Source organism: Sorex araneus, chromosome 1, assembly GCF_027595985.1.
Source record: "Sorex araneus isolate mSorAra2 chromosome 1, mSorAra2.pri, whole genome shotgun sequence".
In the NCBI taxonomy this organism is placed as follows: domain Eukaryota; kingdom Metazoa; phylum Chordata; class Mammalia; order Eulipotyphla; family Soricidae; genus Sorex; species Sorex araneus.
This window is the reverse complement of record NC_073302.1, coordinates 12,953,766-13,075,661: the sequence shown is the minus strand read 5'-3', so window position 1 is coordinate 13,075,661 and position 121,896 is coordinate 12,953,766. Positions and strand designations below refer to the sequence as shown.

Genomic DNA, 121,896 nt, shown 5'->3' with positions numbered 1-121,896 from the left:
CCTGTCTTTGTGTGATTGAAGCCGTGGAGCATAAAAGAACAGGTTTGGAAAGCAATACCAGACTTTAATGATGGGTATTTTGTTCCTGGGCTCTCGCTTGCAAGCAAAGGCCCTGTTTTTGTAAGATACCACATTTCAGTGGGGCTCTTCTTTCATCCCCAGCAAACAGTCTTGAGCAATGGGTTTGGGGAGAAGGTTCAGTTTATTGCTTCTGGTATCCGATAACCTGGAAATGAGTATCTGTCTCCATAATACCCGAGGCCATGTTATTTCAGAAACCGACAGCTCTTAAAAGTGTTCTTTAATAAAGGCAAGTGCCACTAAATTCTAAGAGAAGTGAGGTTTTCAAATACAACCAGCTGTGCATATTGAAAAAAAAAGGCAGGGTGGAGAGGTGGAGGGGAGAGAGAAACTTCGACTCCCGCCCCAAGGGCCTCCCATTAGAACTTCAGGCGTCTTCACAGCCATTTAGGAAGATGTCATCAGCAAAGTCGTCTAAGATAGCTAAAAATTCTTGGCAGGATGGGCACTGTGTATTCGTAGGCCAATATTCAATCCACGTCAAGGAATCTAAAAGATAGATATACCTGCCAAGAAAAGATGAAAATGGAGCATTTGTCTGGTGGCTGCAAATAGCAACTTTGATGGGTTCTGTCAGAACCCAGCCTCCTGGCAGACCAGAAATCAGTCACCTGAATCTCCCAGACCCCTTCTCTTCCTGCAAAGGTCTGTAAACCTCACATGAATCACGAGGCTGCTGGGCATCTCCAACTAAAGTCAGGAATAACTGGGCCAGAGCAATAGTACGGGGTAGGGTATTTGCTCTGCACATGGTTAGGCTGACTCCAATCCCTAGCATCCCATATTCTCCTTCGAGCACTGCCAGGAGTAATTACTGAGTGCAGCGCCAGGAGTAACCCTAGAACATCGCTGGATGTGACCCAAAAAGAAAAAAGAAACAAAAGGCAAGAATGACATCTGATTCAATGTTTATTAATTAAAAAAATAATAAAATGCTTGGTTAAGCAATTTCCTTCTTTTTTTTTTTTGGCGGGGGGCACACCCAGTGGTGCTTGGGGGTTCTCTGGGGCTCTGGGCTCAGGGATCACTCCTGGTGGTACTTGGGGAACCGTTTAGATGCCGGGGATCGAACCTGGGTTGGTTTCAGTCGAGGCAAGTGCTCTACCCATTGTACTGTCTCTCTGGCCCCCAAGCATGTCCTTTTTTTTTTTTTTTAAACCAATGGAACTGGCTGCAAATTGACAGAGGGAGCAGATATGGTACCAGACTCAGACTCAGCCTCAGACCTAGGTGGCAAGTCCTGGGCTGCTCTGTGACTTGCAAGCTGCTCTTTTTATTTTATTTATTTATTTTGCTTTTTGGGTCATACCCGGCGATGCTCAGGGGTTACTTCTGGCTCTGCACTCAGGAATTACCCCTGGCGGTGCTCAGGGGACCATATGGGATGCTGGGAATCGAACCTGGGTCGGCCGTTGCAAGGTAAATGCCCTACCCGCTGTGCTACTGCTCCAGCCCCAGGCTGCTCTTTTTAATGTGAACCTTAAGCTCACATTATTGATGCTCCTAAAAAATCTGTTGGTTAACAGCAGGGCTGGTGAGGAACATGGAGTGTATTTCTATAGGCAGGACAGTCAGTGTTAGAGGGGAAGAGCAGAGACTCCCAAACCTGGGTGACTTACTTGAAGCTGAAGTTGTGTTTGATCTGGAGGGCTTCCTTGCCCATAATCAGATACTGGCTTCCTTTCTCCAGATCAGCGTTGGCACAGCTTTTCCTCTTCAGGAAGGTGACTTCAGAGGCTACTTGGACAGCTGCTTCACCTGAGAGACACACAGGTGGGCATGTCAAGTAACCACACTATGATCTGCAAACGTAGCAGCCTTTCTGGGCAATGAGTGGAAATTCTTTTTGTTGTTATTGTTGGTGGTTGGTTTTAGGCCACACTCAGTGATGCACAGGGGTTACTCCTTGCTCTGCACTCATGATTTACTCCTGGCAGTGCTTGGAGGACTCTATGGGATGCCAGGGATGGAATATGGGTCAACTGTGTGCAAGGCAAGCACCTTGCCCACTGTACTATCTCTCTGGCCAAGAGAGGAAATTCTTATTGAGAGGCTGATGGTGATTGGAAAGCAGCAGGCCCCTATAAGTAAGATTGTAGGGTCTGGATCTAGTGGTTGGGGTTTAATCTTAGCTTTGGTACATCTAGGCAGTGAGGTCCCAGACCAGAGTTTTATGCTGTCTGTGTAAGGATCCATCTGAGCAATGGTGTGATGGTCAAACCTATTGAGCCGTTAAGAACTCTCTATATGAAAAGTGCCACATATGGTTTCTTTCGTGTCAGCTCAGAGGGGACTCCTAGTTCTGTGTTCAGGGATCACTCTTGGTGGGGCTTGTGAGACTATATGTGGTGCTGGGGATGGAACTGGGGTGAACCACGTGCAAAGCTAGTGCCTAAGCCCCTGTACTAGCCCTCTGGCCTCATGCAGGTGTTCTTTTTGTTCCCTGATGGTGTCGACTTCTTTTCTGTCTCAGATGCTCTTCACATTGGCTCCATCCCTTTAAGAATGGCTAGCTCCAGAGCTGGAGCAATAGCACAGCGGGTAGGGCATTTGCCTTGCATGCAGCTGACCCAGGTTCGATTCCCAGCATCCCATATGGTCCCCCGAGCACTGCCAGGAGTAATTCCTGAGTGCAGAACCAGGAGTAACCCCTGTGCATTGCTGGGTGTGACCCCCCAAAAAATAAGAATGGCTAGCTCCTCAAATGGCTATCATGGTGACAGGGTTTTCCATGTGCTTTCATGTCTGTTTCCTATATGACACACACCATAATTGAAGATAGTCTTTTTCTTTCCTTAAAAATATTGTCTTTCTTTAAAAATATTGTCTCCTCCAGTAGAATTTTTTTCCTTTGTTTTGGGGGGCTACACCTGGTGGTGCTCAGGGGTTACTTCTGGCTGTGCACTTAGGAATTTCTCCTGGTGGTATGCGGGGAACCACATGGGGTGATGGGAATCAAATGCAGTGCGCTGTGTATAAAGCAAGTGCCCAACTTACTGTTCTGTTACTCCGGCCCTTCCAGTAGAAAATATTTTATGAAGACTACAACTCAGATGGTCTTAATTGAGTTGTGTCTCTTGTACGGTCTGGCACATAGTATGTAGTATTTTAAAATAAACGTTTAGGGAAAGAAAAAACAAATGAATTCTTACCAGCTTTGTAGATATCCAGGAGGGTTGCAGTGTACTTGACAAAAATATTTTCCTCGGATATGGATGTGATTTTGACTTTATAGGCTGGTGAAAAAACAGCAACAATTCATATTTAAATGTCTCAGTCATGTTCACTGTAAGTCAGAGTTTGTTAAATAAATGAGAAACAAAACATGGCATGCTCTTATATGGAACACTGAGGTATTTCTTCCAAGAAGACTTCACGAATGTTCTCTTTGATTCACTCATTCTTCTTAGAATCTTTAGCCCCTGGCCACCACATAGCATAGGCCAATTAAATCAAAAGCAACATTAGATGTTAGAAATAAACAAAACGAACAAAAAAATCTGGGTTAGATGTCCAGTTCTGATTCTAGTCCTAGAGTAAATGGCATCACGCCCATGGCGACTCTTTGAAGATTCTTTCCCTGCTCTACTTGGCCACTGAGGGGCGTTTATCTGTCATTCAGACCAGCCGCCAGGGCCGACTCTTCCCAGTCCAGGTTCCTCTCATACACCCAGTGACTTTGATCTTTGTTTTTCTTAAGCAAAATTCTGTTTTCTGACACATCTTTGTTTGGATTGGCATGAGCTAGTCCCAATCCTGTTTACTCTTTGTTCAGACATCAATGTTGAATCCATGTGTGTTTAAGCTCGGTTTTGGAATGATCTCCTTGGAAGGGATCCATCCCTTCAAAGTTGACTAGAAAATGATCTTTTCTTTTTTATCAGTGGGGTTGAAGTGGATGAGCAAAAAGGTTGGCATATATTTGAAATCCCAGCAAACTAGCTAGACATATAGAGGAATGGGACGAATTCATTGTGGCAGAATCTAAAGTTGTGTGAATTAATGACTAAAGTAAATGTTAAAATGCCATGAACTTCAGGGACCCTCTGCGCCTAAAGACTTTGATTCTAGAGACCTAACACATTTGGGCATCCAGCGCAGCTTTTTACAGCAATGCACTGGGACTGTGAGCTGGGCTACTACTCCGTGCTGCCCGGGGATGGATCTTTCCTCCCCACCCTGTCTTCCTGCATGGAAAATGGCGACGGCAGCAACATCCACATGGCAGGAGCCATCTTCTAAGACTCCTAACCCAGAGGTATACGGTTTTTACACTTGGGGCTCCTAGGGAATCATGGGAAGTGGATGTAACCGGCACGCCCTCGGCCCAGATAAATTCGGAGCTGCTGAGAGTGAAATGGACCCTCTGCGCCTAAAGACTTTGATTCCAGAGACCTAACACATTTGGGCATCCAGCGCAGCTTCTTACAGCAATGCACTGGGACTGTGAGCTGGGCTATGCAATTTCTGGTGAAACGGTTCCTTTTTAACAGGTCTGACTTGGGGGGGGGGAAACTCCAAATAATAACAGTGAGTTTTTGTTGAAATATTGAAGGTTATTAAAGTAGCAGCCATTTCTCTGGACTGTGAACTCAGCAACAGCCCCACGCTGGCTGAGAAGAGGAAATATCCCTCTTTCCCAGTTGTTTCCCATTTTCAGGGAGAAACACGGCGTGGCGTCCACCATACTATGAGGCACGGGAAGGGGGATGAGGGGGAAAAAAAAGGTAAAAGGTAAAAGGGGAAAAAAAGAGTTATGTACTTGGAGCAGTGGGGCTACATATCTCTTCATTCTCAGCAATGGAAAACTAATTATCAAATGCTTCCTTGGTAGTAGGGCTGTCTTTCTTGGGGGGAAATTCCAACAGCAGTAGTGAGTTTTGTGTTGAAATATGGAACGTAATCAAGGTAAAGAGAAAATGAAGTGAAATTCATTAGTTATACAGTTGGGGGTGGAGGGGCGGGGGTGGGGGGTATACTGGGGTTTTTGGTGGTGGAATATGGGCACTGGTGAAGGGATGGGTGTTTGAATATTGTATAACTGAGACATAAACCTGAGAACTTTGTAACTTTCCACATGGTGATTCAATAAAAATTTTAAAAAATGCCTTGAACTTTAGATGCATATAAGTCTTTGTGGGTTATGGGTAAGGGCCTTCAATGCGTGCAGGCAAAGAGAGGGAACAATTAAAATTTGCTCCTATTCTGCTATTTCAGTATCAACTTGTACTCTCCAGCAAACAACAAAACAGAACAGTTGTCTTTTTTTGAAAGTAGTAAAATAAGTCCAGATGCATTATTAGCAATGCTAAAATAGGCTTCTGATATGTAAGAGCTAAAGCAGTTCTAGTATGAGGGAAAGAAAGCATATAGAAACGTTTCATTAAAACAACAAAGTAGATGCAAGAGAGTTATTACTAAGGCACTTGCATCTGGCCAACCCAAGTTTGATCCCTGGCACTGCAAATGGTCCTCAAGTCCCTCCAGGTGTGATCCTTGAGCACAGAACCAGGAGTAAGCCTTGAGTACAGCCAAGTGTGACCCGAAAAACTCCCTGCAAATAAATAAACAACAAAGTATTTTCTTCAGAGTGCAATGCATTTTAAAAACTTTAAAGCATGTTGGCTGAGTTTGACAAATTCTCAGTGGTTTTTTTTTTTGTTTGTTTGTTTGTTTTGTTCTTTTTTTTTGAGTAGGTCATACCTGGCAGTGCTCAGTGGTCCCTTCAGTACTACACCAGGTCAACCACATGAATAGAAAACAAAATAACCTTTGAACCATCTCTCTGGCTCTCAAAAGCTCAGCTTAAAAGAAATAAAAAATTAGTGGGGCCTTAAATATGATGTAAGTGACTTAAAGCTTTTGCCTGGCAAACATGAGTCTGAGAGCTCAAGCCTTGGTGTCAAGCTAATTCTTACAGCCCTGTTGCTAGCGATCTCTGGAGAGAAGGGTCCAGAAGATGGCCCAGTGGTTTCAGCAGTGCCTTGGGCAAGTGTGAGGCCATGAGCTTAATCCCATGTGCCTGTATACCTCCACATGCACTGAGGCAATTCAGACAATGCCACTGTTTGGAGTTTTCCAGTGAGGGAAAAGATAAAAATGAACTGAAGAAAGAAAGGTTATAAATCATATAATATTAATTCTGGTGGCTATGTTTCTTTAAAGAGAATTCAGTGTAATATAATGGACACTATGCGGATGCATCCAAGCTCCGCTTATTTAGTTCCTGTTGGATCTTGAGTATTTAATATCTCTAAGCCCAAGTCATTTCACTGGTATAAAAGGTATAACCCTGTTATTTAGAAAGAGATTCATAGGTCTCTAGTGAGAAATGGTATATGGAAGTAGCTAGTAAAGAGAGTGCAGACTCAACTGTACTCATTATTTATTTATAGAGAACAACCTACTTTTTTTTTTGTTTTATATTTAGGCCACACTGGTGATGATCAGGAGTTACTCTTGGCTCTGTGTTTAGGGGACTGTCTGGGATGCCGGGGATTGAACCCGGGTCAGCTGGGTGCAAAGAAAACTCCCTATCTGCTGTACTATCTTTCTGGCCTGAGAACGCTACTTTTTTTTTTAAAAAATTAGTGAATCATCTTGAGGTACAGTTACAAACTTATGAACTTTCATGTTTGCATTTTTTTACATCCCTCCACCAGTACCCACTCTCCTCCACCAATGTTCCCAGTATCCCTCCTACCCTCTCACCCCATCCCCAACCCCCCACCCCACCTCTGTGGCAGGGCATTCCCTTTTGTTCTCTTTCTCCTTTTGGGTTTTGTGGTTTGCAATAGAGGCATTGAGTGGCCCTCAAACACTACTATTTTTTTAAGGGAAGATTTGAGAGAGTTTATTTGTATGTTCTCTCTCTAAAATAAAACACAAATAAACATGTACAATTGTGGACAGAAAATCAATGAGTTAATTCTCAGAGGGTCTTGAGAAAAAAAATTTGCAGCTTCACTTGGGTCCTTGATTTGTTCTGAGTTCTGGACACCTTTAAGTGTGCCTGCCCTTCATTGGAAATGGAAAGAGTCTCAAATATGGATTGTAAAATTCTGCGCCTATTAAGACTAGTTTAGTCTTAGTATTTTGACTCTATCTTTGAGGACATTAGGGGGGAAAAAACCCAGCTTCCTGAAATTATCTTTCTGACTGCCTCAGCTCAATCAACTGGGAGAATACAGTACTGAAATCTCATCCTTGTATGGCCTCAAATGTTTTCTTTAAATATGTTTTAGCATATTTGATGAGCATCTTGATTCAAAGGGATCTCTTGGAGTGAGTCTTTTTTTTTGACTCAGTGTGCATGTAATTCCCATCATTTATTAAGAATGACAGTCACACTTATTTGCTGAAGGATAGATAAGTTTGCATGCTAAAAATGAAAGTCAATGTTTTCTTTCAAAAGAACACACTGAGTATGGTATCATTATGTAACATAGTTGATATTCCAAACAGATCACATATTCATGACATTTACTATTTAATGGATGTGTATATTATACTTACCATATGCAATCTCTGGTTTACAAGCAGCTTCTTTTCTAGTACCTGCAGAGATTGTCTGATCCAATTTTGCCTGCATTTGTCCACAGTCAGCTGGGTTTTGTGAAAAAAAAAATAACAAAAATTAGGTTAATGTAAAGACAGACATTCTTTCTGGCAGTCAATAGTTTCTTAAAAGTTCTGAGACCATCCAATATAATTTTATAAAAACAGATAATTTAAAGACTTTTCTTTAAGAAACTATATAAGAAGAATGGTATATGAATATATGAACAACTTTGTAACTGTGTATCTCACTTTGAAAAGAAGAAGATAAAAAAAGAAACTATATATGAACTATGACCCAAAGGTCATGCCCGTAAGCCACTTCCTGCCAGTGCCAGGTAATCTCCAATCTCCTCACCGGCCACCGTCCAGAACTCATGGCTGCTTCTCCCAGAAGGGAGCATAAAATGAGGCCCCCATAAACATGCCACCGGACTCCTCCACACCAACCGGACTCTGCACCAGGCTATTTTCACTCAGGGTGTCCCAGAAGGGTGTAGGTGAGAGCCATATACATATATATATATATATATATATATATATATATATATATGCACCTATCTGGGAATACCTATAAAGGTGATTAGAGCCGCCCCAAAAGCCTCCATCCCTCTCAGAGAGCCTGGCAAGCTACTGAGAGTATCCCACCTTGCATGGCAGAGCCTGGCAAGCTACTTGTGGCGTACTCAATATGCCAAAAACAGTAACAATGACGGTCCTCATTCCCCTGACCCTGAAAGAGCCCCCAATATGCCATCAGGCTATACTAGCATGCGACATGGACGAATGGAGATGTTACTGGTGCATGCTCAAGCAAATCAATGAACAATGGGATGACAGTGATGTGATGACAGTGACAGTGATGATATGAAATAAACCAAAACACAATAAACCAACCCAAAGGTTAGAACTAAGGCTTGTTCTTAGGGTGGTTAGTAACTCCGCATTTAACTCTTTGTAAATATAAAGGCTTCTAAGCTAAATGCCATGAATAAAAATGGATAAAGAAGACAAGGCACTTGTACTCAATGGATTTAATATAAGTTGTAAAAATGATGACCTTTTTTTCACAAAATAGATGAACTCTGAAGGCATAATAATACTTAGTGAGACAAATCCATGAAAACACCATATTATTTCACTCATGTGAAAGATGAATTCAAACTAGAACAACCATATGTTTCTGAAATTCCACTTATGATTATAGATCCAAAGGAACTGAGATCAGGATCTAATAAAGAGATATATGTATACATATAAGTATGTACATATATATTTATATACACACGCAGGTGAATTCAATATTCACCAATGAATGAATAAAGATTGGTTTATGTATGCAATGAAATACTACTCACTGTCACTGTCACTGTCATCCCGTTGCTCATCGATTTGCTTGAACAGGCACCAGTAATGTCTCCATTGTGAGACTTGTTGTTACTGTTTTTGGCATATTGAATATGCCACGGGGAGCTTGCCAGGCTCTGCTGTGTGGGCGAGACACTCTCAGTAGCTTGCCAGGCTCTCCGAGAGGGGCAGAGGAATCGAACTTGGGTCGGCCACGTGCAAGGCAAATGCCCTACCCACTGTGCTATCGCTCCAGAAATACTATTCAGCCACAAGAAAGAAGGAAACTGCCATTTGAAACAAGTTGGATGAATCTTGAGGGCATTAGAGCAAGTAACAAATTAGAGGAGAAAGATAAACACTATAAAAATATAGGTACTTATACATGGAACCTAAATCACAGAGAAAGTAAAGCGGTAAGTAATAGGGAGTTGAGGAGATGGGGAGCTTTTGGTCAAAGAGTTCAAACTTCAGTTGCAAAATTCAAAAGTATGAAGATATAATATATAGCTGGGGCATTATAGTTAATAATACCATGCCAGGTACTCCAACGCTGCCAAGAGAGTAGGTTTAAATGTTCTCAGCATAAAAAAAGAAGAGGTAACTGCTACATGAGGAAGGTGTTAGTTAATGCTATTGAGGAAACCTTTTTGCAGTCTATGATTGTCAAATTAACACTTTTGTAACACCTTAAATTGTACACTGTCCTGTATCAGTTACATTTTAGTAAGGCTGGAGATTAGGGAGAAAGAAGGATTAGCATCCAGTTTCTGAGATTTTGTTCTCTTTTGTTTCTTTATTTTTTAAAACAATGTTACACTGGATTATAGCAGTTTCCATGTTATTGCTTTATACTTGCAGTGCTACTTTCATTTTTAAATTACATTAAACTTTTATAAGTTTGTTCATAATGATTTATTACATTCAATATTCCAGCACCAATCCCACCACCATTGCACCATACCCACCACTATTATTTAGAATTTTCCCAGCCACCACCCAAGCCTGCCCCAATAAATTAAATAATTTATTTTGTATTGCTTGCTATGAATAAATCTCTAAAAATTATCAAAAAATCTTTCCTTAGGAGAACGTGTGTCAAGACTGCTGTGTCTCACCCTGGAGCCACTGAATCCTTGTATAAAATATTATTAACGGGGCTGGAGTGATAGCACAGCGGGTAGGGCATTTGCCTTGCACACGGCCGACCCGGGTTCGAATCCCAGCATCCCATATGGTCCCTTGAGCACCGCCAGGGATAATTCCTGAGTGCATGAGCCAGGAATGACTACTGTGCATTGCCAGGTGTGACCCCCCAAAAAAAGCAAAAAAAAATATTATTAACATGTTGTTACTGGTTGAGCTTTGTGTACTAAAATTTTTTTGAGATTAGTTGTCTTCTACCTTACATCCTACCCAATGTGTGCTACTTATTTATTTATTTATTTATATATTTGCTTTTTTGGGGGTCACATCCGGCAATGCACAGGTGTTACTCCTGGCTCTGCACTCAGGAATCACCCCGGCGGTGCTCAGGGGACCATATGGGATGCTGGGATTTGAGCCTGGGTCGGCCGTGTGCAAGGCAAACACCCTACCCGCTGTGCTATCGCTCCAGCCCCCAATGAGTGCTACTTATATACATCAGTGGTATAGAGTATGAGATATTGTGTGGCCATAAATGCTCCACAAATACAGCTGCGCACTCCAGGGATTCTAAAATTTTAAATAAGGTGATACAACTTGAATTAAATTCCTAACTGGATAGTGACTTTTCGGTCTGAGGCATCTCTGCAGCTTGTTGATCTCTTCCGAGATTTGTTTGTGATTCTGGATTGTGGCCAGTTAATGAATTTATATGGAAGTTAATGAGCTTATATGGTGCTAGAGGCAGTTCGTGGACATGACTGCCATGCTCCTGAAAAAATAGGGAGATGGGGAGAGGTCTCTCATCCCCAACTCCGTGAGAGCCTGGGGATTTTGGTCACAGAACCGGCATACCTGAATTTTTCAGCAGCTTCATTCATGATGAGGCTCTTGTAAGCCTGTGGAGATAGTCCGTGACTATGGTAGCAATTGGGTTCTAGAGGTTTTGGCTGCCATGGCTCTGTTAGGACGGGTAGGGGGACTCACCCGCCCACTCTGGGATGCCCCAGATATGAGGTTCAGCCTAGCATGATGTCTGGAGGCATGCCATCTCTGCAGCTTGTTGATCTCTTCCAAGATTTATTTGTGAGTCTCTGCATCATGGCCAGTTAATGATCTTATATTTCATTGCTACTGTGTTCTTTAAGCTGTGGTCCCATTACATTAAAAGACCCACTCCATTCCAGACCTCTACCATATCAACAGGCTCAGCTCCATATCTCCTGAGCCTTTGCTTGCTCCCCTACCCCTCCGGGTGAGATTGATCTTTGGGCTGACATCTTTGAAGTTTTGGATGAGAGTGGATTTCCCATTCTTCTGGCTCGGGCCTGCCAGCGTCCGTATCACATGTTCACCATACCCCCAGGCTCAGCACCATGTCACCTGACCCATGCCACAGCTCCACTCATCGAATCTCGCACTGCTCACACTTAGACTTCCTGTCCTTGGGTGCAGGCCGACAGGGAAGGAAAAGAACGACTCCCAGTCTAATTCTTCAGAGACTCCCGCTGTGGCTGATTGTAAAGATTAATCCTCAGCACAACCCTCGCCAAACACAATGGAGAAGATGTGTACAATCTCACCAAGCTCAGTGAGTGAAAATAACACAAAAGGCTCAACCAGCACCAACCGACTCTGCAAATTCTCAAAGACTGACTTCAGTGACAACATATTGGGGGTGTTTAATGAACTCAAAGAACCTATCGCACAGATAGTCGGTAAAGCAGTACAAAAATGAGAGTGGAAATGAGAAAACTACAATTGAAAGTAAATAAATGAAGAGTATGGTAGGGGTTATAAAAGTCTCAACAGAAGGGGCCAGACAGATAGTATAGCAGGTTAGGTGCTTGCCTTGCATGTCTGACCTGGGTTTGATTCCTGGCACCCCATATGGTTCTCTGAGCTTGCCAGGAGTGAAGCAATTTGTGAGTACAGGATCAGGAATAATCCCTGAGCACCTCCAGGTGTGGCCCGCAAAATAAAACCCCAAATCCCCAAACTTAATGGAAGGTCAGCAGGAGGCTAATAGCAGTGAGGAAAATATTGAGGAACTTCAGGATGAGATGAAGGAAACTTCTAGATAGCAACAGAAGATAGAAAACAGAAGATAGAAAAAATCTGAGAAGAAACAGCACACCAGAGACTATGGTACGAATTGAAGCAGAGCAATAGAAGAATCATCAGAGTCCTGGTCTTCAGGGAAAGTGAATTTGATGAAGAACAGTTAACCAGATCATAGATAAGGATTTCCCAGTGTTGAGGAATACAGGCAGCTAGATCCAGGAAGCCTGAAGGGTCCCAGAAAAAATAGACTCAAATAGAAAAACTCCAAGACATACTGTTCTCAGAATGACAAAAGCTAGACTAAAAAAATATTGAAAACAGCAAGATAAAAAAAGGAACTTGCATACAAAAGAAAGCCTGTAACATTTACAGCAGAGCTATCAAATGAGTCTCTACAAGCAGAGAGAATAAAGGGATATAGTACAAAAACTCAATGAAGTGAACACTCAACCAAGAACACTGTCCAAATAGATTGTCTGATTTAAAGAAACAATACAGAACTTCAGGGACAGGCAACAGCATAGGGAATTCAAATCATTTTAGGACCTCCCTCCTCCCTCCCTCCCTCCCTTCCTCCCTTCCCTCCCTCCCTCCCTCCCTTCCTCCCTTCCCTCCCTCCCTTCCTTCCTTCCCTCCTTCCTTCCTTCCTTCCCTCCCTCCTTCCTTCCTTCCTTCCTTCCTTCCTTCCTTCCTTCCTTCCTTCCTTCCTTCCTTCCTTCCTTCCTTCCTTCCTTCCTTCCTTCCCTCCCTCCCTCCCTCCCTCCCTCCCTCCCTCCCTTCCTTCCTTCCTTCCTTCCTTCCTTCCTTCCTTCCTTCCTTCCTTCCTTCCTTCCTTCCTTCCTTCCTTCCTTCCTTCCCTCCTTCCTCCCTTCCCTCCCTCCTCCCTTCCCTCCCTCCTCCCTTCCCTCCCTCCCTCCTTCCTTCCCTCCCTCCTTCCTTCCCTCCCTCCTCCCTTCCCTCCCTCCCTCCCTCCCTCCCTCCTTCCTTCCTTCCTTCCTTCCTTCCTTCCTTCCTTCCTTCCTTCCTTCCTTCCTTCCTTCCTTCCTTCCTTCCTTCCTTCCTTCCTTCCCTCCTTCTTACCCTCCTTCCCTCCCTCCTTCCCTCCCTCCTTCCTTCCCTCCTTCCTTCCTTCCTTCCTTCCTTCCTTCCTTCCTTCCTTCCTTCCTTCCTTCCTTCCTTCCTTCCTTCCTTCCTTCCTTCCTTCCTTCCTTCCTTCCTAACCTCCTTCCCTCCTTCCCTCCTTCCCTCTTCCCTTCCCTCCTTCCTTCCTTCCCTCCTCCCTTCCCTACACCTGGCGTCGCTCAGAGCTTACTCCTGGCTCTGCACTCAGGAATTACTCCTGGTGGTGCTCAGGGGGATTCAACCTGGGTTGGCCACGTGCAAATTAAGCACCCTACTCGCTGTACTATCTCTCCATGAATTCTCCTGGGGAATTCATAACCTTGACATGATTATTTTTTAAAGAAGCATTAAGAATCTTCTTTAAAAGATAAAACAATAATCTCAATACTTTGCCATTTAGTATAATATTCACTCATTGCTTATATGGTTTTCCTCTATGGAGCAAGAAAGGCTTGTTTATTCTTAATTTGCATAAATCTTAGGGATTTTTATGCTTTTCAATAGTGAATTAATGTTTCATTTATATTGAATATTCTATGTTTGATGAGGTGTTTTACTTATTTTTAAACATTCATGAGATTGTATTATAATCTTTTACTTATAAATGTCAATACTTAAGCAGTATCTACAATATAATAGTTTGTTAACATAACACTGCACTGTAGCACTGTTGTCCAGGAGGAATCAAACCCGGGTCAGCTGCATGCAAGGCAAATGTACTACCCATGGTGCTATTGCTCCAGCTCTATGTTAACATAAAACCTATCTTTTTTTTTTTAAGACAAAATTCATTTTTATAGTGTTGTAGGCCTACCTAGATTTTCTGCTTAAAATTGGTTTAATTTGTACGATGGTGAAGGCACACATGTTGCAACATTGTATGAATGAAACCCCATCATGGACAACTTTGTAAATGTGTATATCACAGTGATTCAATTAAAAAAAAAGTTAAAAATTAAAAACTTAAAAAAAATTTTGCTAATTCTCCCCATTAACTAAAATTTACAACTGAAATAGCATTTATCTATTTCATGTACTTTTAAAATGTATTAGCACAGAATTATTTATAATATTTATATTCCTGTAAAAAAGAGATTTATCTTTTTGAAAAAAATTGCCAATTCATATTTTTCAATTCTGCGAATTTTTAGTTTAGTTTGGTTCAATTCATCTATGTGTTTGTAGGTGTTACTACCTCCACAATACATTAAAAAAATCTCTAATATGGAATAAAAAATAAATATAATAAGGGAAAAACTGGTCAAAGCATCAGTGTGAATTCAAGTGTGTGACATGTCAACACATTGGAACTGGAGATTTTGTCTATTAAATGCGCTAACACGGGCGGGGAAATGGGAGGAGTTCCGGGGACACTGGTGAAGGGAAGGGGGTTCTCTGGTGTGTGTTGGAATGATGGATGCATGAAAAATATTGTAAGTCCCAGTGGTGCAACAAAAATGGTTAAAGTTACAAAAACAAAACAACTCAGGCAGAAGGTAAGAACTTCACAGCACATAACTCCTTAACTCCTCTGATGTTAAATGGCATTTCTTTGCCTCTGTAGAAATGACCCTATTGTTCAGGTGTCTTGGAGAAGTAACTTTATAGCCTTCCAGGAATCAGCCCTCAGCCATCTGAGATTAAATGACAAGTTGTCAAACAACTTCCCCCTGGTTAAGCCCTGGTGACGAGTGTTGCTTTGTGCTGAAAGGAGAGAAAGGACTAAACATGATGGCCTCTCAGTATCTGTACTGCAAGCCATAATGCCCAAAAGTAGAAAGAAAGATGAATATTGTCTGCCATAGAGGCAAGGGAGAGGAGTGGGATGGTGGGGTGGGAGGGATACTGGGGACATTGTTGCCAGAAAATGTGCACTGGTGGAGGGATGTGTGTTCCATCATTGTATGACTGAAACTCAAAAATGAAAGCTTTGTAACTGTATCCCACGAGAGTATCCCACCCGCACGGCAGAGCCTGGCAAGCTACCCATGGAGTATTCCATATGCCAAAAACAGTAACAACAAGTCTCACAATAGGGACATTTCTGGTGCCTGCTCAAGCAAATCGATGAACAATGGGACAACAATTAAAAAACAAAAAAACAAACAAACAAGCTCACAGCCCAAATAGGCTAAATGCTTACCTTCTACACACTTGCACTCTGCTCCTTCACAGACTTTCTGAAGTTTGCTGTGGACTACACTATAAAACATGGTGCATCGTTTATCTGTGGGGGTGAAAGTTTAGTTAGAAGATGGATTAATGTACAGTACATTTATGTTGGGCTGGAGCTATAGCATAGTGGTAGGGCGTTCGCCTTTCACGCAGCTGCCCCGTGTTCGATTCCTCTGACCCTCTCGGAAAGCCCGGCAAGCTACCGAGAGTATCCCGCCCTCACGGCAGAGCCTGGCAAGCTACCCGTGGCGTATTAGATATGCCAAAAACAGTAACAATAAGTCTCTCAATGAGAGACGTTACTGGTGCCCGCTCAAGCAAATCGATGAGCAATGGGATGACAGTGACACTGACATTTATGTCAATGAGTCCACTTTTTTTTTGGTATGTGTCTGGGGGCATATCTGCTGGTGCTGAGGGCTTTTTAAAATTTTTTTTTAAATTTTATTGAATCACCATGAGATAGTTACAAACTTTCATGTTTGGGTTACAATCTCACAATGATCAAACACCCATCCCTCCACCAGTGCACATTCCCCACCACCAATATCCCCAGTATATACCCCCTTTCTCACCCTCCCTCTGCCTACCATGGCAGACAATATTCCTCATAGTCTCTCTCTACTTTGGGGCATTATGTCTTGCAACACAGACACTGAGAGGTCATCATGTTTGGTCCATTATCTACTTTCGGCATGCATCTCCCATCCCAACTGGTTCCTCCAGCCATCATTTTCTTAGTGATCCCTTCTCTATTCCATCTGCCTTTTCCCCTCTGCTCATGAAGCAGTCTTCCAGCTATGGGGCAACCCCTCTGGCCTTTGTATCTACCATCCTTGGGTGTCAGTCTCATGTGATGTTATTCTATACTCCACAAATGAGTGCAGTCCTTCTATGTCTGTCCCTCTCTTTCTGACTCATTTCACTTAGCATGATACTCTCCATGTCTATCCATTTATAAGCAAATTTCATGACTTCATCTCTCCTAACAGCTGCATAGTATTCCATTGTGTAGATGTACCAAAGTTTCTTTAACCAGTCATCTTTTTTAGGGCACTCGGGTTGTTTCCATATTTTGGCTATTGTGAACAGTGCTGCAATGAACATATAGGTACAGATGTCATTTCTACCGTGCTTTTTTGCATTGCAGGATATATTCCCAGAAGTGGTATTGCGGGGTTATATGGAAGCTCAATTTCTAGTTTTTGAACGACTGTCCATATTGTTTTCCAGAAAGGCTGGACCAGTTGGCATTCCCACCAATAGTGAGGGAGCATCCCTTTTTCTCCCACATCCATGCCAGGTGCTGAGGGCTTAATCCTGGCTCTGTGATCAGGAATCACTTTTGACTGGATTTAGAGAATATCTTTGTTGCTGAGGTTCAAACCCATGATGGGAAACATTCAAAGCAAATGCCTTACCTACTTGTACTATCCCTCTGGCCCTCTCCGATGGGCTTTTGGAGAAAGACCTACTCTTCTCCTGTTCCCACCTTTAATAGCTCAGGGAGGTGAGAGTATCAATAACCTGCCCAGGCAGGGGTTCCTCCACCTTTCCAATATTGTCTCCTTATTTACTTAGTCATATGATTGAAATTATACTGTCCAATATTTATTTCTTAAGATAAAAATATTTGATGCTTTTGCAAATGTGAGGAAATACATTATATGATGAGTCTGAAAGAATTAAAATTATTTAGCCTGGGGAAGAAAAGTCTCTTCATATGTATATACCTGACAGTCTAGCAGATTTGATCAAAACTAAACTGTATCACTGTCATCCCGTTGCTCATCAATTTTGCTCGAGCGGGCACCAGTAATGTCTCCATTGTGAGACTTGTTGTAACTGTTTTTGGCATATTGAATAGGCCTCAGGGAGCTTTCCAGGCTCTGCTGTGTGGGTGGGATACTCTGAGTAGCTTGCCGGGCTTTCCGAGAGGGATGGAGCAATCGAGCCTGGGTTGGCTGCGTGCAAGGTAAACGCCCTACTCACTGTACCTGCTCTTAGAAACTAAACAATCTACATGTATGATATATATGTATATATCAAGGTGAAAGGGAATAAATGTTTTATTTGTGATATTAGAAGATAAATTGAATGGATGTTGGAGTCTGCCGCCTAAAAGTTTTTGTAATAAGTAGCCATGTTCAAAGTGAAGTATTTTTGCCAACTGAAGAGATCTTCATTTCACTTTCTCAGCAGTGGCTGAATGATGAACTGCGGAGTCATTCTTTAACAAACTTTCATCAATACTTACACATTAGGGACATGAAAATGGACACATTCTGTCTGGGATTGATGAGAAATACATACAAATGAGTAATTAGAGCATGATAACTGTTCTAATAGAGCTGCCATAAAATGTGATGAGAGTATGGTTGAAGCATAAATGAATTCTGGAAGAGTAAAGAAAAACTCAGTGGGCTTTCCTATGAAAGGAGAGGAGTGACCACTGAAAATGAACAACAGAGATAAAGCTGTCACTGGCACTGTCATCCCGTTGCTCATCGATTTGCTTGAGCAGGCACCAGCTGAGGCAAAGAAATTTTATACTGGGAGCAATTTAATCCAGCTACTTGAAAATAATTAAACGATGACCAGTAAGGTAAAATAATTTGTTCACACTGTCTTGCAATCACCTGCACGAAATCTCGAGAGAGGCAATATGTAAAATTTCCAGGCCATGAGCGAATCTCATAGGGTTCTGTAACGAATACAAATGAAGGAAGGTGGGGCCAGAGCGATAGTACAACGGGTAGGGTGTTTGCCTTGCACAGAGCTGCCCCCGGTTGGATCCCCGGCATCCTATATGGTCCCCCAAGCACCGACAGGAGTAATTCCTGAGTGTAGAGCCAGGAGTAACCCCTGAGCATTACTGGGTGTGACCCAAAAAGCAAACATCAAATGAACAAACAAAAAAACAAGTGAAGGAAGGTTAGTGTAGAGGGATTACCTGGCCTGTGGTACTCATACACAGTGAATGTAGCAGGATTCAGAAAGCCAACTTCAAAAAGTTCAAATACCCGGAATCGAACACAAAGGAAATCTTTGGAGGGAATCTGTAGGACAAGTTCAAGATTCAAGTTACTGGGAGAGAAGAGGCTTCTAGTAAACCATCGAATCTGTAAATTTTGAATAGCAGTAGTAAGGAAATTACGATTGGAGGTAGCGCTTACCGAATCCAGTTGCAGAATAACATGCCCATCTTGGATTTGGTAATCATTTGCTAGTTGGTCCACCTTTTCCACAAGCTTAAGAAGGAAAGAGAGAAGCTTGGATTTAATTTCATGGTCTTTTTGTTTAAATGCTTCTGCTTAATGATGGGATGTTAGATCACTGGAATATAATGTTATGAATTTTCTATTCAAAGATGTTAAGGAGTAGCTTTTCCTTGTGCTAAATCCTGAACGATGTTATCAAATAGTCTATATTTTCTGTAATGTGAATGTATGTGTTCTTTCCCCACTTCATTTTTAACAATTATAACCTATATAAATTGTCAGTTTGAAAGGATGATTCCAGGCAATGTTATGACAGTGACATATTAGAGGAAGGGAAATAGTTTTGTTATAACAAAGTAAACAGAATAATATTTAAAATGAAATATTTACATCACTTAAGTCATCTGTGTTTGCACTGATTCCAGTAGGCAATGAGATATCCATCACTGCGTGGGAGGACCCAGAGGACGATTCTTCCTGGTCGGGCTTGTAGCTAGAATAAGTCAGAATTAGAAGATGGAATTAAAAAATGGGCTTTTAAACAAAAGGTCCTATTTATTAGCAGTAGATCAGGCAGGTGGATGTTGGTGGTGGTGGGAGGGGCCTGGTAATGAGTTCTGGAGAAATAATAAAACCAAGTTGGAACTTGAAGAAGTTACTGAGTCACTAGCCATAAAGCAGCTGAAAGTGTTATGACTGGGCCACTTTGTGGACAGAGACATAAAGGCTTGATAAGAACCTAACTGGCCCAAGTGCTGGCTCAGATGAAGCTTGGACCGTTGCAGGAGAGGAGAAACTATAACACAAATAAAGACCTGTGATGAGGACATGAAAGAAGGTCACCAAAAGTCACAGTTCTTCCTCTATGGCAGTATTCTGATTAACTTTTCAGTCTAAAGAAAATCCTAGGCCAAGACAATCTGATGAAGGTGTTATTCTCTCTCTCTTTTCTCATTAACAATTTTACTTAAAACTGTTTTGCTTCACTATCTCCTCCAGAAATTCTTTTCTATGAGGTAAAGGCAATGGACCTAGAAAACCTGGGGAAGATTGAAGACAGACTTTCCTTCCCTGCAAAGAGCAATTCCTTGCATCCATGGGTCCCTAAGAAATAGGGTGCCAGAGCTCATCTCCCGCACCGTGTGAAACAAGTAGATTTCAGGCGCCGCCCGATGGCTGCCTTGTGAGATCTGTACTGTCCCAGGGCTCATCACAGACTTCGGTCAGTCCTAGGATTCCTGGGCACTTTCCTGGGAGACCAAAGTGGGCAGAGAGGAAAGAGATAGATGTGCTTCTTGAGGCTGCCACCTCTCCCCTCTCCCCACTTTACATTGGTCACCTGCAACAGCAGGTTTAACATTTTTAATTTGCGTCTACAGTTATTTGTCTCTTTACAATAGGCATTTTGAAATCTTTAAAATTTTGAACTACGGGAGACCTGAGTTATCAATTTCGATATTTTAGTCTCCTGATTGGTCATCTCAGTGCACCACCATTCTGGAGTTGGAAGACGCGATAGAATTCATTCAGCTCAAGGTCATGGTTAATGAGTTGCAGAGATGGAGTTATTTAAGGTTATTTTAGGTTACGTGACTTCATGTTAGAGCTGAGTAAGTGTCTTTTTTTTTTTTTGCTTTTTGGGTCACACCTGGTGATGCACAGGGGTTACTCCTGGCTTTGCACTCAGGAATTACTCCTGGTGGTGCTCAGGGGATCATATGGGATGCTGGGAATCGAACCTGAGTCGGCCGTGTGCAAGGCAAACACCCTACCTGCTGGGCTATCGCTCCAGTCCCTTGAGTAAGTGTCTTGATTCTCATGATGGTTCTTTTGTTTATTTTTCAAGTGTTCAAATATGAAAATAAGTTGTATTTTCAGAGAGACACGGAGAGAGAGATTCAAACACTTTCAAAAAAGACTACAGAGAGGGGCTGAAGCGATAGCATAGCGGGTAGGGCGTTTGCCTTGCACGCGGCCAACCTGGGTTCGATCCCAGCATCCCATATGGTCCCTTGAGCACTGCCAGGAGTAATTCCTGAGTGCAAAGCCAGGAGTAACCTCTGTGCATCGCCAGGTGTGACCCAAAAAAGCAAAAAAAAAAAAATACTACAGAGAAATATATAAAATTATTAGCAATTGTTTTCTTTGGATGTGAGATTATAAATGAGTTATTTTTGCCATACATTTTACTATTAAAATAATTCTATAGGGTCTGGAAATATAGTACAGAGAGTAAGCACTTGCCTTCCCTGTGTCCAACCTAGGTTCAATCCCTGGCATCCCATCTGGTCCCCTGAACACTGCCAGGAGTTATTCTGAGTGTAGACACAGGAGTAATCCCTGAACTTCACCACTTGTGACCCTCCACCAAAAAGAAAAAAAAAATCCACAATGATTTAAAAATTGTTTCAAGATTTCAAACTTTCTCTAGGAATCGTGCTTGTGGAGAAACTCAGAAGAAAATTGATAGGCATGAAAATTGGTGTTTCTCCCTCCACCTTTCCTCCCACTGGGAAAAGATGAAAAAAAGAACTCTCAAAAGGGGAAAAGTAGGAAGCATGGATATTATCAAAGTCTTACTGAGAAATTTCCATATATGATTTTCCTTTCTAGAGCTTTAGTACTTATAAAGTTAACTGTGAAAAAAATTAAACTTGTATTTTAAGTATGTCACAGGCCAGCAGATAGTGGAAAGGGGGCCCTGGTAATGAGTTTTTGGGAAATAATAAAAGTTTTGAAGAAATCACCTGGCCTTGAAGGAGATCAAAGACATGAGGAACATGTTCATTTGAGATGCAAATCCTGAGCTCTTTAGTCACAGAGAAACTGAGGTACAGCCCAGATACAGAAATAGAGGGCTCATCCAGAGGAGGATGGATGCCCTCAGATAAAGATAAGCTGCCGGACAATCTAAAGTTTGTGATAAGAATCTGAAGGGACCATCAAGAGTCCAAGGCTTTCCCTGTGACAACACCCAGATCAACTTTTATGTATGCAGAGAGCTACAGGACAAGACATTTTAGAGACATTGTATATGACCAAAAGCCATTCTCTGCTTTTTCCCCTTCTGGAGAAGCCTGTGCCCTTTTTGGAACATGTATGTCTTTCTTTCTCTCCTCTTGCACTTCTCTAAGTAAATTTCTTTAGATAAAACTATTTTGTTTTACTATTCAACTCCTCTGAAAAGTCTTTTCTGGGTGGGAAGGTGACGCTCTTGCACTATCTGGGCAGATGTCAGACTGACTTTTTCCTGCAAAAAAGCAATTTCTCACGACAGCTGGAGCCCACAGCTCCTTTAGAACTGGGGTTGTGGGTGCCAGTTCTGGTACAGTGCAGAATGAATGGGCTGCAGGTGCAGATTGATGATTACCTCATGGGGCTGGAGTGACGCAAGTGTCCGTGCGTGTAGATGCCTGAAGTAGACTTGGCCAGTCTTACCCCATGCCAGCCATTTCCCCAGAGTGGCTGAGGCTGGTGGAGCAGAGACGGGAAACACTGTTTTCTTGAGGACACCTCTCTCACTCCCCACTTCACCCAAAGCACCCACACAAATATGTCTAATTCCAAGGCTTCATTCTGAGTCGTGAAGATGAGTGCTATCATTGGGCAGCATGAAAGGCTTTCAAAGAGGGCCAAGGTATCCGCACAAGGTGGGTGTGCTTCTGGGAGTCAGCAAAATGGGGGGTACCTTGGTGTGACTGTGAAAGACAAAGCCTCCGTTTCCACTTTCTAGCTGCTATGAGCAGCCCCATTTTTGACAGGTCCTGCCCCACATTTAAGATAACAATTCCCCAAGGTCATAGATTCTGGTCTAGGTCTTCAGCTCACTGGGACTAAGAGACAATGGATAATACCTAACACCCGTGTTCAACCAGATAACCCAAAAGGGCTGAAGCTAGTCAGATCATCAGTACAATTCTAGCATTTTCTTTTTTTCCCCTTCCCTCCTTCCTTCCCTTCCTCCCTCCCTCCCTCCCTCCCTCCCTCCCTCCCTCCCTCCCTCCTTCCTTCCTTCCTTCCTTCCTTCCTTCCTTCCTTCCTTCCTTCCTTCCTTCCTTCCTTCCTTCCTTCCTTCCTTCCTTCCTTCCTTCCTTCCTTCCTTTTGCTTTTTGGGTCACATGTTCAGGGGTTACTCCTGGTTCTGCAATCAGTAATTACTCCTGGCAGTGCTCGGGGGACCCTATGGGATGCCGGGGATCGAACGCGGGTCAACCATGTGCAAGGCAAACTCCCTACCTACTGTACTATCCCTCCGGCGCCAATCCTTACATTTTCTGTAAAAATTCTTGTCATTTGATAAGTAACACAAAGACCCAGTTTTCCCATTAAAAGAACTCACAAAATGAGCCTGTCTTTAACTTAGTTGTATACTAAGTTCCTCCTCAATCGAGAAGTTTCTTCTCTTTCCCTTCTACTTTCCAATAAACCATTCTATTTCCATCTAAGCCTGAGCATCTTTGTTAGACAATATTTTTCTTCTTGAAAATATTGAAGGACCTGGGAACCCTGGACCGACACAGAGCCCGCTATGGCCACTCCTGCTTCAACTGCCAATTAGCGAAGAGCGTGGGCACTCTGCTCCCCACACGGAGCTGTTTCAGGCCAGACCTTTTGGAAGTTTTGGATGCCATATTTACCACACTACTTAAAACTATCGTAAAAGAGCAGGCGGTTACAATCTAACCCTATTCTCCAACAAATCAACAATGTAGAACAGCACAAAAGGCAAGTGGGAACTAGATGATAACATCTGGGCATCTCCCTAATTGGAAGGGTGTGTGTGGCCAGAAGCAGGGAAACTTCGCTCACAGATGCAAATACTCTGTCAACAGGATGGAGAAGGCCTCCTGAGCAGAGAATGTCTATAAAAAAGTGGCTGGAGCCTTGATGACCGGTTGCCATGGCAACTGTTTCACCCGGGGAACAGAAACCTTCCTTTCAGAAAAGCCCTTTGCGTGCTGCCAAAGCAATCTTCCCCAAAGACATTTTGTTCTGAAGGAAGGGAAGGAATGAAATCCCTTTTCCTTTTCTTCTGAATGCAACAGAGCGCTTGTAAGAAACCCCCCCCCCCCATAAAAAAACTTCAACAACTAAGAACCAAGTAAATACATGAAAGAGACCCCCCAGACACAGAAACTGTATGCTCGTATAAAAGAAAAAAATCAAGGGAGAGAATATTGAAAGCAAAGAATGTCTCATATGAATAGGTACTACATAATTACTGTTGGAATTTTTCCAATCAAACTCCAGAGTCTCAGAGTCAAAAGCATACTCCACCTGGCTCTTTTTTTTTTTTTTTAAATAAAAACACTCTGTCTCCCTTTGTAACAACCAAAAGACAGAACATTCAATCTGGCATCTTTCATTTTGTAAAAATGAGAAAGTCCAGTCAACAGATCTGGATCAACGATTTTTTGATAAGTGCCCTTTTTGATCAGTTGATAGGTGGAGTTGAAGAATACCAGAACTGACAAATTGAGACGAGACAATCCAATAGTCTTGTTTTATAGACGAGCCTGGAGGAGTTAAGTGCATTGATTGAAGATCACTAGAGTATTTCATAGCTGAGTGCCCCCTAATCCCTAATCCCCCCCCCCCCCCCCGTGCCCACTCACCTTCTCATCACCTTTTCGGAGGCTTCCCTGTTGGGTCTGGCATTGATTTGAACTCTAACCAAAACAACTCTGCTCAGACCTTCCTGTGACAAGTGTTGTGGATTCAGGAATGAGCATTATGGATTTCGGCCCAAGAGAGAGTAGAAGGGACTGTGGAGAGGAAGGGTGCTGCCTGGCAGAGGGTGGGCTGAATGGAAGATGGCAGGGGATGAAAAGGGGTGTTTGAGGGGAGAAAGGGCAGAGATAGGCCCAGGAAGGCAGTGGGGGGCTGCAGGTTGGCCCGCCTGGGAAAGAATCCTAAGAAGACTGCGACTAGGCTGGGAACTGCACACAGGACCGCACTGGCAGGGGAGGAGTTGGTGGGAACTGCATGGAGTTCCTTGAGGCCACCTTGCCCGGATGGAAGAGGCTTCAGGAACTGGACCAGGTTTCAGGATCTGGGGATGAGGCCTCTACTTCTGTGAGAACTTGGCAGGTTATTTTACCTCTTTGGGTCTCATTTTCTGTAGCATTGTAGCACGGTTGTCCCATTGTTCATCGATTTGCTCGAGCGGGCACCAGTAATGTCTGCATTGTGAGACTTGTTGTTACTGTGTTTGGCATATTGAATATGCCACAGGTAGCATGCCAGGCTCTACCATGCAGGCGGGATACTCTAAGTAGCTTGCTGGGCTCTCAGAGAGGGATGGACAAATTGAACCCGGGTCGGCCGCGTGCAAGGCAACCGTCGTACCCCGCTGTGCTATCACCATTTTCTGTATATATATATATATATATATATATATATATATATATATATATATATTTGTTTGTTTTTTGGATCACACCCATAAATGCTCAGGGGTTTCTGGATTCAGGTATTACTCCTAGAGGTGCTCAGGAGATCATATGGAATGCTGGGGATCAAACCTGAGTTGTCTGCATGCAAGGCAAATGCCCTCTCTGCTGTACTACTGCTCTGGCCCCATTTTTCGTATTTATAACTCAAGGAGAATCCCTAAATTCATCCCCTAAATCCTTTACAGCATTAATCTGTCACACAGCTTCATGGACAGTCTAAGTCATCCATCCTAAGTGTTTGGACATCATGGGATATATGCAAATAATTGTAACTGAGGGCAGAAAGAGTGAAGGAGAGACAACCACAGGGGTGCCCAGGGGAAGGAACGTAGAGGACTGAGCTCTAGTCCTGCCTCTGCCACTAGTGCACCCATTCCTTGTGATCATAAAGGGAAATTCACAAGTTTCCAGAAACCCATATTTTCATATACATTTTTTTTCGTTTGTTTTGTGCCCATCTGGTAATCCTCAGAGATTACTTCTGTCTCTGTACTCAGGAATCACCCCTGGCAGTGCTTAGGGGACCATATTGAATGCAGGGGGGATCGAACCCAGGTCTGTCACATGCAAAGTAGGCACCTCACCCACTGTACTATTGCTCTGGCCCCTCGTGTACATTTTTGAATGGTGACTGTGGTCACTGTCACTGTCACTGTAATCCCATTGTTCAGTGATTTGCTCGAGTGGGCACCAGTAATGTCTCCATTGTGAGACTTGTTGTTACTGTTTTTGGCATATCGATTACGCCACAGGGAGCTCGCCAGGCTCTGCCGTGCGGTCGATCGAGATACTCTCGGTAGCTTGCCGGGCTCTCCGAGAGGGGCAGAGGAATCGAACTTGGGTTGGCTGCGTGCAAGGAAAATGCTCTACCCATTGTGCTATTGCTCCAGCCCATGACTACAATACTAGGAGAGAAACCAGAAATATAAATCCTAATATATGGAACTGCACATACAAATAAGCATTACTTAAAATTAGCAAGAAAGGATATAGTTAATTATTTAATTTTACTGATAACCCACATGAACAAAATGTTAATTCTAATTTTCTAAAATATGTGCTTCCAATTAATTTTTTGAGAATTTTCAGTGAGAGAATAAATATAAAGGGTAAGTAGAAAAATACCCCTCACCCCCTCACCCCCAGATATCTGTGCCATAATCCCCTGAACCATGTGTCTTGGGGAATAGTAGATGTGATAAAGCTGAGGATCTTTTTTTTTTTTTGGCCACACCAGCAGTGCTCAGGGCTTACTCCTGGCTCTGTGCTCAGGGAGCACTCCTGGTGGTGCCCAGGATAGAAATTGGTCAGTTACATGCAAAGCAAATTTGCATACAAAGCAAATGCTGTACTATTGCTTGGCTCCAAGTTGAGGCTCTTATGATAGGGAGATTATTCTGCATTATCTAGGTGGGCCCAACTATAACCAGGGGTCATTACAAATCAGAGGAAGAGGCAGGAGAGTCATAGAAGTGATGATGGAAGCTGGGCTTGGAGTCAGAGAAAGAGATTGGAAGATGTGGTGTTGCTGTCTTTAAAGATGGAGAGAGGGGCCACAAGCCAAGGGGTCTGGGCAGCCTCTAGGCTCTAGGAAGGAAACAAGAAAATGAATCCTCAATAGAGCCTCCGGGTCTGGCCTCTAGACCTGTGGGATGATAGAGTGAGTTGTTTTAAGTAAACAGTTTTTCATTGAATTGCTACCTAGTGCCAACAGTAAATGAATACAGGGGCCAATTTAGACCACTGTTGGCCATCTGAAGAGGGTCAGCAATCATTCTTTAACCCACACCAGGAGGGTGAAGAGAGGGTTCTGGGTAGTTTTACAGGTTCTCCTGCTGAATTCAATGAGCAGCCTGAGTTGAGAAACACTGGTTCTGAGTAGGAGCTGTTTAAATGAGTGTCTTTGACTCTTTCTCTGATACTTGTATCATAGCAAGTTAGAAAAAAATTAGTGTTAGACTACTTAAATTAGAAGGAGGATAAAAACAACCAGGAGGAAAAACGACCTAAGAGCAAAACCATATACCTATAGTGAGTAGTTACCTATAGTGAGTAGTTTGATACTGACGAAAGTCTATTATGATGCTCTGTATTTGTAAAATTGAGTGAGCAAGTTTGCATCTTCTGGCCATCTTAAAACAGAGAAAGTTGTGTAGAAATACTAAGAAGGTGGAAGTGGGGCGTGGCGTGTCTGTTTTCTCCCTGGGAGGGAAGGGCTCACCTGGCACAGGCTACTATGCGCTTGTATTCTGTGTAGTCGGAGATTCCGTAGCTCGATCCTGGCAAAGGCAACACACAGACAAGCAAAGAAATGACAAATGGAGTAAACCCTTTGTTGCTAATTTGGAATCTGCCAAAATGGAAACATTCATGAATAGGTCTCTGACTACACTACAAATAATTTGTGATTTCCCAGGTATGAGGTCCTAGTTTCCATCTCCAGCAACACACATACACACAGACACAGACACAGACATAGACACAGACACAGACACACGCACTCACCCTCCCTCCCCATGAGTTAGAATTTGACATCTTTTTCCCCCATCCCTCCACCAGTGCCCATTCTCCATCACCAATTTCCCAGGATCCCTCCCACCACCCCCACCCTTTCCCACCCCCTGCCTCTGTGGTAGGCACATTCCTCTTACTCTCTCTCTCCTTTTGGGTGTTATAGTTTGCAATGTAGGTACTAAGAGGCCATCATGTTTGGTCCACAGTCTACTTTCAGCACACATCTCCCATCCCGAGCGAGCCCTCCAACCATCATTTGCTTAGTGGGCCCTTCTCTATCCCAGATGCTTTTTCTCCCAGCATGTGAAGCTGGCTTCCAAGCTGTGGTGCAATCCTCCTGGCCTTTATCTCTACTGTCCTTCAGATTTAGTCTCCTATTATGTTACTTTATTAGAATTTGGCTTTTTTCTTTGTAAAGTAGGGGATCATGCCTAATGGTGCTCTGAGGGGGGCCAAGGTCCATCTTGGAGAGCTTAGCAGGTCATGTTGACCTGATGGTTCAATGCTTGGCCCAGTGGTCCCCGGGACTAGACACCCTGAAAGTTGCTTGGAGGTTAACAGGGCCACACCCAATAGTGTTCAAGGGACTGTGAGATGCTGGAATTGAACTCAGAGCCTCGTACAAGCCAGGCCTGTATTCACCACTTTGAGCCATACTCCAACCCCATTTTTGAGGATTTTTGTTTTCTGGGGAAGCCATACACAGTGGTATTCAGGGCTTACTTCTGGCACTGTGAGCAGGGGTCACTCTTGGTGGTGCTTAGGGTACCGCATATGATACTGGGGATCAAAACTGGCTGGGCTCTGAGCAAGGCAAGTGCTTTAACTCTTGTGCTATCTCCCTTGTCCCATCAGTTCTGGTGATATTTAATGTTAATTTATGGCTGTGAACAATCCCAGGAAATCTTTCAATCTGTAGGTTATTCAAATGATAATTTATAAGATTTAAATGATAAACTCTCAATGGATTTATGATTTAAAGGAGGAGTATGTTAGGTCACTGTGAGTTGGCAACATGTTCAGGAAGTTGACGGGAGGAAGGACAGAGTCCTGATCTGATGGGTAAATGGAAAGTTTCCCATATGAACAGGCCTCTGAGCTATGAACAGAAGCTCTCAGGGAGGAGAGAGGAGCCCGAGGTCTCCTGATACACTGAAAGGGGAGAGACATTTGTGGAGTATAGAATAACATAACATGAAGGTGACACTCAAGAACAGTAGATACAAGGGCCAGGAGGATTGCCCCATAGCTGGAAGCCTGCTTTATGAGCAGAGAGGACAAGGCAGATGGAATAGAGAAGGGATCACTAAGAAAATGATGGCTGGAGGAATCAGTCAGGACGGGAGATGCATGCAGAAAGTAGATAATGGACCAAACATGATGACCTCTCAGTGTCTGTGTTGCAAGCCATAATGCCCAAAAGTAGAGAGAGAGTATGGCGAATATTGTCTGCCATGGAGGCAGGGGGAGGGTGGGGAAGAGGGGGTATACATGGGATATTGGTGGTGGGGAATGTGCACTGGTAGAGGGATGGGTGTTTGATCATTGTGTGTTTGTAATCCAAACATGAAAGCCTGTAACTATTTCACGGTGATTCAATAAAGTTAAAAAAAAAAAGAAAGAAAGGGGAGAGGCAAGCAGTCAGGAGAGATGCAGGGAAGGCCATAGGAGGGGGAAAATGCACAGTGAAAAAAACGCAACTTGAGAAACGAAGTTGAAGTCGGAGACAGGGACATGTGCATTTGACAAATGCTTTGGAGTCCAGAAAGATTGGGGATGGAAGATTTAGGGTCCTGGACTAGAGGCTGACCTTTCAATGTTTTACAACTAGCTGCACTTAAAACGAGCAGCTAGTCACCACAGTTTCTTGATTACAAGTGTATATAGTTCACTTAGATATTAATTATTTCATATCTTCCTTCCATCTGTTATTAAAGTTCCCACTGTTATAACAAGGAGCATTGATGGACACTCAGATGTCAACTTACTAAGGGATTTAATAAAAAAAAGTTTGTTCTGAGCAAACTCCTTTTCCCCCTGCCTAATAAGGGAATGCTCCAGTAAACCTCATGTTTAATGAGAATGACAGTGCAAGTCCTATTGTTTTACCTTCAATGTTCTGGATTTCGATCTTCAGATTAAAGTTGCAAACTTCCTCTGAGGTACCAATTTTGTGAGCCACGGTTCTTACCTAAAACCCAAGAAGATTCTACTTAAAATAGGAAAATGGAAAGGGTCCATATGTTGCTTCAGTATTGTTGCTGTGAGTTGGGTGTCTGGGGGGATTGTCATACCCCTGGGAAAATGATGTGCCTGAAAAATCCATTTTTCCCAGCAAATCATTGATCATTGTGTGATTGTAAGCCAAACATGAAAGCCTGTAACTATTTCATGGTGATTCAATAAAGTTAAAAAAAAAAAAGAAAGAAATTTTACAGTGTGAAACAGAGATAAGAAACCCAAAGAGACAAAATCAACCTCTAGATCAGCAGAATCTTGGTCCAACTCCTGTGCGGACCCAGCTGAGCACCTTACTCTAACTTGTCCATTCAGCCTATTCATTCTTTGTTTGCGGGGAGGGGCTCCCCAGCAGTGCGCAGAGACGTGGGACAATTCTTAGGATCCAGACTAGGTGTACTAGAGGATGCTTGGGACACACTTGGAGGTGCTGGGAGACCATCAGTTTCCACCTGGTGATGCTGGGGGAACATGTTATGCAGGGAATCAAACTTGAGACCTTGTGCATATAAGGGTGAGCTCAAACCCTTGAGCTCTTGCCCTGACCCTCTCAGTCTAGACAGTCTGACTTAGCACATCAGAACACAGAGCCAATCAGTTTCTCTTAGCCCACAGAGCAGAGGGGTAAAGCAACAAATTAGAGGTAGAGGTGTGTATGTGTGTGTGTGTGTGTGTGTGTGTGTGTGATCTCATCTAAAGATATAAGCATAATTAAAATTCTCAATAGAGTGCTAATGTATGCTCAAGAATACATCATTAATTTTGTTCCATTGGCAGTTGTAAGGTATTCCAAACTGCTTATTTGTATCCATGCAGGCAGTGAATAAAGTAAAAGATGTGTAAATCCTTATATTTATGTATTAATTCACAATGCTGTAGGATGAATGAGATGTAGCTGTTGCTAACCATAGGAACATGTGAGAACACACACAGTATATGTACATTTACAGATATAAAATAAAAATTCTATAACTATACATGAACCAAAACAGTTTGATTTCTGGCATCCCATATCCCTGAGCACTGCTTAGAGTGATTCCTGAGTGCAGAGCCAGGAGTAACACTTGAACATCACCAGGTATGGCCTCCACCCCCGAAAAGAGATAGTAAGTACATTTCTGAGGTTTACAACTTTGTGAAATTAGTAGACACCATATACTAAACAAGAATTTAATATCATTTTGAAATATCTCTCTGAGTCTCTTGCCCTCATGCCTGACTGTCTTCCCTGGGGCCCCTCGGAGGGGATGGACTCCAGTTTCCCTCCTCACCCGGAGCAGAGCTCCTGGCGGCCAAAGACCACCAGAACCTAGCTGCAGCCATGCTGGAGGTCCCTCTTCACACGTTCGGACAGGCCTCTTGCATGAACGGACCGGCAGAGGAACCCAGGTGTGTGTAATCCCATCAACGGCCAACATCCAGAGAGAGACTTAAAAGCAAGCTCTCAGAAGCGATATCCTTAGCCTTCTTCTCCCTCTGGGAGAAACTGGCAATCTTCTGAGAGTTTCCTGCCCACATGGGACAGCCTTGCAAGCTTCCCATGGTGTATTCATATGCAAAGTCCAGTAACAAGCTGGATCTCATTCCTCTGACCCTGAAGAGCCCCCAGTGCAACATCGTTAGGAGGGCCGAGTCGAGATGGACTTCTAAGATCTCAGGGATAGGACGAAATGAGATGTTACGGAGCCCGCCCGAGAAATTGGTGACTAACGGGGTTTCGTGTGATTCGTGATAACTATACATAATTACATATGCCCATATACATTATTTACATAAGTATATATACGTTATACAGGCAAGGGTCAGCACAGTCATTTGCAAAAAAATTGTAAGGGCAGCTAAGATGGAAAGAATGATGTAAATGAATCTTTCTGAATTCATCATTACCTAATCTAGATTTCTATAATCTAGTGGCAAAATCTCTAAGTGTTATGTTACTTAGTAGGTGAAGATGTATAACTCCCAATTATTTCAGCATTCCCAAGAATTACTTACATGCACTGTGGCCAATCCAGTGCTAAATCCAGTACTGACAATAAGGTCATCATTGAGAGGGACCTAGTGTGAGGGGAGAGAGAACCAGGTAAAAACACTCATTTAATAGGGAGGTGGAGGAGTGGAGTGTCATGGAAAGAGGGTGCCCACGCCCACCAGCCTCCTCTCCCACCACTCTTGGGGGGAGTAAATGGATGAGGTGTGGAGATCTCATTGACAGAGCAGAAAATAAAAATTCCAGAACATCTCCATGTAAATAAAAGGTCTGAGGTCCGTTGTAAGTCAGCAAACCAAGACATCAGAATCCCCTTTTGGTTACGTTTTCATTTACAGATGGTTAAGATGAAATGGGTTCTTCATTGTCCTTTACCATCTGAATAAATTCCTTTCAGGGACTAGCTTGGGGCTCAGCATCCTAAGCGCTAAAGTAGAATGTTCTCAGTAGCACCCAAGAATAGGAAACCTCAACATAACTTTCAGGCGGGTGCCATCTGTTTTTGCTCTGCCCACCTTCCTTTTGATACTCTTCTCCTTCCTTTCCCCACGCCCCCCTTCCGGTTGGTTTCTGTTGATGGAAATCTGGGCACTTCACAAAACTCCCACCCAAGCCTGCCAAATCCTTAGCTGCTGCTTTTCTTCTGTCTCCTCTGCCAGAGGGAAGTGAAGACATGATCTAAGCAGATGCTCTTGCTTCTGGAGAAACTATCCTGTAAGTACTCCTTAATCCGCCGGAAGCCTGGAGAGCTTCTGGTGAGCAAGAGATCTGAAGAATGGAATCTTTGCTCACTCCAAGCTGCAGGATGCTTTTTTCTCTACCCAGCTCCTTAAAGCAAAAAGGACTTCCTGCAAATTTTAGTAAAGATAGATAAATGGGTCAGCACTCATGTGCTCCCTGATGGAACGCCGCTGCATTTTCTGGAAAGTTGGTTGCATTGGGTGCTGCTTGAGGGAATGGTCCTTTGGTTCAAATTAATCTGGGGAATGTTGTGCACTGTGCCTGCCACTCCCTGGCCAATTTTTTCCCCCATACTTTAAGCACAGACATGCTGAAGACAGAGAATCCTATACTAGGAGTAGGGCTCACTTCATCTAAACTGGTGTTTCTCACACTTACTTGACCATCACATATTTTTTCTTTTTTGTAAAAATTTATTTATTTATTTATTTATCTATTTGTGCTTTTTGGGTCACACCCGGCGATGCACAGGGGTTACTCCTGGCTTTGCACTCAGGAATTACTCCTGGAGGTGCTCAGGGGACCATATGGGATGCTGGGAATCGAACCCGGGTCAGCCACGTGCAAGGCAAACGCCTTATCTGCTGTGCTATTGCTCCAGCTCCTCAAATATTTTTTCATGTAACACATTTATTTAAAAACAATTTTTGTTTTTGTTTTTGGGCCAACCCAGCCATACTCAGGACTTCCTACTGGCTCTGAGCTCAGAGATCTGACCACTGGTGGGCTCAGGGGACCATACTGGGTGCCGGGGATCAAATCCAGGATGGTCACATGCAAGGTCAATGCCCTACCCGCTGTACTATTATTGCTCTGACCTCCTCATGTAGCATACTTAAAATTCCAGGCTCTGGTCTAGAGAATTCTAAACTAGATGCAAACAGCACTAGGTTTCGTACAGACATAAACACAGGGGGGAGGCTAAAGTCTTTTGCAGGTGACAAGAAGTTCCTGTGGAGAAGAAACCCTCCAGAGACCTCCCAGGGACTGGCCATGCTCTTCACGCCCAGGCTCAGGGGGAATAATTTGATTTTTAGATGGATTCTAAATGTCAGACTGAGAGTAGGGAAAGGGGAACCGTGACCATACTGCAGGCCACACGCACAAACGCACCGAGAGGCCCAGGCACAAAGCCAGCTGTATGTACACAACTTTACGTCTGGTGATGGGATGAAGCAAATGCTACCGCAAGTTAAAAACAGACTTTTCCAAGATCTTCTGAAAAATTGGGTTTTTATTTGGAGTTTTATTTGTTTGTTTTGTTTTTGGGTCACACCTGATGATTCTCAGGTCTTACTCCTGTTCTGCATTCAGGGATCACTCCTGGTGGGGGTCAGGGGGGCATATGCAGTACCAGGAATTGAATCTGGTTAGCTGTGTGCAAGGAATTGTATCTGGGTCAGGCCCTACTAGCTTCACGGTCTTTCTGGCCCCTTATTTGTATTTGTAAATATTGGAATATGTCTGTCTTTATCATTACCATCTCTCTATATCTATATCTATATCTATATCTATATCTATATCTAATCTATATCCTCCAATACTACTAGCTTACAACTTCTGCATTTTCCTCTCATGCCTATTTGTGGGGCACAAACTGATTTAGAGAAGCTTTGGATAGTATGGACTACTGCTAGCTAATAGTATATTTCATCTTTATTTTGTTTTGTTATTGGGCCACATCTGGCTGTGCTCAGGACTTACTCCTGGCTCTGTGCTCAGGGCTCACTCTTAGCAGTGCTCAAGAAACTATTTGAGGTCCTGGAGATCAAACCATGATATGCTGCATGTAAGAGAAGCCCATTACATTTTAACTATCTCTCTGTTTAAATATGCCTTCGTATAATCTATAAAGGGCTAATTAGAAATGCTTCAGCAGCTGTGTCCTTGCAGCCAGTTATTGATATAAAGCTTCACTTCCTCTAGCGTGTCCTTTCCTTTGGGATACTCTCAGGGAAGGTCAGAGATTTCATTTTTAAAAAAGTAGAAAAGGAGATGGGACAAGATCTTGGGGGGCCTAGACGCCAATTCCAACTTGGTGACAGTTGGGAGCACCCCTGTCTCCCCAGTCTCCCTGGCTCTACTGTTGCACGTTTGTGCAAGTTGCTCTCTGTATCTGGAATGTTTTTCACTTTCCTTTACCTGCTAACTCATTGATATGCTTCCAGATTTAATCTGCTAACATGACTAAGCTTGAGAATTGTTTCCCACTTCTCAGTCTGTGTTGAGGGGGCCTTCTCGTCCGTCATTCTGTCTCATCACACTCATTCTCTGTTTAAATGACTACCTTCCCAAGTGAATAGGTTTTTTTTGAACCCCTTACTTTTGAACCCCAATGACCAGTGTAGATTCTCTGCTTAGAATCAGAAAGGTGGGACTGGAACAATAGTATAGTGGGTAGCCTTATACACAACCGACCCAGGTTTAATCCTAGGCATCCCATATGGTCCCCTGAGCATCGCCAGGAGTTAATTCCTGAGCACAGAGCTGAACCAGGAGTAATCCCTGAGTATCACCAGGTGTGCCCCCCACCAAAAACAACCCCCCAAATAAACAAACAAACAAAAACCAAGGAAAATGAGGTACTCATTACATGCCTAAGAAGTGAAACATTTGAAAAATTGTTTTTTCAAACAGATATTTCAAAGGTCCCATCAGACTTGAAAACATAAAAAGTCTTTAATCACCTCTATTGGCCTCCCAAGGAAATTCTTCTTTGTCATCTTATAGGAGTAAATGTCACCTTTGTTCTTGTAGGAGACTTTGACATCCATATTCAAGTCGTGTTGTTTAGCCAGGAGTGAATATTCTGTCAGGCCCTCAATTGCATTGATTGTATCCTATCAACAACCAGCAAGGCAGAAAAGTAGACTTAGCCTATTTATTTGCCCATGTGCACAAATACCCTTTCTTATGACACTTCAGGTGGCTGAAGAGTTAAGAGTTCCAGGTAGAGATGGAAGTAAGCTCCGCCCCACCCCCCCCCAAACCTCTCTCAGAATGTTGGTGTTGGCAGGAACAGGGAGGAATCTGGGGCTCTGAGAGTAAGTTTTTTTTTTTCATACACCCCTCTGCCTGACTATCTCCTCCCAGGTCTCAGCTTAAAATATCCCCACAGGAAGTCATAGAGCTACTTTCCTCCTGGTCGATAGAAGCATCAAAGCCAGATTGAGTGTGCAATGCGGTAGAAGGCAGTAAAACATGTGCCCAAGTGGATGAAACACTCAAGAAACATTACCTGGGTGGAATAAAAGCCGCCTCCATACCTCTGCTCTTCGGATAGCCATTTAATGATCGGGTTAACATAATTCATCTCCTTCAAGCTCAGACTGGTGAGTAAAGCGTAGGCAGTGGTTTCCACCATCCGGGCTGTACCGCTGTTAGGGGCAGAGCTGTCTTGCTGCCCACGATCGTCCCTCCAAAACCGGTAAATGGGGATTGAACTACCTGGATATTAGCAAATCAGTTCCACGAATAGCATTAAAAATATGGGGCTTGAGAGATAATATAAAAGATAAGATGTTTGCCTTGCAAGCTGCTGACCCTGATTTGATCCCTGGCACATTTGGTCCCCTGAATACTGCCCTGGGTCACTCCTGAGCACAAAGCTAGGAGTAGCCCCAGAGCACTGCTGCATGTGGCATCTTCCTCTCCACCAAACAAAATGTAAACCGGACAGAATGGTAGCAGGCTATGAGAAGTTTCTTCTGGTTTCTAGAGGCTTTCTAGACTTTATAATTGAGTTATTTTAATTTTATTTAGTTTTCTTATAAAATGGGCTGGAGTGACAGCACAGCGGGTAGGATGCTTGCCTTGCATGCGGCTGAGCAGGGTTCTATTCCTTCGTCCCTCTTGGAGAGCTGGGTAAGCTACCAAGAGTATCCCGCCCACATGGCAGAGCCTGGCAAGCTCCCTGTGGCATATTCAATATGCCAAAAACAGTAACAACAAGTCTCACGATGGAGACGTTACTAGTGCCTGCTCAAGCAAATCGATGAGCAACAGGATGACAGTGACAGTGAAAGTTCTTATAAAATAGAGGGCACACCCAGCTATGCCCAGGGTTTACTCTTGGCTCTGTGTCAGGAATGCCTCCTGGTGCTACTTGGGGGACCGTATGTGATAGGAAGGATTGAACCCAGGTCAACCGTGTGCAAGGCAAGCACCTCACCTGCTGGACTCCCTCCCCTCTGCTTTAGTCTTTTTAGGGAACTTTCTAAAAAGGTGAGTAATACAAAGAAAGATCCTTTAATACTATTGGTCTTTATTTTAAATGATCAAAAGGCATTGGAGAGAGAGCTTAATGGCTGGAGCAGGAGGTTAGAGTTCAACCATCAACATCATACAGTTCCTGTAGCACCATTAGGAGTCCCCCCCCAGGTACCCACCAAGCTGTGAGTGGTCTGCAGTAGGTTAAAAAATACTAGATAAAATGGTCCAAATAGAAATTCTACTATTACTCTGTCACTGTCACTGTCACCCTGTTGCTCATCGATTTGCTCAAGCGGGCACCAGTAACTTCTCTGTTGTGAGACTTGTTGTTACTGTTTTTGGCATATTGAATATGCCACAGGGAGCTTTGCCGGGCTCTGCCGTGCGGGCGAGATACTCTCGGTAGCTTGCCGGGCTCTCTGAGAGGGATGGAGGAATCGAACTCTGATCAGCCGCGTGCAAGGCAAATGCCCTATCCGCTGTGCTATCACTCCAGCCCACGTATTGCTCTAGTAATTAAAAAATCTGTCAAGTCAAACCCTTTTCTTTCTTAAACTGAGCTATTTATTTATTTACTTATTTTTGTTTTGGAGCCAGACCTCCTGGTGTTCAGGAGCTACTCCTGGCTCTGTACTCAGGTATCAGTCCTGGTGGTATTTGGCAGATCATATGTGGTTCTGGGGATCAAAGTGAAGTTAGTCACATGCAAAACAAGTGCCCAAACGCCTGCAATATCACTCTGGGCCCACATAAATTACTTTTTTTTTTTAAAGTAAAGCCTATTTGGTGGCCAGAGTGACAGTACAGTAGGTAGGGCATTTGCCTTGCACGCGGCCGACCTGGGTTTGATCCCAGGCATCCCATATGGTCCCACAAGCACCGCCAGGAGTAATTCCTGAGTGCAGAGCCAGGAATAAATTCTGAGCATCATTGTATAACTGAGACTTAAACCTGAAATCTTTGTAACTTTCCACATGGTGATTCAATAAAATAATAAAAAAAAATTCTGAGCATTGCTGGGTATGACCAAAAAAGCAAATAATTAAATAAAATAAAGCCTATTTGGAAAATTTTGAAGATCACAATTTTGATGTACAAACTCATAATTCATAACTACATTATTTATAAAACTTTAGACAACATATTTTCTCTCCTCAGAGATTCATATTTGCTGTTTTTAGAGCGAAAAAAATATTTTTGTTGTTGTTGCTTTTGAGCCACACCTGCAATGCTCAGGGCTTACTCCTGGCTCTGCTCTCAGGAGTTACTACTGGAGAACACATGGGACCATGTGGGCTGCCGGGGATCAAACTGGTTGTGTACAAGGCAAAGGTCTTCTGTCTCTCCAGCCTGAATAGCTTGGTTTATAAAGACACTTCCAGTTCAAGTAGTGTTTGAAATATTAACTTCCATTCTAGCTATTAAATTCTGTGATTTAATAACTCATGTCTTACAATATCCAAGACATGCTTCTGTTTTACTAGTTTTTATTTAATTGGTTTAGGTCACATATTCACAAAGGTGTTAATATTTATGATTTTGAAATACTCAGGACCTTTCACCAAAGTACTTTGCTACTTCAGTCGCTCTCATCATGCCCTTCTTCCTCCTCATGCCTCACTCCCCACCCACTTTGATAGTCTCAGTTCTGTAATCCAGGTCCCAGAGTTTGTTATCATTTGATAAGGCTCTTTCTTTGTTTTCTCTCTCTCTGTACCTCACATAAGTGAAATCATGTTGTATTTGTCCTTTTCGCTATGATTAATGTCATGTAACATGATACCGTCCAGTTCCATCCATGTTGTAGCCAACTGCATGATTTCATCTTTTTTTAGAGCTGCTTAGTAATACATTGCGTCTATATACCACAACTTCTTTGTCCATCCAACTATTGTTGGACATTTGGGTTGTTTTCACATCCTGGCCTTTGTACTAAGGACACTAATGAACATAGGGATGCATATCATCATCATCATCATCATCATCATCATCATCATCATCATCATCATCATCATCATCATCACCATCATCCCGTTGATTGTCGATTTTCTCGAGCTGGCCCAGTAATGTCTCCATTTGTCCTAGCCCTGAGATTTTAGCAACCTCTCTTTACTCGTCCTTCCCAACAGTGCTGCATTGGAGGCCCTTTCAGGGTCAGGGGAATGAGACCCATCATTGTTACTGGTTTTGGCATATGAATTTGCCACGGGGAGCTTGCCAGGCTCTCCCATTCGGGCAGGAAACTCTCGGTAGCTTGCCAGGTTCTCTGAGAGGGAGAACTAGGCTCTAAGATGTCACACAGCTGCAAACAAGCTCCCATAAGGTATGCATATATCATTTCAAATTAATGTTTTAGTGCCCCGATGTGAATGAGATAGATACCACTTGCTTTGGTGGAAGCAGACTCAAGCTAGGCTATGTAACTAGAGGAGTGAAGAACAGGCTGGGCTTCAGTTGCAAAGCCCTGTTTGCTGAGGAACCTTGTATATGCACAACTGAGTACAGGAGTCCTGCAGGAAACCTGGAATGTCTCCCAGGGTCACACATGACCTTCAACTACGACATTCATTCTCTCCACCCATTACTCTTTCCTACCCTTCCTCTCACTCCACTCCAGCCCCAAAGACTTCTTACATTTTGGAATAACAGGCACGTGCCTGCCTTAGGCCATTTGCAAGTGCTGTTTGTCTGCTAGAAATACCCTTCTTGATGTCCACTGTTTTCTTTTCTTTCCTCCTTTGGGTCTTTACTCAAAATATCAACTTCTCAGTTAGGTTCAGACCTCGTCCCTCTACCCGATATTTCTACACACCATCTTATCCTGTTATCTTTCCTTGTTTTATTTTACTTCTTATTAGTCATCACCTCGGCTGGAGCAATAGCACAGTGGTAGGGCATTTGCCTTGCACGCAGCCAACCCGGGTTTGATTCCTCCGTCCCTCTCAGAGAGCCCGACAAACTACCGAGAGTATCCCCCCTGCACGGCAGAGCCTGGCAAGCTACCCGTGGAGTATTCGATATGCCAAAAACAGTAACAACAAGTCTCACAATGGAGACGTTACTGGTGCCCGCTCAAGCAAATTGATGAACAAGGGGATAACGGTGCTACAGTGCTATTATTCACTATATCTATTCACTGTAGGCAATGTTCTACTTACTTATTGGTTTGACTCATTTTCTATTTAGAATATGTTTGCTATGGGGCTGGATTGTGTGTGTTTTGGTTGTAGTTTTATTCCCAAAAGCCAGAGTAGTGCCTGGTGCTTAGCAGATACTCATAGGTATTTATTGAACTAAGGAATGAACAGATACACGCAGAGTAAAAGAACAAATGCAGGAACATTAGTCCCCTGTTTGTAATGATTTGTTCCTACATGGAGGAATTATATCCTAGTCCATTTTGCAGGCTGTCAGAGGCATTTGGCTTCCTATGGTTAGTAGGTGCTTGCCGAATAAATTTATATAATGAGTCATACCTTTAACCAAAGCCTTCTTCTTCAGGGCTGAAACAATGGATTGAAACTCTGGGTGAGTTGTATCCCCCAGGGAAAGAGCATAAGCAGCAATGGCCAAAGTAAAAGTGGTCTGAGCCGAGATGGCATTGGAAAGCAGGAAGTTGTCAGCGTTAATTAGAGCTGTGTTGATTTTCTGGAAGCAAGAAGAGAATATATTTGGATTTCTTTATGAAACATCAGTCGATTAATTGATGTGAATTTCTGCAGGCTGCACCATGCAGAGACAACCCCCCCCCAAAAAAAAAAGTGCAAAAAAGATCTTATAGAAATAGTGTCATGCTGAAGCAAATCCTTCCAAGAAGAAACAGTCTGTAGTCTCAGTAGGGAAAACATGACCATCCAGACGGGATTAAATGTTGACCTCTGACTTCTCTCTAAAACCCTTTATTTTCCCTTTTGTTTCATCTTCCCTCATGAGTCCTATCTTCCAAAAATAAGGAAGCATCCAGCATAGAAACAACTTACATCATTTCCCCCTCTGCAAAGTTGAGATGGTTCATATTTTCAAAAGAAATTTAGATAAATCATAGGGAAAAAAGTCAAGCTGTTCAAGTGCTTCTTTTTTTCTTTTTCATCTTTTTTTTTAATGAATCACTCTGAGATACAGTTACAGACTTACAAATTTGCGTGATTACATTTCAGTCATACAATATTTGAGTACCCATCCCTCTACCAGTGCCCATTCTCTACCACCAAAGTTTCCAGTATCCCTCCCACCATCCCCATCCCTCCCTACCCCCTGCCTCTGTGGCAGGCACATTCCCTCTACTCTCTCCTTTTGGGTGTTATGGTTTGCAATACAGTTACTGAGCAGCCATCATGTTTGGTCTATAGTCTACTTTCAGCATGCATCTCTCATTCTGAGCGAGCTCCCTAAGCTTTTACTTAGTGATCATGCCCATCATTTACTTAGTAGTCTCTACTCTAACCCAGCTGCCTTTTCCCCCAGCATGTGAGGCCGGCTTCCAAGCCATGGAGCTATCCTCCTGGCCCTTATCTCTACTATCCTTGGGTATTAGTCTCCCATTCTGTTACTTTATATTCCACAAATGAGTGCAGTCATTCTATGCTGTCCCTCTCTCTGACTCGTTTCACTTAGCATGATACTCTCCGTGTGCTGATCCACTTATATGCAAATTTTATGGTTTCATCTTTTCTAACAACGGCATAGTATTCCATTATGTAGATGTACAAAGTTTCTTTAACCAGTCCTTTGTTCTCAGGCACTCGGGTTTTTTCCAGATTCTGGCTATTGTAAACAGTGCTGCACTAAACATACAAGTGCAGATGTCATTTCTACTGTATTTTTTGCATCTCCATAATATATTCTCAGAAGTGGTATTGCTGGGCCAAATGGGAGCTCAATTTCTAATTTTTTGAGAAACATCCATATTGTTTTCCAAAAAGGCTGAACCAGTTGGCATTCTCACCAGCAGTGAAGGAGAGTCCCCTTCTCCCCATATTCACACCAACCCGGATTGCTTTTGTTCTTTTGGATGTGTGCCAGTCTCTATGGTGTGAGATGATATCTCTTTGTTGTTTTGATCTGCATCTCCCTGATGATTAGTGATGAGGAGCATTCTTCTTTGAGAAAGTTTCTGTCCATTTCATCACCCCGTTTTCTGATGGGCTTGGATGTTTTCTTCTCATAGAGTTCAACCAGTGCCTTGTATATTCTTGATATTAACCTTTATCAGAATGATATTGAGTGAATATCCTTTCCCATTCTGTAGAGTGTCTTTGTATTCTGGTCACTTTCTTTTGAGGTGCAGAAGCTTCTTAATTTAAAATAGTTCCATTTGTTCATCTCTGTTTCCCCTTGTTTGGTTAGTGGCGTTTCGTCTTTGAAGCTTCAAATGTCGTGAAGGGTTTTGCCAACCTTTTTTTCAATATATCTTATGGATTCTGGTCTGCTTTTTGATCCTAAGGATTTCTGGGGAAATAGTTTCCTTGACTAACACCTAAGGATAATAGAAATAAGGACCAGGAGAATCACTTCACGGCTTGGAAGCTGGCCTCACATGCTGGGGGAAAAGGCAGCTGGGTTAGAGTAGAGACCACTAAGTAAATGATGCTTGGAGAGCTTGCTCGGAATGAGAGATGCATGCTGAAAGTAGACTATGGACCAAACATGATGGCTGCTTAGTACCTGTAGTGCAAACCATAACACCCAAAAGGAGAGAGAGAGTAAAAGGGAAGGTGCCTGCCACAGAGGCAGGGGTGGGAAAAGGTGGGGGTGGCAGGAGGGATACGGAGAACATTGGTGATGGAGAATGGGCACTAGTGGAGGGATGGGTACTCGAACATTATATGATTGAAACATAATCACGCAAGTTTGTAAGCCTGTAACTGTATCTCAGAGTGATTCGTTAAAATAAAAAAAAAAGAATGAAAAAGAAAATAGTTTTCTTAACTCTGTCCAGAGAACACTGAAATAGTTATTTTGAACAAATATAGTAAGAGGAGGCGTGGTGTGATGCTGCTAACATCTTGTTTCATTCCTACTTTCCTGGCCCCACTTGTGTCTCTCACTTATGTAATGTGTGGGGACACCAGTCATCTGGACCCGTAGGAATTGGTCGTCTTTGATCAGACTTGCTAACTATAAACAATTCTCTTGAAACAGACTAAAAAATTATTTTGTCTTGTAGGTGAAGCCCTACATATCCCTTTAGGATTATTCATCTCACTTCTGCATTGAAGGGGAGTCTCACCCCTGATGTGCAGGCAGGAGAATTTAACCTCTGGGCCTCTGAGGGATCCTCTCAGAGAACTGACTGTCCCCAGAGCAAAATATCATCTCTGTTCCCCCTGGGTATGGTCTATGTTGATTCGCTCAGGTGGGCCCTTTCCATCCCATCCCTCCCCACCCAGCAAATTGAAAAGCTCACCCCGAAGGAGCAAACACGCCCTTGTGTCACCTCAATAGTTTCCGGAGATAGAACTTCAGCTGTAGAGCAACGGTCACATGTATAACATATGAGGGGATAGAGAAAACAGAAGGATACTGGGGCAGTGGGTCATTCCTTCATCTGGGTCACAAGCCATCAGTTCTAGTCCCAGCTCTACAATTCAGTAGTTTGTGGTACCAGACAGTCATGTTGTATCTTTCTTACAGGTCTCAATTTTCTCATCCATCAATGAGTAGGGTGGATTAGGTAGCCTCTAACGTCTACCATAGTTCTGAAATCATTTGATTCTGAAATTATAGCTATTTTCAAGGTCTTCCTCTCACCACCCCTCCATATATGTTATAGAAAGAGATGATAGTGTAGAGAGAAAAAGAGAAGAGAAAGTGCTTGAGAAAGAAAACTCTTGCTTACCATCAGGGGGCATATATCAAAAGCCTTTCTAAGTCCAATCACAACGAAGGCTGTAAGATACAAGGTCTTCTCCTGAGCTTCTACAGGCAAGGTACCCTAAAATAATAAGCAATGTTTTAAAAAAGAGAGTGAGATTGTTTCTTTTAAGAGAATCAGAACAGTTCTGAGCTGTATTTCCAGCCTAGCTATGTTTTGATTTTCCGTCCCTCCCTCCAGTACTTCATTTGGACGATTCCCCGTTACATAAGCGATGGCTCTTTATTACCAGCAGGCATTTCTTTTTTGGGAGAGTGAGATGTCTCCCCCAATTTCCCACCTTGAGTTCCAGTTTTTTTCTTTCACCACACTTACATAAGCGTACCTCCTATTTCAAGACCCTGTTAAAATGTCACCTACTCTACAAGTGCTGTTTGTCCTCTGTTTGCCCATATGTATCTTCTCTAGGGCAATGACATTCCAATGCTCCAAAAAGATTGCTCTCTTTACCACTCCAGATTTGTCATGCCACTCACATGCCACCTCTTTGAATGAACTACCTTCTTCTTCACTTCAAAATGTCAAGCCAGCTCTTGGCTCCACTTGGTCTCCTCTCTCCTCCCCTCCCCTCTTCTCCCCTCCCCGCCCTCTTTTCTCTCTTTCTCTCTTGCTTTCTCTCTTTCTTTCTCTTTCTTTCTTTCTTTCTTTCTTTCTTTCTTTCTTTCTTTCTTTCTTTCTTTCTTTCTTTCTTTCTTTCTTTCTTTCTTTCTTTCTTTCTTTCTTTCTTTCTTTCTTTCTTTCTTTCTTTCTTTCTTTCTGTCTCTCTCCCTCCCTCCCTCCCTCCCTCCCTCCCTCCCTCCCTCCCTCCCTCCCTCCCTCCCTCCCTCCCTTCCTTCCTTTCTTCCTTCCTTCCTTCCTTCCTTCCTTCCTTCCTTCCTTCCTTCCTTCCTTCCTTCCTTCCTTCCTTCCTTCCTTCCTTCCTTCCTTCCTTCCTTGTTTTCATGCTTTCTTGCTTTTTGGATCACACCCAGTGATGCTCAGTGATTACTCCTGGCTCTGCACTCAGGAATTACTCCTGGTGGTGCTGGGGGGACCATACGGGATGCTGGGGATTGAACCCTGGGTTAGCTCCTTGTAAGGCAAATGCCCTATCCACTGTGCTATCGCTCCAGCCCCTTCACTTGGTTTTATTCCTGGTCTCTCTCCTACCTAGTTTCCAGGAACCTCACCCTCTAGTGTTTTCAATTCTACCAAGGTAGTTTAGATCTGCTGTTTTCAATGAAGAGAATCTTTTCTTAACATGTACTACATACTTGATGTGATTTACCTAATGTCTTATTTCCCTGGTAGATTGTATACTATATGGTCTCCATATATACAATACGTATATTATATATATAATATGTATATGCAATATACATATTGTATACTATATGTATATATATGCTATATATACGTATAGATTGTATATATATATGGTGAGCAAAGACGTTCTGTTTATGCCCTAACTCTGCCATGCATCTCTTTGTGCGCATTCAGTGAATGTTTATTGATTAAATAAATGAACACACATATCTTAGAATTGCTGGCATTTATGCTCCCTAATTTCCTCATCAGTGTGGAAGCTTCTCTGTTGCAGGGATAATCTCTCCTCTCTTTTTTTACTCATTCTCTTTCACTGCAGCCATATATGTCCTTGTGTGTATTAGGTAGGTGGCTGTTGGATGCATGCAGATAGATGGAAGAAAAAATATTACCTTAAGGGAAAATTGTAAGGGTATTTTACTCTTTAAATAACACCTATATGATGTTAGAAGCCATATTCTGATGTCAGCACCTAGGGGACTTTATGAGACCCTGGCTAGACAGACAACCACAACTACCTGATATGAAAGGGGTTGAATTTGTTTTTGCTAGGGTTTTTGGTTTTTGGGCTACATTCAGCAGTGCTCAGGAGTTACTCCTGGATCTGCACTCAGGAATTACTCCTGGCAGTGCTCAGGAGACCATCTGGGATTTGGGGTATCAAACCCAGGTTGGCTGTGTGCAAGACAAACTCTACTATCTGTATTTCCCACTGTACTATCTATCTGATCCTGAAAGAGATGCAACTAGAACAGGAAAATTACCCCCCAAAGAGGTTGAATCTTTAAAAATTGTTATTCTTATTATTTTAATTGCAACACTGTGAGTTACAAAACTCTCATGTTTCAGTTTCAGTCATACAATGATCGAACACCCATCCCTCCACTGGTGCACATTTTTCACCACCAATGTCCCCAGTATCCTCCCCCCATATCCCGCCCCTCCCCCTTCTTCTATGGCAGTTTCCTTCTTACTCTTTCTTCTTATGGGCATTATGGTTCACAATATAGATAATGGGAGACCCATCATGTTTGGTCCTTTATCTACTATCAGCACACATCTCCCATCCCCAGTCAATCCTCCAACCATCATTGACTTAGTGATCCCTTCTCTATCCCAGCTGTCTTCTCCCCCAAAGCTATTGAATCTAAAGATACATTGTAAAGCATTGAAAATATTGTAGAGATTTTTTAGAGAGCTTGTGTAACTACTTTGTAATTCAGATTCCAATACATTGAAAATGGATTCCAATCTCAGTATAATTTTTTGCACTCTTAAAGTAATTGATTAATTGATTAACTGGGCCACACCTGGTGGTGTTCAGGGCTTACTCCTGGCTCTGTGCTCAGGATCCTGGAGAGCTCAGAGGACCACCTGGGATGCTAGAGATTAATCTGGGGTTGGCTGTGTGCAAGGAAAACACTGTACCTGCTGTAGTATTGCTTGACCCCAATTTGTTGCACTTTTGAAATAAATAGGCTACAGTTCTGCCTTCCTAATAGAGTGTAAATAGAAACTTTCATCTTTTATAAAGAAGGTACATTCCATACCACATGGTCCCTGGAAAAGTTAGTAAGTTACATACATATTAAGGATCTCCAGTACTTAAGTCTCTGAAACACCAATGCCTGCTACACAAGTTCCTATCATTAATTTAACCTCTAAAGACTTGTCTAAAGAATATGCTAGCAGACTTTTTAAGTTCTTTGCTAGAACACAAAAGAAATTTCCTGTAGGATTAAATATATTTTCCCTCTTCATCCTCCTAAAATGGGATGAGAACAAAACTCAAACTTGTTAACATAATCATTGCTAATCGGTGCATTTGGCTACCATACCTGTAATTTTATTGGTTGATAGTGGGATTTCTCCTGGAAAGATCCATTTTCTAGCTGACAGTTCTCAATCAGCCACAGCATAGAATTGCAAATTGAATTTTGGTTCTGATTGATGTACTTATGTATTTGTCCAAGCACCCTTACAGCGAAAGCTGTCAACCTTCACGACAAAAACCCAATAAATTAATATGCAGGCATTGAACTCCTTTTGAATTAAAATTTACAGTGTGTCTTAGTTTGCACAATGCTGGTTCTTCCAAACAAAGCAGCCTTCTAAATCATGATGAAGCTGCCACCAGGTGACAGGGCAGCGAAGATCCAGTCAACCAGTCTGAGTACCACATCTGTGACTGCAGCATTCTTAGCTGGCATGCAAGCTAAAACTTGAGGCTTGATTATTAGGAAAAAAACTATCTAATGTTAAAGACAATGGTAGCGAAGCAACTAGTTTTGAGTTTGTGCTGGCCCATGAACATGAAACATGGAAGAGTAAAATTTTAACATTCTAGATGATAAGTTTGGTGGGAGACACAAAAGTAATTGTGGAAGGAAGAAGACAGTAGTGGGGGATGTGGTGTTGGAATGTATGCATACAGCCCTATCATTCACAATATAAATCACTCAGTAACACACATAAAATCAATAAAATTTAGTAAATAAAATTAAAAACAATTTTGTTGGGAACCACCTAATTTATCTCTGTGTGAGGCTAGAATTTCCTTCCCCAACATTTCAGGAAATACTTTCTCATTTTCCCTTGGACCATAGCATTGACCAGTACACCTAACGAGGAAGTTTTATTATTTATTTATTTATTTGCTTTTTGGGTTACACCTGGCGATGCACAGGGGTAATTCCTGGCTTTGCATTTAGGAATTACTCCTGGCGGTGCTCGGGATATGGTCCCCCAATATGGACCATATGGGATGCTGGGAATAGAACCTGGGTCACCCCTGTGCAAGGTAAATGCCCTACCCACTCTACTACAGCTCCAGTCCCAAGTTTTAGTTATTTTGATAAATATTTTAGTCAGAAAGCTACTCCAGTCTCTACTAAGGTCTCTCAAACACTATAACAGAAGACCTAATTCATTATCCCACAATAATTCTTATGCCTCCATTTCTCTCTTTTCTCCTTCACCTACCTGAGGTCTGTCCCCTCCTTAGTTCCTCAAATACCCCTGGGACCCAGAACAGTTGACCCCAACCACCCCCATTTTACTCTTAAAATTTGTTTTAATTTTATTTTAAAAATATGTTTAACATTTTCATCAGGTAAAATCTTCATGTAATCCCCAAACCCTCGGGTATAGATAGGTTGATAGTCTCTCTCGCCTCTGGATTCCTCCAACACAATATCCTACTTCCTGTTATTTATATATATTATGCATCTGTCCAAATAAAATATAAGAATGGAGTCTTCCTGTCTTTCCATCTGAATCAAACCCAAACAATTGGATAATATTCACATCATCGTGTACTTTGCTTCTTTTTTTAATAATATATCTTAGGGGTCTGTGTTAATACATGACATTTCCTTTTTCTATAGAGAATGGTTTAATTCATTAAAATACAATATTTGGTAGAACTACATTAAAACTATCTCAGCCATTTCCCTACCTATGTATAACTCGACGAATCTCAATCTTTCTTCTAATGGCTTTAATTATCAAAAGTAACGAAAATTTATTTATTTATTTATTTATTTATTGCTCTTTGGGTCACACCCAGCGTTGCACAGGGTTTACTCCTGGCTCATGCACTCAGGAATTACTCCTGGAGGTGCTCAGGGGACCATATGGGATGCTGGGAATCGAACCTGGGTCGGCAGCATGCAAGGCAAACGCCCTACCCACTGTGCTATTGCTCCAGCTCCTGAATATTTATTTTTGATATTAATACAATGTGTGTTATATGCCAGTTTTATTCAATGATTAAAAAAAAAGAAAGTTCATGAATAGTCTTTTTTGCCATATCTGGTGATGCTCAGTGTCTACCCTGGCTCTGTTCTCAGGGATCACTCCTGGTGGGGCTTGGGGGGACCTAATGGAGTGCTAAGGATTGAACCCGACTCTTTTGTGTGTCTGGGAAGTGCCTTATCTCTCCAGAAACCTCTGAAGGGTTTTGAATGAAATGATCCAAAGTCGGTTCTTACAGGGTCGTTCAGCTGCTGTGTTACGTACAGACTGAAGAGGACCAAGGACTGAAGCCAAGATGACAAGAGAAGGCTGATGCAACGATCCCGGTGAGATAGATTCTGGGGTGGACCAGGGTACTGTGGTGGAATTGGTGAGAAGTAGGCAAGTTAAGAGTGTATTCTGAATATATTTTCTGGCATAATATGTGGCTTGTAAGAGAAAGAATCAACGACAAGATGATTAGAACTTGAGCAAGCGGGCAAATGGAGTTGCACTGAAGTGTGGTTCTTTAGTTCCCCAATCAACAACCATGTAAAAATGCAAGCCCAAAGTTTCCACTTACCAAGTGCTAGCACTTTCTTGGCCATTCCACATGCTGTAAGAATAGTCACGGTTTTTGTAGGACATGATGCTCATCATCCCTAAGAGGTACCAGACAGAGAAAACTGTTGAGTGCTTTGTTGATGGCATTTCTAGTCCAGAAATGCTTCACTAGCCCATGGGAATGATAAATTTACTTTGGTGGTGGGCAACAAGCATATTCTCTTGGCGAACACTGAAGTGTATGAATTGATAGACTCAGAATATTCTACTTGATATATTATATACTCAATATAATCTACTTGATATATAATACATAATATATATATTGTATATAATATATACAATATATAATATATAATATATAATATAGCAAGTACAATATTCTGGCTTATTGAAGAAGGAAGTGCTATACATGGTTTGGAATGTAGATATTTTATCTCTAATCTCTAATTTTGCTAAATTAACCCAAAATTTTACTGTAAGTAGTATTTATTTATTTAGTAGAGCTCACCTCACAATTTGAGGGGTGGGAAGGCCTGAGATACCTTCTTAATAAAATTTTGATGTTTTAACAATGTAGTTACCAATTTAATGAAATGATTAATAATAAAATATTAAAATTGGTAAATTGTAGTTACCAATTTAATGAAATTATTAATATTAAAATCACATAAGATTTTATGTAATGTATTTTTACCTTCTTTCATTTTTTTATTCAGTTCCTGTTTCTTTTTTATTAAAGAATTCTGAGAAAAAATGTCCCAATTGCGTCCTGCTTCCAGGTAATGATAAACATAGAAGACTGGGATGACACTCATCAATTCTGCTTCTGCGTTGCCCTTGGGAAGGTCGGTGAGGAGATCAATGCCTTCCTGACTCAGAACTGCAGACATGACCTCACCGATCAACAACCCTGAAACAAATGAATGAAGATCAGATCTACATGAGCACGTCTATAGACTTCTGATTCAGTGTTTTGAACAGAAATAAAAACAGCCATCTCTATATTTACTCTTTCTATATAGACAATTAGATCTTACTACTTTCACAACCAAGGAGGGGAGAAATACTACCTGATTAGATGGATTTAAAAAACCAATAAACCCATGGTGGAGGGATGGATGTGCTGCAGTAACATTGTATGCCTAAAACATTAATATTAATACCACAATATGTCATGATACTTTGATAAAAGGGGGCACAATAAAAGACACAACAATTGACTTAAAATTACTTTGTTAAGAAGAAAGTGTAATGTAGTGGGAAGATTAAAGCATACAAGAAATGGCTATTTGTCTGGGCCTGGAGTGATAGCACAGCGGGTAGGGCATTTGCCTTGCACGCAGTAGACCCGGGTTCGAATCCCAGCATCCCATATGGTTCCCTGAGCACTGTCAAGGATAATTCCTGAGTCCATGAGCCAGGAGTGACCCCTGTGCATGCCGGGTGTGACCCAAAAAGAAAAAAAATGGCTATTTGTCACTATTCAACCTACACCTTTAGACAATGTAAATAAACCAATCACTCCCACAAAGCAAAGCATGTGGTGTGAAATGTGTGAACATTGTGAAGGCTCTGTCCTGTGGCCACTGTGGTCTCTTGTTTTTTTTTTTACTTTTTGGACATTCACTCCATCCAGAGAACGATGGAGTGAATTCAAGAGGAACAGTATAAAAATTATCCTGAAGAACAGGAAGGCAAGTTTGATGAAGAACAACTAGTTAAAAAAAAATCCTAGATAAGAATGTCCAGAGTCATCCAAGAAGCCCACAGAGTCCCAGATAAAATAGAATCAAATAGAAAAACTCCTAGATATATTGTACTCAGGATGACAAAAACCCAAGACAGAGACAGAATGTTGAAGACAGTAAGATAAAAAAAAAAAAGAACTTAAAGACTCATAAATAAATCTTGAAAGAGATTCAACTAGCTGCAAAAATTTCTTGGACACTCATTCCTGGCTGAGACCTCTGGGGCAATCTCAGGAAGGAGGCGGGATAGTTCTTGACCTATCAAAGGCCTGGCAACTGCTCCTACACCCTCAAACTGCAGCCACACCTCCAACCAGACTGTCCAGTTAAATATTCTGGATTTTCTAGGAGCAACCTCTCCAAACTCTACAACACTGACATCCCAGTAATAGCAGACCAGATTAGATGGGGTGAAACGTCAAATGGCTTCCAAGTCTCAACTAACAAAAACATTAGCACAGAGGCTTAACTTGCAGCAGCATCTTAGTAAACCATCAGGCAGGGACTTAGTTTCCCCATGATGAGATGCAACAATTTTCACAAATTTTCTTCCATGGAAATAATTTTTGATCATTCAGTTAGCCATTTAATGGTAACAAGCAATATGAAAAAAATCACTGTGGGCCTGCTTCCGAGGTCAGGTTTGAGGGGTGGCTGGCACGATGAAGACAATGGTGGAAGGAAGGTGAATGTGGTGGTGGGATTGGGGTTGGAATATTGTATGCCTGTAACAAACCATCATGAATAATTTTGTAAACCATGGTGTTGAAGTAAAGTGGAGAAAAGTAACGTAAATGCAAAGGAAAGCCCGTAAGATTCACTGCAGATCTATTAAGCAAGACTGTGAGGCTGAAGGAAATGGAGGGATATATTACAAAAACTGAATGAAATGGGCACCTCATCAAGAATACTCTGTCACTATCACTGTCATCCCATTGTTCATCAATTTGCTCAAGCGGGCACCAGTAATGTCTCCATTGTGAGACTTGTTACTGTTTTGGGCATATCAAATACAACATGGATAGCTTGCCAGGCTCTGCTGTGGGGGTGAGATACTCTCGGTAACTTGTTGGGCTCTTTGAGAGGGGCGAAGGAATAGAACCTGGGTTGGCCATGTGCAAGGCTGTGCTATTGCTCCAGCCCAAGAATACTCTATCCAACTAAATTATTATTTTATTTAAACTTTTTTATTTTATAAGGTAGTTCACAATATTTGATTGCATTTAATGTTCAAACACCAATCCCTCCACCATTACATCTTTCCACCACCATTCATAGACATATTTATTATAATTGTTTACTTATCTGTGCAGATCCTTGAAATTGTCTATAATATATTTTACACGGGCTGGAGCGATAGCGCAGCGGGTAGGGTGTTTGCTTTGCACGCGGCCGACCTGGGTTCGATTCCTCCACCCCTCTCAGAGAGCCCGGCAAGCTACCGAGAGTATCTCGCCCACACGTCAGAGCCTGGCTAGCTACCCGTGGTGTATTTGATATGTCAAAAACAGTAACAATGGTAACAAAGTCTCACAATAGGGACGTTACTGGTGCCCGCTTGAACAAATCGATGAGCAACAGGATGACAGTGATGAGAGTGATACAGTGATTTTTTAACACCCCTTTTCAGCACAAATTTTTAACACAAATTTCCTTTCTTAGGGATAAAGCACACTTTTATAATTTTATAGACCTATTCAGATTTTTTGCTTAAAATTTTAAAAATTAGGGAGTATAACGCGACACACACCATAACCATGTCAACAGACCCGGCCCCAGGTTGTTTTATTCTGGTTACCCCGGAGCGGGGGTGGGTGAGACCCCTCCCTGTCCCAAGGGACCCAGCCCCAGCAGCCAAAAACCTCCAGAACTCAACTGTGGCCATGTTCACAGCCGCTCTCCACACGCTCAGACTGAGCCTCATCCAGAAATGTGTGTATATATACGTATATATGTATATATATGTACACACATATGTATATATGTTTATATATGTATACACATATCTATACATACATATATGTATATATTTATATCTATACATATATACATACATACACACACATATATATATATATACATATATATATAAAAGCACACAAGGCTCAACCATTAACATGTTACTGATCTCTTTTAGAAGGGCTTAATGACCCCTGGGTGAAGTACACCAATCTTCACACTCTTTCCTCTAAGGAAACTTTTTTGGAGCATTTTCAGCGATTTATCCTAACAAACAATACAAAACTGCTTTGGGGCAGGTGTTGGGGTTCAGGATGGAAACACCCGAAATATGGTGGTGGGAAGGTATAATGGTGGTGGGATTGGTGTTTGAATATTAAATGTGGTCAAATATTGTAAACTACTTTATAAAATAAAAAAATTTAAAAAATTAAAAAATTATTCTCAGTCTTACTAAATTTTACATTGTAGGATTTGTCTACTTCATGAAAATTTTAAATTGTATTAGCACAGAATTATTAATGATATTATTTTACAGGTATAACTATATACCTGTAAAAAAGAAAGATATAGTTTAAAAATATTTTATCAACTTATCATTGATTTACAATTTTTGAAGATTTTAGGAGTTAGCTCTACTCATCTCTATGTGTGTAAGTGTTACCATCTCCACAATACATTAAAATAAAGTATCTCAGGAGCTGGAGCGATAGTACACTGTGTAGGGTACTTGCCTTGCATGCAACCAACCAGGGTTCGATTCCCGGCACCCCATATGGTTCCCTGAGTCCACCAGGAGTGATTTCTGAGTGCCAGGAGTGGGTTCTGAGCCCTGCCATATGTGACCCAAAAGCAAAATTAAAAAAAAAATATGTGGGATTTAAAAAGAAATACAGTAAGGGAACAACAACTGGTCAAAGTAATTGGAGCAGGAGATTTTTGTCTATAGAACTGAGTCTGCATGGAAAGGTTGTGGTAGGGTCACTTGGGGCTTTGGTGGAGGGAGGCGGACTCTCTGGTGATGGTTGTGATGTACAAATAAAAGTATTATCAGTTACATTGTTAGTCCCAGAATAGCAATAAAAATGGTCTTTAAAAAACCCCACCTATTACTCCTGGTCTGTAATTCTCAGGTTTTTATGTGAGATAGCTTTAGGACATTTCATTCACTGCAAAGAGTAGGAACCATGAGGATCTGACAAAGTGACACGTGCAAATGCTCAGACGAATGATAATTCCATTCAGGTCCACTCTTGAGCGCAGCAGAGCTGATTTTGCATGTGACATTTGCAGGCCATAAAGTTTCTTTAGAGTAGGATTGACCACTAAAGTTGTAGAAAGTTCTTGAAGGCTAGAGGAAGGAAGGCCACACCCACACATCTATTTTAGAGAAGTATTTGGGTCCGTGACAGATTACTTGTTCCATCATAAGAGAATGATGCTCCACTGGCCCTTAGTCAAAGGTGGTTTGAAAAGTGGTGATACGTGGTATTTGAAGGTGGAAATACCATTGGGGCACTCTGAGAGGTAAACTTATACATACCACAGGCCAGAGAAGACAAAATAATCATGAGGTTATTTCATTTTTGTTGAAGCACAAGGTGAGCTAGGAAATCAAAATTTAAAATTTACCTTTTACACTCACAATCCTGTCCACTTTTGTTTTGGGGACCAAATCTAATGGTACCTTGTAAGGGAATTCCTTTTGTCTGCTAGGAAAACCTGCAATTAAAAAATAAGAAGGTTAGATTAACATACATTTTTCTTCTGGAAAACTATTTACAGTTATCTATAGTGTTTTTACTTCCTAGGAGCTGTTTTCAAATGAAAAATTCTTTGATAAGTGTAAAAATAAAGTTAAAGCATAAAAATAAATTTTTAAAAATGAAGGCTTTTGATCAAACCCCAAGCCTATAGAAAAATTTAAAATAATGCACTAAATTTAAATGTTAGCTCCCTGGTCGTTACAAGACTGAAAATAAGTAGGCATATAAATATTATTCACCAGTAAAAAAAAGCATACTGTCTTTCCAAAAACCCAAAATTGTTCTCGGAATTGAAATCTAAAAATAACTAACAAGTAATTCCTCAGTGAAGGATATGTGATGATTATTTCCACTGGGAAGCAAGCCCTGAAATTCTTTCCACCTTCTTCTCTAACTTAGACACTTTCCCTCCTTCTGTATAAAAATACATTTAACTAAGAGATATCAGGGCATTTTTCTATGATAATCATTGGTGTCTCTCATAAAAATTCATCACTCCTGTCATTGTACTAATACCAAGCACTGTATTGAATTCTTTGGATGTAGTTATTCCAACAGTCTTGCACACTAAGTCTATTTTTCCCCCTTCATTTTACAGATGAGGAAACGGAAGCTTCCAGAGCAAATTGCTCAGGGCTCACAGAGCGAGTACACGGGGAGCTGTGCTCTGAACTCAGTAAGGTTTCCTGTAGAGCTCATAGAAGTCCCACAGGGTCTCCACAGACTCTGGCCTGCAAAGAGAACTTTGTAAGCAGGCGTCATCCAAAACGCGGTAGTGTCAGGCCCTCGCGCTATCCCTGGCACCTGGCAGATGTGAGCAGATGTAAACAGGAAGAAGCAAGTGGCATTTTGCAATTTAATAATTAATCCATGGGCGTTGGAACACTGTATGATTGAAACCTAAACGTAAACAGCTTTGTAAGGGTCTATCTCACAGTGATTCAATTAAAAAAAATAGAAACGTAATTAACTAAGAAATGAGTATTTCTGATTATAGGCAATTAATATTTTGAAAAACAGTGTTTTGGGTTACATATACAATTTGACATCTAGAGCAAAACCGACATAAAAAGTACAAAAAATTTTCATACCATAAATGCCCTTTGGGTCAAGAGTAACTCCAGCATAACTTTCCTTTTTGATACCTTCTGGCTAAAATTAAGGCAGAAAACATTCTGTTAAGAATGTAATTAATAAATAAAAATAAAGAATGTAATTAAATTTATAAGACCTGAATTCCTTGGATCAACATTTCTTGATCACTTTTCTGATTGATAAAAGTTTTTGGTTCTTTATTGAAAGAAGGCAAAACAAGTATGAATATAAGACTCAAACATGCAGGAGTAAGATTTTTCTGCCTATTTGTATAATAACCAGAATAAAACTTATATAGAGGTGGTTATAAGTTCTAAGTGTGTTGAATATATTTGCTCATTTAATCTCAGAAATAGTTTATGAGGTAGGTGCTGCTTCACTTCATTTGATAGATAAAGAAACTGGCATACAGAATGATCAAGAAGTTTATCCAATGCCATAGCACCTGGAAGAGGTGGAGTCAAGATTTATTTTATTTTATTTTATTTTATTTTATTATTTTTTTTTTTTAACTTTTCAAGTGTTTCTTTATTTTTAAGAATGATGATTAATGCAGCTTCTCTTCTCATATCCCATACAGATGGTTTATTTTTATTATCTATTGATTTAATATTAAAAGTTTGCCTACTTGCCAAAACATGCAGATATTCACTGAGCAAAGGAAAATTAGAATTTATATCCAATGGTTACATTCCCAGCAAAGGTGAAACTGGATGATGTTCTATCTTCTTTTTTTTTTTTTTTTTTTTTTTTTTTTTTTTTATAGTTTATTTTTAATTAGTGAGTCAACGTGAGGGTACAGTTACAGATTTATACATTTTTGTGCTCATGTTTCTCCCTTACAAAGTTTGATATCCCATCCCTTCACCAGTGCCCATTCTCCACCACCAGTAAACCCAACATCCCACCCCCCCTTCCCAGTCCCGTCTCCCCCCACCCCACACTGCCACTATGGCAGGGTATTCCCTTTTGTTCTCTCTCTCTGATTAGGTGTTGTGGTTTGCAATAAAGGTGTTGAGTGGCCATTGCGTTCAGTCTCTAGTCTATATTTGGCCCGCATCATCTTTCCCCCACATGACCAACAACCACATTTTACTTGCTGTTCCCTTCTCTGAGTTGCCCAGGATGAGAGAACAGCCTCCAAGCCATGGTGTGGAGTCAAGATTTAAAGAGGGATCTGCTCAAGGGTTCACCATGAAGTGATGCATAGACCATGGTTGGCACCAGATAAATTCCTATGTGTTTACTGAAACAGATTTTGAAGCTGAAAACAGAACTCGAAGGGAGAAGGGTAGGAGAAGGTGGACTAGAAGTTACACTTTTACAGTGGAGGAGGGTCCTGGATACTATGGCAATGGTGGACGGGAAGTAATTTTGTATACCACATGCATGAATATAAACACTTTTGTAACCATGTCACTTCAACTGTAATAACAATAAAATCACTGTGAACGCATTGCTTGTCAATTTTAAATGGTTAATTGTATGAAATCGGGAATTTCACCTCAACTTGTAATAATAATCAATAATAACTGAACTCAAAAGGTCCAACAGCTCTACAAACACTGTTCTGTACTTAACTAGCCATGTGACCCTTGGCAAGAATATTATCTTTATCTAAATAAATTGATATGAAAATTCTCAACAGACTGGGTCAATCGGATTTAACAAATGACTATTTTCTTCCTAGACTGTGGAAACATTTCTATACTCTTAATTTAAGATATAGATGTCTTAAAAAAATAGATGTTTTATTTATTGCTTTCTACCATAAGGTTTGGCATGCAGTTTTTGAAACACACTTTCTGAATGTACTGGGCAAAACCCAAAATCTAAAAGTCTATATACCAAGTTGTAAATATTGGGTATTTTAATTTTCTTCTATGTGTTTTTTCAGTATCCCATCGTTTCTACAGTATCATTGCTTATCTAAAAATGTGAAGCATAATTGCAGATTAAAGAAAAGTCACAGAGTCATACCAAAAAACCTTTGCAATAACCATATTTCTCAGAATTTACCAGATCCCCCAAGGGTGAATATTATATCCTCTCTCTTTGTCTAATTTTTGAATATTTAAATATTGACTGCTAATATTTTTTTTTTTGGAATGGAGAAGTGCTTTTTTTTTTTTTTTAAAGAATTAGGGAAAAAATGTTTCTCTTACCACCACTCGTAATGTTTTTATTAAGATCTCTTTCCCAACCGAAGTTTCCAGTGAAAAGCTGATGTTGTGAAGACCAACTTCTAGAGGCAGCACGTTAAACGCTACTGCGTGACTGGAGGAGCCCTCGATTTTCTGGTATTGACATCTGGAGCGTTTGTTTCCTTGATGGTTGATGCCTGAGGATCCTGAAGAACAGATCCCTTCCACAGGAGACATTCTCACACAAAACTGAAATGTCACCGGTGGATCCACAGAGAAAAAGAAATGATATGTAATATGTTATTAGTAAGGAATTTATTTGCTTTAGGGTTGCATCCAGTGGTATTTGGGAGATACTGTTGGCAAGCTACCTGTGGTGTATTCGATATGCCAAAAGCAGTAACAAGTCTCAGAATGGAGACATACATTGCTGGCACCTGCTTGAGCAAACCTATGAGCAATGGGACTACAGTGCCACAGTGCTACCCTTGGCTTATTCCCTGGGAGGTCACTCATAGAAGTGATCAGGGGACTATGGGCCTCCTGCGTGCGAAACATGTGCTTTCTCTTATCTAGCTCCTTGGTCTCCATTTAGCAGTTTTAAAATAGATTCTGTTCTTTATGTTTTAAAGTTTGGGAGAACTGTGTTTATTTTCAAAGTATCAATAAATATTCCTGAAGTTACTGGTTTGTATAGTTCTGACTGATGATGAAAAATGATGATGATGCCAACTTAAAAATATGCCAATAGGGTTCATATTTTTTCCACAAAATTTATATAATCAAAACATGTGAATATATAATAAAAATATATGGAGTTCATGGAAATATTCATACCTAAGAATGATAGAATTTAAAATAACATAAACTTTTTTATGTTTTTAGGAACCAGAGTGATAGTACAGTGGGTAAGGCATTTGTCTTGCATGTGGCCCACCCAAGTTTGATACTCAGCATCCCATATAGCTCCTTGAGCACTGCCAGGATCAATTCCTGAGCACAGAGCCAGGAATAACTCCTGAGCACCACTGAATGTGGCCTAAAAATCAAACAAACAAAGAAACCAACAAAATTCCCAAAATAAATTGATTAAAAGCAGATTTGGGGGCTGGAGAGCTAGTATAGAGGATAGATCACTTGCTTTGCACAACGCCAACCCAAATTTGATCCCTGATTCCCCATATGGTCCCTCAAACTGAACCAGAGGTGATTTCTGTGGACAGAGTTGGGAATAATCCCTGAGCACCGCTGGGTGTGCTAAAACACAAAAACACCCAAGAAACAACTGATAACCCCAATTTTTGAATGGTATTGACTTCCTATACAAAATATTTTGTGATTGTGACTTTCAAATGAAATCAGTAACCCTGTAGTATAAATCTCAATTTGCAAAAAGGAAGACAAATGATGGCTCTGACCATGGTTGGAGTTTTTCATGGGAGTTGACATGATTATAATTAGTGCAAGTATAATGATGATACATAAATTCCAACTGGAACAATGAATGACATAAACACATTAGTAGGAGCAGAGGGTTTATAGATAATAAAATATAAAATAGTGTAGTCAATGGGTAGAGGTTTCCCTATGCTACAGAGCTAGAGTTAAGGCTAATGGGTTGAAAAGATAGGAAGGAGTAGTTAGCTGGTGGGATGTTTGAAATAAAAATTTCCAAGTGTGCTTATCTGATCTACAAAGTGAAGAAGAGTACGAATGACTAAAATGAAGGAAAGAAATGTGTTGTTAAAAGGCAAGTAGATCAAAGAAATTGGAGTCCACACATGCTGGGGGAAAAGGCAGCTGAGATAGAGAAGGAAACACCTAGTAGAGAATGTTGGGAGGACCCACTCGGGTTGAAAGCTTCGTGCCGAAAGTAGACTATAGACCGAACATGATGGCCACTTAAAACCTCTATTGCAAACTATAACATCCTACAGGAGAGAGAACAATAGGGAACACCCTGTTGCAGAGGCAGGGTGGGGTAGTGGGGGTTGGGGTTGGGGTGGTGGGGGTTGGGGTTGGGGTGGTGGGAGGGATACTGGGAACACTGGTTGAGGAGAATGGGCACTGGTGGAGGGATGTAAATGAAATGCAAACATGAAAGTTCATAAGTTTGTAACTGTACCTCACAGTGATTCACTAATAAAAATAAAAAAAAAAGAAATTGGAGTCCAGATTGATAAGTGAATGAAATATAAACTCATCTTTTTATGAAATGCAACATAAACTTATCTTTTTAAACTCTCTCATTACAGTTTATCCCATGGTCTTTTAGTCTTTTACACGTTGATACTGGTTCTGAAATTTGGGTTCATTAAGTCATCCAAGTTTGAGCCCTGGGTCTTATGTGGCATCATCATGTTACATTTGAGTTGCGTGGATATTTGTCTTAATTTTTCCTTCTTCATCTCCTTTCGAAGCATAGCAAGTGAATGTCAGTATTCATGCTTGCTTCATATTGTTGAACTGAGTTGAAATTTTATTTTGAATATGTGATCATTTCAATGGAATTCTCAGAAACGAGAGATTCTTCCCTTTTTTCCTATTTATTCAAATAAACAATAAATACCTACTTACCTGTATGTCAGTCATCCTATAGTTGTAAACAGTTCCTTTCAACTGGATCTGTTCTCCTCGTACAACGGAATATGGCAACTGCATTTCCAGGAATATATCTTTGAACACCGTTACCTTGAGAGTATCAGCAACACATAAACCTTTAACCCAAAGCGAAGGCAAAATAGTAGCATAGTAGGGAATTCATCCAGTGTTTTATCAGTGCTAATAAAATGTCTCGAATTTGCTTTACTTCAATGAAATAAGAATGTTAGATCATGTTTTACTCTGAATCACGACACTTTAACTTTAAGCCTTCTACTCATTCAACTTTATACAAATAGATAACTTAATTTTGTCTCGGGCTGGAGCTATAGCACAGCGGGTAAGGCATTTGCCTAGCATGTGGCTGACCCGGGTTCGATTCCTCTGCCCTTCTCAGAGAGACCTGCAAGCTACCAAGAGTATCTCGCCTGCACGGCAGAGCCTTGCAAGCTTCCTGTGACATATTCAATATGCCAAGAAAACAGTAACAACAAGTCTCACAATGGAGATGTTACTGGTGCCCGCTCCAGCTAATCGGGATGACAGTGACAGTGATACAGTGAATTTTGTCTTATTCTCTTTAAGAAATGGGATTTTTTTTTTACAACCAAAGCACCAAATATATTTTAATAGTCACTATTGGCTTCACCCAAAGGGCATAAACATTTTTATTGTGGGAACCAATATTTAATATTAAAAATAACAAGTCATAGCAATCCTAGAACTATTTATAAAGTATCTGCACTAAATCACCGTACAAGAGTGCCAGTCCTGGAGAAAAGTCACATATTAGTCTGAACTCTACACTAGTTTCTAGACACACACAAAAATCCAGGGGAAGTAGAAACTTGATGTCAGCAATTTACAAAATGATAGAGAACAAAACAAGAAATTCCTACTGAAAAATATGTGAACTTTTGGTAACACATCAAAAACAATATTTAAAAATGACAGTTTTTTTATCTACATAAACTAAATAGATAACCACAAAGACCATATTTTGCTATTCAAATTGTTTTTCAAGTGAGATATAATTTAAGCTCACTTACCCTGATCTGAAATGCCATAACCGCTAATTTCCCAAGTAGTCAGAGAATCAGGTAACACAAAATGCAGCTGCTTCCTGGAGGTTCAAATGTTGACAGTCAAACAACAGTGGAACATTGATTAAACTAATTTGACAGTACTAGGAGAATTTTTGTTTCAAACTACTTTAGGATAAAGGGGGTAAAATCATAGAACAAAAATAATGCTTTATTTCATTGAAGTAAAGCAAATTCCGTGGATTAAGGAGAAAAATCAAGCAAGGAAAATAACACTCAGTCATTTTCCTACTTGTTTCATGCTTTTAGATATGTCATGTCACCAAGTTCAAACTCAGAGTGACGTCATTGAAGAAAAATGACAAGGTCTATACAGAACAATAAAGAATTTGTTCATTGTCTAGTGTGTTCTATAATATGGGAAATTAGCTAATAAATCTTAGCTCTATTCATAACAAAACTGACATAGCTAAAATGTCAAGGTTAAGCTTGTATATTTACTAGTGTATTCACAAGCAGCTATTGTCCATTAGCTTAGTATCAGGCACAATGCTAAGTTCTGAATAATATGTAGTACATAGGCCCCAAGATTCTATAGTCTAATGGAATAAATTGCTAAGCAAACTATAACTAATTGTAGTAACTGTACCAACAAAGCTTTAAAAAAATTTAGAGGTGGGGCCAGAGAGGTAGCTCAAATTGTAGAGCGCTTGTCTAGTATGTTCAAGGTCTCTGCTCAATCCCTAGTGCTAATTCGCTTATCCCTTTACTACACGGTCTTTTTTTCTTCTTTTTTGCTTTTTGGGTCACACCCGGTCAGGAATTACTCATGGTGGTGCTTGGAGGATCATATGGGATGCCACGAACCAAACCCGGGGCAGGCTGGATGCAGTACTATTACTCCAGCTCCCCAGTACTACATGGAACTACCATTGGTTACTGGGCCAAAAAGTGACCAAGTGTTCCTCCAGAATTATTAGGGATAGTTTCTATAAACTATCTATAAGCTATAGTTTCTATAAACAAGGTACAACTGGCAAGCTCCCCCTGGCATATTTGATATGCCAAAAACAGTAACAATAACAAGTCTCATTCCCCTGACCCTGAAAGAGTCTCCAATCTCTGGGAAAGACGAGTAAGGAGAGGCTGTTAAATCTCAGGGCTGGAGACGTAACTGGTGCGCACTTGAGTAAATCGATGAACAAGGGGATGACAGTGAGAGTGATAGTTTCTAGAAAATATTTAGAGGTGGTATACACTAACTTAACATATTAATTTTAATGCCTCTATACCTGAACTCTATGCCAGATCCTATACCAGGTTGAGAATACAAAACAGAAATCTGAACTGAGTTATTATCTTAGAGGTAGTTGCATTTTACTGTAGAAGACAGATAACATAGCCATCATGCTCCTGGGATAGACTCGAAGCAAGATAAATTGGCCAGGGTAATTGATTCCATCATTAGAGACAGAGACAGTGGGAGGAATACCTACGAGCAGTGCTAGCTAAGGGGTAATGGCAGCTGAAATGCTAATGCTTCGGAGAAAGAATTAGAAGGGACCAGATAGAGATGAAGGTGCTGTAGATTATTGCCTGTATCTACTTGACTACTTTTGGAGAGTCAGTGCTTTGTAGACCTTGGAACTCACTGTGTTGAGTGCCTAGTTTTGAGTGAAAATTTCCTAAATATGTGTTGAATAAGAAAATAAAACTCTTTTTGTCTCTTCCTCTTCCTCTTCTCCACTTTTCTCCTCCTCTTTCTGTCTCCTTACCCTCCTCCTCCTCTTCCTCCTCCTCCTCCTACCCTCCTCCTCTTCTTCCTCCTCCTTTCCTTCTTCACTTTATTTCCACCCGGCTCCTTCTCTCTACCTCTTCCTTCTTCTAGGTTTATTTTATAATACAGAAATTACAGGATAGAAATTGCTGCTTTAATGCATGGTACACAGTTGTACTCAGCCAATTACTGAGGTTGAATGATAGTAAATGTAATTGGATGTTCCTCCCAAAGGTAGTCCTGACCTGGAACCAATGACTACAACAAAGCACACATTAAAAAAGCGATGCAATCTCATTTGTGGAGTATAAAATAACATAACATGAGACTGACACCCAAGGAAAGTAGATACAAGGGCCAAGAAGATTGCTCCATAGTTGGAAGCCTGCCTCATGAGTGAGGGGTGGGGGGAGAAGGCAGCTGGAATAGAGAAGAGATCATTAAGAAAATGATGGTTGGAGGAATCAGTTGGGATGGGAGATGTGTACTAAAAGTAGCTGAAAGACCAAACATGATAACCTCTCAGTATCTGTATTGCAAGCCATAATGCCCCAAAGTAGAGAAAGTATAGGGAATATTGTCTGCCATGGAGGCAGTGGGAAGGTGGGAAGTGGGGAGGTATTCCCGGGATATTGGTGGTGGGGAATGTGCATAGTGGAGAGATGGGTGTTTGATCATTGTGTGATTGTAACTCAAACATGAAAGCTTGTAACTATATCTCAAAGTGATTCAATAAAAGAAAAAAATAAATTAAAAAAAGATTATGCAAACTAGAATTAAATTGGACCAAACAGTGCTATCATATTAACTCTTAAATAAACTACAGGAAAATGGGTAGTTTTCAGAATTTTGGCCAGAGAAATTATATTTTCCCACATTTTTTTTTCAGAGAAATATCAAAGAAATAGAATACCTTCGGAAGACTTGATGAACTTCCCATAACCAGCTTTCCGGAAAATAACTCCTTATTTCTGGCTTGGTTACTGATAACATGGCCTTTATATCTTGGGGAAAAAAGCATATTCAATTATGGAAAAGATAATATAAATTCTACTTTTAGCCACTTAAAAATATGGAGCTTAGTTTGTAACTTAAGAGCTTTCTGAAAGGTCAATAAAGTAAAAAGAATAGTTTAGTGATTTCATAATAGAACTCTAAGGGTCATAGTATTCCTGCACGAATAACATTGAAAAAACCAAGCATAAAAATAATCTCTGATTTGTTTTTTTAATGTTTGCTTAATGTTCAGTGTTCTTGAGATTAAAGATAACATTATCTACAAAGATATTTGCATGTTTATAATGACAAAAATCATGTTTACATCATAAAATAAGGAGGTTTTATGCTATTTTCTACCCTAATTCAACTTTATTTATATGTATTTCAATTGAAATTTTTTTCTGGCAACTGAAGGGATAGCACTGCTGATAGGGCCCTTGTTTTGAATGTGGCTAATCCAGGTTCAGTCCCCAATATCCCCTATGGTCCCCTGAGCCTGCCAAGAGAGGTCCCTGAGTTCAGAGCCAGGGATAACTCCTGAGCACTGCCGGGAGTGACCCTAAATGAAAAATTTTTTTTCTGAGCTTCTTAAGTGGGTACTTAGGGAGCCTGGGGGACATTCACAAGCACTCTGTGTCAGTTGGGCAGGCAGTTCAATGCTAGGGCTTGAGGCTGCTCAGGAACTGAGATGCTGGGGATCAACAGTCCTGGAGGTGAGGGCCCTTAAGGGCCATAACTAGTGGCTCTTGGAGGCCTCTAGGACTACAGCTAGTGATGCTTGGGTGTATAAATTTGATTTTTAACTTAAAAATTGATTGAGGTACATATTTACAATGGACTGGATCAATAGCACAGTGGGTAGGGCGTTTTGATTTCTCTGTCCCCCTTGGAGAGCCCGGCATGCTACCGAGAGTATCCCGCCTGCATGGCAGAGCCTGGCAAGCTACCCGTGGCGTATTCGATATGCCAAAAACAGTAACAACAAGTCTCACAATGGAGACATTGCTGGTGCATTACTCGAGCAAATTGATGAACAACGGGATGACAGTGCTACAGTGCAGTGCTACATATTTACAATATTGTTCATGATTTCCCATATACATATGTCCCAAATTGGAAAGTAGTCATTAATTTTATTTTTTTATTTTTTATTTATTTATTTTTTTTGCTTTTTGGGTCACACCGGGCGATGCACAGGGGTTGCTCCTGGCTCTGCACTCAGGAATTACCCCTGGCGGTGCTCAGGGGACCATATGGGATGCTGGGAATCGAACCTGGGGAGTTCAAACGCCCTACCCGCTGTGCTATTGCTCCAGCCCCTGTGGTCATTAATTTTAATAAAATCAAACAGAACATTGCTCCCTGACTAAGATGTACTAGTAAGGACTGGAGTTAGTGTTCAGCTTAAAAATACCAATTAAAATTTATATAACAGGGGGGCAGAGTGACAGCGCAGTGGGTTTGCCTTGCATTCGGCCGACCCGATTCAATCCCGGGCATCCTATAGACATATTCATCCCCCCTCCCCCCCACCCCCGCCAAGTACCGCCAGGAGTAATTCCTGAGAGCAGAACCAGAAGTAAACCCTGAGTATCCCAAAAAGTAAATAAAATAAAATTTATGTAATAACTGTTTTTTCTACACTAGTATATAAGTGACCCAGGACTGTGACCCCTGAAAGAAGGGAGGCATGGAATGAACCCTAACACTGTACTGGTTTGCTTCTTTGGAGGCAGGTGACAGGGCAGGGAGAGAAGTTACACAGCTGAGGGTCTGGGAAGCTGAGCTCTTTGGGGTAAGGAACAGAGTCCAGAGAGGGGGGAACTGCAGACCCCAAATTCCACGCAACTCCATACCAGATGATGAAAACATTAGTTGTAAAACTGGCCAATAGAAATAGGTTACTAAGTTGCTCAAAAGAATACTTTGGAGTTAGCAAAACTACGAGAAGGAACCAAATATGTTTAATAACACAATTTTGGGAAATAGCCACAAAAGTTATACTTGCAGAAAAAAACTAATTTAAATGGCTCTTGGTAAGTAAACAGATGGTTAATCAGGAGCTGTTACTGTATTTTTTTTCTCGTGACTGTCTGCTTCTTATTTTGACATTACATACGCATGTAATGAAAGTCATTTTATTTCTGAATGAAAGTTCTGAAAACATGTTAATAAGAGCTCTGTAAATTCTGAAAACATACGTTGTGGTTGAGATTGAAATAAGATTTCTATTTTTATCTAATTGTGCTTAATCTGAAGTAAAATTTAGAAGTATTTTTCTATACTTGATTAATCCATGTTTAAATGACTTTTGAAGAGCTGTATATTATGGGACCATCACTGTATCACTGTCATCCCATTGCTCATACATTTGCTTTAGCAGGCACTAATAACGTCTCCATTGTGAGACTTGTTACTGTTTTTGGCATATCGAATATGCCATGGGTAGCTTGCCAGGCTCTGCTGTGCGGGCGAGATACTCTCTCCGTAGCTTGCTGGGCTCTCCAAGAGGGGCAGAGGAATTGAACCCCGGTCAACCGCGTGCAAGGCAAACACCCTACCCGCTGTGCTATCGCTCCAGCCCATAGAATTTTAGAGTACAAAGGCAAGCTGGCGAGTTCATTGGTCCAGCTCTTTGCTTTAAAATAAGTCTGAAAAAAAGAAAAAAGTCTGAGTCAAGGACCAAGCATGATGACCTCTTAGTATCTGTATTGCAAATCATAATGCCCCAAGTTAGAGAGAGAGTAAGAAGGATTGTACCTGCCACAGAGGCAGGGAGGGAGTGGGGTGGGGAGGGGGTGGCGGGTGGGACACTGGGAACAATGGCGGTGGAAAATGTGCACTGGTGGAGGGATGGGTGCTCAAGCATTGTTTGACTGAAACACAATCATACAAGTTTGTAACTGCATCTCACAGTGATCCAATAAAACTTAAAAAAAAAAGTCTAAGGATTAGAGTGGGTCAATAATCATTCAAGTTCAGGTAATGAATTGACTTTCCACTGGCTCTAGGTTTTGACTCCAGAGTTGTGTGTTCTGCTTTGTATCACATATACCTCTTGAGATTGTAAGAGGGATTGTTGACGCACTTTAGGGGTCACACTTCATGGTGACTGGGGACATGCAATACTGGGGAGACAAGATCTAGTCCAAACACAGGTGGTGTGTATGAGATCCCAGATTTGTGCTCTACCACTTGTGCTATTAGCCCCGCCCCAATGACTGATGATTGTCCCCTTCCTTTCCCACGGCTGCTTTTGTTGCTGTGATGACTGGTAGGGGATGGGATACTGGCTGGGGCTGGGGCACTGGGGGGTCGGGACTCATACACACTGGATTGTGGTGCTCACCTATCTGGCACGGTGCTCTCTATGGCTTGCGCTCAGTTGTGGTGATTGTGTGCATTCTAGCTGGGCTTACCAGGGTCACTGTGGAGTTCACATGCAAGCTTGCTGTGGGGGAGATGCTCCGGGCTGTGGTGCTTGCACATTTTCGGTTGTGGTACTTGCAAGGCATTGTAAAAAATTTTTTTTGAAGCGCTGCACCATTGTATGTGCACCAGAGATCACTCACTCCACTGGTGGCACTAGGAGTTCTGGATGCAAAGCTGCTTGGACCTTGTGAAATGCATGTAGGTGGTACCAGGGATTGAACTCATTACCTCAGGCTTGTACGGCAGGTCATTTTAGACACAGCCATCTCCTAGATCCCTGGCTAGCATTATTTAGAAAATGGGCTAATGCCCATTAGCGTCATCTTTTCTACCTTCATCATCATCATCATCATCATCATCATCATCATCATCATCATCATCATCTTCATCATCATCATCATCATCCCAGTGATCGTCGATTTTCTCGAGCAGTCTCAGTACCGTCTCCATTGGTCCTAGCCCTGAGATTTTAGCAGCCTCTCTTTACTCGTCCTTCCCAATGGTGCCGCATTGGAGGCTCTTTCAGGATCAGGGGAATGAGACCCATCATTGTTACTGGTTTTGGCATATGAATTTGCCATGGGGAGCTTTTCAGGCTCTCCCATGCAGGCTGGAAACTCTCGGTAGCTTGCCAGGTTCTCCGAGAGGGAGAACTAGGCTATAAGCATTGCCAATACTTGCCCTTAAACAGGAATCAGGTTAAGAATAATCATGATCAGGGGCTGGAGCGATAGCATAGAGGGTAGGGCATTTGCCTTGCATGCAGCCAACTCGGGTTTGATTCCCAGCATCCCATATTGTCCCCTGAGCACCGCCACGAGTAATTCCTGAGTGCAAAGCCAGGAGTAACCCCTGTGCATAACCAGGTGTGACCCAAAAAGCAAAAAAAAAAAAAAAAGAATAATCATGATTAGAAGATAATCCTGCTTAGGTGTGATCATGGCTCACTGGTAGAGTGCCTGTCTCACCCACAATTGACCCCTAGCACCACAGAAAAAGAAATGAAATGAAATAAATATCATTACTACCTTATTTTAAATATATCATGAATACTGGCTTCCATTTTTTTTTCTTTGGCTTTTTTGGTCTCACTCAGCGATGCTCAGGGGTTACTCCTGACTCTGCACTCAAGAATCACTCCTGGCGGTGCTTGGGGGACCATATGAGATGCTGAGGATCGAATCTGAGTTGGCTGCATGCAAGGCAAACACCTTACTCACTGTACTATTGCTCTGGCCCCAAACCTGGCTTCCTTAGCAGCATAAAAAATACAAAGTTACACACACTGGGCAGAATTTACATAGAAAATGCCAAACTTACGGTGTCTTCCCAGCTGAAGAACTCTATGAGGCATTGTGGCGTGGTGATGGTGAGCGATCTTACAGCATTCATTGAAAGCCATGATGCACTTGGGGCCAAGCTTAATCCGAGAAGCCCGCTGCTCACAGGTTTCATCAAAATTATGAATGGCTCCATCATAACAACATTTCTTCACCGTTTCATGTTTGTATTTGGCAGCTGAAATAGTAATAATACAAATACCATTGACTATGTATTGAGCGTTAATATCCAAGGCTTAGAAAGGATCTTGAGGAACACTTGGTTTCTCTTAAATGTTACCCCTTCCTATGGCTAGTGTCTCACCATTATTCCTTTGCTTATTTTATTTTTAATTTGATTATGGCTCTGTAATTTACAATACTAACAATGATAATTTTCTGTGCACATAATTGCAATACACCCATTACCCATATAACCACTTCCCTCTGGACCCTAGTCCCCTTCTTTTCAAATGCTCTCCCCCAAACTCAGTTGTGTGCATCAGTTTTTCTGTTGTGTTACCTTTTGCCCTTTGTTACTACCTTGCTGTGTATATTAATCACCTATTAAGTCCCACAGAGAGCTTCTTGACTAGTCTGTGTCTGTCCCTTTCCTGCTGACTGACTTCAGTCAGCACGAGTTCCATCTATGCCGTGGCAAATTGTATGATTTTGTTATTTCTTGATGCTGTATAGTATTTCATTGTGTACAAATATCACGACCTCTTGATCTGTTCATCTGTAGTTGGGCATTTGCACATATATTCTCTTTAATGTTTTTATATTTTGGGGATAGATACCAAGATATGGTATTGCTTCACCAGCATCCCTTTATTATTTATTTATTTATTTAATTTATTTTTTAATTTATTTTTTAATTAGTGAATCACTGTGACGGTACAGTTACAGATTTATACATTATTGTGCTCATGTTTCCCCCATACAAACTTCGAGAACCCATCCCTTCGCTAGTGCCCATTCTCCACCACCAGTAAGCCCAGTGTCCCTCCCACCCTCCCCAGTCCCGTCTCCCCCCACCCCACACTGCCACTATGGCAGGGTATTCCCTTTCGTTCTCTCTCTCTGATTAGGTGTTGTGGTTTGCAATAAAGGTGTTGAGTGGCCATTGTGTTCAGTCTCTAGTCTACATTTGGCACGCATCTCTCCTCCCCCGCATGACCTCCGACCACATTTTATTTGGTGTTCCCTTCTCTGAGTTGTCCAGAATGAGAGACCAGCCTCCAAGCCATGGAGTCAACCTCCTAGTACTTATTTCTACTATTCTTGGGTATTAGACTCCTAGTCTATTATTTTATATTCCACAGACCAGCATCCCTTTAAAATTAGCCCATGAATGGGGAAAATATAGTCTCAGTTCATTGCAATACATACTAATTAAAAAGGCTTTTTACAATTAAGTCAAATACTAACTTTTGAAACTCTCAAATTTATTTCAGTACACTTTGAATAAAAGAGTTAAAAGTATGAGAAGTATCAAATATTGGAAGAAACTAGTATTATTTTTTCTATTAATTGTGTCAGGCTTAATATCTCATATTTTCAAACATTTCTTGCATGGTTTATAGATTTTCACTAATGCGGCACATTTCTTCTTGACAAATGCTTGAATTAATCAATGTTTCTCTTTTCATGTTATTAGAACTTAGAGAAAAATTTAGAAATAAAATAACTCACATGCAAACTGAAGAAATTATTATATTGCAGTAGTTAGTACTATTAATTGAATTCAAGTCCCTGGTTCCTGGTTTAACTGTCTATTGTAACCTTAGCAACAATCAGATTTCCATTTAAGTAATTATCTAAAATAATTTCTATTTGACTTATTTTCCAGGTAGTAATCCAACTTCTTTTTTTTTAAATTTTATTTATTTTTAATTAGAGAATCACCGTGAGGGTACAGTTACAGATTTATACACTTTTGTGCTTATACTTCCCTCATACAAAGTTCGGGAACCCATCCCTTCACCAGTGCCCATTCTCCACCACCCGTAAACCCAGCATCCCTCCCACCCTCCCCAATCCCATCTCCCCCCCACCCCACCCTGCCACTGTGGCAAGGCATTCCCTTCTGTTCTCTCTAATTAGCTGTTGTGGTTTGCAATAAAGGTGTTGAGTGGCCGCTGTGCTCAGTCTCTAGCCCTCATTCAGCCCGCAACTCCCTTCCCCCACATGGCCTTCGACTACAATGTAGTTGGTGATCGCTTCTCTGAGTTGACCTTTCCCCGGAACGTGAGGCCAGCCTCGAAGCCATGGAGTCAACCTCCTGGTACTTATTTCTACAGTTCTTGGGTGATAGTCTCCCACTCTGTTATTCTATATACCATAGATGAGTGCAATCTTTCTATGTCTGTCTCTCTCTTTCTGACTCATTTCACTCAGCATGAAACTTTTCATGCCCATCCAACCAACTTCTTATATATAAAAAAAGAAATAAATTTTTAGGTATACCTCTAAGTTAATCAAATAATTTTGTCAGAATAAAATGAAAGGCTATGTTTGATGTGGTACCGGAGTGATATTACATCAGGTAGGGCATGTACCTTGCCCATGCCCGACCTGGGTTCAATCCCCGGTGTTCCACATGGTTCCCTAACACTGCTAGGAGTAATTCCGGAGTGCAGAGTCAGGATTAACTCCTGAACATCGTCAGGTGTGACTCCAAAAGCCAAAGAAACAAAAACAAAAATTAAAACAACCCAAAAGGCAAAACCCAACAACATCAATTGTTTGATGAAGTTTATAGAAAGAAAAGTCTTGTGACAAATTACAGTGTATATTTTAGATTTTGAGTAAAAATATAACAAAGATTTATTTCATCAGGATGAAGGTTATGGCAAATAAACTCTGGATTTATTTGGATTAATCCCTTTTAGGAAGACAAGATAGATATCTGTGCATATCTTTCTTTTTTAGCCTTTATCTTTCAGTTAGGGGAAATGAAATGTTTAATTTTCTCCAGATTTTTAAAAAGATAGCCACATATTTTATATCACATGAAAATTTTCAGAATACCTTCTTCTTTTATTTTCTCATCCAGAGTTCTTCTTGGCCTGAGACGTTCTTTACAAGGTTCATCTGTTTTAAAAAAGGGAAAGATAAAGACAAAGATTAAAATATCAAAAAGGAATGTTCTGTGAATATTAGACTACTATAATCATTCATACACAAGTTGCATTATCTAAAAGAACTGGACAGTCATATAACTTCCCACTACCAAATCAGGAATAAATATGGATTGAAAAAAACAATCACTAGGATAAAAATCAAAATAGTAATCAAAAGTCTCCCTGAAAATACAAGATCTGGACTAAATGGCTCCATAAGTGAATTCAAAACTTTCAAGAATACCATATTTTTCAAACTCTCTCAAAAAAAATCAGAGCAGTGGTGAATGGTAAATACATTCGTTGAGGCCAATATCACTCTAATTCCTAAGCTATAAAGGATAACGCACAGAAAAGAAAATGACAGACACAATGACAAAAATCTCCAACAGAATCTTCCTCCCTCCCTCTCTCCCTCCTCCCTCCCTCCCTCCCTCCCTCCCTCCCTCCCTCCCTCCCTCCCTCCCTCCCTCCCTTCCTCCCTCTCACCTTTCCTTCTCTCCGTCCCTCCCGTCCTCCCCTCCCTCCTTCTTCCTTCTTGACCACACCTGGTGGTTTTCAAGGGCTATTTTTGCCTCTGTGCCCAGGAATGACCTCTGGCAGTGCTAGGGGACAAAATATGTTGTTTTGGATTGAACTAGGTTTAGTTGCATGCAAATCAGTGTCCCTACTCCCTTTACTATGTCTCTGGCACTACCTGCCGAATTTCTACAGACAAACAATAAAATAGAGGAAAGGAAAATTAACAAAACAAAACCTTTTAATTGCAACAAAAATAGATAAAATATCTGCATGTAAATCTAATCAAACACCTGAAAAAATGATACACTGGGAATTATAAACTGTCAAAAGAAGTAAAAAACAAATAAATTTAGGAAAGATATTCCATCTTCAGGGATTGAAAGAATAAAAATTATTAAAATGAACACTTGGACTTTGCCTAAATCAGTCCACAGATTCACAGATTCATTACATTCCCTCACAAAATATCATAAGCATCTTTCAAGGAAATACAACCAATAAGCCTAAAATTTTTAATGGAAATGTGAAAAACCCCAAATAGCCAAAAAAAAAAAAATCCTGAAAGGAAAGAAGAAAAAATGGCAGCATCAATTTTTTTTTAAATCTGGAAATTCTATTAGCAAGAGGAATGAAAAAAATTGTAAACAGGACTACACTATATTAAAGAACTTTTACACAAAGAAAGAAGCTATCATGTAAACAAAAACCATTCCACCAAAGTGGAAAAGATACTTGCAGATCATAATTTCTCGCTCCATTTCATATGAAGCACGGCGGGTAGGGTGTTTGCTTTGCACACGGATGACCAGGGTTCGATTTCCAGCATCCCCTGAGCACCGCCAGGAGTAATTCCTGAGTGCAGAGGGAGTAACCCCTGTGCATTGCTGGGTGTGACCCAAAAAGCAAAAAAAATAAAATCACAATGAGATATTATCTCATACCTATGAGAGTGGCTGAGTCAAACAATATTGGAAACAACAAACGCTAACAAAGATGTGGAGGAAAAAGAACTCTGGTCCTGTGTGAGGGAAGCAAATTGATATAGTCTCACGTCAAGTGTTATGAGGATTTCTTGAAAATGGTAATTCCATATGGCCCAGCAATACAACTCCTAGGTACATATCCGAAAAACATGAAAACACTAATCCGAAATGTATATCAGCATTATTTAGAGTAGTAAAAACACAAAATAAACCTAAATTCTCATAGTGCATGGATAAAAAAAGATGTGCTGTACACTCAATGGAATCTTCTCCGCCATTCAAAAAAGATGAGACTCTATAATTTAGGACATATTGGCTGGAATTTGAAATGAGTCTGCAAAGGAAAGAAATTAAAAACAAATATCCAATAGTTTTATGCATATGTCAAATATAAATAAGTAAAACAAATAGACTTAGGGGGAAACTAACTATTGGACTTAGTAAGACGGGGGATGGAGGAATCTATCACTTGTGGTGGGATGTTACTGGGATTTTGGTGGTGGATGCATTGTGTATTCCACATATGTAAACTAACCCTGATATGTGTATATATTGTAAGCCAATCATGATTAAATAATAAAAGTCCATGAAAATATTAAGGTATTTAAAATACTGCCAAGTCTGCTTTCTACTAAGCATCTTGCATTATATATCCTAACATGATAGATCTTACAGGAGCTCACGACCTAGGACCATATGCCTTGACATGATTGATGTACATTGTTGTTCAAATCCTTCCACCTTTTAAATCCACTGATTACAAATGTATGTCTAAGAATTTTGAGAAAGAAAATTTTTGTTGCACATACTATTTTTATTGCTTGTTCTTTGTGATACATTATCCAGAATAATATCATCAAGGATAATATTGTTTACAATTTTATAATTTTAAAACAATAGAAGAAAAGATGATTTGCTTGTGATCCTTGCATTTAAAAGCTAAGTTACAAGGTTGCTCTTCAAGCCTGTGCTCTCTTTCGAACATGCATCTCACTTATTTGTCTCTGCTTTCTGCATGCTTATTTACACTCCGGAGAAGTCTGTATTCTCTCTTGAATACATACTTCTTTCTCCCTCTCTCTCCCCTCACCTCTTTCTAAATAAATTTCAGTTAAAAACTACTGTGCTTCCTGACCATGCAAGTGGAAGCAAACATAAAAAAATGGGACTACATTAAACTAAGAAGATTTTGCACTTCAAGAGAAACAGGGACCAAGATACAGAAAGAGCCCACAGAATGGGAAAGAATATTTACCCAATACACATGTGATAGGGGATTAATATCAAGGATATACAAGATACTAGTAGAATTGTATAAGAAAAAAACCTCCAACCTCATCAAAAAATGGGGAGAAGAAATGAACAGAAATTTCCTCAAAAAAGAAATACAAATGGCCAAAAGGCACATGAAAAAATGCTCCACATCGTTAGTCATCAGGGAGATGCAAATCAAAACAACAATGAGATATCATCTCACACCACAGATACTGGCACACATTCAAGAGAACAAAAGCAACCAGTGCTGGCGTGGATGTGGGGGAAAAGGGACGCTCCTTCACTGTTGGTGGGAATGCCAACTGGTCCAGCCTTTCTTTCCAGAAAGGAAACAATATGGGCAGTCCTTCAAAAACTAGAAATTGAGCTTTCATATGACCCTGCAATACCACTTCTGGGAATATATCCCAAGGATGCAAAAGAGCACAGTAGAAATGACATCTGTACCTATATATTCATTGCAGCACTGTTCACAATAGGCAAAATATAGAAACAACCCGGGTGCCCTAAAACAGATGACTGGTTAAAGAAACTTTGGTACATATACACAAGGGAATACTATGCAGCTGTTAGGGGAGATGAAGTCATGAAATTTGCTTACAGATGGATAGACATGGAGAGTATAATGCTAAGTGAAATGAGTCAAAAAGAGAGGGATAGACATAGAAGGACTGCACTCATTTGTGGAGTATAGAATAACATCACATGAGACTGACACCCAAGGATGGTAGATACAAGGGCCAGAGGGATTGCCCCATAGCTGGAAGCCTGCTTCATGAGCAGAGGGGGAAAGGCCGATGGAATAGAGAAGGGATCACTAAGAAAATGATGGCTGGAGGAACCAGTTGGGATGAGAGATGCATGCAGAAAGTAGATAATGGACCAAACATGATGACCTCTCAATGTCTGTGTTGCAAGACATAATGCCCCAAAGTAGAGAGAGTCTATGAGGAATATTGTCTGCCATGGTAGGCAGAGGGAGGGTGAGAAAGGGGGGATATACTGGGGATATTGGTGGTGGGGAATGTGCACTGATGGAGGGATGGGTGTTTGATCATTGTGAGATTGTAACCCAAACATGAAAGCTTGCAACTATCTCACAGTGATTCAATAAAATTTTAAAAAATAAATAAAGTAAAAAAATAAAAACTATTGTGCTTCAAAAAACTAAATAAAAGCTCAGTGTAAAAATTGGGACAAGCTGTATAAACAAGTTTATATGAATGTGCAATGATGTACTGTTACATTACTTATAAGTATTTCTAATTCTTTACACTCTTCCCTTGTTAAAGAAGAAAATGATCAATTTTAAATGGGGAGGAACACTTGTACAGGACATCAATTACACTACCTGTCTAGGTGACTACAAAGGAAAGCAGTCTTGATAAAGAAAGGTCCAAAGATGCAAAATAGCATAGTTCCAGCCATGAATTATACAGTACAATTTAAACACAAGATAAGGTAGCACAGGATAAGGTAGCTGGAGAGATAGGGGGAAAGATCCCTCATGGAAGGCTTTGAAAACAGCACTAAAGAATGTCATTTATCTTAAAGTCAAACAATTATTTCATCCATAGGCATTATGATAGTGTTGCTTTAGAAAATATTCTAGAGAAGGGAAAAAACGAGGTCTGAGAAGCAAATGATCATGATAAACCTGAACAACCCATTTGAAAAATGCACCAAAGATGCTGAGAACTTTACCATTTTCTTGGATGTTATCTGCATTTGCATTGGTGATAAAGGTGAGTCCCGCCAGATGGAAAACGTCTGCGTTGTTGCGACCGCCTCCTGCCCCACAACCCAGGTCACTCTCGTCAAACTTTTGAAATACCTGTCCAGAAAGGCAAACCGTTGAGCCATCCAAGATGTATGAATCACTTCTAAGAAACCAGAAACAGGAGCTGTCCCCTGGTTGGAACACCCTTTGAAATGCACAGGCCACTTTTTTTTTTTGCCATCAAGTGGCAAAAGACCACATTTCCCAGCTTCATTTCTTTAGCTTGTCCCTTTCTATTTACAATTATATGACTCTTCAAAATTAAGTCAAGAACTCAATCTGAAGCTTTGATGAGGAGTTGGTTTAGAAATTGATTGATGCATGGTGTTCTTCTGTGCTTTAGGTACAAGTGACAATCAATATAACATTCAAATAAAATAAATGAATAAATGAATGGATGCATAGATGAATGACTTATTTTTTAAGTTGCAGAAAATAAAAAAGTATAATATCTTGTGTTTGGGGGAAGAGGGCTCAGAGTTTCAAGTGGGCAAAAATTACTTGTGGGAAGGGGGTTTACTTCACTTTTAATTTGACCACAAATGCTTTCTCTTAATGCTTGCTATTAACTATATCGTTAATTTTGTTATTTTGTTCAAAGAACATAGGAAAGGTAAGTGAGAACTTCAGAGGATTTAATTATTGCTCAAATTATTCTGCACCACAGGTTATTTCTTTTGAGAGGACCTCACAAGCATTGCTCAGGGACCCTGGGGTGCCACTAATGACAATACTCAGTCCCCTGCATGGACCAGATGATTCAGTGGCAGGCTTGAGTGATGCTGGGGGTCATCAGGACTAAATCTTGAAGTGCTAGGGGTGTGGGTACCATGTGTTACCTAGGACGTAATTTAGGGCCCTCCAAGCTATCGCTCTGATCCCTGCACTACAGATTTCAACAGAATGAAACCACAAAACCACACCAAAAAAAAAAAAAAAGAAAGTCCCACTGGAAGTTGCCTAAACAAATTTTTCTATTGCTTCTACTAAAAATATCCCAACTCTCCAGTTTCCAGACCTTCCCAAGTGATGAGTAACCACTTTCATGGTCGAACGTTTGAAAAGTACTTTGCCCTGCACTTGGAAACATGAAGAAAGAGGGACCTTTGCTTTTGGACCTAGCATGATGGTTTCCGCTCCTCTGGAACAGTGTTGGGAACAGATCACAGCAAATCACACCTACTATTCCCTTCACTCTTCCTCTAAAATCCTCTCTGGTGACCGGATCATGTACACCACATCCTAGAGCTACACTGCACACCAGTAACCAAGGTTAAATGCTACTTAACTTTTTTCACGGGCTTCTTGGTTTTCCTTTGGACTCCATATATGGCAGTGTCTACCGCGGATAAAGCCACCCAGGAACTTGACTCAGTTACCATATCCAGAGATAAGCCATGACCGGGAGAGTATCTTTCCTCATTTGGAGACACTTGAACCTACAAGATCATTTGATGGAGATAAAGGTACTTGTAAGAGACAAAAGTTCACAAGGAGCTGCCACTACAGACATTAGAAGGGAATTCCATTGTGAGTTATGACACTTGTGGCTTACTTGGAGCTTGTTACCACACTTTTCTTCAATATTTAACCAGACGGAGTCGGATACTAATTCAGCTCTCTTCTCTCCTGTGACGATGTAATAGACCAGGAGTCGGGCTGAGGGAACCATGTCCTGTGTCACTGGAATGTTCATACTTTGAAAACTTGAGTCTTGAAGTTTCTTCCTTGTACCAAAGTGGATAATTTTTCCTTTGGATAGAATCTGAAAATGAACAGTGGCAGCAACAGTAATTACAGAAACAGAACCTTTGCTTTAGGGTTTGTTTGGAATCACTGTATCACTGTCATCCCATTGCTCATCGATTTGCTTGAGTGGGCACCAGTAACGTCTCCATTGTGAGACTTGATTTTCTGTTTTTGACATATTGAATACGCCAAGGGTAGCTTGCCAGGCTCTTCCATGTGGGCAGGATACTCTCGGTAGCTCTCCGAGAGGGACGGAGGAATCGAACCCGGGGAGGCCATGTGCAAGGCAAACACCCTACCCGCTGTGCTATCACTCCAGCTTTTACAGGATGGTCGAGTGGTCTAAGGCATCAGAATCAAGTTTCTTATTTGGAATAGAAGAAAACATTATGTTATAGAAAAATAAAATGGATGGGGCCTGAGCAATAGTCCAGCAGGGAGAGTGTTTGCCTTGCATGCGGCCAATGGGGTTTGAACCTGGCCACCCCGTACAGTCCCCCGAGGACTGCCAAGAGTAATTCCTGAGAATTACAATGCTCAGGAGTATCCCAGAGCATTGCCGGGTGTGACCTCAAGAGCCAAAAAAAATAAAAGAAAATAAAATTTTAAAAAATGAAGTTGGCTGGAGTCACGGGTGGTGGGAAGGAAACTGGGGACACTGTTGGTGAGAAATGCACACTTGTGAAGGACAACTATTGGAATATTGTATGACTGAAACCCAATTATGAACAGCTTTGTAATTGCTTATATCTCAGTGATTTAATTAAAAGATAAAGAAAAAAAAACTTTATGAGAAGAGGAAAAAAAAAGAAAAATGAAATTAACATGTGTGGATCTATTCCGGGGCAAGAAAGCTGTATGTTAACTTAACCCATTTATTTTTCACATCGCTAATCCCTTTATTTCTTAAAATGTTTGGTAGGGATACTAGGCTCCTGGTGCAGCTGCAGAGATCGAAGTTAAAGAATTAAACTAAATGTCCTATTGTGTTTTAGCTCAAAATCACATAACTTAGGAATTAGAGATTAAAATAAGAATGTTGATCTGTTTAAAGACATACACAGTCACTAAAATCTTTTTTTTTGTTTTAACATTTAAAAGGAAAGATGAGTAGGTTTAGTGCATCTTTTTAAATAAATTTTGCTTTGTTTAGTTTTGCTTTGTGGGCCTTCAGGGCAGAAATCAGGGCTGATTTCTGTTTCTCGACTCAGGGAACACTCCTGACATTAGCAGTCAGGGACAGAACGGGGGTAGCCTGCATGCAGGGCAAACACCAACCCTCTATGCCATTTCCCTAATCCCTAATAATGAAATTTTAAATCCACATATTAGGTTCTAAAGTGCAGATGGAAGACCAAAAGATTACAATCACATGAAGCCAAATATCCCCAAAGATCCCTTAAATTACTGTTAGAGAGAGATCTGGTCTCAAGACATAGTTAGATCTTAACAGGTCCTTGATTTCTTTAGCTGCCAATAATCTATGATACTCAACGATTTTTTCATTCCTTCTTCAAAAATGTTTTAAAAAATCAGTTCCTGTTTGGACTCACCATTGGAATAATTCATTCCATTTCCTGCTCATTTGTTAGGAAGTCTTCAGTGTTTCACACATATTTTTCCCTAGTGCTCACTGGCAGGGTTGATTTACCACCTCTTTTTAATAGAGGTGATGAAATAGGGATGTGGCTGCCTGGTAAAAGCAGAGCAGTTGTGTATGACTCAACTCTTTAAGAACAGAATTTGGAGCCCTCTTTCATGCCTATGAAATATATGTCTTTGAAACAGATGTAGGGAAATAATCATTGACCATGAGCTAGATCAGACGTACTATGAGAATTTTATCAGGCTCATTGCTGTGAACTCACCAGGATCTCTTTGGTGAAAAGAATATCAGAAAAGGAGTCAGTGAGCCTAGAACACAAATTGAGTGATACTGGTAGGCTTTTCTTGTCTCTTTTCCTGAGTTTTTCTAACTGTGAATGGCCATGGAAGTTTTTCTCTTCAAAAAAAATTTTGAAAAACTTAAATTTATTTAAAAATATTATAGTTAAGGCAGCATGTTTACAATGGTAGTGAGATTTATGGTCGAGGCATGCACATTTTCTGTTTTTTTTTCTTTTTGGGTCATACCTGGCGATACACAGGGTTTACTCCTGGCTCTGCACTCAGGAATTACTTGTGGCGGTGCTCAGGGGACCATATGGGATGCTGGGAATCGAACCCGGGTCGGCCGCGTGCAAGGCAAACGCCCTACCCGCTGTGCGATTGCTCCAGCCCCATAGGCATGCACATTTTCTTTTAACCAATTAGATAAGCATGAAATGCTTTATAAAAACAAATTTATCATTCTAATGCTTCTTTACTGGCAAAGAGAAATGTTTCTGGTAGGGTGGGGGAGCAGCTGGATGCAAAAACGGTTATTATTATACTTACCAGGAAATTATAGTGAGTTATTTTTTCAATGTATGGACTTTTGGGAGTAACAATAACGTTCAGATCTTCTCCCACAAGCAAAGCCTTATAGTTTGCAGTCCAGTCAATGTACAGGTAGCTTTGACTGAGTGATGAATACGCGACTGCTTGATACTCTCTACTGGCCTGATTTCCTTCGGGAAGGTGTGGGTCATCAGTCCTGACCTGAAAAAGACATTCTCAGAAAAAGACATCTGGTCTGTGATGAAACACTTCCTTTGAAACATAAATCTTGGATTTATTTCATTGCTTTATAAATGCTACATCAAATGTTAACACACCCCGCCTCCCCCTAAACTAAACAGGATTACTCCAGTGTTTATACAGCTATGGCATCAAGTAACTTTATAAAAACAAACTCTGGATTATCATTGGGATAATAGAGAGTTATGGACTAGGGCAGGAAAGTCTGGGGGGGCGCAAAGAAAGAAAGATGTTCATGAAATAACTATTAGTAGCCTGCTTGAAATGTCAAGTCAAGGTGGGAACTCATCTTCCTTTGGTGTGGGATGGCAGGAACTGGGGATAAAAGAAGGCTTTGAGGTGTGTGGGAGAGGAGTTGCGTGTGAACACTACAGAGACTCAGGGGACCACTTTCCCTTATTCATTCTTTTGTTTTCTTTTGGGGCCATGCCTGGTGGTGCCCAAGAGTAACTCCTGACCCTGCACTCAGGAATCACTTCAGCTGGTGATTGGGAAACCATAAGGGATGTTGGGGACCTAACCTGGACTGGCCAAATACAAGGCAAGGTGCTTGCCTGCTGTCCTGCCTCTCTAGCCCCAGAGCGCCCATTTTCATTGTGAAATTGTGGCACATAAGAGTATTTATAAGCATGGGTGAGACAGAAAGAATATTTCAGTAATATTGATCTTTGACTATCTTTGACTCATTTCTGACCCTAAAATGGAATATGCATTGCCCCTATTTATTAATTCTGGATAGGTTCTTTAATCGCAAAAGAGCTTAGAAGCTGTTTTCTCAACCACAAAATGGCAAGCATAATATTTTCTCAGGGATTTCAAACCACCAGTCCACAGACTGGTATCCATCCACAGAAATTTCCTGAGGGTTAATGACAAGGTTATTTTGTCAATATAAGGTTTTTCTGGATCATCTAGTGATATTTATATATAAATGTTTATAATAAATATATTCTTATTATGATTTTTTAAATCCTTGCCTCAGCAGTTTGTAAAAATGCCTGTTTTCATGGTTCAGTGGTATAAAAAGTTTGAAAGCCACTGTTGTAATAGAGCAGATTAGATAGGAATGAAATGTGTTCCACAAAAAACTCTTAGTACTATACGTAGCACTCTAGAAGTGCTCAGTAGATGGGAGTGAATCGATGTATGCTATTATTGTTGACATGTGTTATTCGCTGACCTAGTTTTAATTTGAGATTGGGAACTTAAACGTTATTTGCTCAGAGGGAAGACTATTAACTGAACTCTGAGGCACAACAGTTCATACAGCTGGAAAACAACACTTAGACACTCCGGTGGCTCTGAAAAGAGAGAATGTGTGTGTGTGTGTGTGTGTGTGTGTGTGTGTGTGTGTGGGCGTGTGTAGAGTAGAGGAATGAGAATTCTACCATTGACTTCTATTTTGCAACTTCCTGTGTCAAAGAAAATAATTTCCCAAATGAAAAATATTGATGTCTTCTTTAAGAATCATTCAAAGACTAGAAGTTTGCCTCCCATGCATATTCTTTTTAGATGAGAAATTGTGGAACCGTTTATTGGACTTTTATATAATATCTGCAGCATCCGTTCCACATGCTAGCCAAAGCACACAGCTAAAAGTACATGCTGTCCCAGAAAATTTAACAGGAGAACTCAGCTCACATTAAAATCCATCACCGTCACTCCAGATGGGAGATTAATCACAAATGAAGCTACTCCATCAATGGACTGCGTTATGCTCTTCTTTGCTTCAATGTCGTTTATTTCTTGATTTGCGTCACTCATTTGTGCATTCAGGATCACTGGTACTCCTCCTACCAACTCGTCAAAGGAATCTTTAACTTGCACCTGTTGGTCAGAACAATCCAAATCCGTTTCCACAGCTCATCATTTTGTTGCAGGCATTAGCAATTCTGAAATACAGGTTTGCCTCCCTACCAAAGTATTCATGCTTGATTCAGTAAAAAAATTGTTCTCTTTAGTGCTTTCTAGTTAAATGATTTTCTTCTTGTCCATAAAGCAGACAGAATATAAGTATCATTTTATATGTCTGCCAAATAGGTGTGATATGGCCTTCTGCCATCAAACATCTATGATTCTACACTTGAGATAAAACTGGATAAAGGAGACAATAAGACAATCACTTACAGGGATGATTCTTTTCCAAAAGAGAAAGAATGAGTGTCAAAGAAAAATCCTGTTGCTCACCGATTTGTTCGAGCGGGCACCAGTAACATCTCTCATTGTGAGACTTATTGTTACTGTTTTTGGCATATTGAATACATCACGGGTAGCTTGCCAGGCTCTGACGTGTGGGCGAGATACTCTCGGTAGCTTGCCGGGCTCTCTGAGAGGGGTGGAGGAATCGAACCCAGGTCAGCTGCGTGCAAAGCAAACACCCTACCCACTGCACTATCGCTCCAGCCCGTCAAAGAAAAATAAAAAGATAAAAGAATGAGGGAGATAGTTCAAAGTGCTGGAGGGAGGCCTTTTAAGCTGGAGCCTCCGCTGAATATCTGGCACTTCTTGGCCCCCTGACCACTACCAGGAGCAAACTCCAAGCTAGCGGTAGCTTCCAACACTGTCAGGTGCTTCATTAAGCAAGAAAAAGAATAAAAGAAGCAAAAAACAATAATGTTTGCAGAGTTGAATTTAATATTTAATATGTAATATGAGATATATAATGTATGTTTTTTGTTCCATAATATATCACTTTAAAACATGAAAAGTAGATAAAATATTATAAGAAAATATTAAAATAAATTATATTAAAAATAAATATTAAATTTAAAGAAATATTAAAAGAAATTATATTAAAAGACAATATAAAGTTAAAGAAAATACTAAAGAAGGATTATGGAGGGGCTTGAGCGATAGCATAGCGAGTAGGATGCCTTGCACACAGCTGACCCAGGTTCAATCCCAGGCATCTCAGATGGTCCCCGCAAGCACCACCAGGAGTAATTCCTGAGTGCAGAAGTACTCCCTCAGCAATGGCAGGTATGACCCAAAACAAAAACAAAAGAAAAGAAGGAAGGAGCAGGAAAAGGAAAAGAGATATTGGAATGGGATCAGAAAGAATGGAGAGCAGTTACTCTGAAACAACAAAAAGAGACTTAAGTATGCACAAAGAGAATGTAGAGATGGACTAATAGGCACAGAAATACGTATCCTGTGGAAATATACACAGGAAGCAAAAAATTATGGTGAGCAGGAGTTTGTTTTCCAGGAATGGAAAATCTCCATATGAAGGTTTGTTAAGCATCTGCCACGAGGTAATTTTAAACCTTGGTGTTTTTCGAACGATGTACTCGGGGGTTTTATTTACAGATAATTGAATGCAGTGCCTATCTATCTCTGTATTTATAGGTAACTGAATGCCTAAACAGGCTGTCTTACTAAATTCTGACATTGCCCTCAGCATTAAAGTTGGTTTGCATCTTCTCAGGTCTGTCCACATCCACAGGAGGAGAAAACCATATCCCCTACCTCCCTGCCTCTCCACATCCCCCACCCCATCTACCTTGACAGAAAACGGAATCCCAGGCTTCAAGAAAAGAGGTGTAGCAACCAAATCCAGTTTGTAGGGAGAGAGAATATATTGAATGCCAGGAATTTCTGCTTCTTCAGAAAGTCCACCTAAATAAAAGACAAAGTTGATTGATTTTTTTTTTCAGGAATATAATGTTTTGTGTGAGTTTCTATTTATCTGTCTGTTCTCACATATTCACCACTCACTCACTTGTTCATCACTCTGTTCCTGCACTCAATCATCACTAGTTACCAGGACCTGGGTCTTGATGCAGAGGAGATGTGCAGAGAAGAGTTCAGATGTTGGGAGTTACCAAAGCCATAGAGTTAGATACAAGGCTTGTAGGTAGAGCTGAATTGAATTGGAAGCAAGAAAGGTATATCAAGGGGGCTGGAGCAATAGTACAGCAGGTAGGGTATTTGCCTTGCATGCGGCCAACCCAGGTTCGATTCCCAGCATTCCATACAGCCCCCCAAGCACTGCCAGAACTAATTCCTGAGTACGAAGCCAGGAGTAACCCCTGAGCATTGCCAGGTGTGACCCAAAAAGCAAACAAAATAAAACAAAACAATACAAAAAAGAGAAAGGTTTGTCAATTTTCATTAGTGGTCTGATGGGTAGTGGAACATGAAGAAAGGATTAAGAAGAGAAGAGAAGTGTATAACAGAGACTGAACCTTAGCGGGTCCGCCATTAGATTACTGGGATATAGGAAAAAACCAGCCAGGAAGAAAAGTGCTTGAGTAGAGACCCCCTGAGGATCCATTTGGCAAGAGATCAATAACAGTGTTACCCTTCAGATAAATATAAGCAAACTATTAAAATTAACACACAGGGATTTAATACACTCAAACTCCTATTTTTAGTACATATTCTATGCAACATTCAATATAACTTTTTCATGTTCCTATAAATATTCTATATTTCAGCCAATTCAATAACTTGTAATTATCAAAAATTAACCATCATGTAGTAGCATGAAGTAGCATGCTTTACCCCATTCTCAAAACCCCACTTATTTTTTAAAAGACTAATCATATTTACAATATGGTTCTTGGTGGTGACCTTTGAAAGTCAATAATCTAATGCAATTTGCTCAAAACACACAGGGAATTATTCTAGCAAGTTTCTGTGTTTACAAACTTTATACCTGAAACTAGTTTCTTAGCCATTTTAGGGGCTTAGATTATATATATTTCATATTTGTAAGACTACATGTTTAGTAATACTCTGAATATCTCTTAATTAGTGCTTAAACTGAATTTAATAGAAATAAGTTGAGAAAAAATAAAACAAGAAGATTAAAATAATATCAAGAGAAATAACAAGGCTATAGAGTAATGTCACCATCATTCTTTGCCATCTATTGAGTGTTTAGCACATACAAGCCACTAAATAATTAGCAAAGTACCTCAGTTCTTCATTTTATTACTTAAAATGATACATTTGAAGAGGCGTAAGGGGGTTTAGAGGTCATATTGCCTAACTTTAATTTTGCCCCAAAATGTGACTTGTTATGGTTTAAATATGTGGGATTTGTTCAGGTTGATTAGAGGCTTAATGTAAGTTTGACAACATAAAGAACATTGTAATCAGAACATAGCAGAGGAAGAAAATTTTATTCAATTTGTCTGGAGTGATAACTAATAGCTCTTATAGACTATTGAAGTATAATTGAGAGCTCTAGCCATGCTTATTAAGAGGAAATTAAGAAATGGTAGGTAGACTTAAAGGAAGGGAGAAGTAGGGGGAAGACAAAAGGGGAGTGGGAAGGAGAGCAAGGAGGAAGGAACATAGGGTGAGGGTCGGAGAAAAGTGGAGAAGAGACACTAATGTAAGTCTCTGCACATATTAATTGACTTTTGTTTTTATTAAATCTATACTATTAAAGTACTCATTTTAGAGATATTAGGACAATCCAAATTTAGGTAAATTTCTGAGTTTTACAGCTAAAGAGGGACTGTAATGAACATTTAGTTCACCATACAGATAAGGAGACTAAAACAATAATGGTTATATCTGTCATTTACATTGTAATCTAAAAAATTTTTCACATATACTATTTGATAGGGATTCTTAGTAGGTGAGACATTGAGGTACATTGTTCAAGACAGAGAGCTTGCAGAATCACTCAAGGTTATAAATTGGTTGCTATTATTCCATTTTTGAGCTTGAGACAACAGCGACCTAGAAAGTAGAGAGGGGCAGAAGTAGCCTCTAACTCTAGTATCATATGATATGAAAACTAAAATTAACCATGACAGAACATACAATGTTAAACAACAGTGCAATTCAGCACTATGTACAATAGCCAGAATCTGGAAAAAAAAAAAACAAGTGCCCAAGAACAGATGACTGGTTAAAGAAACTTTGGTATATGTACACAATGGAATACAACGAAGCTGTTAGCAATGATGAAATAATAAAATTTGCATATAAGTGGATCAACATGGAGAGTATCACGTTAAGCGAAATGAGTCAGAAAGAGCGGGACAGACACAGAATGACTGCACCCATTTGTGGAATACAAAGTAACATAATAGGAAATAACACCTAAGGATAGTAGAGATAAAGGCCAGAAGGGTGGACCCACTGCTTGGAAGTCGATCTCATGTGCTGGGGGAAAAGGCAGGTGGGATGGGGAAGGGACCATTAGGTAAATGATGGCTGGAGGGATCACTTGTTACGGTAGATACGTGCTGAAAGTAGGCTATGGACCAAACATGATGGCTGTTTAGTGCCTATATTATAAACCATAACACCCAAAAGGAGAGAGGGAGAGTAAGAGGGAATGTGTCTGCCACAGAAACAGGGGGTTGGAAGGAGTGGGGGTGGCAGGAGAGACACTGGGAACATTGGTGGTGGAATATGGGCACTGGTGGAGAGATGGGTACTCCAACATTGTTTGATTGAAATGTAATCACAAAAGTTTGTATGTCTGTAACTGTATCTCATGATGATTCATTAACAAAAACCAGTGAAATTTATTGATACTATTTATGTGCTATCTAAATACTATCCAAGAGAAAGTTTTGAAAAAACAAATTTGGGGCTGGAGAGATAGTACAGCGAGTAGGGCTCTTGCCCTACACGCAACTGACCTGGGTTTGATTCCTGGAATCATATATAGTCCTCAAAACCCTGCCAGGAGTGATCCCTGAGCACAGAGCCACAAGTAAGTCTTGAGCACTGTCCAGTGTGCTCCCTCCCCACCCCCCTCCTTCCTTCCCAGAAGAAGAAATTTACCTGCAGATTCGATGACCGTTACGCCAATGTAAAGGTACTTGCCGTCTAAATCTTCTAGACCGTTATAGGACAGTTCTTCAACTGCTTTTTCTGAGTTAAAATTGACATGAGCAATTCCATTTATCAACTTTTTAAAAAGGGAAAAAGAAAGTGATTTCAGAAAGGAGCTCAAAGGAAAAAATGAACAAAACCTGTTTCTATTGGCCTCTAAGTTGAAAGTAAATCAGAGTAGAGTGGAGGCCCCAACTAAAGATTAAGCCTAGAATGTTAGTTTCTCATTTATTTATTTGGCATTACAGACATGAAAGTATGGTCATAAATTGTGTTTCAAGGAGATTTCTTCAGAGAGGTCCAGACAAACACCTTACAACCTCTGGGCCATGAACCATCTGTCAGAGTCTCTCAGTTTGTCTTTGTCCTTAACTAAGACTTTTAGGGCTTTTAGGATTTTTAATTGGCATCTCTTCTTATGTAGCTAAACTCTAAAGTAAAAACATACAATAGGCAAAGGGGCTTGAAAGTTGTCATTATATGGTTTATTTTGTAAAAGAAACTTTATTTTTAATGTATTAAAATAATTTTGCCTTATTTTTACTTCTAAAGTTGAGTAATTTGAGTACAGGTATTTTTGTCTCATTATTAAATCTCAGAGCCCGTCATAGAATCTTACATTAAAAAGGGGCATTACATTTTATCTGCAAGAAAGAAGACTTTTAAAAATAAAATAAAGGCTCGTTGACTGAGGATACAAACTCCATAAATACGCCACAGTGAGGAAAATAGCAGAAGTGCACATCATTCACGGTCAAATATAAAGAGCACTAAAAAGGAACCGGAACTCTAATCTGAGTTTTAAGAACCATGAGCTCTTAATTGCAAATAAAAGAATTTCCCAATGAATTTACTGCGAATGAATTCACTCTCAAATATTTATGGAGCAACTACTTTTTTTTCTACCAGGAAACATACTGTCTCTCAGCAGATAATGGGAATGATTTCAGTCCACATGCAGTCTTTTGTGGAGAATCAAAGATAAGTGCTTAAATCATTACAATAAAGAGGGAAAGGTTTCTTTTTAGTCTCAGCCCCCTTGACATTGGACAGGATGATTCTTTGTCACAAGGGGCTGTGCTGTGCAGTAGAGAAGCTTAGCAGCATTTCTGGCCTTTACTGGGGCGATAGCACAGCGAGTAGAGCGTTTGTCTTGCACACGGCCGACCGGGTTCGATTCCTCCATCCCTCTTGGAGAGCCCGGCAAGCTACTGAGAGTATCCCGCCTGCATGGCAGAGCCTGGCAAGCTACCTGTGGCGTATTTGATAAGCCCAAAACAATAACAATGAGTCTCACAATGGAAGCATTACTGGTGCCCGCTCGAGCAAATCGATGAACAGGATGACAGCGCTACAGCACTACCCATTTGGTGCCAGTTGTACCATCTTTCCTGATGCTGACAACCAAGTGGCTGAATGTTTCCAGGATGGAGAAAAGTTACCCCCGGTCGAGAAATACTGTAATCAAGTGTGATATATGCTGAGGAGTTCCAGGCAGGGTCGGTCAGCTCGTGTAGAGGAGACTCTTAACAGGTCTTTTTGCAGGGGAGAGGTTGCAAGGTGACTTACAGAACTGAAAAGGAGAGGCAAAGAAGGGGCAGCAGGGGACAAAAGGAAAGATCATCCTCCAGTATCTGCAGGAGCAGCGCATTGGAGCAGCGTCCTACCTAGCTGGACAAGAGACACTACATGAATTTGAGCAAGGAGGGTAAGAAATGCAAAGAGGAGGCTGGAAGAGACAGACTGTCAGAGAGGCTGGGGCCGAGGCGTGCAATAGGATAGTCCCTTGGGAAAAAGGTTAGGACTTTTAAAATGCATTGGGGCAAACAAAAACGTGCCCACAAAAGAATAGAATAGAACATTTAGGGTCGTTTAGACGTTGAAAGCAAGAAGGTAGGCAAAAATAGAAGAGGAAACTCATTCTTTTAAGGGTGCCCACTGATTGGCGATGTGAAATATCCCAATTTATGCTCTTAATGTACCCACTGAATTTTGATGTGCTTACTAATTGTTCTTAATATCTCTGTCAACTTAGAAAATAACTCAGTACTGGGAACTAGGGTGGGACAACAATATTCCACTGTGGCCAGCCTGTGAGAGAGGGCTGCCTGGGTGATCCTAAAGTTTGGTCAGCCCAAATGCGTTTGTTTTTCTCATTCTTTGGGGATGGAGGTCGAGGTACCAATCCAATTTTGCTTTGGACACCAAGGGAAGAGGGCTTTTCCCTAAGGACAATGAGAAGCCAAAGGAGAAGCTAATGGCTTAAGTTTTTGATATATAGAAAGTGAAAGGTGAAACCTTTTACATTTTAAGTAACTTGCCCTCTTTATCATTCCTGACAATTTGTCAGATAATCTTACCGTCGTGCTTCGAAATGCCTTTTGCATCATTTCTTTTTCATCATCTTTTAAGTCTTGTTTTATTCCAAAAGAGACATAAACGTCAGCCCCAGTGACTACTTTATTATAAAAGTATCTGTCAAACAATAACACCATAAAACGGTTTTTGCTAACATGGTTACAATAAAATTTGGATCAAAGGATAACAAATTCAAAGGACTTGATAAGATATAAACTGTTTCCCTCCATGATTCCATTTCATCTCATGAAGTTACAATAATAAAACTCAAATATGATTTTTATTATCAGATTCTAGATGGAAAATCCAATTTTGAGATTAAAAGACTCATGTCTGGGTCCTCTCCTTACAGGACAATCATTTCCACCATGATTTTGCTAACACAAGGGACTTGTTTCCTATTTTCTTTTCCATTTTTAAAGATAGAATGTCCAACCTCACAGTTTTTATTAAATGAGTTCCTTTTAAAATTCTAACAGCGTATTTCTTTTTAAATTTGGATTGAAAGGAAGACTAAAGGGATCTTTCTGCAGAGCAAATAATACTCTAGAAAAAGCTAACTTTCCTATTCACTGCTTGAACAAATAGAATGTCTATTTAAAAGAATTCTCTGTCAAGTAAACTTTTAAAGTTAGCTTAGACTGACACTATTTTAAGAATAAATGCTAACAATAGTGGCAGTACAGGACATACATTTTTTGAAGCACAGACTGTAGAACCAGACAAATCATGCAATTTACTAACTGTACAGTTTTGTGTAAATTACTGAACTTTTTACATGCCTCCATTTTCTCACTTGTAATATGAGCACAGTAAAGGTACCTAACTCATTCAGTTTTCATGTTCATTGAGTTATTTCTAGAACTTCCTATCCTGTCTCCAAATTGATGGTGTGGCCCTGGGGGCCCCCAGCAGCACCAGTCCAGTCAACCCTGCCCCAAAGAAGTTGAGTATTGTTGAATTGGCCAGAGCAAATGTCAAAAAGCAAAGTTTCACATCTTAGCCTCAGTATCCTGAATCATGCTTATTCTTAAAAATGCACCGTGTACTTGAATTGTTAGGATTTTGTTGCTGGTTGAGTTAGCCATAAAGCTAAAATCAGAATCAGCTAAAATTGGAATTAATCTCCAATTCACAACAGATATTGCCAGTAAATCACAGGTTGCAGCAACAATATGTATTGAATCTTCACATTTCATACCTCAAATGTGCACTGTTGTATGTTAATTATATTTCACAATGATACAGGGAAAAAAAATCACAGGTCTCACTTTGGGCGACTATTACCAGTCAGAGTTGGCACTCAAATTAGCTGGATAATCTGAAAAATAATTTTCTTACCTTGCTTTTATAGTAATTTCAAAATCATTAAAGTCCTTATATCCAATGAAATTATTTTCTGGTTCTATCGATACAGAAAAATGTGGCAATACTAAAGATAAAAACAAAGAAGTAATATTATCATTAAAATTAAAGTAAAGTGAAAGTAAAGTGAAATTTACCAGTTACACATGCGGGGTGGGGGGCTGGGGAGGTGGGGGGAAGGGGGAGGTATATCGTGATTCTTGGTGGTGGAATATGTGCACTGGTGAAGGGATGGGTATTTGAGCATTGTATAACTGAGACTTTAACCTAAAAGCTTTGTAACTTTCCACATGGTGAATCAATAAAAGAATTAATAAAAAAAAATTAAAGTAGCCTTTGAAACATAGCAATGAATTTTATTTTCTGGAAAAGTTTGACAAACTATCCATCAACCCAATAGTCACCTTATCATCTTTATTATACTCATAACCATTAGTATCTATAACAATATCTCCCACCCCACCAGAGGATAATCTAGCTCTGCGTACTTATAGGCATTTCACTTTTGCTTTGGACTCAGCACTTTTTGTAGGCAATTGATAATTTCCTCCTCTGGAGATAGGATATTTGGAAATAAAAAACCTTCCCCCTCTTGTCTATTTATCTTTGCATATTACTCCCACTCCAGCCTTCTTTCAAAAATTTGAGCAGTTTATTTTTTAATCAATTCCTGTTGTATTAAAAATAGAAAAAATTCTTGCTTATTTAACATTTCCTCTTTCTGGCCACAAGATCCACTTCAGTCAATCTTCAAATAGCAATAAGCAACTCTAATTTTAGTCAAGAAGGTTTTGTTTATAATTAAGTAAGAGAAAGATCATCCAAGAACAATTCACACTGGGGCAGAAGGGAAGGATTTTTCCCCGTAATCTTATTGGTGTCTTAATTGTTCAAGAGAAAACAAGTTAACCTGTCAAATCAGCAGTGTTTTCCATTGCTGAGGATAAAGAGGTATGAGGTTGAGTGACCACACTTAGCGGCCTCTCAGTCAGCAATGGAAAACAAATTATCTAATGCTTCCTTTTCAGCAGGTCTGACTTTAGGGGAGAGACTCTCCAAACAATAATAGTGAGTTTTGTTGAAATATTGTATGCAATCAAAGTGAAAGTAAAGTGAAATTTATTAGTTACACAGGCGGGGGGGGGGCTTAGGGTGGGGGGCTAGGGGCGTGGGGGGGTTAGGGGTGTGAGGGGGTGGGGTGGAGCTATACTGGGATTCTTGGTGGTGGAATATGAGCACTGGTGAAGGGATGGGTATTCGAGCATTGTATAACTGAGATTTAAACCTGAAAACTTTGTAACTTTCCACATGGTGACTCAATAAAAAATTTTAAAAAAATTAAAAAATAAAAAGTTGAAATTTTGTGCAAAAAAAATCAGCAGTGTTTTCACTTTTATTAACTCAGATACTTTATAAGGGCTTATGAATTCTAATTTTTTGCTTGTTTTGGGGCCACACCCAGCTGTATGTAAGGCTTATTCCTGAATCTGTACTCAGGATCACTCCTGGTGGTAATCAGGGTGTAATATGTGTTGCCAGAGGTCCAATTCAGGTCGACTGAACGCAAGGCAAATGACTAACCTGCTGTACTATCATCCTTTGACCTTGGATTCGAATTCTATTAATCTGCACAACAGTAGATTGAGTGATACAGTGACTCTGATGTTTTGGGCAAAGGCTGACACTCAAGAGTAAGAATAATTGGTTTTCCTACACAGGAAGTAGAATTCAGGCTCTAGTTCCCTAAATAAGTGGCTTTTCAATTGATACTTGAAATGTGGGTAGGTGTTGGCTAGGGAACGAAGGAGGGGAAAAAAAATCCTTGGAGATGGAACATCAAGTATAAAGTCACCATAGTTGGAGGGAAGCGAGGGGAAGCCCGGTATAAACTGAGGCTGAAGGTGTAGCCCACTCAGGTATAGCCCACGTCCCAGCTCAGGGCACATGAAGAGTTTTTTGTTTGTTTGTTTGTTTGAAGGGGATTGTATTTTTTCTGATTGTTTTTGGGTTGCATCTGTACGTGGGGTTTACTCCTAGCTCTGTGATTAGGGATTACTCAGGGCAATATTAAGGGCACCATATAGGGTACCAGGAATCAAACTCACAACATGCAAGGCAAGTTCCTTGTCCATTGTACTATCTCTCTGGCCCCACATGATTTATTTTTACTTTATGGGACTTCCTCTCACTAGTTGTCTCTTTCTCTCCTATCTCATATTTCCTAAATAAAATGATTTTATCTTAACAACATAAAATGAGGCTGAAGAGGAGGTAGGTAAGGACCAGCTCAAAATCAGGATTGTGATTTTTTGTTATAAAAGCAACTAGACATATTGAAAACTTTTCCATAGTGGAAGTAATTTAGATTTTCATTTCATGAGGATGATTTTGGTTACTTATTAAACAAGAGCAACTTGAAGTTAGAGGTAGTAATTTAGAGAGTTTTCAATAATTTAGGAGGGCACCTGGAGAGAATGAACTGGTGAGGATGCCTGCAGAAAGTAACAGGCAGATAAATCCCAGATGTTTGTGGAACACAGCAAAAATGCTTAAAGGAAGGAAGTTAAGAGTTCAATATACTGAGAGTCAATAATCTTAAATTCTACTTGCAGTATGGCAAGTTTTTTTTTTGGTCACTGTAATTATCTGTGAATTGATTTTTCATACTTTTATGAATGTCCTAGGACAGCTGAAAGTAATTTGAAGCTGAATAAAATTAAGTTTACTCTCAGAGTACACAAATACTCAATTAAACAACAAATAAGAAATAACAAGTTTAAACTAGTGGGGCCGGAGCAATAGCACTGCGGGTAGGGCATTTATTTGCCTTGCATGCGACCAACTCGGGTTTGATTCCCAGCATCCCATATGGTCCCTTGAGCATTGCCAGGGATAATTACTGAGTGCAGAGCCAGAAGTAACCCCTGTGCATTGCTGGGTGTGACCCAAAAAGCAAAAAAAAAAAAAAGATTAAGCTAGTATATGTGTTATACTGTGTTACTCTTAATCCTTCGATATGATTGATTTCAAAATAAAAATGTCATAAACTTCCAAATCAACACAGGGACTTGTGAAGCAGAAGATAAATAGCTCTGTTGTAGGGCTACAGAATTCCATTTGTTCTTGTTCTGTCACTAATTAGGCATCATGATTTGGGCAACTCATTTATCCAATTTACTGGTTTTCACTCACTTCATCACTGACTGTTTTATTTTCTCCTAAAACCATAATTCTGCTAAGGACCTTAGCTTGCGCAAGCTCTTCCGGGGATTAGAGCTCTTCTGACTCTATGGTGAAGAATGCTATGAGTAAAGAAGTTGCTGTGCCGAGATTATGGGAATTAGAGTACAGAGTACAACCAGCCATGGGGGGTGAGGGAGTTGCCTCATCTTCAGCTGGCACTGCTTGCACATAGAGTTCATTAATGAAAAGAATTATCACAAAAACACCGATTTTGGGTAAACCTCCAGTTGTGAGTAATTACCATATTCTTTAACTTCAAAATAGGTGGTTTCAACTGTTGAATAGTCCTCTTTATATTTAGCTCGGATTGTCCACACACCGTATCTGTGGAAAATATACAAAATTATAGATGTCATAAAAAAGTTTTAATTTACACAGAGGAAATTGAATCTAGTTCTGTTTTACCTTATTAACAGAGGGGCTAGAGGTGAGGGGTTGGGGGAGGAGATCTAGAGGTGATCTAGAGAGAGCTCTGGAGGATTGGCGGGACTTGGGTGATGCTGGGGAACAGTGACTTTACATCAACACCACAAATGTTAACACTATTGTAACCTTGCTGCCTAAACTATAACAACAACAACAACAACAACAAAATCTTGTTTGAAAAAGAGGAAAAATAAAGACCTGTATAGCCTAATTAATATATTTTATTTGCAACAGTTTTTTAAACAATTTAAAAAAACAGTGTTTTCAGAAATTTTAGAAATTTAGTTTTTGTTTGTTTATATACTTAGGCTTTTTGTGTCACACTTGGGGATACTTAGGGGTTACTCCTGGTTCTGCACTCAGGAATTTCTCCTGACGGTGCTTGGGGGACCATATGGAACGTTGGGGATCAAACCCAGGTCAGCTGTGTGCCAGAAACATGCCCTACCTGCTATACTATCACTCCAGCCCCAGAAATTTAGCTTTTGTAACTAGCTTTTTGTATACAGCGTTATTTTATCTTAGTGTAATTAAGCTCCAGAGTAAACAAATATTTTAAGATTCATAACTTTTCAGGTAAAAATATTAATTATATTGTTAAACTAAATAATAACTATACTGTAAATATTGATATGCATGTATAAATGCATTACAGTAAAATTAAAATAAAATCCATAATTACATTTCTAGAAACATAATAAAGATATCTGTCAAGATATCTATCAAGATGATAACATTTATACATCACATAACAAAGTATGGTTTGCTTAAAAAGGGAAATGATCTGGTTTGGACTAACAATTTTCACTCAAATATATTTACTGAGCACTATATTAAGCACTGGAATAAAAATGAGCAATGAAAGTTGAAACACCTTCTAAGTGGAGAGCAGCATGTGCAAAAGTATTGGGGTATGAAGCAACCAGTCATGAGAGGCAACCAGGGCTGACCCATATTCAGTGACAGAGCAAATGGTGTAAGGTGAAGTTGGACCACTGGGAATAGACAAATAGAATATGAAAGGACAGGTTTGATTCTCTGCTGTAGAGTTCCTAGTATTTTCAAGGAAGAGCAATATTTAAAAATGATCCAAATTACTCAACTCCCTCAATTTTATCCAGATTTCTAGAAAATCTCTAGGACAGAGAGAACTATCTGAAAACTCCCTTTCTGAGGGTATTGTGAAATGATCACAAAAAAAAAATTTGATTTTAAAGTTCTAATGTCATCATTGGTAGCTGTCATCCTTTCATCTTGAAGAATGGTGGATTCTTCATTTCTGTTTTGCATCTCTCTCTTTTTTTTTTCTTTGAACATGCTGGGAATGTGTACATTGACTATGCATTTCATGGGATTCTGTTAAAGGTGTCTTTAGCATGAGATCAGTGGGATAAGTGGCTTAAAGAAACTCTCCCTCTTGAAAACTGTCTTTGGGTAGTCTATGAAAATACTACAAAGGTCGCGCTCTCCGCTGAGATGCGACCCGGGTGGCCGCACAGTTGGGTGGCTGCTCTGCAGCTGATCGACCACCCACGTGATCCGGAGGCCAGCTAGACTACTTTTGGTACCAGCAGCTGCTTGCAGAAATGTCTCTAGACTGTGAACTAAGCCATAGCCCCATGCTGCCCCAGGAAGGGAAATGATGCAATTTCTAACATAAATCTCCCTTGACTTAGTTACTAAAATACTAAAATACAGAAATCCCAAACTTCATATCTCTTCATTCTCAGCAATGGAAAACTAATTATCAGATGCTTCCTTTTCAGCAGGGCTGTTTTTGGGAGGGAAACTCCAACAACAATAGTGAGTTTTGTGTTGAAATATGGAATGTAATCAAGGTAAAGAGAAAGTGAAGTGCAATTTATCAGCTATGCAGGCGGGGGTGGGGGGGTGGGGGGTGGGAGGTATACTGGGGTTTTTGGTGGTGGAATATGGGCACTGGTGAAGGGATGGGTGTTCGAGCATTGTACAACTGAGACATAAGCCTGAAAGCTTTGTAACTTTCCACATGGTGATTCAATAAAATAAATAAATTTTAAACAATAAATAAATAAATAAAATTGGGAATGGAGAAACACCTGAAAATGAAACATAACTATAATTAACGATAAAATAAACTATCTTGAATGATAAAATAAGATAATGTGATTAACAATAAAAAAAGAAAATACTACAAAGGAGTGATATTATGGTCAGTAAGTTAAAGAATATGCATAGATGGCTCTCAGAACACACAGCCTTTTACACTGGTTGTCTACTAGATTCCTTGAAGGTGGAGATTTGGTGCCTTGGATGAAAAATAGCACGGGGACTGTTTGGCCTAGTCAAATTTTAGTTTCTATTTCTATGTACAAAGAGAACTGCAGAGAGAACTGCAGATGGTAAGTAATGGGTATGTTCTCCCTGCCCCTTCTCCCCCCCAGAACTGAATCTCACTAATCATTAGAAAAGATGGACCATCTCCTCCTTTCTCTCATGAAGGCTTGGTTAACCCTAGGTGACTTCATTTGACTCAGGGGACAGTTTAAAAACAAATACTGTGAAATACTTAGGATGTGATGGGATCTTGAAGTCAGGGAAAGAGATGATTCCAGTATAATCCTTTTCTTCTACGATGTCAACTTCTGATCCTTCAGGATCCTTTGAATAAAAACAAATAAACAAGCAAAGAAAAAACCCCAAAACTTATAAGAACCCAAACCACTTAAAAAATTTAGTTGGTTATACTATTTTGTTTTATAGGAATCTGAATAGAGGTACATCAACAAAATGTTGTGGGAGCCAAATATGGTGTAGTTGAACCATTTCTCTCCTTTTTGTGCTTTTTAGGCTGACTTCCATCTCCTACACACACACACACACACACACACACACTCTCCATATCAATATCTAGAGTATGCTAGTCCCAATTGTTTAGAAGAAACTCCTCTATTTTATAACAAAAAATAAGTGTATCAACAGATGTTCTAATTTGAAGGCATGAACATGTCTAAATGTGAACTTAGAAGCTTTCTAGATTCTAGAATCTAAATTAAATTTTATATCTGTTCATTTGAAGTTTCCAAAGCAAGTATATTATAGAATTCATTTTTTAAGCTAGATATTTCATAACCACAGTGGGGATCATTTGAACTTGATAAAAGTGCTCGAAGTGGTTAAACAGACCTGGAAATTCATAAAAATCATAGCAATGTGCCATAAAGTTCCTTTTGTGTGTGGATTGGAAAATTATTAAATTGGAATCTTTTACTCTCTTCAGATGATAATATGTGGAAGCCAGTTTTGTTCTTAGTTCATAAATTTTCCATGATGAGCAGTGACTGTGAAGTGTGAAGTAGGGATGTAGGAAAAAAAATTTTTTTTTGAGTTATAAAGGTTTGTTTCTGGCAAGACTGAGAATCATACCAGAATGTCTTCCTGGTAATTCTTCCTCCCTGCAGTCTGTCATGCATATTGCTTCTAGCATACTAGCTTCTCATGTGCTATTTTTGAGATAATTTCTGTACAGACTCACCATTGCTTTGAGATCAGATTCATAAATTCTTTTCCTATGGTTCTCACATTGCTTCCTTCCTGGGCTATCTTATCCTTCTCACTTCTGACTCTATGCTCTGTTGTTTCCTTTCTACCAGCTCTCCTACTTCTTCTGCACTTAATGAAATTCTACTTATCTCTGTTCTCTTTGAATCCTGGAACTTACAGGAATAGTTATCCACCACTATTTTGGAATACTTTGATGTTTCACAATAAAGTCATTATAAATGAAGTATGTGGAATGTTTATGATTTTTTAAGTTATAAAGAATTCCAAGGTATCCCTGTATATTACTTTGTACCTGCATTCTGATAAGATTTTAAATAAAACAGAGACAAGGTACTATAGCATATAGTGATGGAACATTAATTACTAGCTTACATAAATAGGTGAGCAGTTATTCAACTTTTAATTTCTATGTATAAAGAAAACTGCAGATGAGAGGTAATGGGCACGTCCTCCCTGCCCTTCCCCATCCCAGAACTGCATCTCACTAATCATTAGAAAAGATGGAACATCTCCTCCTTTCTTTTTTTTTTCTTTTTGGGTCACACCTGGCGATGCACAGGGGTTACTCCTGGCTCTGCACTCAGGAATTACCCCTGGCGGTGCTCAGGGGACCATATGGGATGCTGGGAATCGAACCCGGGTCGGCCGCGTGCAAGGCAAACGCCCTACCCGCTGTGCTATTGCTCCAGCCCCACATCTCCTCCTTTCTTAACGAAGGCATGGTTAACACTACGTGGCTCCAAATTTCAGAGGGTTGTGAAACAAACCAGGTAAGACCAGGGAAGTATTTTGCATTTCATATGTATGCATATATGTAATTTCCTCTGTATGCATATATGTCATAGTGGATCAATAGTGACAGCTGCTGATCCTATATCATGGTTTAGCAACGTTTTTCACATGCGTTAGGATGTTAGTATTAAACTCTAAGTCCATTAACTCTTAGCACTCTGAGCTGTGATTATTGATATTTGAATAGTACAAGCAAAAACCTCCTATCTAATGTGCATTCAATAATTATTGAATATTTTTTTTGTTTCTTGGGATACACCTGATAGTGACTCAGGGGGTTATCTTGCTGTGTTGTGATCAATTCTGGTAGTGCTGGGAAGCCCTGCAGTGCTGAGGATCAACCCTGAGCTTCCAACATGCAAAGCTTGGGCTCAGTCCACTGAGCATTTCTTTGTCCTGCAATTGATCTTCTTTAAGCAAGAAGTCATGAAGGATATATTTAAAATCATTAGCTGAAAAAAATGTAATTTTTCACAAACTTCTTACATATTCTTTTAGAGAAATATATATCTGGATGCATACATGTCAGAGTGGATCAATAATCATCATTGATCCACTCTGACATAGGTGCATCACTTTGAGGTAACTATAGATTTATAAAGTTACTCTCAGAGCTGTTTAAAACCACAGCTGAAAAGTGAAGAAGTGAGTGTGATGTTTGGGTAGGGATGGGGACCAACTATTCTTGTTCTGAGGATAAGTTAGGTGATTGTCTACACAAACAACATACTTACTATGAAGGTTAAGACAGTTTCTCTCAGGGCTGGCTTCAATTCATCATTCAGTGAATAAACTCTAATCTTGACTGTAAGAATAATTGATATAAAAATGATGCTTTAAAAAGGGCTTAAAATTTGAAAATATCAATCATCATTGAAAGAGATGAGTCTCAATGAAATTCAATTACAGAAATCATATTAAGAAATAAAAGACTAGCTTATAGACATGAGCACTTGCTTCTTTATATCTGAAAGGGTCCAAATGTTACGGGCGGACACTATTTCCTTGTAAATCAGTCATCTACTTAAAGTCAAGAAATGGTATTAAAAACTCTGTGTGAGATTTTTTTTTCTCCCTTCACCATTCTTTACCAGAAATATCCTTAAGACTCCAACTGTCTCCTTCCTCATACATTTTTATCATAATTCTCCTCTGATAGTCTCAAAGGTCCGTAACAGCAAGAGGGAGGGCTGGTGGGATAAAGACTTTGCAGGTGTGAGCAAGTTTAGGTAGTACTTACACTTCTTTGCTTTGCTTTTGGTTCATTGGGAATAAGTCAGTCATTTCTCAAACACGGAGTTTTGATGGGGTATCCTGCACTTTCCCCACTAAAAGAATACCCAGACATATGAAACTGTTCTAACAGACATTTTCTTGGTAGATCCCCTTAGAGAAGGAATATACACATACTTCTGTAATCTAGTTTATTTTATTTATTTATTTATTTATTGGTCACACTATTGGTGCTCAGGTCTTCCTCCTGACCCTGTGGATAGGTATCACCCTTGGTGGTGCTCAGGGAGCCGTAGGCTTGGGATTGAAAAGTTGTAGGCTGCATGTAAGGCACCACCAACCCCTGTTCTATCTCTCTGGCCCCAATCTAATTATTATTATTTCTCCTTTGCTGAAGCTGTTCAATGCTTAGAATTGGATTTATTTCTTGAATTTTAGCATTAGCTCTGGAACTGCTAATGGGAATGTGTCTTTATAAAAATTTAAAAAAATTTATAGTAATAACTGCTATTAGGAATGTGTCTTTATAGTAATATTTTTCCCATGTCAAAATAATGTTTGCAATTACATCTTTTTTTTCCTTTTTGGGTCACACCCAGTGATGCTCAGGACTCACTTCTGGTTCTGCACTCAGGAATTACTCCTGGTGGTGCTTGGGGATGGTGGGGGTCAAACCCAGGTCAGCCGTGTGCAAGGCAAACACCCTACCCGTTGTACTATCTCTCTGGCCCCTGCAATTATATCTTATATTTGCGAATTTCATGACTTTATCTCTGCTAACAACTGCATAGTATTCCATTGTGTAGATGTGCCAAAGTTTCTTTAACCAGTCATCTGTTCTAGGGCACTTGGGAAAGGGGGGTTATACTGGGGATATTGGTGGTGGGGAATGTGCACTGGTAGAGGGACGGATGTTTGATCATTGCGGGATTGTAACCCAAACATGAAAGCTTGTAACTATCTCACGGCGATTCAATAAAATTTAAAAAGTACTGTAGCACTGTTGTCCCATTGTTCATCAATTTGCTGGAATGGGCACCAGTAATGTTTCCATTGTGAGACTTGTTGTTACTGTTTTTAGCATATTGAATATGCCACAGGGAGCATGCCAGGCTCTGCCATGCAGGTGGGATACTCTCGGTAGCTTGCTGGGTTCTCCGAGAGGGAAGGAGGAATCGAACTCTGGTCGGCCGCATGTGAGGCAAACGCCCTATCTGCTATGCTATCACTCCAGCCAAAGTTGTGCCTACAGGGGTGTATAGGGAGCTCAATGGTGGGGTGGCTGGCCTGCAAACAGGAGCCAAGAGCTGATCCTTTGTATCACCTTGCCTGCCAATGCCACAGAGATGGCATTACTGGCTGGGATCGTAGGTACTGAAACCAAGGGCGCAGTTTCTGAAGTCTCACAATTATGTGTTCGTGACCACCACCACAAAAGTGTGCATATCCTGTTATCCTGAAAACAATGATGGGAAGGGGAAAGCAGGGGAGAGCTGGAGTCGGATGCTTTCCTATCCAGATTATGGCAGCATCTTTGCCTTTCTCTGTTGCCCTAGTTTCTCAACTATGTTCACTCAATTGGTCCAACCGATCATAAGTGAGAGAAATGCTTTTTTGCTTTTTGGGTCAAACCCAATGATGCATAGGGGTTACTCCTGGCTCTGCACTCAGGAATTACTCCAGGAGTTGCTCAGGGGACCATATGGGATGCTGGGAATTGGACCTGGGTAGGCTGAGTGCAAGGCAAACACCCCACCCACTCTGCTATCACTCCAGCCCCCAGTGAGAGAAATGCTGAGCAAAAAAAGTCAAGAAAAAAAAAGACGAATGGGTGTGCTTGTGGAGGGGGGATCCTAACCTACTAACAAGTGAGCTGACCCTGAGTGTCTGAAGCATAAAGACCACTTACGAGGTATTTAAACTCAGAGAGAGAAAGGAAGTCGCTGCCACATGGGGTCTTTGTGTTAGGCCCTTGTGTCCCCTGGCATCCCTCAGAGCAGATCTAATAGGGTATGTAGTGATTTCAAAACCAACCTTCAAAGGGGGGAAAAGTATGTAAGTATGGAATTTGAGAATTAACTCTGGCAATCTCTGCAAGACATGGTGATGCAGAAGTTGAAGGCTCTCATTTATGAATTCACTATTTATTTGCCTTTTGCTGTGTGCAATTTTTCACCTCAAAAAGCATGAAAGGGTAGCCACTTGATTATTTGCTAGAGTATAAAGCTCTGAAACATCCCAGTTGCAAATTGCATCCACAGAACTAAAATCTTTCCCAAAATTAAAAAAAAGAGAGATTCAATAATGAACAGCTTCGTAATGGTCTATCTCACAGTGATTCAATAAAAACGCTAAAAAAAATTATAGCTTATGTTTGGTTAGTAAGTGACACAACATATTTCACCATTTCAAGCGCGCCTTTTATTTTCTTCTTGGAATGACTTTATATAATTATTGATTTTTACCTGAATGAAAAACTTTACCTTTAAAATCAAATTTAAATTTCATTTCATCATGTAATTAGCAATTTCCATTTAAATTTTAATTTATTGAAAAAATTTTTTTAGTCACTGTGAAATTACAAAGTGATTTGTGGTTGGGTTTCAGGCATGCAGAATTTCTTTTTTTTTAATTTTTAAAATTTTATTGAATCACCCTGAGATAGTTACAAGCTTTCATGTTTGGGTTACAATCTCACAATGATCAAACACCCATCAAACACCCACCAGTGCATATTCCCCACCACCAATATCCCGGGTATACTCCCTCTTTCCCACCCTCCCCCTGCCTCTATGGCAGACAATATTCCCCATACTCTCTCTCTACTTTTGGGCGTTATAGCTTGCAACACAGACACTGAGGGGCAATCAAGTTTGGTCCATTATCTACTTTCGGTATGCTTCTCCCATCCCAACTGGTTCCTCCAGCCATCATTTCCTTAGTGATCCCTTCTCTATTCCATCTGCTTTCTCCCCTCTGCTCATGAAGCAGTTTTCCAGCTATGGGGCAATCCCCCTGGCCCTTGCATCTACTGTCCTTGGGTGTCAGCCTCATGTGATGTTATTTTATATTCCACAAATGAGTGCAGTCCTTCTATATCTGTCCCTCTCTTTCTGACTCATTTTACTTAGCAAGGCATGCAGTATTTCAACACCAATTTCTTTACCAGGACTGGAGCAATAGCACAGTGGGTAGGACATTTGCCTTGCACACCCGGGTTCGATTCCTCTGTCCCTCTCAGAGAGCCTGGCAAGCTACCGAGAGTATCCCGCCCGCACGGCAGAGCCTGGCAAGCTACCCATGGCATATTCAATATGCCCAAAACAGTAACAACAAGACTCACTATGGAGACATTACTGGTGCCTGCTTGAGCAAATCGATGAGCAACGGGACAGGATGACAGTGATACAATGACAGTGATCTTTACCAGTGCCCACTTCCCCACCATCCATGCAAATGTTAAGTGATATTTACAACTGTATGAGTCATTTTGAATTGAGACTTTCTGACCAATTTGGAAATCTTTTACCATTTCAATTCAAGTGTTGAAAAGCTCTACATTATAACATTGATTTTTCCAGAGAAAGAACATCTTAGAACCTACCTGATTGTTGTGGAGTGTAAATAGGTTTGTCTGTCTGAATAAAGAGAAATCCATTATCATAGGCTACTGGAATTTTTTTTGATCTTGAGAAATGCTTTGATACTACTTCCAGATACACATGTGTGACTGGGTCTTTTTTTCTAGACAGTTGTATAGGTTGTATCTGTAAAAGAAAATTTTGGTGGAAAGAGCATAATAATTTTAGGATAACAAAACAAATCAGTTATCTAAATACTACAGTAATCTTATTAAACTGAAGATAACTGTGGAGGCATTTAAAATGTTGTACTGGAGCCAGAATAATCGTATTTTTCCCATAGCTCATCAATGTCAAGTATTATAATCAAAATTTAGCTTTAAACAATTGGTTTTTTTTTTGTGGTTTTGTCTTTCTTCAATTTTAATGCATCAGAGTACCTCATTGGAGTCTGTATTCACAGATCACTTCTGGAGGTGCTCAGGGATCATTCTTGGCTCTGTGCTTAGGGACTGCTCCTACAGTGCTCAGGGGACCATTTGTGGTGCTGAGGATTGAATGTGGGTTGACCTCATGGAAGGCAAACACGTGGCTACTGTGCTATCTCTCTGGCCTGAAGGCAGAGGATCTTGTTAGATGAACTGCAGCTTTTAGGAATCAGTACTTCCTTGGAGAATCATTCTTGGATTTATTAGAATGAGTAGGAGGAAGAGAAGAAGGAGGAGGAGGAAGAGGAGGAGGAAGAGGAGGAGGAGGAGGAGGAGGAGGAGGAGGAGGAGGAGGAAGAAACCCTGCACGTATGGTTCCTACACTTGTGATATAAAAAATTAAATTATGTTTGAGAGAGAGAGAGAGAGAGAGCACTGTTTGGTTTCTTATATGCTCTTAGAAAATAAATTACTTCCTATCAGGAAAGTTCAGAAACATATGTGTTATATTAAACTACTTCAAGCTTAGTTGATGTTTTTAAAAAAGTGGAAAATATGATCCTTCTATTAGTACAGTCTCTTGCCCCCAAGCCTGGTTGTCTTCACTAGGGCCACTCAGAGGGGGTGGTTTGAGTCTCCCTCCCCACCCTGAGCAGAGACCCTGCGGCCAAAGACCTCTGGAACCCAGCCACAGCCATGCTCAAGGCCTCTTTCCACACGTTTGGATGAGCCTCATGCATAAAGGAACCGGCAGAAGAACCCAGGTCCGTGGGACCCGGGGCTGAGATCTCCAAGCCTGCTCGGATTGGGATGAACCTCTTCCGCCCAGATCCCCTATTTTCCAGTAGCTAGGTGGTCACACCCAGAAACTGCCCCTGGCAGTTTATCCCATCAACAGTCATCCAGAGACTATGAAACCAAACTCCCGGAAGACATCTTGTAGCCTAGTTCTCCCTTTCAGAGAACCTGGGAAGCTACCGAGAGTTTCCTGCCTCCATGGGAGAGCCTGGCAAACTCCCTGTGGCATATTCATATGCCCAAACAGTAACAATGATGGGTCTCATTCCCCTGACCCTGAAAGAGACTTCAGTGTGGCACTGTTGGGAAGAACGGGTAAAGAGAGGCTTCTAAAATCTCAGGGCTAGGACGAATGGAGACATTACTGAGACCACTCAAGAAAATCGATGATTGGGGCTGGAGCAGTAGCACAGCAGGTAGGGCATTTGCCTTGCACGCAGCCAACCTGGGTTCGAATCCCAGCATCCCATATGGTCCCCCGAGCACCGCCAGGAGTAATTCCTGAGTGCATGAGCCAGGAGTAACCCCTGTGCTTCTCCAGGTGTGACCCAAAAAAGGAAAAAAAAAAAAGAATATTGATGATCAATGGGATGATGATGATGATGATGATGAGTAAAGCTACTGCTATAAAAACTCTCTTGAAATTATTATTACTGTTATGTTCTTGGACCATATCAGTGGTGCTCGGGATTTACTCCTGGCTCTGTGACCAGGGATTATTTCTGGTGGGGTTTGCTTAACATAGTGCCTTCCATTTCTATCCACATTGCAGTGAATTGCATGATTTCATTTTTCTCAATGGCTGCATAGTTTGCCATTGTGTCTGTTCTTTTTATCCATTCATCTATTGTTGGACACGGGTTGGTTTCATATCCTGGATATTGTACTAAGCAATGCAATGAATATAATGATCTCTCATAATACAGTATCTCTCATAATTAATGTTTTTGTGCCTTGGGGTAAATACTATAATATCTTAGTAGAAGGAAATTGATCCTGGTTAATTTACTATTATTGAGAATTATTCACTCCAGAAATCAACAATTTTATTAGTTTTGGGAGCTACAATTATTTAATGCTGAGATTTAAATAAAGTATGGTTAATAGAACCTATGGAATATTTTAAACACTGTAGTACAGATCAATACTAATATTTTAATTTCTTTGTGATGATAATTTTCACAGTAAACAAGATTTAAAAATTCACCTCCAAATGCTTTCTTATAAGTATAGTTTAATTTTCAAATTGGAAAGCAACAATTTACATTGCTCATAAAGGCAGATATAACTTTCTATTTAAAACTTTGTTTCACTCTATCATTATTGTGAACTAATTTTGGATAATGAGATAGAGTGAAAAGATCAAATCTATGTTACTAATATTAAAGCTATACATATTTTATTAACAATATTTTGTATGCATAAAGAAAATAAATAGTATATACATACATTTAAAATAGCGGAGTTTTGGAATTTATTTTCTGCAGATAAATGAACATAGCCTGAGGAGTAACTCTCTTTTTTATCAGGATAACTCTTAAGAGACACGGTTGCATCAAATGCTTCTGTGTATCCATAAACTTGAATTACAATATTTTGAGATGTTCCAACACGGAATACTTTTGGTGCTGAAATGACATACCTGTTGGAATAGAAAAAGAATCAATATCTTTAAATGATGTTTTCAAATAATATTTTTACTTCCTTAGTTCTTCCAGGTGTGGGCCCCCCCAAAAACAGCAATAATTAAAAGAATTGATCTAAACTTATTTATGATCTATGATGTTCACCATGATATCCAAGAAGAAATAGCTTTGAATTAATACCTGAGACACAGAGCTAGAGATTTAGTTATATTTATATATTTATTTTTAGTTTTGGGGTCCCACCTAATGATGAGTAGGGGTTACTCCTGGCTCTACAGTCAGGAATAACTGTGGTGATGCAGGGAGGACCATACAGGATGCTGAGCATTGAGCCTGGGTCGGCCACATGCAAGGCAAGCGCGCTACCTGCTGTACTATCTCTTCAGCTCCAGATTGAGTTACATTTAAAGGTAATGAAAATATCTACTCTGGACTCAGGAAATAAATACTTCTCATAGAGCTGATGGAAGCATACAAATCATTCAAGATTTTTGCCCAATGGAAGAGTAACAGACACCAGTCACTGAATTCTAGTTCTGCCATCTACTGGCTGAGTGACCACAGGAAAGTCACAAACCCTCTGTAAGATTAAAATAATTTACCAGAAAGTGTAATCATTCCCAGGCTGTGGGGAAAGCGAGCTAAGAAAGTGTATATGAGAGTGTTTATCATGCTTGGTATTCAGTATGTGCTAAGATTGATTACTTTTACTAAACTGGTTTTTAAAAGGCGCTCTTTGGATTATGCCAGCCATAGAGGAAGCAAAGGATGGAATAAAAGTACGATTAAATGATGACAATCGTCTTCTATATGACAACTAGTTTGGAACTACCTGTGGAAAAGTCACAAAGGAGGAAAATTAATCTGAAGACTTTCAACTATAATTTCCTCTTGTGCTTCGACGGGAACAGCAGATAATGAGAGAAGTTCAGCTTTGAAGAGAATATGGTACTTTTACTGAAACCCTGCTCTGTGCTAAGTACTGATCGGAGCACTTTATATATATAAACTCAAGTGTGTTCCTAGAACCACTCCTGAAGGAGCTCTTGTGATTATTCCCCACACCACAACTAAGGAAATGAATAACTGACTTGCCCAAATTCACATAGCTTACCGATTTTAGAATTAAAAGGCGAATCTACGAAAGAATCCACTTGAACACTTTGAGTTGGTGTATTAAACTGAAGTTATTTGTCAAGCCCATGGAAGTGGCTCAAAGGGGAGATCACAGCCTTGCATATGTGAGGTCCTAGATTTAATCTTTGACAAGCCATGTCCCTACACCCCCATTAAGTACCACTGGGAATAATCCCGTGCCCCCTGCCCTCTGCCAGGATTGGACTTCATGACAATGACAAGAAAATAAGACAGGCTTTATAATGAAAAACTAGGGGAAAAGGCTAATTTAATGTAAGTGTTCTTAAAAATTTTATATTTTTTGATGTACTGCTTTAATCTTGAATTATTTATGTGGTGGTGGCGGAAGTATCTGTAAGTCCTACCACACAGACTTGCAGATTTTGGTCTTTATTGTATTTTTTTTCCAGCAGCACAATATATTCACAGAAAGAGTTTTATACTCATCTTTTCTTATTTGCTGTGAAGGACCAGGCTGCTAAACTCACAGAGAAGCAAGAGTTTTACTTTGACCTCTAACTGTAACATTCGTTTCCTAAATATTTATATGATTTACTCTCTCAGTTCTTCAGACCAAATGTTACCTCCTTAAAGAAACTCCCATAGCCACAGTTTTTAAGAGTGATGACCCATCTTTTCTTATACTCTTATTATCTTTCACTTTTATTTTCCTGTTGCTACTAACAATCACTACCTTATTATTTCATTCACTCATTGCTTCATTAATCACTGCATTTATTCCTCGCTTTCCCCAGTAAAATAGAAGCTCTATCCTCTGTACTCTATTTTCAGTGCCTAGCACATGACATGTGTTCAAGAGAGTTTTGTTGACACAGTCAAGCCATTTAATTGACTGATTACTGAGCAATAGTACAGCGGGTAGGGTGTTTGCCTTGCACGCAGCTGACCCAGGTTTGATTCCCGGCATCCCATATGGTCCCCCGAACACCACCAGGAGTAACTCCTGAGTGCAGAGCCAGGAGTAACCCTTGAGCATTGCTGGGTGTGAACCAAAAAGCAAAACAAAAAGAAATTTTAATTGACTGATAACCATGTTGTAAATGGCACCTTCTGACTCAGAGAAAGAGAGGAGATGCTTATTACCGATCAGTCTAGTGTGGTAGAAAGAATTAGAATAACTCTGGACAAGAATCACAAAACCAGGTTTTAGTCTTAGGTCTACCACTTGGCTCATTTAATTTCAGTCTCTTTGAGCTTCATCTACTTGTCTTTCAAACCAGAAAACATGAAGGCAACAGGTGATTCTACCTAAATGAGAAAATCATATTGGGCAGTATGATATGATATCCTAATTCTTCATTTATATCTGTAACATGCTATGTACTCACACATTTGTGACTAAAAGAAAGAAAAGCAAAGGAGCAAAGAGTCTATGATATAGGTTTTTTTTCTATCTCTCTCCAGCTGTCTAACCTTTGTTATGTTCACTGTCACTGTCATACCGTTGCTTATCGATTTGTTCAAGCGGGCGCCAGTAACGTCTCTCATTGTGAGACTTATTTGTTACTGTTTTTGGCATTTCCAATATGCCACGGGTAGCTTGCTAGGCTCTGCCGTGTGGGTGCAATACTCTTGGTAGCTTGCTGAGCTCTCTGAGAGGGGCGGAGGAATTCCTTTATTTGGACTCATCTCATATACGCAATGAGTTGGTCTAACTAGATACTCCTGCCTGTTTCTAGTACTGAAATGTTATTTCTATTTATTAGATGAAAAAAATTTCAGACATTATGTTAAATGCACAATATTTCAATACTGTATGGAAGGCACTGAGTCATATCCTGAAGTTCTTGGGGCTACATCTGGCTAATTTTCAGAGTTAGCTCCCAAGCAGTGCTCAGAGGACATACAAGGCCTTAACTCCCCTTGCCCCACCCCAGCCATATCTTTCTGGCTTATCAATACTGTAGCAATACTTTAGCAGCATTAATATAGTATTAATTAATACTTTAAAGTATTAACACTGGGCAGTCCCAGCCGGGGCCGGTGCTCGGCTCCGGCCGGGTTTCGGCCCGGGTGCCCATGCCTCTGCACAGCCGGTGGATGTGGAAAGAGCGGGAACCAGAGACAGCTTTAGGATTTGGGTTTCCAGCAAGTGCTTGCACCCATGTATGGAGACTGTGAACTAAGCTTTTGCCCCATGCTGGCTAACGGAGGAAATAACCTTCCTTCTTGGTCTCTCTCCCCTCCGGGAGAAGGCGTGATATCCAACATTTTGTGGGTCCTTTGAGAAGGTATGAACTTTTGGCGCAGAAAAAAAAAAGTGCTTTGAACTTGAAACAGCCGCTGGATACCGGGGCAGTCCCAGCCGGGGCCAGTGCTCGGCTCCGGCCGGGTTTCGGCCCGGGTGCCCATGCCTCTGCACAGTCGGTGGATGTGGAAAGAGCGGGAACCAGAGACAGCTTTTAGGATTTGGGTTTCCAGCAAGTGCTTGCAACCATGTATGGAGACTGTGAACTAACTTTGGCTACATGCTGTTCCAGGAAGGGAAATGATTCATTTTCCAACTTAAATCTTCTCGGACTTAATTACTATAATACAGAAATTGTGAACTGCGCGGCCGCTATCTCTTCATTCTCATCAGTGGAAAACTTATTATCAAATATTTCCATGTTAATAGAGCTGTATTCTTGGGGGATAAATTCCAACAAAAATAGTGAGTCTGTTTTGAAACTCTAACAACAATAGTGAGTTGTGTGTTGAAATCTGGAATGTAATCAAGGTAAAGAGAAAAGGAAGTGAAATTATCACTCACACACGGGGGGTGGTTGGACGGGTGAGGGTGGGATGTATACTGTTTTTTTTGTTTTTGCTTTGTTTTTGTTTTTATTGGTGGTGGAATATGGGCACTCGTGAAGGGATGGGTGTTTGAGCATTGTGTAACTGAGATATAAGCCTGAGAACTTTTTAACTTTCCACTTGGTGATTCAATAAAATAAATTAAAAAAATAAAGTATTAATACTGTAATAATACTTTTACAGCATTAAAATATGCATACATTTATAAGTAATCACAATAGTCTTTCAAACCAAATTAGAATTCACCCTCAAGTACCTCTTTTTCAACTATGCAACATATATGGAAAACACGAAATAAATAAATGACACATCAAACAGAAGAAAGCAATAATTGCCAGGAATTTTGCTATTATTACTTGCTTTTTGGAAGGAAATATTGAATAAACACCTCATGTAGATCCTTAATACAATAATCCCATAAAACTTTTATGTTATCAAACACACAAAAACCAAAATACTTTCATAATATTCATTCAGTGATGAACTATTCATTAAGCATTCTAGGAGGAAAGTTACTTTCAAATTAACATGATTTATTGAATTTACTTTTTTTTCTTAATACAAATGAGTTGAAAAATAAAAATGACTTCTTTACTTACGTTTGCTCCTGTCCCCAACATTCCGTCCAGAGGATTACAAAACAAAGTACGCCCCAAAGGCTCATAATTGGAGGTAGCAGCAAACCATGGATATAACCTTCTTGAAGCTAGACCCCTCTAAAATAAACCAAGTCTAAAGAATTTGGCTAAGTTAGTTCACTGGTTAATTATTAATGCTAGAAAGGAGCACTTCTAAGCAGGAAAGTTAAATTGAAATCAAAATACCCTTTAAAGCTCAGGTATGAAGGTAGAAAACATTTTATAGGCATTTACACAACTGAATTTAATTTGAATAATGCAAATAAGGAGGTTATCATGTGGGATTTTGACCTGGGGATGAATTGCTCAAAGTCAGAAACCTACTTGTGCCTCTGGCAGACCCATTTGGTGTCGATGGAGATCTGTTTAGGTGCAGTGTGATTTTAGATGACTGGGTCTGCTAGGTAGAGCTCATGAGTCTTCCTAGAGAAGTCCTCAATGGGTTTGGGACTGGAGACAGATTCGGAATCACTTGCATGTGGAACGAAGATGTATATGGAGTAGTTCTTCAACCGTACCAGGCAAACAGCTGGTATTATTGTCTAGGAAAAAAGTGAACTAATACTCTGGTAGTTAGTAGGAAATAATACCTTCTAAAATCTACTAATTCAGAGAACAGTAATTCAAAATTTGTATTGCGATATGAAGTCTTTCTTTAAAAGAATTAATTCTTGTTTTATTTTTGATGAGGATTTTTTTAAAATTGAATCACCATGTGGAAAGTTACAAAGTTCTCAGGCTTATGTCTCAGTTATACAATATTCAAACACTCATCCCTTCACCAGTGCCCATATTCCACCACCAAAAACCCCAGTATACCTCCCGCCCCCACCCCCCACCCCCAACTGCATAACTGATGAATTTCACTTCATTTTCTCTTTACCTTCATTACATTCCATATTTCAATACAAAACTCACTATTGTTGTTGGAGTTTTCCCCCAAGAAAGACAGCCCTACTACCAAGGAAGCATTTGAAAATTAGTTTTCCATTGCTGAGAATGAAGAGATATGTAGCCCCACTGCTCCAAGTACATAACTCTTTTTTTTTCCTTTTTCCTTTTTTACTCATCCCCCTTCTCGCACCTCATAGTATGGTGGACGCCACGCCACATTTCTCTCCAAAAATGAGAAACAACGGGAAAAGAGGGATATTTCCTCTTCTCGACTGGCAAGAGCTCTTGAAAAAGTTTTCTACAACAATGGAGTCTAGTTTTATGTTTACTATATATTTTTATTTATTTCCTTTCTTTTGCAAGCAGTCATTTCTACCTTGTTATATAATATCCTGCTTACAAATAACAAAGCACACTTCTTTAGAAATTATTATTATTATTATTTACTGGCTGTGCATGTTTATCTGTGTGGTTATTTGATCATGGCTGTTTTCCTAACAGAAATCCATCAGCACTAGTGGTCATGAGGCTCAGGGGACCACATGAAGTGCTAGGTATTAAACCCCGGTAGGCCACATGCAAGGCAAGTACCCTATCTGCTGTACTACTGACCCAGTCTCTTCTAAACCTTTTTTTTCTTTTAATTCTTCTAACTTTTTTTTTTAACAGAAGTACTGTGAGATACGTAGTTAAAAAGCTGTTCATGGTCAGGTTTCAGTCCTACAATATTCCAACACCAGTTTCTCCACCAGTGCACATTTCCCACCACAAGTTTGATGTTTTGTGGTCATCTTCGTATTCCTTGCTTGAGTGTATGTCTCCATGTTAACAACACGTTAGCAATGAATTTATTAGGAATAAATGCACAAAAGGGAAAGCTGACATATAAATTTCACTTATGGTGACTCATGTATATTTACTAAAATCACAAAAGTATGTTATTGCTGACCATCCAGTTCACTTGTTTCAAAAGGAATCTGTAGAATAATTAAACTGAGTTGCAACAGATGGGTCAAGTTAAAACAAACAAAGTACTTTTGTCATCATTTTCGGGAAAAAATAACTGGGGGAAGCAAGAAATTCAAATTATCATATACAATAGTTTTATTTTAACTACAAGGAAGTTTGATCATATTACAATCTCAGCATAGGTAAATGGTATTTTAAAACCATTGGTATATTTTTATTATTTTTTATATTTCTATTTTTTTTTTTGCTTTTGGGTCACACCCGGCAATGCACAGGGCTTACTCCAGGTTCTGCACTCATGAATTACTCCTGGTGGTGCTCAGGGGACCATATGGGATGCTGGTAATCAAACCAGGGTCAGCAGTATGCAAGGCAAACGCCCTACCCACTGTGCTATCACTCTAGCCCCTCTATTCTATTATTTTACCTTTACAATTGTTTTCTTATTATTGTTATTTTTACTTTTGAGCCACACTCACTGGTGTCAGGGCTATTCCCTGGCTTTGTGTTCAGGGGTAACTCTGGTGGGGGTTGGGGGACCATTTATGGTGCCAAAAATCAAACCTGGGTTGGCTGCAAGCAAGGCAAGTGCCTTATCTACTATAATCTCTCCAGCCATTTACATTATTTAATTTAATTTATTTATTTGTATATATTTAAAAAATCTTTTTTTTTAAATTTTGTTTTGAGTCACCATGGGAGACAGAGTTACAAAGCTGATCATGGTTGGGTTTTAGTCATACAACTAAATTTAGTGTTCTAAATTTAGTTCTAAACTAATTTAGTGTTCCAACACCCATCCTTCCACCAGTGTGCACTTCCCACCACCAATCTCCCCAGTTTCCCTCCTGCCCCCCTCTCTCAGCCTGTCTCTATGGCAGACATGTTCCTCTCCTTCTTCTCTCTCTTTCTGTCTCTCTCTCTCCACTTGGGGGTGTTATGGTTTGCAATACAGGTTCTAAGAGGTTATCACGTTTGTTCCTTTACCTGTTTACATTCAGCATGTAGTTCTAATCATGATCATTTCCAACTACCTTGGTCATGGTGGTCCCTTCTCTATCCCAACTGCCTTCTTCCCCTGCATTTCAGGGAGGCTTTCAACTGTGGACCCATCCTCCTGGCCCTTGTTTCTACTGTCCTTGGGTCTCAAGTTATGTTGTCATTTTTTTTTAATATCACACAAACGAATCCAGTCATTCTATGTCTATCCCTTTCCTTCTGACTCATTTCACACAGTGTGAAACCCTCCATCTATTTATGAGCAAATTTCATAAATGCAATTTTCCTAACAGCTGTGCAGTATTCCATTGTGTAGATGTACCATAGTGACTTTAACCAGTCATCTGTTTTCGGGCACTGTGACTTCACAAAGTGTGGGATGCTGCAATGCTGTGCATTCGGAGTTCGAGAGCCACTTCCAGTTCTCCCCAGGCCTCCCCAGCTGAGGAACAAAGGGATGGGGGACCGCAGACTGATGGTGAAAATGTCCTATTTAATACAGGGCTGCTAGTATACTTTTAGGACATCTGAAGGGGTTTGAGGTATAGGCTTGCATGTAGGTGTAATTGATCATCTACAGACACAAAACATTTTGGCAGAGGCAATTCTCTTGGGGCGATTAACTCAAAGAGACACGCTGTCTCCCAGGGGCATCTATATTGCTTTTCTCTTTCCCTCTAGCTGTATATGTTAAACAAGTTTACTTCTAATCAGTACTTGCCGTTATTTGGATAATTATAGTAAGAGATAAAGATCCAAAAATTTAGTTCTCTGGGCTTCTAGAGCAAGCAAGCTTTTTTACTGTAAATCCCAGACTAAGTCCTCAGGATTATTCAGCTTGTCTTTCCCCATGAGGATCCTGTCTCTTAAGTCATAACAACTTGCATCAAAACCATGCATTTATGCTTTCTAGACTGTCCCATTTTGATGAGAGGGTAGCTTCGCCACTCGCCTGGGGTTCATCCCAGTCCCACGATGGGACCTCCCTTTTGGGGTACTAGGAACTACAGCAACTGAAGCCTGAGTCAAATAGTCATGATGGATGCCCAGGAGTTGATATATTTCAGAGTCAATCAACTCCCAAATATTAGGAGCACAGCTCGTTAATACGGTCTTTCTGTGTATAAGCAAAGAACAATAGTGCTCTATAGTAAAATCTGAAAAGGTTATAGGGGAAATGGAAAAGCAGGTAATTCACTGCAAATACAAAGTCCAGAACTACTCTGGTAACTTACAAGTTTTGATTTATAAACAATCAAGGCTGGCTTGGGGAACTGTGACAATGAGAGGTAAAACGCAAAGGAAAGATTAAAGATAAGTAAAGATAAGCTTGGGGCATTAGGGATGCTCATAAGAGCACTGTAAGCTTCTCTGGGAGGAGGAAAAGGGGCAATTTACTGGTGAAGCCTAAAACATCCAGGATTAATATCCATCAGGGCACTAGGGCTGTTTTCAGATTCTAGCCATTGTGAACAATGCTGCAATGAACATAGATGTGCAGATGGCATTTATGCTGTGTGTTTTTTTGACCCTGGGTTATATTCCCAGTAGTGGTTTTTCTGGGTTATATGGAAGCTCAGTTTCTAGCTTTCTAAGGAATGTCCATATTATTTTCCAAAAAGGCTGAATCAGTCAGCACTTCCACCAACAATGAAGAAGAGTCTTTTCCCCCAACATCCATTCCAACATTAGTTGCTCTTCTTCTTTTTGATGTGTGCCAGTCTCTGTGGTGTGAGATTATATCTTTTTGCCGTTTTGATTTCCATCTCCCTGATAATTAGCGATGTAGAGCATTTTTTCATGTGTTTTTTGGCAATCTATATTTCTTCTTTGAGAAAGTTTCTGTTCATATTTTCTCCCCATTTAAATTTTTTTTTAAATTGAGTCACTGTGAGATTACAAAGTTGTTCATGATTAAGTTTCAATCATACAGTGTTCCAACATCCATCCTTTCACCATTGTACATTTCCCAGCATCAGTGTCCCCAATTTCCCTCCCATCACCCACCCCTGCCCCACCCCAGCCTGTCTCTAAGGAGGTATTTCTCTCTCTCTCTCTCTCTCTATCTCTCTCTCTCTCACTCTCTCACTCTCTCAGCTTCCCCCCTTTCCTTTAGGGCACTGTGGTTTGATACAGATACTTAAATGATGTTTACATTCCTTTACATAGTTTTAATACTCAGTTCTGGTTCAGCATTATCATTTTCAATAATTATTGTCATATTGGTCTCTTCTTTATCTTACCCACCCTCAACCCCACACAGACATGTGGTAGATTCCAACCATTGCCAGTCCTCCTAGTCCCTGTTTTCCCTGGCCTTGGATACTGATTTTCTACTACATGTTTTTATATACTACAAATGAATGTGATGGGCATGGCCCCGGGAGCTCAGCCAGAAAGAGTAAGGGGGCTTGTGGCTTTGATGCTCCCTGAACCCCCATCTCTGTTCATTCCTGTGTCCACAGAGCGACTTTACCTCAGCCTGGAGCACCAACCACCTCCTGGCCAACATTTTTGACTTTCGCTGGATGAAATTCAGAGTTTAAAGAGGTAGCTGTGCAGGGATGGTGTGATAGTACAGTGGGTAGGGTGTTTACTTTGCATGCGTCCGACTCAGGTTCAATCCCTGGCATCCCAAATGGTCCCCCAAACACCACCAGGAGTAATTTTTGAGTGAAGATCCAGGAGTAACCCCTGAACATCGCTGGTCATGATGCAAAAAGAAAAAAAAATGTAGCTCACATTTTTTTTTTCAGAGAAAACAAAAAGATACAAAATGAAACCAGGTGGGCAGTCTGGTGAGCAACGCGGCCGGAGAAATGCTCCGGACCCGAATCCGGGCCAACAACACCAGGGATCCAGACGGAGGAGGTACAGCAGGCACACTTTCTCCGGATGGAGCCCTGGCGACACTGAGAAGCAACTAACACGGCTCCGGGTTGCGGGACTGGAACACATCCGAGCCGCGGGGGGGCACTGGAGTGGGGCAGCGCCTGCCCAAACTCCAAAATGGTCCCGGCCGCCGGAAGTCCTGCCCTCGACCCACCCTCGGCGCCATCTTCCCACCTTCAACAGAGAAGAGGCCAGGCAGTCTGGTGAGCAACGTGGCCGGAGAAATGCTCCGGACCCGAATCCGGGCCAACAACACCAGGGATCCAGACGGAGGAGGTACAGCAGGCACACCTTGTCCGGATGGAGCCCTGGCGACACTGAGAAGCAACTAACACGGCTCCGGGTTGCGGGACTGGAACACATCCGAGCCGCGCGGCCGCGTTAGCGGCTGCGCAACCTTTTCTAAAAACTGAAAACATACAATCTTTTAATGACAAACCAATTATCAAATGCTTCCTTAATAGGGCTGTCTTCATTGGGGGGAAACTCCAACAACAATAGTGAGTTTTGTTTTGCAATATGGAATGTAAGCAAGGTAGAGAGAAAATGAAGTGAAATTCATCAGTTATACAGTTGGGGGGGCTGTGGCGGGGGGTATACTAGGGATTTTGGTGGTGGAATATGGGCACTGGTGAAGGGATGGTGTTTGAATATTGTATAACTGAGACATAAACCTGAAAACTTTGTAACTTTCCACATGGTGATATAATAAAAATTTAAAAAAATAATAATAAATAAATAAATAAACCAGAGTGCAAGTTCAAAAAAAAAAAAAACCAGGTGCCCAATCTCCTTTTCCCTCTCAGTTGTACCACATCACTGAAACTATTCTTTCTACCCTACCTTTGATGCACATTCATCAAGTTCAGCACATTAGCCTCCTCCTTGGTGACTTTCTGTTTTAAGACTATTACCGCACTCATTCAGCATAAGTTTTCATATCTAACCCCCAGACCTGTTAGTCATCCACTTATTCTGTGAGTAACATGGGCATTATTCTCCACAATGACCCCTATAGCCTTGCCCTCCTGGAGTTTGAGGTTGTTGTGTGGTTCTTCCCCATGGTGTATCAGAGTTTATGGACACATATGTGTATCTGTCACTGTCACTGTCATCCCATTGTTCAATGATTTGCTCGAGCGGGCACCAGTAACATCTCCATTGTAAGACTCGTTACTGTTTTTGGCATATCGAATATGCCACAGGTAGCTTGCCAGGCTCTGCTGTGTGGGCGAGATACTCTCAGTATCTTTCTGGGCTCTCTGAGAGGGACAGAGGAATCGAACCTGGGTCGGCAGCATGCAAGGCAAACGCCCTACCCGCTGTGCTATCACTCCAGCCCATATGTGTATATATACATATATCACACAAGGAAGCTGAGATAGATACCAAATCTTCTATTACACTTTCTCAGTATCTTACTCGCATTCTCCAGACACAATCCACAACAATCACTCAGGAACTCTGCATTTTATCCATAGGAAAACAAAACCCTTGGCGCTGGTGTTGGTTGATAGCTGTCTCTTTCTCATGCTCTCTCAGGGAAGTAAATGAAATAGCTTGACGTGACACCTCTTCTCTGGTGCCTGAGCAACAATTGTACAGGGTCTTGGGTATGGACCCTGAGGACAAGATCAAAGGGAATTTTTGCAAGATAGAAAGCAAATACTTGTGAGAGGGGATCCCTGATGCCACCAGGTCAGTTTCACAATTAAGGGGCATCTTTAGAGCCATGAGTTAATGGCTTAGGTGTGAAATTATCTCTCAGAATCCCCTTGAAGTAATCTCTTATACAAGGGCTTACTGACTCCAGGGTAAGATACAACAATCTTTACACATTTTTCTCGAAGGAAACTTCTTTTTTTTTTTTCAGATATAATAGAAAGCAGCTTCTCTTTTATTTCAGTATTGGCTGAAATGACTTGATTGTGGCTGGGAGGTCTAGAATGGTATATTACATACCTGGGGTTTCGAAGGAAACTTCTTGAGATCACTTTTAGCATATTATTCCTAACAAGCAATACAAAATAAATTACTTAGGTTCTGCTTTGGGGGCAGGGTTTGGGGTCATTGGGGTAGAAACATTCAAATTATGGTGGTGGATAGGTGTAAATGGCGGTGGGATTGGTGTTGGAATAGTGAATGTAACAAATTCACTGTCACTGTCACTGTCATCCCGTTGTTCATTGATTTGTTCGAGTGGGCACCAGTAATGTCTCCATTGTGAGACTATGGTTACTGTTTCTGTCATATCAAATATGCCACAGGGAGCTTGCCAGGCTCTGCTGTGTGGGCAGGATACTCTCGGTAGCTTGCTGGGCTCTCTGAGAGGGACGATGGAATCAAACTTGGGTCAGCCACGTGCAAGGCAAATGCCCTACCCGCTGTGCTATGGCCCCAGTCCAATGTAATAAATTATTGAGAATAATTTTATAAAAATAAAATAAAATTTAAAAACAACCCTGAAGTCTCCAGAACCCCCTGCCTTGGTTACTGAGTGGGATCTAACTTTAAGTGGGCTCTTCAAGAGAGAAGGCATGAGTTTCCATCTAACCCCCCTTCTAGGAGTCAGGTTATTGACCCATGTGAAACTGGTGGCGTGCATCCCAGATATTCCTGACTTGGGAATGAAGGATAAGATGGAACAGGAAGGGAATAGTGAGATGCTGAGATAAGTTGAGGTGACTGGGTTATGAATAGGAATGAATACTATGAAGGATATGTTTATTAGATGAATAATTTGGCATATGGTATATATAAAGCAGAGAGTAGGGAAGTGGAGAAAAATACCATCTGATTCCATAAATATGTCATTTATTCAACATATGTTCATTGGGCTCATCAGTTATGCTGACACTAAACTGGGAATATGGGGAGTTGGGCAGCAATGAGATAGAGGGGGCCCAGTGATGAAAATTATAAAAAATGCTACAAAGGCCAAAGAAGGGAAATGTGTGTGTGTGGGAACCGGCCCTGCTCCCACCCCAGATGAGACCCCAAGCAGCTGCCCAGGAATGGCTCCTCCGCTCCTGAACGGCCATGATCCCAGAGGCACACAAACCAATCGCAAAACGCAGTGGTTGCTGGCAGAAATACCTATGGATTTAATTACTAAAATACCAGAATTCTAAAACTGGTAACCGGCCGCGTGACATTATATGCTCTTCATTATCAGCAATAGAAAACAAATTACTTAATGATGCCTTTTTGGCAGGTCTGATTGTTGGGGAAAAATTCCAAATTATAATAGTGGGTTTTCTGTCAAAAATTGAATGTAATCAAAGTAAAGAGAGAGTAAAGTGAAAATTATCTGCCACACAGGCAGGGTGGGGGTGGGATGGGGGGATACTGGAGTTCTTGGTGGTAGGACATGTGCACTGGTGAAGGGATGGGTGTTTCATCATTGTATGACTGAGACTTAAACCTGAAAGCTTTGTAACTATTCTCACAATGATTCAATAAAAACAAAACAAAACAAAAACAATAACAACAACAACAACAAAAAGAAGGGAAATGTGTTGTACTTAGAATTAGGTTCTATTGTGTATAATTGATAACCTACATAAATGTTGCTTAAATGAAATAAATGTCTATTTCTTTGTCTCAAGAAAGAAATCCAAGGCTGGGGGCTGGAGTGATAGCATAGCGGGTAGTGCGTTTGCCTTGCACGCAGCCAACCCGGGTTCAAATCCCAGCATCCCATATGGTCCCCTGAGCACCGCCAGGAGTAATTCCTGAGTGCAAAGCCAGGAGTAGCCTCTATGCATCGCCGGGTGTGACCCAAAAAGAAAAAAAAAAAGAAATCCAAGGCTGGATTGGCAGCTCCACGTGTCACCAGAGACAGGGACTATTACTGTTTGGTTCCTCCATGCTGCCGTCTGTCTTCTTTCTTCACTGTTCACCTCATGCTCAGAGATGCTCGCTGGGGCTCCTGTCATTGCTTCTCATCTAAGGGCTGCAAAAGAGAGGTCAAAAAAGGTATCAGAAAAT

The 121,896-nt window shown here is 40.6% G+C and overlaps 1 protein-coding gene across 1 annotated transcript; it reads right to left on the bottom strand.

The window, feature by feature from the left end:
* Positions 1–248: 248 nt before the first annotated feature.
* C5 (complement C5) lies at positions 249–112,215 on the bottom strand. The gene is made up of 41 exons (XM_004615632.2): positions 112,114–112,215; positions 107,364–107,556; positions 104,712–104,874; positions 100,609–100,679; positions 98,088–98,179; positions 95,355–95,437; positions 91,847–91,937; positions 90,508–90,622; positions 88,097–88,223; positions 84,843–84,958; positions 82,982–83,167; positions 81,098–81,301; positions 78,468–78,677; positions 78,202–78,351; positions 76,837–76,966; positions 72,261–72,323; positions 69,229–69,426; positions 64,391–64,481; positions 61,707–61,780; positions 60,634–60,773; positions 58,078–58,305; positions 55,909–55,969; positions 54,684–54,773; positions 50,039–50,254; positions 49,361–49,439; positions 46,881–47,040; positions 43,702–43,797; positions 40,340–40,511; positions 35,890–36,098; positions 35,339–35,491; positions 31,916–31,978; positions 29,792–29,873; positions 27,390–27,447; positions 19,104–19,206; positions 18,669–18,743; positions 18,446–18,551; positions 15,461–15,544; positions 7,597–7,686; positions 3,234–3,317; positions 1,701–1,839; positions 249–587 (listed from the first exon to the last, which is right to left on the bottom strand). The coding sequence occupies exons 1-41, from the start codon at positions 112,176–112,178 to the stop codon at positions 449–451; spliced, it is 5,049 nt and encodes a 1,682-aa protein (XP_004615689.2). The 5' UTR covers positions 112,179–112,215; the 3' UTR covers positions 249–448.
* Positions 112,216–121,896: the final 9,681 nt, after the last annotated feature.

Coding starts and splice junctions, on each gene's coding strand:
- C5 (XM_004615632.2), bottom strand. CDS start 112,178: ATGAGCCTTTGGGGCGTACTTTGTTTTGTAATCCTCTGGACGGAATGT. Junction 84,959..88,096: donor AACGGTCATCGAATCTGCAG/GTAAATTTCTTC, acceptor TCTTTTATTTAG/GTGGACTTTCTGAAGAAGCA. Junction 27,448..29,791: donor CGAAATCCAGAACATTGAAG/GTAAAACAATAG, acceptor TGCCTTTGCCAG/GATCGAGCTACGGAATCTCC.